This window comes from Lytechinus pictus, chromosome 4 (assembly GCF_037042905.1).
Source record: "Lytechinus pictus isolate F3 Inbred chromosome 4, Lp3.0, whole genome shotgun sequence".
NCBI classification, from domain to species: domain Eukaryota; kingdom Metazoa; phylum Echinodermata; class Echinoidea; order Temnopleuroida; family Toxopneustidae; genus Lytechinus; species Lytechinus pictus.
Genome location: NC_087248.1, coordinates 31867829 through 32012007, shown reverse-complemented (window position 1 = coordinate 32012007; position 144179 = coordinate 31867829). Strand labels below are relative to the sequence as shown.

The 144179-nt window shown below is 36.2% G+C and overlaps 5 protein-coding genes across 11 annotated transcripts; 4 read left to right on the top strand and 1 right to left on the bottom strand.

Annotated features, from left to right (window-relative positions):
- Positions 1–1865: 1865 nt before the first annotated feature.
- LOC129258697 (protein MIX23-like) lies at positions 1866–14485 on the top strand. The gene is made up of 4 exons (XM_054896929.2): positions 1866–1987; positions 3647–3793; positions 11133–11192; positions 11767–14485. The coding sequence occupies exons 1-4, from the start codon at positions 1877–1879 to the stop codon at positions 11818–11820; spliced, it is 372 nt and encodes a 123-aa protein (XP_054752904.1). The 5' UTR covers positions 1866–1876; the 3' UTR covers positions 11821–14485.
- A 9112-nt stretch (positions 14486–23597) lies between these two features.
- On the bottom strand, positions 23598–34854 carry LOC129258214 (pyridine nucleotide-disulfide oxidoreductase domain-containing protein 1-like). Of its 5 annotated transcripts, none has more exons than XM_064098838.1 (6): positions 34345–34751; positions 33324–33545; positions 30302–30524; positions 26989–27246; positions 26158–26300; positions 23598–25582 (listed from the first exon to the last, which is right to left on the bottom strand). In XM_064098838.1, exons 1-6 carry the CDS (start codon positions 34435–34437, stop codon positions 24872–24874), a joined length of 1650 nt encoding a protein of 549 aa, XP_063954908.1. In that variant the 5' UTR covers positions 34438–34751; the 3' UTR covers positions 23598–24871. The 5 variants fall into 5 exon arrangements, with proteins under 5 accessions (XP_063954908.1, XP_063954912.1, XP_063954909.1 ...); XM_064098842.1 differs by lacking the exon at positions 34345–34751 and adding an exon at positions 34764–34854 and having other exon boundaries at positions 23599–25582; XM_064098839.1 differs by having other exon boundaries at positions 23599–25582; positions 34350–34796.
- A 23544-nt stretch (positions 34855–58398) lies between these two features.
- On the top strand, positions 58399–73055 carry LOC135153925 (splicing factor 3A subunit 3-like). The gene is made up of 5 exons (XM_064098837.1): positions 58399–58597; positions 65892–65939; positions 66856–66908; positions 68016–68121; positions 69268–73055. The coding sequence occupies exons 1-5, from the start codon at positions 58502–58504 to the stop codon at positions 69523–69525; spliced, it is 561 nt and encodes a 186-aa protein (XP_063954907.1). The 5' UTR covers positions 58399–58501; the 3' UTR covers positions 69526–73055.
- Positions 73056–79903: 6848 nt separating this feature from the next.
- Positions 79904–93896, top strand: LOC129258627 (splicing factor 3A subunit 3-like). The gene is made up of 11 exons (XM_064098024.1): positions 79904–79960; positions 80263–80345; positions 80722–80860; positions 81311–81379; positions 82467–82651; positions 84331–84400; positions 85306–85467; positions 90708–90818; positions 91113–91203; positions 92439–92494; positions 93415–93896. Exons 1-11 carry the CDS (start codon positions 79904–79906, stop codon positions 93490–93492), a joined length of 1101 nt encoding a protein of 366 aa, XP_063954094.1. The 3' UTR covers positions 93493–93896.
- Positions 93897–98929: 5033 nt separating this feature from the next.
- LOC129258629 (protein FAM76A-like) lies at positions 98930–128758 on the top strand. Of its 3 annotated transcripts, none has more exons than XM_064098834.1 (9): positions 98930–99530; positions 108754–108818; positions 110019–110079; positions 112761–112913; positions 114586–115130; positions 116531–116599; positions 117163–117304; positions 119196–119297; positions 122732–128758. In XM_064098834.1, the coding sequence occupies exons 1-9, from the start codon at positions 99438–99440 to the stop codon at positions 122825–122827; spliced, it is 1326 nt and encodes a 441-aa protein (XP_063954904.1). In that variant the 5' UTR covers positions 98930–99437; the 3' UTR covers positions 122828–128758. The 3 variants fall into 3 exon arrangements, with proteins under 3 accessions (XP_063954904.1, XP_063954905.1, XP_063954906.1); XM_064098835.1 differs by having other exon boundaries at positions 99058–99174; XM_064098836.1 differs by lacking the exons at positions 119196–119297; positions 122732–128758 and adding an exon at positions 118662–118712 and having other exon boundaries at positions 99149–99530.
- The last annotated feature ends 15421 nt before the right edge of the window (positions 128759–144179 follow it).

Genomic DNA, 144179 nt, shown 5'->3' with positions numbered 1-144179 from the left:
GCTAATCGGTTAGTTCTTTCGACCTTTTGATTTTGATCGTGATTTCTTTTGTTTTGGTTAACGATCGTCAGACACCATGTGAGATCTTCGGTCATCTGAACTATGATATGGTTTTCGATTATGATCACTTTTTGATTGATGACAGAATTTCGCCCAATGACCTTTCACTGTGGAGAGCCAATTCCATTAATATTGACCCCCGAATTGTTCATAATTGTCTGAGAATGATAATTGAGTTTTTTCCTTCATTATGAAAGAAAAAGGAACAGAGTAGTAAACATAACAGATATAAACAGAATTTTTAAATTTTGGCTCTTCATAGATTTAGAAAAGAGTTAGACCGTGTTTGAAAATAAACCTGATTTTGGAATACAGGCCATGGATTCAAAATACAGATAAGGTGGGGGGTAGCTTTGACATGTTCCTTTCAGTTGTGTATTGATGTGTCAGAACTTCATCTCTATTACCTGCAATGCTAGTGTATCTTATGACTGCTTTAATACAAGAAACTTTATTAAATAAATTTCTTAATGATGTAACAGGAACGCCTTTTTTGTATTTACATACTGAATCATATACATTTCTATTATCTATTACCATGCACATTGCATACTGTACATTACGGTGTGTTAGTCATACCAATTCAATCGATGCGAGAGGCTGATCAAAGCTATTGTATTATTTGAATGACAAACCACTAATCACTTTGCAATCGTTTTCATGGGTGTGACTGCCACACTGAGGTTGCTTTTTGGCCTCACTTTAGCACAAAATCGGTTAATACATTCAGCATATTTTCCTTCTTTTTTAGCAAATGAAGATACCTATGGTGGCATGAAGACTGCCAATATTCTCGTTGATACATCCTCTTTCATATCGAATGTTGAGATTGTGCATTTATTACTGCTATTCATAATAAATCTGATCAATAACAGTGCATGTGCATTTTTTTACCAAAAACATACAAATTTTGGCCAAAAGTCTTAATTCTTTCAAAAACTATATCAACCGACTTTAAATTGAAGAATAAAGGGATTGTACTAAATTCTACCAACAAAATTATAGCTAATTTCGCTTTTTATTAAGGCCTATTTCCATTTTCTGGGTTGAAAATGTGACAATATACATTAGTGTATCCAAGTCTCTGATATGCAGTAAAAAGCTAAATTTCTGAAAATTTAATTTTCAAGTTTGAGACATTATAAGTTTGTAAAGAAATATGATATCAATTTGGAATTTTGTCCACTTAATAATTGTATATAAAGAAAGTTTTCTATAAATTTTCAAGGCAATCCCATCATTTTCATGAGATTTATGGTAAATCATATATTTCTCAAATTTTCAATTTTTTGGAAAAAATCTCAAAATTGCTCTTTTCTTATTAAAATCTCAGCCGAATTATCTTTTCATCACCAATGAATAGTATCAACTTGTAGAAAATTTATTTATCTTTCATATGACACTAATTTTGTGGCAAATTAATGTTTTTGTTGGAATCTATGTATGAAGATCCAAATTCCATGAATATGGCGGCCATTTTGGACGCCATCTTGGATTGAACCCCATGGGACAATATTTCGTTTTGGGAACATAAAAATTTATTCACTAGACATCTTAAGGATTAAAAAAATGTAGGTGAAAAAAAATATATCAATGGGGTGCATGGTTACCCTTTCTCCCTACCAGACTAAATGTAGAAACTTGGAAAATTGGTTGAAATTTTCATAAACATCTACCACAAAAGCATGAAAATGAAAAATTTGCTCCATGCTCACTCTTAAATGATCCCATTCTAATGCATATAAATATTTGTTTAATTTCCATTTTATTGCAATTGATTCTCATTTCATTGACTCACTAGGAAGCACTTAAAGAAATGCGGATGATAGACGATAAAATAATCTACAACCTCAACAAAGTGGTCCCAACAACATCTTTCAAAGGCCAAGTAGATGCTAGCCAGAAATGTGAGGGATTTTATAATGAGGTAATGGTATAAATCATATTCTAAACATAGGTCCTCAAAACTTTGATATTTATAAGTATAGTGTAGCCTATAATGCAGAGCTGAAGAACAATAAAACTTGATATCAGCATAGGGGAACAAATACTCAGAGTCAGGGACTAAGGCCATGCCTAAAAATGGGCATGGTGGCGTATGCCTGTAATCTAAAGCTATGTGGGGAAGTTTAATACATGTAGTACAAATTGATGCAAAGGTTTGAGGTTCAAGCCCTGGTCATGTCTTACGGATTGTGATGGTAAAGGTCGGTCGCAGGTGTAAATAATCTTATCTTATTACTAATTGATACATGTCTGAAAAAACTCAATTGCACTCCCACACATAATGCCCCATAACAACCCTATAGGAGAGCAATGCGAGACTACAGGCTGCGTGGCTTTCCAAGCGACGATGCCGTCATCAAGATTGAAATCTTATTAACCAAGGTTAAAAATTTGAAATGTCATCATAACTTAGAAAGCAGATGGACCCATTCATGGAACTTGGACAGGGTAATCGAGTATTACTGAACATTTTGCCTGAGTCTTAGGTCACACAATCAAGGTCAAAGGTCAGTTACATGTAGGGTCAGTGATATTAGACCATGTTGGAGGAGTCCACATCAAAGTCTTAACCATAGCCAAGTGTTTGAAATGTCATCATAACTTTGAAAGTTTATAGATCTAGTTTATGAAAGGTGGACATCAAGGTAATCAAGTATCACCTATCCTCCCGCATGCATCCTAGGTCTCATGATCAAGGTCAAAGGTCATTAATAGGGTCAATGAAAATAGTATTTTGATAATAATAATAGCTGGATTTATAAAGCGCTTTTTGTAGTTGAAAAACAGGTCATTACACTGGAGGGTGTTTTTTTTTCAAATGTAAGCAGGCCTGCTTATTTCATATAATAAAATACAAAAGAACATATGACATCATCAGGTTGCTCATTGAATATGCATGGTTATTCTTTGTCGGATTTTGACAAAATATGCAGTGTTTTATTTGTCTGATTTTTCTTTATCTGTTCAAATGATACTATTTTCAGCCTGGAGCATCCGTTTAACTGCCCTTATACATGTAGGCGCTCAAACTTTCAAGTAATTTCTTCCTACCGAGTACCCATTCACCTCACCCGGTTTGAGTGCAGCACAATGTGGGTAAATTTCTTGTTGAAGGGAAACATTCCATGACTGGGAATCGAACCCACATCCCTCAGATTGAGAGACAAAAGTCGTAACCACCAGACCACAGTGTGACCATGAATAGAAAATTGTTGATTGTTGTCATTTTTAGGAGCAAAGAAGGTTCATTTTGTCCTGATCCAAAAGAAAAGCAAGACCCCCTCTCCTAATCTGCCATGGTGTCATAGAGAAGAAAAATAGTTCTCTATTTGCACTAAATGTGAAATAGTTGAGACAAATATTAAAAATACAAGCTTAAGATTGGTTTCCCAAAGATTGCCAGCACTGATCTGTCAAAAAATTAGTATGGACTTCTTTTTAAGTTCTTGGTGAAGTATTAGTGGCAAAGCTTTGTATTCATGTGGTCTTCTAGTAAATGATCAAATTCATCCAACATCAGATAAACAGCACTTTATGAATAATCATTTCTATTCTAATCATTCTTTTTTTCCTGTACTAGTTGACGTCGGCATATAGCAGTCGAGAAAGAGTTATCAAGAGATGTATATCAGAAGTTTCTACTTCCATCAACCACCTCAAGAAACAAAAAGACCAAACTCCAGATGACTTTAAGATCATGAAAGATCTTAGGAAACAACAGAGAGAGGTAATACTTATCAGTGTTGTTTTTTTAGAAACCCTGTTCATACAGAGATGGGTACACTTATAGTGCAGCCGCTGTTTCGTGGAAAAATTTGCCGGAATATCTTAGGAATATAACAACATGAAAAGTTCAGAAAGAGTTTGAAAACACATTCATTTAATATTTTGTAGACAATTAGGAACCCAGTGCTCTCCTCTCCATCTTAACTTGTAAATAGGGCATAGAGACAAGCAATTTTACCTATGTATTTTGTGCTATACAAAAACGTTTCGTTATTATTAATAAATTCTATAGAAACCCAGTTCATACAGTACATAGAAAGCTACACTCATCAGCGCTTTATCCTCGGGGGGGGGGGGGGGGGGGGGGGGGGTACTCAAATTTTATAACATGATACCGATGTGCCGCGCCAACTCAAAATATGGGGCTTTGCTACTAAATCTCGGTCTTAAAACGGGGTCTCTGGAATGGCTCTTGGATCAACGATTGCTAAAAATGCAATGCTCTGGAACTAACCACATCAAAAAAGGGGATCTCCAGAACTCATTAGATCGTAGGCGTAGCATTGTAGCTGCTACAGTGTAAAACGCTGGCGTCTTGCTAGATTCATATCGGGCTAGCGCTAGCTAGCTGCGGGCGTGGGGAGCTTCGGCAGCCCAGCATATATGGCTCTGCGCCGATCGAGCTCGCAGCTCCGACCGGCTGAGTAGTTCATGATTGGCGCACACTGGAACGAGAAAATACAAAAAATTAGGAATTTCTATGGCTTTCTGAATTGGTGATGCTCTGGAACAGAAATCTAGGCTGAAAATGGGGTCTGAACAGCGACACATACGTATCATACATCAGCCCTTCGTCCTTTTATAGAAACCCTGTTCATACAGAGAGAGGTATACTTATCAGCCCTCTGTCAAAGCACTGTTCATATATGCCAGCTATACACAAAATCACTGCAAATATTTGATTTTACTGATGGAAATGTAATCCTTCTGATGGCATATATTTTATGGAATCTAGTGAAATTAATTATTACTTTTCTCCCTCTTTTTCAAAGGGTATTTTGCCGATAGGACCCTCAATAAAATTTTGCTTCTTGCTCAGAGTTTTTCAAAATAACCATGATACTAGGTAATGCATCCTGTATTCCAAGCTAAGATATTTTTTAAACACACTTGCCAAAGTCAATTCTTTGACTTTCCCTTACAGAATTACTGCCTATGTGACAAAATCTCGACTGATTTTTTTTTCGCAGTATTCCTCAATTTCTTCCTTTTTCTTTTCATTTATTTTTCTAAAATGTCTTTGTGTCTGGACACTTATTTACTGTATGCACGTGTATGTTTTTATTATGTGCTTTTTCTGTTATTTTGGCCGCATGTATTTCTCTGTACATTTCTTTTGATCAGAATTGAAAATAAATTATTTGAATTGAATTGCAAGTGTGTTTACTTTTCCTTGTCATGCTATATTGACAGTGGTAATTTAAACTTTGTTATTTTAGTCTTGACTTGAGCATAGTTTTCCTTCTGTTTTTCAATTATATTATAATCTTTATCTTTGTCATGCTATTGACATTGACATTTGTTATTACAGTTATTTAATCTGAATTTTTTTTTTATTATTATTATTCATTAGACAGCTAGAACACAATGCTTTCAGGCACAACATAGTCTGCAAAAAAAAATGTTCTCTCTCTCTTTTCTCTTTTCACTGAATGATTGTCATTTACACTGTGTTTACATTTACAACATGAAATTTCAAGTTTTACGATTGTTCTAATATATATGTAGTTTACGTATTCCATTCAGACAGCTTGTCTGTCACCAGTAATTTTTTTTTTTTCTAATATTATATGCATTTGCTATCCAGGTTAATGAATATATTATTCATTGCTTCATCTTATTCATCTGTTATACTTTATAATAAATATATACTGCCATTTTAGTTTTTATTATCTGAATGTGCTAGTGTGTGTACTTGTGTGTGTGTGTTTTGACTATGTCAAGTTGTCCCCCCTCTCCAGGTAATGCAATTGATAATACTGATTTTACTCATGTTGTATCATCTATTGAGCAAGAAAATATTGATGACTTAGACGCATATGACAATTTTTATGTTTTTGACAATCCATCAAGATATTGGTTATGTAATGAATTCAATAATAACAAAAAGATATGTGAAGAAAACACAGAGAGATTTAGTATGCTTCATTTTAATTCTAGAAGTCTATATAGAAATTTTGATGATATTCATTCCTTTATTACTCAACTTAATTTAAAATTGTCTATTTATGGTTTTAGTGAAATCTGGATTCATAATAACACACCATTCTTGTTTAATTTAGACGGATACAGTTTTTATCACAGTGACAGTCATGATCGAAGAGGAGGCGGTGTTGCCTTGCTAATCCATAACTCATTTAATGTCAAAATAAGATCAGATATATGTTTATCAAATTAATATTGTGAATCCCTTTTTATCGAAATAGTATTGCAACATAGAAAGAATATTGTGGTTGGTGTCATATATAGAGATCCTCATGTAGATATCAAAGGCTTTAATTTGAATATTTTGACGAATGTCTTGACAAATTGTCGCATGAAAATAAGTGCATTTACATTATGGGCGACTTTAATATAAATTTTCTGAACATTGATTTCAATAAATACATAAATGATTTTGTTAATATTTTATATAACAATTCATTTTGTCCTTTAATAGATAAGCCCACCCGGATTACCACCCAATCTTCAACTTTAATCGACAACATAATTACTAACGTACATACTTCTCAAATTCAGACAGGGATATTCTACAGCGACATTACTGATCATCTCCCCATATTCTAAATAAGTAATCTGTATTGCGAACAAAAGACCAATAAAATTCTACCTCCCACCTTACATAAGACAGATACAGCTTCTATAAATTCTCTGAAAAATGACTTATCTAATATTTCCTGGGATGAAGTTGTATTATGCAAAGATATTGATAATGCCTATTGTAAATTCATGCACTATTTTAAAACTGCGTACGACAGTAACTGTGTATCAATAAGAACAAAAACAAAACAAAAAATACGCAAGCCATGGATAACAAACTCTTTATTGAAATGCATACATAAAAAAGACAATTTATATAAACGTTTTTGCAAAAGTAGAAATCAAACAATTGAAAGGAAGTTTAAATCTTACCGAAATAAATTGAACCTAATTCTAAAAAAGGCCAAAAAACAATATTATAGTAACTTGTTGCAAAAACATTAAAATAATCTTTCTAAGTTGTGGAAAATAATTAATGAGGTTCTTTTTACAAATAAACATAATTTAAAACACTTAGTTCCTGAAAGATGGTGTTAAAATAACTGATGATCAAATTATCGTAGAAGAATTTAATACATTTTTGGCTAATATAGCTACCAATATCAAATCAAATATTCCCCAGCGTTCTAATAATTTTTTGTCTTATCTCTCAAACCAATGTCAAAATTCTATATTCTTATATCCTACAAATGAACATGAAATTATTGAAATAGTAAAACATTTTAAATCAAGTAAAAGCATGGGATTTGATGGAATTAGTCAGTGTGTTATTAAAAAAGTAATTCATTTCATAACAAAACCCCTAACACATATCTTTAATGTATCATTTTTAACAGGTAGATTCCCAAAGGACATGAAAATAGGGAAAATTATTCCAGTATTTAAAAAAGGGGACTTGCATATATTTTCAAATTATAGACCTATCACTTTACTCCCTAGTATTTCCAAAATCTTAGAAAAGTTAATGTACAATAGGCTTATACGGCACATTGATAAAAATAATCTATTAAATAATTCACAATACGGTTTTAGATCAAATTACTGAATGCGAGCTTGCACTTATCGACCTTAATGAAAATCTCCTAAATAATATGGCTAATAATCTACATACACTTGGTATTTTTCTCAATTTAAGCAAAGCCTTTGATGTTATCAACCACAATATTTCACTTAGTAACCTATTTCATTTTGGTATTCGTGGCATTGCCCTTGAATAGTTTAAAGATTATTTAACTGATCGTTTTCATTATACTGTTTATAATAATGCTGTTTCTCATCATGAGAGGGTCCATTGTGGAGTCCCCCAGGGCTCCACACTGGGCCCGCTCTTATTCTTGATATATATCAATGATTTATGTAATGTTTCTCATTTTTTTCATTTTGTCCTTTTTGCCGATGACACAAATTTAGTTGCGTCCAATTGTGATTTTAATTTACTTATTAAGAATACAAATGAAGAATTAATTATGATTATAGACTGGTTCCATGCTAATGAATTAGTAATCAATTATGAAAAGACAACTGTTATGTATATTAGTAAAGAACATATAAAACATGATATTTCGGATGTTAAAATATTTTTTAATCAAATCCTCTTGAATTGTTAAAAAACAACCAAGTTTCTCGGAATCACTTTAGATGATACACTGTCATACAACAGCCACCGTTCTATTTTAGCTAACAAAATCTCAAAAAATATTGGTATTCTTTTTAAACTTCGCAATTTTTTGCCACAGAAGGAGTTATTTATGATATATAACTGTCTTTCCCTACCCTATCTTCAATATTGTAATATTATTTGGGCGAATGCTGGAATAACAAAATTGGAACCCCTTCATAAATTGCAAAAGAAAATTTTAAGAATATGTACCAACTCCCCTTTTAGAGCTCCCTCACGACCTTTGTTTTTTAATCTCAATACCCTTAATATATATGATATTCATAAATTTTAGATAGCATCTGTGATGTTTTGTACTATTCATAACATAATTCCTTTTAATATATCCCGTATGTTTTTAATAAACAATTCCGTTCATTGTCACAATACTCGCTCAAGTAATAATTTTCATTATCCCAAGGTTAAAACACAAATTCTCCTAAATTCATTAAGGCATTATGGCCCACGCATTTGGAATAATCTCCCCGATGGAATTAAATACTCAACAACAATTACGTCATTTAAATCTAAGTTAAAAAGAATGTATATAAATGAATATGCAAAATAATTTGTTTCCTTTCTCCTTGCTGAAATCTCATACATTTACCGCCCCACCCTCCTTGTGTGTTTGCTGGTGTTTGTTGATGCTGTGTGCATTTTTTCCATTTAATATTAATGTCATTCAATGTACTGGGAACTACTATTCACAAGTTTTTATAAACTTTTCTGTAGTTTCCAATTTTCTCTGATACTATTTGTCATTTTTGTACATATTGTATATATCACCTTTTTTATGCTGAGAAAATAAATAAATTGAACTGAACTGAGCTGAACTACTTTCGGCTTGCTTAACCTGCAATCATCAGATCCATGTCATATCAGGGAATTAGCATTTATCATCTGACAAGTCAGAACTTTCCTTGATTCTGATTGGCTGAGAAGGTCAGGTCCTTGATTCTAATTGGCTGAGAAGCCAAGGTCCTTGATTCTCATTGGCTGAGAAGCTCAGGTCCTTGATTCTCATTGGCTGATCAGCTCAGGTCCTTGATTCTAATTGGCTGAGAAGCTCAGGTCCTTGATTCTAATTGGCTGAGAAGCTCAGGTCCTTGAAATTTTAAAATTTTCGAAAAATTTTCATCGTTCAATTTTTCAATTCAATTTATTTATTAGGTAAAAATCACTTGAGTATATATATATACATTTTACAATGTGAGGATCAAACACCTAGAGCCAGTTGCTTGAAACATGGGGGGGATCCATGTTGGATAAATTACAGTAATACAAATGCAAATTAATACAGATTGAATAAAAACAAAGACAAAAGAAGTAATAGTGAGTATATTACAATTTACATGAAACAAGTGTTAAACAGCATCATAATGGAAGTTCAATATATTTTTCCAAAATTGATTAGGGGTTGTAGGAAATGTTTTCCCATTTTATCGAAATGGGGGAAATGTGGGGAATTTGTTTTGCACAAGAAATTGGTACCAGTCATGCAAAGTTCTGCATATTTTACCGATAGCTTAGTCAAATGGCCCCAGTTCATCTCAATAAAAGGTCGCTTAAGGAAGTTCTACAGTTAAATTGATATCCATGCCATTTTCACCAAATTTTGCACAGAGTTACTTTATCACCTAAATATTCTAAATTTGCAAAAAAAATTTACATGGGTTCATGAGCTTGAGTTTTTGCTACCGAGCTTTGAAGTTCACCCACTTGAAAGGTCTCAAGAAATACGCAAGAAAATTTTTAGACCCCACAAGCTCACAACGTTGAATTTATACCTCTATTACTCAGTCAAAATCCATCTGAGTTTTACCAAATTTTACATGATAGATCAGAATCGTATACTTAAGATATATAATCCACTCATATTGCTATTCGTTTGTTCTTTGTTTGAAGTGTTGCAGCACCTTCAAATTTGAAAATAAGGTGTGAAAGACGACAAAAAAATATTTGAAAAAATTGAAAATTTAATAACAAATTTAAGAAGTACAAAAATGCTGCACTTTATTCAAAACCCATGTCATTTTCACCAAATTTTGCATGGTTGGAGAGAAAGGTATATTAAAAAGGTCTGAACATTAAAAATTGGGGGTTCATGGGCATATTTTCAAACTATCAGCACTTTCGTTGGAGCTGATCTACACAGGCTGATCTACACAGACAAATTCTACACCACTATCCAATTTAATCAAAATTGATATCATTATCATATTCGTCATACATGTACATCCCAGCACTGCAGAGTAAAGTATTCTGAAGGGGTAGAGGCGTTTTAGAAGTTGGCCCGTAGATTATTTTGAGCTACATACTTTGGTAAAATACACATCAAGATTTCTGTTAGAGTAACGATGACTGGAAAAATCAGCTGATATGTGTAGCTGATTATGCACCTGTTCACTTATTGTGACGTCAACGCGCATGGCGTAAAATATGCTCAGATAGGGATGCGCACAAACATAACTTGGGAACGTCCTTAAAATTAAATCTCCTTTTGACTTTTCTGAATAGTCAAAATAATACACGAGTTGCAAGAAATTCAATTGCAAGAAAGTCCAATTTTCATTCACTTATAGTGTGATTGTCTACTATGTCATTAGTTGAGGTGCCGTGGCCGAGTGGTCTAAGGCGCCTGGCTATACATGGAAAGTCCGGGGTTCGATCCCCGGCCGCGGCACCTATGCCCGTGAGCAAGGCATTTAATCTACAATGCTCTTTTATCCTGGTTTCAAATAAATGGAAATGCTATATGCATTATTGGAAACTAGATGTGCACTTGTTTTAAAAAAATAAAAAAATAAATAAAAAAAAAATTAGTAATGTATCCCCTTTCTCTCTCTCTTTCTTTTTTAAATAGTTAAGACTTATGCAATCGGAACTAAACATAGAAGAAGTTGTCAAAGACAGAACATTAAAGGTATGTATCACAATATTATCACATTTAAAGTTAGGAATTAATCATTACTTAAAAGTAATCATCAACATGTGGAATGTACATGTATACAAGGTACTGCAATGAATCAATAAAAAATGCTTACTAAAAATTGCAAAAAAAAATCATTTTGTCAAATCTATGGAGAGATGGAAATTGTCTCAGTTACTTATTCAAGGGGTCTATCTTTGTTCTAATCTGTAGAATAAAATCAGAGGAAAAAAATTATCCCTTTAAGTACAGATTTCAAGATATAAATCATATGCTTGTTAGCACAGGATTTATAATAATACTAAATAGTGCTAGATTTGATGTTTAGTACACTAAATAATACAAAGTTTATAGCATCATAGAAAATGGAAATGTAATACTTAAAGTGTAAAGATACATGTAGTAATATTTGTGTATTGAGTGGACTTGTTACTGGGTCAAATCAAATCTATTATTTGTTTAGATATAGGCAAAGGGCTCAATTTGGCTGTAGTACAGTCATCATAGGGAATATATTACATTTTTCACACTAGTTCTAACTCATTTAATTTCTTTATTTTATTTCTAGGTATTCCGTGAGAAATGTAGAAGCCATTATGTGCCAACAAAGGACTCGTTATGACAAAAGCAGGTTAGATATGGGAATAGGGCTTCAAATCTCTTTAAACCAATTATATTGGGTTATACATAAATCATAAATGATTGTGAATTTACCATGTTGCACTAGGCATACCAGTGCAATCGAGATTGTGAGCAAAGGGAATGGGAGGGGCATTAATCTACACTAAAATGATGATCCAAATGTTATATCAGGGCAGACGAGTCTTCATGTTTGGTAGAAATACAATTATTTTTTTGTATTGTGTGGCTGGGGATAATGACATCACTGCCGAAACTGAGTTGATTGTATACATCTCCAGGCTTTATTTCAAATCTAGATCAAAATTTTGGATTTAAACTTATATAAAAAGTTCCTAAATGCAAAGGGAGATCATAATCAGGCTAAAAAACATGTCTTATGCACCTCCTTACTAGATAATCCAAACCATAACAAAAACAATTACATATATTATATTTATTTTAATTAAACTGAAAATTATCATTTGTTTTGTAAAATTTTCAATGGGATTATCTGAAGGTCATCATTTCACATCCTATTAAAAGAAAAAAAATGCAAACACAAGTTTTAGGAAAGGTGAAAAATGTTGTGGTGCTAGACAAAGTGTAATGCGTCTGCACCTAACAGGATTCTTTCTATCCAAAAAAGAAAGTAAAAATTGTCTACCATAATCAAATTTCCTATTTGACACTTGTACACATAAGTCATGATTTGCAGGTAATAAAATTGATAAAAGTGCTTTGATTGGAAAAAAAACTCTCAAATGTAATCTTTCACTTTTTTGCCATGTTCCTTTGTTAATATGACCAATATTTAGGATGTTGTGGCATCCGCAATATACGACCTGTATGTATTGTTTTATTGCCTTGGTTGTCAAGATGAATTCTCGGTATATACTTGAGAGAAAGACTCACTGCTGTAAAACTGACAGCACCAAGTAATAGAAAAAGACACATATGTGACCATGGACTCACCCATATGATTGATCTTCCAAAGTCAGTAGTCCTATGTAAATTGAGATAAAGGATTATGTTTTTAATTTAAAATGCAATCAAAATTAGTTTTTAAAGAAATTATTAATAGATATACACTTACAGTCAAACTTGTCTTACCAGAAAACCTGTCCTTAGTGGCCATCAAACTTGTCTCCCATTGAAAAGGAATATAGATTATATAACCTGTTTATAAAGGACACCTATCTACAGTGGCCACTTTTGTTATTCCTTAGGTGGCCATAATAGACAAGTTTTTACTGTCTGATGGAAATATTGATTGTCATAGATTCCTTTTAGCTTCCATACATTGCCTTAGTAGTTTTTGTAATTTGCAGATTCCTAAAAATAATCGGTAAATCACAATTATGGGCATCCACAAATAAAATGATTGGACTAATATAGCGACTCATCCAATATGTGTCCCACTCATAGCCTGGAATATTTTAGGTTATGGCCACCTTTCCCCTTTTCCTATAAATACAGCATTATTCTCTTAAATGGACAGAACTTGTAGGCTCGTGGAGGGGCTTTCAAAAGCCAATACAAACTCTATAGGATCACATGTATTATCAAGGAAATGGGATTTTCAAGAAATGAATGAGCCATTCTTTATCAGTACATTGTTTTGTATTTTGTGTTTTTATATCATTTGAAATTAAAATAATGCTTCCATATAATATTATCAAGAATGGTAATGCATATTCAATGATGTAATGCCATACAAAGCACATTTTGTTTCTAGATTCTGTTGTTGAATATTCACCAAACCTGACAGTGTTTCACACAATAGAGAATTGATCATATTATGACATTGATATGTTATGAAAATGCTTATTATATTGATCAGTCATAACTTTTAATGTTAATATTCTGTGTAATTTCAGATGCATGAAGTGACATACTTCAGGATGTATATTTTACATTTTTTAAGTTGTAACTTTTTCATCATCATGTTCTACCAACTAATCAACAATTACTTGGTAGATTTGAAAATGTAACCTAAACAAGTAATCATCCTGAAAAGTTGAAAATATCTTTTTTCATTCTGTAAGTTTTTCTGGCTGTCATTTCAATGTGCTTTTGTGTTTTGTATGAACATCATGTCCACATTGTCATGGCTACCATGACTGAGCTCCTAATAAGCAAGATTTACACTTATTGGTGACTACTCTGTCTGTACAGACCTGTGATAGAAGCAGCCATAGTGATTCTAGTCTTGCTACTTCAGACTCTACATCATGCACTTTTTGAAAACAAATGGGTCTGTACCTGCAGACTAGTACCCCCATTGGTTGAAAGAATTCAAGTATTGCCTGTCTTAATCACATTATTCACATCAATTCATGCCAATCTTTTATGTTTATAAGTTCATTGAAATGTCATGATTACTGTACATTGTTATCAAGGTTTGTAGTTTAACATTACTGATAACAATGAAAAGTCCAGGTAATTTTACAATGTTATTGTAAATGCCCAAGTCAAATAGAATACTGTAGTTTAAAGAGATTTGACTTTGATTCACTGTTTTTGTGATTCGCAGATTCTCTTGTAATTTCATGCTGTGGACAATTATTGATGGTAATGTTTATTAATGACAACATCAATTGTTAAATGTTCAACCACATATGGTTGTCTTATGTGATGTTATATTAAAGATTTTTCATGAAATTGAATTTTTGTGGTTGTGGTGTGTTTATCACGGAGGAATGGCATTATGTGATATGTGTACATTGATAGTATTGTTTGATGCTTGGAAGAGTTTCTGTCCACATGAAATTTGCCTGTTTTATAAAGAGTTACAACTATGTGAACTTTATTATTAAGCATTAGTGCAATTTACAGCCTTCAATGATTTGCAACCCTTCAAACGGTGCCGAGGATCTCCTATCTTAGCGGAGGAAGAACACAGGAGAGAGAGAGGGAGAGAGAGAGACAGGTGAGGACCATAATCATAACCTTGATTGTGATTGGTTCTTCAACCCTGTAAATGCCGCAATGACAGTTATACTTAATTACAACTCTATGAAATGGACCCCATATTGGGGGAAGGAGTGGTTTTTGATAGGTTTGATGGAAGAATGGGAATATATGTATAAATCATTAGTTGGCTTTTAAAACCTCATATCTCAAAATTTTAATAGAAAAAAATGAAGGACCAGCACAGAAAAGGCTCTATTTCAGAATTATGACATACTGTCGGTAAATACCAACATTCTGTTGCCTGGGGGGGGGGTGCTCTACAAGAAAAAGCTTCTTTTGACAACATTGCCATAACTGCATTTTCTGACCTGTCCTCAAAACATTTGAGCCCATCAATGGTTCTATTATTATTACATTTATTATTGTGGGCAGGTTGTTTCAAACAGAGGGTCGTTGGTTCAAATCGTAGCCATGGTGTGTTTTCCCTCAGCAAGAAATTTATCCACATTGTGCTGCACTCAACCTAGGTGAGGTGAATGGATACCTGGCAGGATTATTTCCTTGAATGCACGAGCGCTGAAAGGCAGCTCGAGCTAAAGCCGGGGTAATAATAATATTGCGCCTCGGAATAGATTGTTCCTATTAATAGATGGCGCTATACAAATGCCTATTATTATTACATTAGAAATGACCCCTTCTCTCACTCATTCCTCTTGCAATTTTCGCCTTTCTTTACTGGTTCATTTCTTCTTTCTTTCTACCTTATCTCATTCTTTAGTTCTCCATATATAATCCTGACTTTCCCATTCCTCTTTCACATATAGAAATAGTATAAATCATATTATTGCTGGAATGTCAAATAAAGGCATTAATTTCCCATACATTGTTAATTTCCATAGAGATGGGAATACAGCATTGGGACGTTTCTCATTCCCCCTCCTACATTCTATCTCCTTATTTACCCCCTCTCTTTCTCCTTCCTCTTACACTCTCTGGCCCGTATTCTGAAGTCAGGTTTAACTTAGACCATGGTCCAACTCTGTGCTAAAATTATGGGAAGCCAAAAGTGTCAAAATTTGTATTAAGTTGATGTTTCTTATGTTTACTGTGCTATTTCCTGATTCATCGATGGTGAAGACAATCATCTATTTATACTTCCTAGACAATTATGAATGATTTGAGAGCAAAATGAGCTCAACATATCTCTACTGTTGGTGATTTATGTAACAATTGGCTATCCATACTTAAACCACAACTTTAAACCTAAGTTAAAAGTTGAACCCGACTTCAGAATACGGGCCTCTTTCTCTCTCTCTTCCTTTGTTCTCTCTCTCTCTCATTCTTCCTATGTTTATCACCTCATTGGAAGTCAAAGACATGAAACAATTTAAAGGTCAAGTTCACCCCAACAAAAGTTGATAATAGAGAAAAATCACAGAATGTGCCGCTAAAATAAATTCATTCAAAATGTAAGTAAAATAATTGTAAAAATTCTGACATCATGGGAGCAGATGACCTGGCACACTCAATATTTATTTTGTAAATCATATCGTTTATATCAAGTATTTCAATTATTTCCTCCACTAATGTATAATTTTATTGGATTCCCCATGGAACTTAATCATAATTTTGTATATTTTTTACCATCAAAGCTATATAAATTAAAATTTGTCCATATTAGGAAGCTTATTTGCATAATATGCAAATGTGGCAGATATGTTTGCACTTTTTATTTAAAACATTTAATCCATTTTATATTTGACAAGATATTTTACTAAAATTACATTGTTTTGTAATACTAAATAGGTTCATTATTGGGGAATGAAATAATCGCTAGAGGGTATTCATTTGTCTCACAATCTACTATGGTCAACAAGGAAATTCGTGATTACTCTCGCAAAAAGTGTTCACTAGCTTTCTAGGACATCCCCAATTTCTGGATGCGAACCATCCGACAGCACAATACCCCCTTACCTGGCAGTACACGCCGACCCCGAGCGAGGGACCGCTCAGCTAGTCAACCCCCACCCACGGGAAACTAGAGAGCCCGCCAATTTTGTCTTATTTGCATATTGCCGACTCGCGGCGTATTTGCATATACCTCCAGCTTATTTGCATATACGCCCGACCAATCACATAACGGATCAGTGCCCACCTATTGTTCCCGCGTTCGTGCGTACGGTCCTGGGGTTTGGTATGAATAGACTACCGTATCAGATAATTTTCGTCACTTGATAAAGAGTTGCAGCGGCACTCGAAAGCTAGTGAACACTTTTTGAGAGAGTGATCACGAATTTCCTAGAAAGCTAGTGAACACTTTTTGCGAGTGATCACGAATTTCCTTGTTGACCATAGTAGATTGCGAGACAAATGAATAACCTCTAGCGATTACATTGTTTTGGATGGCTAATTTGCATATGCAAACTCCATAAATTTGCCATGCTTGGATTTTGATCAATATTTATTATGGTGTTTAAGAGTCCTTCCGGAAAGTTATTGCATTGGAATATCTCATAGGTACTGCAATTAGTGGTGGGTCATGCCCTATATTGACTGTTTGGGAAAATGAAAGCGAAACTTAAAATATCATGAATTTTTTGTTTAAAATATGATTTTGAATGAATTTAAGAGCTACAATTATCTTTTTGTTCAAATCCATTTTTGGTTTTGGTAGACTTGATCTTAAAAAAAATAAAAGCAACAATAATATTGGGTCATTTCAGGATATCCAAAACATATTAAGGATGCATTACTACTTTCTTAAAAAGTAATAAAAAGTATTTATTCTTTGATACTTTCAAATATTGATTTTTTTTTCCAAGTTGTTTACCCTCCCCCCTTCTAATTTGCATATTGGCTCGGCATCAAATCAGCCAATGTTTGTCAACCGACCCCCTCAATTGTTTTTAATCTGCACCAATCATACCCAATAATACAGGCCTTCGAAGCAAACAAGTTATTGCATTTTCAAGAACCAGCCTATAACAATCAAACAAAATTGACAATAATTTAATTCATTACATTGATAACACACATTGGTTGCAATCACCAGCTATCATCAAATTACTTTTTGAGTAACGGTAAGACATTTCAGAATTTTTTTCTCACAGTTTAAGGAACATTTGGTGATAATTAAAACAAGTGGAACGCCTCTGGCAGTCTCGCCTGCATTACGCGATTTAATATAGCAGCAGTGCTAACTTTGAAAACTACTATAAAATAATCATTCACAAAAACACCATTCATATAATGACATAATACCACATCCATTGACCATAAATGACATTTGAACGGTGACTTAAGACTTGTCAACTACACCCATGTCCACATTTCATTCACTCTATCTATAAACTTTCAAAGTTATGATGGCAATTCGGCAATTACCCCAACATGGCCTAAGTTTATTGACCTTAACTGACCTTTGACCTTGGTTTTGTGACCTGAAACTCACAGGGGATGTTCAGTGATACTTGATTACTCTTATATCCCAAGTTTTATGAACTAGATCCATAAACTTTCAGAGTTAGGATGGTAATTCAACAAATACCCCCAACACGGCCAAAGTTCATTGACCTTTAATGACCTTTGACCATGGTCATGTGACCTGAAACTCGTACAGGATGTTCAGTGATACTTGATTACTCTTATGTCCAAGTTTTATGAACTAGATCCGTAAACTTTCAGAGTTAGGATGGTAATTAAACAAATACCCCAACACGGCCAAAGTTCATTGATGTTAAATGACCATTGACCATGGTCATGTGACCTGAAACTCGCACAGGATATTCAGTGGTACTTAATTAACCTAATGTCCAAGTTTAATGAACTAGATCCATAAATTTTCAAAGTTATGATGGTAATTCAACAAATACCCCCAACTTGGCCAAAGTTCATTGACCCTAAATGACCTTTGACCTTGGTCATGTGACCTGAAACTCAGGCAGGATGTTCACTAATACTTGATTAACCTTATGTCCAAGTTTCATGAACTAGATCCATAAATTTTCAAAGTTATGATAGTAATTCAACAAATACCCCCAACTTGACCAAAGTTCATTGACCCTAAATGACCTTTGACCTTGGTCACGTGACCTGAAAGTCAGGCAGGATGTTCAGTAATACTTGATTAACCTTATGTCCAAGTTTTATGAACTAGGTCCATAGACTTTCTAAGTTATGATGTCATTTCAAAAACTTAACCTTAGGTCAAGATTTGATGTTGACGCCGCAGCCGTCGGAAAAGCGGCGCCTATACAGTGCGTATCAAAAAAAACGGGACAGATTTGAAAAGTCTATAAAATTTTAGTTTCAAATTATTATGTCTATATTTTGGTGTTAATCGGTGCTCTAAGGTCTTGTCTTTCAAATGCTATTAAAAAAATTTAGTTTTGTTCATGCTTGAGCGAACACGGGACGTTTTTGTTGGGGGTTCAAAAAGAGCTTGCGCCAGAATTGCAGAATATGAGTAATATGATGATCGGACTTCTTGCTAATTAGCAGACTTCCTCTTAACCTTTTCATTATCTTTGCCATAATTTTCAAATCATGCGGTCAAAATTCATTTTCAGATCTATTTATTTGATTGAATTATTCTGTTATTTCTTTTTAATATGCTCTCTGTTAGCTTTGAATATTCCTTCTTCAAGCTAAAATTGTTTTTTTCAACCGAATTATGGGAGAGCATGGATTTTTTATTCAAATCCTTTCATTATGTGCTACAAAGGTTATGGTGCCTTTTGAACAAAGCCACACAGATGGGCGGGCGCTCGGGGGTTGCTCCCCCCCCCCCCCCTCAATTAAAAAAAATCATGACCAAGAAAGAAAGTGGACAGGAAATAAAAGGAAAGATAGAAAGTAAAATATGATATTATTTGCTGAATATTATGTCAAAATCTATCACAAAATTTGATATTGTAATTAAAAAAAGTGGGAATATTTGCGTGCTCACTTCGCTCGCTCACAACTTTTTAATACATTTTACCCGATCTGCCATATCTAGCTCCTTCAAAATTGACTCAATACACCATTGTCATTGAAAGACATGAATCCCTTCCTGTGTTTCCTGTCAAGCAATTAAACTTGGTCAACGAATTAATGACCCATTGAAAAATAGATTCATGTCTTTTAAAGGTACATAACATAATTTGTTTCACATAATAAAACGATTTGAATAATCACAAGTTTTCCCAATTAATAATTCAAATCTTCTTGCTTGGGTTAACCAAAAAATTCTTCTTTTCTCAGTTACTTATGAAGGAAAATTAAAAGGTAAGAGAAGTTTAAATGAAAAAACAAAATAATTCAATTAAATAAATAACTTTGTAAATGAAATTTGACAACATAAATCGAAAATTGTGGCACAGATAATGAAAAGGTCAAGAGGAAGTCTCCTGATTAGCAAGAAGTCTGATCATTGTATTACACATATTCTGCAATTCTGGCGCAAGCCTCTTTTTGAACCCCCAACAAAAATGTCCCGTGTTCGGTCAAGCATGAATAAAATTTATTTTTTTAAATTGCATTTCAAAGATAAGACCTTAGAGCATCTATTAACACCAAAATATAGACATCATTATTTGAAACTAAAATTTTATAGACTTTTCAAATCTGTCCCGTTTTTTTGATACGCACTGTAGTCTCGCTCTGCTATGCAGGCGAGACAAAAACTAGCACATCAATGATGTGGAGCTCATCCGGCATTTCTCAACGAAATTAAACACAATTTTAATTTCAGCCCAGTTGACACTGTAGTAAATTATATTGGTAACATAAATTGAGGATATAGAATTGAAATTGATGAAGAAATAACAAAGAAGCATTTTTTGTGATCTATGAATAAATTTCATATAAATTAAGCATAAATTTTCTAGTAAAAAATTCTTAACTCTGTGTAGAATTTTGGTGAACCTCATGTAGCTCTCAGATGGAACAAAAATAATCAAGATCAATCAACAAATAAATAAGTAATTTTTGTGAGTTTTGAAAATGTATGAATAAATTAGCATATTTAATGAGTTTCCAAATTCTGTGTTGAAATTTTGTATCACCACCTTGAGCTATCATATAAAGCAAACAACATTGAAATTGATCAACAAATAAGAAGAAATTTTTTTTTTTGTGATTTATGAATAAATTTTGCCAAAATTAGCATAAATAATTTTCTAGACAAAATTTCAAAATTTTGTGTACAAGTTTGGTATACCTCATGCAGCTCTACCAGATGGAAGAAAAAAAATCAAAATCTGTCAACAAATAAAGAAGAGGCATTTTCTGTGATTTATGAATAAATTTCGCACAAATTAGCATAATTAATAATAAAATTCTGTGTAGAAGTTTGGTGAACCTCATGAAGTTCTACCAGATGGAAGAAAAAAAAATCAAAATTGGTCAACAATTAAGAAGAAAAAGCATTTTATGTGAATTTTTAAAAATACGCATAAATTAATTTTGTATGAATTAGCATAACATTTGTTCTCATCAAAATTTCAAAATTCTGTGTAGAAGTTTTGTGAACCTCATGAAGCTCTACCAGATGGAAGAAAACAAATCAAAATTGGTCAACAATTAAGAAGAAAAAGCATTTTATGTGAATTTTTTAAAATACGCATAAATTAGCATAAAATTTGTTCTCATCAAAATTTCAAAATTCTGTGTCGAAGTTTGGTGAACCTCATGAAGCTCTACTAGATGGAAGGAAAAAAATCAAAATCGGTCAACAAATAAAGAAAAAGCATTTTATGTGAATTTTCAAAAATATGCATAAATTAATTTTGCAAAAATTAGCATAAAAATTGTTCTGGTCAAATTTTCAAAATTTTGTGTAGAAGTTTGGTGAACCTCATGAAGCTCTACTAGATGGAAGCAAAAAATTCAAAATCGGTCAACAAATAAAGAAGCATTTTTTGTGAATTTTGAAAAATGCGCATAAATTAGCATATTTAATGAATTTCAAAATTCTGTGTAGAAGTTTTGAATCCCCCACCTAGTGCTATCATATAAAGCAAACAGAAGTGAAATCGGACTTAAAATGGCGAAGAAGTAGCATTTTGAAATTGTGGACAGACGACGGACGCCACGCCACGGCATAAGCTCATTTGGCCCTTCGGGCCGGATGAGCTAAAAATGAAGGGAGTTGATTTTACTCTATTGAATTCAAACATAAGCCAATCTAGTTCCATGACATTTACTCAGGCAACAATTGCTCTAATGGAAAATCTGCATATTAAGCCAAACAAAAAACAAGTGGAACGCCTCTGGCTGTCTCACCTGCATCACTCGAATCAATATAGCAGCAGTGCTGACTTTGAAAACTACTATAAAATGATTATTCACAAAAAACACCATTCATATAATGATACAATACTACGTTCATTGACATTTGACCTTGATCATGTGACCTAAAACTTGCCAGTGATACTTGATTACCCCTATATCCACATTTTATACACTACATGTATATCTATAAACTTTGAAAGTTATGACAGCAATCTAATAATTCCTCTAAAATGGCAAGTATGACCTTAAATGACCTTTGACTTTGGTCATGTGACCTGAAACTTGCATGAGATGTTCAGTGATACTAGACGACTCTTATGTCCAAGTTTTATGAACTATACCAATATACCCCCAACATGGCCAAAGTTCATTGACCTCAAATGACCTTTGACCTTGGTCATGTGACCTGAAACTCGTATAGGATGTTCAAAGATACTTGATTACTCTTATGTCCAAGTTTCATGAATCAGATCCATAAACTTTCAAAGTTATGATGGTAATTCATCAGATACCCCCCATATTGCCAAAGTTCATTGACCTTTGTGACCAAAGTTCATTGACCCATGTGACCTGAAATTCGCAAAGGATGTTCAGTGATACTTGATTACTCTTATGTCCAAGTTTTATGAACTAGACCAATAAACTTTCAAAGTTATGATGGTAATTCAACATATACCCCCAATTTGGCCGAAGTTCATTGACCCTAAATGACCTTTGACCTTGGTCATGTGACTTGAAACTCAGACTGGATGTTCAGTAATACTTGATTAACCTTATGTCCAAGTTTCATGAACTAGGTCCATATATTTTCTAAGTTATGAGGACATTTCAAAAACTTAACCTTAGGTTAAGATTTTGATGTTGATTCCCCAACATGGTCTAAGTTCATTGACCCTAAATGACCTTTGACCTTAGTCATGTGACCTGAAACTCAGCTAGGATGTTTAGTAATACTTGATTAACCTTATGGCTAAGTTTCATGAACTAGGTCCATATACTTTCTGAGTTATGCTGTCATTTCAAAAACTTTACCTTCGGTTAAGATTTGATGTTGACGCCGCCGCCGCCGTCGGAAAAGCGGCGCCTATAGTCTCACTCTGCTATGCAGGTGAGACAAAAACCTGACCTCAAAATCTCAAACCCTAATCCTTATTTTTGTCTCACCTGCATAGCAGAGTGAGACTATAGGCGCCGCTTTTCTGACGGCGACGGCGGCGGCGACGGCGGCGGCGGCGGCGGCGTCAACACCAAATCTTAACCTGAGGTTAAGTTTTTGAAATGACAGCATAACTTAGAAAGTATATGGACCTAGTTCATGAAACTTGGCCATAAGGTTAATCAAGTATTACTGAACATCCTGCCTGAGTTTCATGTCACATGACCAAGGTCAAAGGTCATTCAGGGTCAATGAACTTAGACCATGTTGGGGGAATCAACATCAAAATCTTAACCTAAGGTTAAGTTTTTGAAATGTCATCATAACTTAGAAAATATATGGACCTAGTTCATGAAACTTATACATAAGGTTAATCAAGTATCACTGAACATCCTGCATGAGTTTCACGTCACATGACCAAGGTCAAAGGTCATTTAGGGTCAATGAACTTTGGCCGAATTGGGGGTATCTGTTGAATTACCATCATAACTTTGAAAGTTTATGGATCTGATTCATGAAACTTGGACATAATAGTAATCAAGTATTACTGAACATCCTGTGCAAGTTTCAGGTCACATGATCAAGGTCAAAGGTCATTTAGGGTCAGTGAACTTTGGCCAAATTGGGGTATTTGTTGAATTACAGCCATAAATTTGAAAGTGTGTTGGTCTAGTTCATAAAACTTGGACATAATAGTAATCAAGTATCACTGAACATCCTGTGCGAGTTTCAGGTCACATGATCAAGGTCAAAGGTCATGTAAGGTCAAAGAACTTTGGCCACGTTGGGGGTATTTGTTGAATTGCCATCATATCTCTATAAGTGTATTGGTCTAGTTCATAAAACGTGGAAATAAGAGTAACCAAGTATCACTGAACATCTTGTGCGAGTTATAGTAGTTTTCAAAATCAGCACTGCTGCTATATTGAATCGCGTGATGCAGGTGAGACGGCCAGAGGCATTCCACTTGTTTCATTATTCTGAACAAAAAACTCTATTACAATCCAAACTGTAACTCTATGCCCTCTGAGATGTAAAACCAAAGCAAATGTCACAGGAGGAAATTTTGTGTCACTGCCAATCCATCCTCATTCCTCACATATAGATAAAAGTTTTTAATTTCCTAATTGAAAGCTGATGATATATTTTCATAAATCATAAATTCCATGTTTGATATGAACAAAATATAAAGGTAAAAAATAAATTCATATAAATTATCTCATCTATGGGTGGTAGTCTCTACATAAAAATTTTAATCCAAACTTCTATGTAATGAGATGTTTTATATTCCATTATCTATGGAAAAGGATCATAAACTAAGAGTTTAACTGAAACTCAATTATTCTCCTCACTTCTCATTTCCCAACAAGACTTATATTGTGGAAAATCTTCACTGCAGGATTAAAAAATAAATTGCTTGGTGATTTAGTTGACAACTGGCATTCCATACAAGTATGGTCTAAGTTAACCTAGCCAATTGGCAACTGAATGATTCTACAAGTATGGTCTAAGTTAAGCTAGCCCATTGGCAACTGAATGATTTTACAAGTATGGTCTAAGTTAAGCTAGCCCATTGGCAACTGAATGATTCTGCTACAACACAAGTTTTCCATAGGTTCCAGCATGGTGGTATAATCTTTAATGGGCCATAAATGTTAACTTGCTCTATGCTTTGAGATTACCAATGTTTGTCAAAGCAAATGGTGAACTAGTCAAAGTAATCTTCAATATCAATGTTTGGATCAAGCAAGTCTTCACCATACCTACTTAAGTCCATCTCATTCAAAATAAGATTTTCGAAGGTTTCTTCAAGATCAGTATCCCCAATCAATATGGCTCCTCTCATCAACCCACAATGCATCACCACCTTCACAAATTCAACCCCCTTCGTCATCCGCAGCAACACCTCATAGTCCGATCCCAGCCCCTGACCATTAAACTTCCCCAGCAGGACGACCTTGAAACCGAAGAACCGCGTCACGTGGGCAAAGAGCTCAAAGCAGAAATCCTGTGGGATCGTCTCACCAGTCACATCAGCCACCATGCACTTGGCAGCATATGCGCCCATCTGACGAGCCTGAGACCATAGTCTCATCTGGATCCAGTTTGGCGCTGGATCCCATGTAGCAGTGCACACATCACCTGCAGCATATACATCAGCAATGCTAGTCCTCATGTGATCGTCAACTTCAACACCACCATCAACGCCAAGTTTCAGAGATGGTACTCCAGCAAGAATATTAGTGCTTGGTGTCACTCCGGTTGCACTCACAATAAAATCACATCCATATATTTTGCCATTTGTAAGTTTGGCATAAACGGGCCATGGGTTTGTATGGTCTGATAATGCACTGGCAGAAGGTACAGCGTCTGTCATCCCTAGCTTCTTCGCTTCATCAGGAGTGAGCAATTCTTGGATCTGATGAGAGAAAAAAAAAGCAACATCAAAAATCTGTTTTGTAAATCCGCAGGTCATGAGCAGCTTACCGTATTCATTGATCCACTGGAGAAAAAATGAGAAATAAACATTCCTGTCAAGTTCATTAAAAACTCACAGAAAATGTAAACATAAACCTCTATCTAAAAAAGAATGCAAGATAGCATGATCCAATTTATCCTGAATAAGAAATTCCAAGTGTAGTTTTGAATCCTAAGCTCAGTAACACATAGGTTTGCAAGTATACACAAAACAGCAATGGCCAATCACAATTATTGTTGAAAATGCATAATTTTGCATACAATATCAACCACTCAGAATTGTTGTTTCATTATAACAGTTGACTGTAAACCTCGCCTTGCTGGGCTCTCTTCAAGATTTATTTCCACTACCTTCAATAAACTTCATGGAAGAATGTAATACTCGATGAATACAAATAATCTATTTGTCCTCTCATGAAAACATGGTTGGCAGGAGTGGAAAATCAATTTTCTTTTGGAAAATGCAGCAGAAATTATTTGCTACAGATTATCATAATGTCAATGACATCTACTCACCTCACACTTGTATTCCACATGAACAGAATGAGACTGTGACCCTTGACCTCTCATATTCAAACCAGAGCTCCAATCAGGGCCAAGCGCACTCCCAAGAACCCCAGGCTGTTTGCTTGACGTGTCATCACCTGTTGATTTGGTGACTAAAGAAGAAAAAAGGGAACAATATCAATGATTGTGATACAAACACCAGTGTGCTTAAGCGCTGTCAACATTTGTTATCATAACTTTTCCTTGTGGATCAACCACGTTACTTTTCCTTATTAGATTATGGCATACACTGCGAATGAGAAGTGAACAATTAATTTTAATTTTAATTAATTCATACAAAAGTATGAATCCCAAGTGCAGGGAAGAATGAAAAGTAATCAATATACCTTATGCATAAGGGGTCATTCTGTGTCAAATCACCCCCCAAAAATGTAAAAATTAAATTGTACTAACTCCAAATTCGCTCATATTTGGTGTATAGAGTAACTGATATCATAAAGGCCAAAAATTTTCATTTTTAGCAATGTGCACTTTATGCTTCTTGCGCTATTACACACTTTTTTCATTTTCAGTCAAAATGGGTGCAGTCGCTCATTTTCTAAAAGCCCTTGTGCGGTTAACAGCAGGTCCAAATATTATACAAGAGGCATCATTGGAAGGGGAATAAGATGAACTATCTAAATAACACATTACTTTTCACATAGGAGCAAGTTTGAATACATTGACTTTTTGACCTTTAATTCAACCATGTGTGTCAGATTATTTTTGGCCACGACTTGGCATACATAATACCTTCTCAACAAAATATCAAAAAAAATGGAGATATATTATTTTATTCACCTGAATACTTCAACCGCTTGGAAGGCCCTACATCACCCGCCTTCTTTTCTTCCACTAGGTGGGGCAAGAAGAAGTCGGCTGTTCCAGCATCAACGAATGTGCTTGAAATAGATTGATCCTTGACAGCCCATATTACCTGGCATCCTTCCACCTCATATACCAGTTCAGTTGCTATGCCTCCATTACCAACAACAATGATTCTTCTAGCCCCTTCTAAATGCTTCTGGAATGTTCTCACACTCTCTGTATCTCTGATTCCTGATATTAGGGGATATAACAATAAGAATAATACATTATACTTTTATAGCACCTCTTCCATGTTGGTACAAATACTCAAGGCACTTGATTATTTATTTTGGTAAACTTTGTTTATCTTGTACAGGGCCCTATCTAGGGCAAGCTATGCTTTACTTGGGGTCTTTCAAATTTTATTTGTAAAGTTTGTATTTCTTTTACTTGTGTTTTTAATGGACAAAATAAATAAAAATTTAATTGAAAATTGAATCCTAAAAAGACTGGGGAACTAAAAGTATCCCCCCCCCCTTCAACATTTTTTGTGTTGATTCTGCAATGTGAAAGGCCATGTTGTTTTATTACTTCTTTTTCTTCTTTTGAAATTCTTTAGATCAATTTTGCGACACGGTTCTGAATCTATGCAACTTCTGAAATGCAAATAATTTTCTAGCCATAATTCATAAACTGAATCATAATACCTTTTTACTAACTAGAATCAATTGATTTCATGCTGTTTATGATCAGAAAAGTGTTGCCAACAATTTCCATGGCAAAACACAATGACAAAAAAATTTTAAAAAGAAATACATGAAAATAACTAAGATAAATGATAAAAACTTTGATATCAATTATTTTTTCATGTGCATTTCATAAACATCTCACAAATAGTCTATAAAAAAATCAAGGTGGTTCATGAACCAAGAGTCTCGCTTAATTTCTCAATCTATAAAATATGCAATATATCTTGACCCTAATATGCTTTTCACATTGCATTTCCTTAACCCCATACTATCCTTAACCCCGGACTATCCTTAACCCCATACTATCTTTTTTTTCGATTCACACTGTCTTTCTTAACCCCGTACTATTGCTTAGCCGGGGTTAACGCCTTAACCCCGGGCAATCACACAGCTCATAAATATTGATGATTTTACCATACAGAGCGCGATTAACGTGCAATTTCGACTTCTGTGATTGGCTAATGCTTAGCCCCGCTTTTGCTTAGCCCCGTTTCGTTTCACACTGCATCTCTTAGCACTGCAATTGTGGTGCTAGCACCACAATAAGCCGGCTAACCCTGCTTTTTTGCAGGGCCAGATAGTACCGTACTATTTACCGTGCTAGCCCACTTTGCTAAAACGTAGTGTGAAAACGAAGTGTGCTAAGCTTAACCCCGGGAAATTGGTGGGGCTAAGACCCCCCCTTAGCCCCACCAATTTAGGACAAAAAGTGCAGCGTGAAAAGCATATTAGATGATCTTTGACCTTATCATGAACACATGTGTGGTATTACCCAAGGATCATTTGTACCAAGTGTAAACACTATTAATGCACAATAAAGAAATGAGAGCAATTTGAACAAAAACTTGACCTTTTGACCCCTAGATGACTTTTGACCCCATCATCCTCAACAACAAAAATGTGGTAATAATAATGATAATAATAACCAAATTTCTAATGCGCACACATCCACTCCAAGGAATGCTCAAGGCGCCTGACAATTCAATATAAATTAACATAATAAACAGTAAATTATTAGGAGAGCGGGTTTATTAGGGTACATGTATTATTAGACGAGACATAAGATAGGTTTTCAAGTTTGTTTGGAATGACTGAAGAGAGGATGAAAGTTAAACTGTGGGGAAGTGAGTTCAAGAGACAGGTTGCAGCAGCAAAGAATGCTCTGTCACCCCATGTCCTCGTTGTTCTGGGTTCTTTTAGTTTGATGGAACTAGATGAGCAAAGAGCGGTATGAGTAGAAGAAGAGGGATGAATGAGAGAGGAAATATATCCTTTGGTAGATCATTTTTGCCAAGTGTAAACAAAATTGATGCAGAAATAAAGAAATGAGAGCAATTTGAATAAGAAACTTGATCTTTTGACTCCTAGATGACATTTGACACCCATCATCCTCAGCAATGCACATGACATGATGTGGTATTACCAAAGGATCATATGTACCAAGTATGAACTTAATTGATGCAGAAATGAGAGCAAGTTGAACAAAAACTTTGAACATTTTGGAACAGACTAACGGACTAACAGAACAACAGGAAAAGTGATTCCACGGTCTCCGACGAACTTTGTTCAAGCGAGACAAAAAGTTACACTTCAATGTTTTTTTTATAGATTTACAGTCAAATTCTGATTTCATGTATAAATTTGCATTAAAATTTAAAATAAATTTGAATAATTTTGGAACAATCAAATATACAATTTTGTAGATTACGTCATGAATGATATACTTGTTGATTTTCCAGAGGATGCCATTAAAGTGCTCTCAAGCTTTTCAAATACAGACTCCTATCTTCATGTTGCAAGAACCAGACTTATCCTCCTTGGTGTCATTGGCAATGTCTCGTATCAGTTTCCTGACTTTCATCCTGTTACTCTTCAATTTGTGTTTGATATACGTTTCTCAAGACAGCGCCTTGTTGATCAAGCTGCTGCAAACAGTGGCTAATAGCTCATTATTTTACCATGCTGTACTGCAACTAAAGGCTTGCAGTTCTCCAGTGAATGGAGGAATTCAACACAGAAGTAGAAGAAGATTAATGCCAGAAATCTTCAGAGAGTAGGGGCCTTTAGGCATGAACTCCTGGAAGAATAACTTTTTTTCTTTAAATGTCTTTTATAAAATGTTATTGAAAGTAATCAATGATACAACAAAACAAACAAAGACTTCCAAGAAAGTTCCATGAAATTAAAATGGAAAACTCTAAAATATGTTGGCAAAATATAAATAAATAGTCGAGATTCTAATACTCCATGGATATTTCATCACCACTGCTCACTGGGAATCAAAGTAAAATGTCCTCATTACAATCACAGTGGCCATTAACCAATGAAGGAAAGTTGCATTTTCAATCATTGATTTTTTTTTTCATTTTCATCTGGTTGCTACTTTAGAATATTTAATGATTTGCCCAAGTTAAAAAGCTTTTATTGCAGAACACCAGGTAATGACATGGAAAAAGTACCAAATATTTCAGTACATTTTCATTTCTCCAATCATATCTTGCTAGCATAATAGAAGGAGAAACAGAAAAAGTGTATCCTAAACAAGTCCAAACTTATACCTAAAATATAGGGATTATCTGCTGCAATAAGCTTAGGGCTTCCTCCCGTACAGATACAGATCTTGGAGTAGCGGGTATGATGGCCATCTGAAGTCTTGATGAGATGTTGCTCTGGGTCAAGTCCTTTGACCTCTGACCTTATGACCTCTACATTAGGACACTTGACCTCAAGCCACTGAGATGGCTTCTCTTCCACATCAAAGTCTTCTAAGGCACGGGAAACCTGGATTTAAAACGTTTTCATGATGAAAGATAAACAACAGGAGATGACAAAATTTGAGAAATAGAAAGCGTCAACAAGGATTTACATAGACTAAGATTTCACAACGGTCTAGTATGTAACACTGTGGAATGGAATCTACTTGTAAACATTACACTGTGTACAATTTATCTTGCCATGTGGGGTAAGAAAATGAGCAATGTTTTTTTTTTCCCAAAAAAAAATATTGAGATACAGTGTGCAAAGTCCTGATCACTAGTCAAACACTGATCACTAACAAACATTAGCCTGCTGTGCAAATCCTTCACTCCGAGTTAAAGGGTCTGAATGTAAAGCCTACAAGACTTGTATACTAAAGGCCCTCTCGCTCAGGATTAAAACAGCAAGTTTTACATGTGCTTGTCTTTGTGTGGTGACCCACTTGTTAATCAAAGTTTCAATCAGGGTCTATGCCTGCAGACTATTAAGCAAAGTGAATTTGGACAAAAGAAAAACATATACCTGATTACTTAACACTTGATTTTTTCATTAATTAAAAAAATGTAAAAAAAACAAAAACACACAAAAAAAACTTGATCATCGTGTACACATCACTTGATATCACTGCACTCCATACCATCTGAATGGGCACCTATATGGTCCAATATGCTATAAAAGAATCAAATTATGGTTAAATACAACTCTGCATATGACATGAGTGACATCCTATACCTATTGGAACTATATCTAAAATATTATATAATGAACTAATTGAACTCATGTTATTTTGCTTTTTAATAATTATTGACCCTTTCAGCATGTTCTACTGGTCAATATTCATGTTACCAAATATACAAATCAATATTAAAGCAAGTATTTTTTACAATAATAATTTTCTACAATAATCTTGTACTAAAGGTGGGGTTAGCCCACTTTGCAAAAATGCTGTGTAAAAAGAAAGTGGGCTAAGCTTAACCCCGTACTATAGGGGCTAAATGGCAATTTAGCCCCACCTATAGTACGGGGTTAAGGAAATTTTAGCGTGTGTAAAAAGGGTATAATATGCGTATTTAAGAAAGAGTCAAGAACCAAAAATGTAAAAAAAAACTATCAAAGTACCGGTATTACTGGTAAAAAAAATGATGGGAAATCAGCGCTTCGTCTCTTATCTGCAAATTGCCGACATTATTGGCCAACTACACACTCACCTCACACACACACATATGGTACCGGTGTTCATTGCAAGTACCGATACCAGCATCAACATGGGGGCTCACCCATTTGAGAAGATCGTTCATACCATAATTCCTGCATCACAGCCCCACTTTTGCTTTCGGAATTCTGTCTAGCATTCAATGTCTTGACATGAATTTCAGACACGGGAATATGGGAAGGTTCAAGATACAAGAAATTTGCGATTTTGTTCAGGTGTTTTTCTTGTCTGCTTTGAACCACTACCGGTAGTTCTCAGTACGTGTGTGGCGGTATCTTACAGACAGCAAAAAGGAAAAAAAATGCTAGTACCGGTATACCGTATTTTCAATGGGAGCTCTGGGCGGGAATAAAATGAATAATAATAATTTTGAAAAATAAAAAGTCGGAAGGAATGAAGACGGGGATTGAAGATTGATTTTAAGGTGATGGATGATAGAGAGAAATGAAGGAAAGGCAAATGAAAGAAATTTGAGTTTAAAACACAGAGAAAAAAGGTAACGTGGGGAAATGATAAAGAGAAGAAATTTAACAGCAAGAATGAGATGAAGAGAGATAGGAATTCGAGATAAATAATTTTTCTTTCTTTCTTGCATATTAAGAAAAAAAATGAAAAATAAGGAAATGAACGAAAGAATAAAGAGGAAAATTATAGATTGATTTTAAGATGAGGAATGACAAAGAAAAATAAATGCTCGTTCATAACGCCATTAGGCCTTCTTTTTCTGTTCCAAAATTTGCTTAATGCGTGACAGAAAACATCAAAATAATAATACAGGTAATCAATAAATGAGTCAAATTGAAATTATGACATGAAGTTCATGAAACTTTCTTCCATTTACCTCCCTCCTCATGGCACAAAATTGTCAAATAATACCAATAATTTGTCAAACATTATAACAGCCACAGAAAGGTAAAGCGCCAGCTTACGTTGACGTTGTGATAAACATATGCGTGTCTTATTCGGCTAGCCGCACCGTGCTGTTCTGTCGATTGTCAATTAGCGTCTGAACTTTGCCGCGTTGACTAATAAATGACAACAAAGACAAAGTCACACCATTCAAAATGTCAGTTTCATGAAGGTAGGTGCGTTTGTTACCGTAATCTAACTTTGAGGGACATTTACGGTAGATACCAGTAGTCATAGTTGCTTCCCTTTTATATCCGCGGCTCATGCCCCTCTAAACGGCATTGCCCCAAGCGGCTACGCTCGGCCACCCGACGCGAGTTGTAAACTGGTAGTGGTATCGGGCCGAGATTGGCTTGGCTCAGACCTATCACCGTGTATAAACCGCACCCCCGACTTTTGATTCTGTCCCGCCGAGAAAAAGGTGCGGTTAATACACCGTTACTTACGGTAAGCAAACTCTGGTGTGCCAGCGAAAAATTCTTTGATGAAGCCTGCTTAGCCTCTGTCAACTGCCATGCCATGGAAAGTGAAGTAACATTACCATCTATAATAAATGCTAAATTCCAGTGGCATTATATAACGTCTACTGGTCATAAATCTTGATCTTGTTCTCTGAGACCGAGTGATTTATTTCCCAATGGTGTCAAATTCCCCATGAAACATTGATAACATTCAGAGTGAGTGAGTGATGATATGAATACCTTCTGATAATTTGTCACAGCCTTGATGAGAGGTGATGCTGTAAAAAGCTTGATCTTGGTATCTGGACAAAGGTGGGATAGCTGCTCTGCACAAGATACACCGGCAACACCACCTCCAATGATGACAAAGTCACCTTCATAACCGTCTGCCATTCCAAGCACAATATCACCATTAGTTTCTGGCTTTCTTTGAGTTTGGTCTCCAACTAGCAACTCCCAAGACTGTGAAGACAAGAATACATTACATTAAGAATCTGCTTCTCTTCCTGAGCTTTTGTAGTAGAGTATAAGGATCATAAAGGATGTATTACAATTTAAAGAGGATTGATTTTTGGTGGCGTAATGCTGAATCTAAATTTTACTATAAGGTTCCTCCCCCGGACCGCGCCAATTCAGACATCACTAGTAACAGGGGCCGCGGAAGCGGGGGGGGGGGGGGGGGGCTTCAGCCCCCCCTCCACTTTTTTCCAAAACCATGTACAAAAACGTAAAAATGACCATACGATTGTGATTTTTTGCATGGTTAGCCCCCCCCCTTTGAAAACCGTTCCGCGGCCCCTGGTTTATCACCAGGAGCTGGACATAGAGCCGGAGGAACAGAAGATCCTGCGTCCAGAACTGAACCTTACTTTATGTAACCTTAAATGAGGCAGGAGAAGACGAGTGTCTGAATGCAGCCTCTGTCTGGATTATGCTTAACATCAACATGATCAACTTTAGTCTTTTAATTTATGCCCAATGATAAAAATAATAATCATCAATCACCACCATCTTCATCATCGTCACTAACCCAGAGAGCTCCAGCCCGCGGGCTGGAGCTCTCTGGGTTACATCGTCACCAATCATCTACATGTACATAATCATCATCACCATCATCATTATCAATATTATCATCATCACCATCATCAATTCATCATCATCATCATTAAAAGACATTAGTGCAGTCATCAGTCACCACCATCATCATCATCATCCATCACCATCATCACCATCAGGCATCACCACCATCATCATCAGTTACGTTACTCGTTAGAACTTCGGTCTCTCTGTAAATAATTGATGAGTGGATTTGGAGCGAACGGAGTTCAGCGGAACAACCAATGGCAATATTCATAATATATAACAGAGACCGAAGGCGAAGCTTTTTAATTTTGGTCTAAGACTAGATAGATATTGTTGTTGTTGTTGTTGTTCGTTTTGGGCCTGTTTCACGCCCTAGACCTAGTAGTCTCCTCGGTAGACACTTAGTGTTGAGAACTCAAAGGTAGAAAAACTGCTAGGTAATTGGATGGATAGATATACGTGTGCTAACTGACTCTCCACGTTGCTATGTCCTCAATTCAATTCAACTTCCAAACGTCTGTACTGTAATGTCGTATTATTAATCAGAATACTTGCACTGAGTTCGTACCGTAGTAATAAACTAGTAATATACGGTACCTGTCGCTAGCTAGCTGTCACAGTATTATAACTGAAAGTTACGACCAATTATTAGGCCGGATATATAGTACATTGTAGAGTGTCTCCAAGATTCAAGTGGACGTGGGGACATGGTGGGGACTAATCTCTATGATTCTTAGCATAGTCTGCAAGCACAGACCCTGATTGAAAATTTGATCAACAAGTGGGTCTTCAACAAGACTAGCACATATGAAAACTTGCTGATTTGTTTTTTCCAATTATTTAGTGATGATCAAAACATACCGTCCATTACAGGGAAATTATGAACTCTATATAGCAATTAAAGAGATGAATAAAAAATCAGAAATGAAGAATATTCATATTATAGGTCGATCAATTCCACCCCCACAAAAAAGGTTGATTTGAATTTAGTAGAGAAAAAACAAACAGGCATAAGGATGAAATTTTCATCAAAATTGAATGTAAAATAAGTAAGTTATGATATTATAAATATTTCTTATTTTCCCAAAATAAGTATAGGGGTCCACACTGGCGTAAATCCGTGTTGATGGGTGGGGGGGATGACTGAAATATTTTGGCATTTTTTTGCAATCATGTTTTTAGATATGCAAGGAATTGTCATTGATATGTCCACAGTGGCGTACCGTGTGTCACGGCATTGGGGAGGGTGGGGGGGGGCACCAGCAAAATTTTTGAATCACTAAGTGAGTGCGCTAGTGAGCACGCGAAGCGCGCTAAGTTGCCAGTTATACTGACCTAATAGAGACATTTTAAGGACAATGCCATTAAACGGATATGTATCTCACTGATCAAATAATGCGAGCGCGAAGCGCTAGCTGAAATTTTTTTATATTCACACCTAAAAAGGGACAATATAATCAAATTTGTGTAATCATGATAGGTACCTGTCTCGCTAAAAAAATGCGAGCGCGAAGCGCGAGCTGAAAACTTAGATAATTCAGACCTGAAGTGGGGCATTCTAAGGTTTCTTTGTAGGAATTAACTAGGACCATACGTATTTCATTAACCAAATGATGCGAGCGCAAAGCGCGAGCTGAAAAATTTTGATATTCAGATCAGAAGAAGGGACATTTTAAGGACTGATTTTAGGAATTCATGAAGAGCAGACATATCTCACCAATCCACTAATGCGAACGTAATCACGGACAGGAAATGTTTCATATATACGAAGACCTTAATATGGGGCAATCACTTTTGAGTCATGAAAAAGAAGCATATGTCACTACATAAAACAATGATAACTCAAGTGCTAGGAAATATATTTGGTTTATATTGACTTGAAAACGGGATGTTTTAGTACAACAGGATTATATATCTTGTTAAACAGACAATGCGAGCACCAGGAACAATAAAAAAGGACGTAGGCCCTGGGCAAATTATGTTTCATAAAGTTGTAATGTAACATAACATAATTGTAATATAATGTAACATTATAATGAATAATATTTTCTTCTTTCCCACTACGTTTATCTTCCTTTCTCCCTTTTTTCTCCTTTTCCCCCTTTCCCCGTTTTTTTTGTCAGCCGATGGGGGGGGGGGGTGTGCCCCCCATGCCCCCCGTAGTTACGCCACTGTATGTCCATATGGCAAATACCCCTCCAATATTATTATCTTTTTTTACCCCATGATGGTTTAATGGTTTTATTAGAGATTACATTCAAAAAATTTTGACATTCCATCTTAATCCCTTCCCAAAGACCCCAACATTGATGAATTGGAAGAAAAGGGGGGTTTCTCTTCAATGTTATAATAAGGACTTAAGTATTTCGTTTGGAAATGGTGAAATGGCTCTTTATTTGCATTTTATGATTCAATAATATTGTTTTCTTTGTTAAGCGGTATTTTAGGAAGAATTTTCACCAATAAAACAATTATCTCTTGTGATTTTTTTTTTCATTTCTTTCGTAAAAAAGTGGGGGGATGTTTATACAGGCCACCCCCCCTCCTCGAAAAGTGGGGGGATATATCCCCCCCCCCCCCCCCATCCCCCCCGGGATTTACACTAAAAATTTTCGGTAAGCAGGGAAATTCATACCGGCATCGACGTTAATCTACACTCTAAATTACAGGGATTTAAAATAAGTCCAGATGGACTGTAGCTAGGGACCAATCGATTTCTGAATTTAGTTTTAACCCTAACGACTTAAATTTAAATCTCAAATGATTTAAATTTAAATCTTTCGAGATTTAAAAATGAATCTTAAGGATTCAAACTAAATCCGGAATTCGATTGGTCCCTAACTACAGTCCATGTGGACTTGTTTTAAATCCCTGTAATTTAGAGTGTAGTCCGAGCAGTGGGGCAAGGATAGCAATTAATATATTGACTTGAAAATTCAAATTTTGGGGGCATCCCCACATCAAGGGTTGTAGGCCTACAAGGGGGTATATCCCATATCATGACCGCCCGTAAACCGTGCACATATTATACTACCATCTTTCCAGGCGCGGATCCATGGGGGGGCCGAGGGGGCCTTGCCCCCCCCCCCCCCCCCCCCTTCGGCTAAAAGATAAGAAGAGAGGGAAAGAAAGAGAAAAAAGAGGGGAAGAGGGGAAAGAAAGGAAGAAAAAGAAGAAAGGAAGAGGGGGAAGAAGGGAAGAAAAAAGAGAAAGGAAAAGGGGGGAAAGGAGAGAGGGGGAAAGGAAAAGGAGAAAAAAGAGGAAGAAGGAGGAAAGAAGAGAAGAGCGAGAAAGGGGAAAAGAAGAGGGAAAAGAGAGAGGAAGAGTGGGAAGGAAGAAGAGGAGAAAAAAGAGAGAGGAAAGGGGGAAAGAAAAGAAAAGAAGAAAAAGGGAAGAGGGGGAAGGAAGGGAAGGAAAAGGGGAAAGAAAGAAAAGGAAAAAGAGAGGGAAAGGAAAAGGAGAAAAAGAGAGAGAGAGGGGAAGAGGGGAAAGGAAGAGAAGAAAAAGAGAGAGAGGAAAAAGAGGAAAGAAAAGGAGAAAAAGGAGGAAGAGAAGAAAAGGGAGGGGGAGGGAGAGGGGGGAAAAGAGGAAGAGGGGAAAAGAAAAGGAGAAAAAGAAGAGAAGAAAAAAGAGAGGGGAAAGAAGAGAAGAAAAAAGAGAGGGGAAAGAAGAGAAGAAAAAAGAGAGGGGAAAGAAAAGAAGAAAAAAGAAGAGGGGAAAGAAAAGAAGAAAGAAAGGAGAAGAGGGGAAAGAAAGAGAAAAAAAGAAGAAGAGGGGGAAGGAAGAGAAGAAAAGGGAGGGGGAGAAAAAAGAGGAAGAGGGGAAAGAAGAGGGGGGAAAAGAGAGAGGAAGAGGGGAAAAGGAAAAGGAGAAATAGGAAGAGGGAAGAAAGAAGAGAAGAAAAAAGAGAAAGAACGGGGGGGAGAAATGAAGAAAAGGGGAGAGGAAGAGGGGGAAGGACGAGAAGAAAATAAGAGGAAGAGGAGGAAAGAAAATGATGTTCAAACCAAAAGGGCGCCGAAAGATGTTCGAACGGGGGGGGGGGAGAAGAATTGATGTTCGACGTAGAGGTGCCAAATTGATGTTCCAACTAGGGGGCGCCAAATTAATGTTCGAACTAGGGGGCGCCAAATTAATGTCCGAACTAGGGGGCGCCAAATTGATACTCGAGCTAGGGGGCCGAAATGATATTCGAACTAGGGGCGCCAAATTGATGTTGGACCTACATGTAGGGGCGCCGAATTGATATTCGAACAAGGATGGCGCCAAAATGATGTTCGAAGGGATGTTAAAATGATGTTCGAACTGGGGTCGCCAGATTGATACTCGAACTAGAGGGGGGAGGGGGCCGAATCGATGTTCGAGCTAGGGGGCGCCAAACTGATACTCAAACTAGGGGGGCGCCGAATCGATGTTCGAACTAGGGGGGCGCTGAAATGATGTTCGAAGGGATGTTAAAATGCTGTTCGAACTGGGGGCGCCAGATTGATACTCGAACTAGGGGGGGAGGGGGCCGAATCGATGTTCGAGCTAGGGGGCGCCAAACTGATACTCAAAATAGGGGGGCGCCGAATCGATGTTCGAACTAGGGGGGCGCTGAAATGATGTTCGAAGGGATGTTAAAATGATGTTCGAACTGGGGGCGCCAGATTGATACTCGAACTAGGGGGGGAGGGGGCCGAATCGATGTTCGAGCTAGGGGGCGCCAAACTGATACTCAAACTAGGGGGGCCGAATCGATGTTCGAACTAGGGGGGCGCCAAATTGATACTCGAACTAGGGGGGCTCAGAATTGATATTGGAACTAGGGGGCGCCAAATTGATACTCGGACTATGGGGCGCCAAATTGATGTTGGACCTACATGTAGGGGCGCCGAATTGATATTCGATCTAGGAGGGCGCCAAAATGATGTTCGAAGGGATGTTAAAATGATGTTCGAACTGGGGGCGCCAGATTGATACTCGAACTAGGGGGGAGGGGGCCTAATCGATGTTCGAACTAGGGGGGCGCCAAATTGATACTCGAACTAGGGGGGCTCAGAATTGATATTGGAACTAGGGGGCGCCAAATTGATGTTCGAACTAGGGGGCGCCAAATTAATGTTCGAACTAGGGGGCGCCAAATTGATACTCGAGCTAGGGGGGCCGAAATGATATTCGAACTAGGGGCGCCAAATTGATGTTGGACCTACATGTAGGGGCGCCGAATTGATATTCGATCTAGGAGGGCGCCAAAATGATGTTCGAGGGATGTTAAAATGATGTTCGAACTGGGGGCGCCAGATTGATACTCGAACTAAGGGGGGGGGAGGGGGCCGAATCGATGTTCGAACTAGGGGGGCGCCAAATTAATACTCGAACTAGGGGGGCTCAGAATTGATATTGGAACTAGGGGGCGCCAAATTGATATTCGAACTAGTGGCGCCAAATTGATGTTGGACCTACATGTAGGGGCGCCGAATTGATATTCGATCTATGAGGGCGCCAAAATGATGTTCGAAGGGATGTTAAAATGATGTTCGAACTGGGGGCGCCAAATTGATACTCGAACAAGGGGGGCGAATCGATGTTCGAGCTAGGGGGGCGCTAAACTGATACTCAAACTAGGGGGCCGAAATGATATTCGAACTAGGGGCGCCAAATTGATGTTGGACCTACATGTAGGGGCGCCGAATTGATATTCGAACAAGGATGGCGCCAAAATGATGTTCGAAGGGATGTTAAAATGATGTTCGAACTGGGGTCGCCAGATTGATACTCGAACTAGAGGGGGGAGGGGGCCGAATCGATGTTCGAGCTAGGGGGCGCCAAACTGATACTCAAACTAGGGGGGCGCCGAATCGATGTTCGAACTAGGGGGGCGCTGAAATGATGTTCGAAGGGATGTTAAAATGCTGTTCGAACTGGGGGCGCCAGATTGATACTCGAACTAGGGGGGGAGGGGGCCGAATCGATGTTCGAGCTAGGGGGCGCCAAACTGATACTCAAACTAGGGGGGCGCCGAATCGATGTTCGAACTAGGGGGGCGCTGAAATGATGTTCGAAGGGATGTTAAAATGATGTTCGAACTGGGGGCGCCAGATTGATACTCGAACTAGGGGGGGAGGGGGCCGAATCGATGTTCGAGCTAGGGGGCGCCAAACTGATACTCAAACTAGGGGGGCCGAATCGATGTTCGAACTAGGGGGGCGCCAAATTGATACTCGAACTAGGGGGGCTCAGAATTGATATTGGAACTAGGGGGCGCCAAATTGATACTCGGACTATGGGGCGCCAAATTGATGTTGGACCTACATGTAGGGGCGCCGAATTGATATTCGATCTAGGAGGGCGCCAAAATGATGTTCGAAGGGATGTTAAAATGATGTTCGAACTGGGGGCGCCAGATTGATACTCGAACTAGGGGGGAGGGGGCCTAATCGATGTTCGAACTAGGGGGGCGCCAAATTGATACTCGAACTAGGGGGGCTCAGAATTGATATTGGAACTAGGGGGCGCCAAATTGATGTTCGAACTAGGGGGCGCCAAATTAATGTTCGAACTAGGGGGCGCCAAATTGATACTCGAGCTAGGGGGGCCGAAATGATATTCGAACTAGGGGCGCCAAATTGATGTTGGACCTACATGTAGGGGCGCCGAATTGATATTCGATCTAGGAGGGCGCCAAAATGATGTTCGAGGGATGTTAAAATGATGTTCGAACTGGGGGCGCCAGATTGATACTCGAACTAAGGGGGGGGGAGGGGGCCGAATCGATGTTCGAACTAGGGGGGCGCCAAATTAATACTCGAACTAGGGGGGCTCAGAATTGATATTGGAACTAGGGGGCGCCAAATTGATATTCGAACTAGTGGCGCCAAATTGATGTTGGACCTACATGTAGGGGCGCCGAATTGATATTCGATCTATGAGGGCGCCAAAATGATGTTCGAAGGGATGTTAAAATGATGTTCGAACTGGGGGCGCCAAATTGATACTCGAACAAGGGGGGCGAATCGATGTTCGAGCTAGGGGGGCGCTAAACTGATACTCAAACTAGGGGGGCGCCGAATCGATGTTCGAACTAGGGGGGCGCCAAATTGATGTTCGAACGAGGGGGGCGCCAAATTGATGTTAGAACTAGGTGGCGCCAAATGACGTTCGAACTATGGGGCTCCGAATTGATATTTGAACAAGGGGGAGGGGGCGAATTAATTTTCGAACTAGATGGGGGCGCCAAATTGATGTTCGAACTAGGGGAGCGCCGAATCGATGTTCAAACTAGCGGGGCGCCAAATTGATGTTCGAACTAGGGGAGAGCTAATTTGATGTTTGACCATAAGGCGACAAATACATGTTTCAGAAGGGGGAGGGCAAAGTGATATTTCACATGGCGCCAAATTCATGTTCAACCGAGGGCGCCAAATTGACCTTGAACTTAGGGGGCTCCATGCAAATTCATGTTCGACCGGGGGCGCAACATTGCTCGTATTGCCTGTTTATAGTGAAATTTATTTCCTGCCCAAATAGGTTACATTAATGCGGCTGATTTAAAATATCCCGTTTTTACGATAATAGACAAAAATCAATGTGCTCGAGTTTGAAGTTTGTTTGGCGAGATAGGTATCCTGTTCAGGGTCAGAAAATGGGTTAATATCAAATTCAGCTGGCGCTACGCGCTCGCAATATTTGATTAGTGAGGTGTGTATCCTCTCCATCGATCACACGTACATAAGTCCTTGAAATGTTAGTGTTTTTCAAGTCAATATACATAGGCTGATCCAGGGGGCAAAGTTTTTGCCCCCCCCCCCCTCCCATGGTGGCACAAAAAAAAGGAAAGAAAAAGAAAAAAAAAAGACGAAGAGAAAAAGGAAAAACTTTTAGAATAGGAATTATACCTTAAAAGAGTCCTTCTTAAGTCAATATATAAAAAATTGAGCTCGCGCTCGCATCACTGTTTAGTTATATACGCATCCCGACCTCACAGTTTTTTTTATGCGAACGAGAAGCACAAGCTGAAAATATTTTATATTCTAATCCAACAACTGAAAATGTCCTTTTCATTTCATCATTAAAAAAGTTTTCAGCTAGCGCTCCGCACTCGCATTTATTTCTTAAAGGACAAGTCCATCCCACCAAAAAAATGTTGATTTGAATAAATAGAGAAAAATCAAACAAGCATTATGCTGAAAATTTCATCAAAATCGGATGTAAAATAAAAAAATTATGACATGAAAAAAAAATTGCTTATTTTTCAAAAAACAGTGATATGCACCACTCAGTGACATGCAAATGAGACAGTCGATGATGTCCCTCACTCACTAATTCCTTTGTTTTTTATTGTTAGAATTATACAATATTTCATTTTTTACAGATTTTACAATATGGACCAACTTGATTGAACCATTTAGTATTAAACAAAGCTAATTGCTCATGTTCAGGGAGGAATTAATCGTTGTTTCACAAGACAACGGAGAAAAATGGAATATTTCATATTTCATATACTAAAATACAAAATGAAGTAGTGAGTGAGTGATGTCATCAGTCTCCTCATTTGCATACCGACTAGGATGTGAATATAACTGGTTTGTGAAATTAAGCGAAACTTTAAAATGTTGTAGGCCTACCTATTATCTTTGTGTATTTCATATAAGATTCTCAAAATATTCCTTTTCAGGTGTCTCGATTGTCAAAAATGAAGGCCTATGAGCTAGTGCTGTGAGCTCGCATTTTGATTGGTGAGTTCTGTATACCTATACAGTGGCGTAACTACCAGGGGGCATGGTGGGCACGTGCCCCCCCCCCCCCCCCAAAAAAAAAAAAAAAAAAAAAAAAAACGGGGAAAAGGAGAAAAAGAGGGAGAAAGGAAGAGAAACGTAATGGGGAAATAAGAAATTATTGTTTATTATAATGTTATATTATATCATAATCATGTTACATAAGAAGCATTTTTTTTCATGACTTTATGAAACAGTTTGCTCAGGGCCTATGTCTTCATTGTTCCTGGTGCTCGCATAGACAGTTTAACGAGATGTATAATCCTGTTGTACTAAAACCTCCCGTTTTCAAATCAATATATGATGGTGGGCCCCAAGTCTGCGCACCTAACAATTTGAGTTAAGATTTAACATGAATTTCTTCTTATTTCACAAAATCTTTTGGTTAATAGTGTTCCTTATATTATTAAGAGTAAGTGTACCAAATTTCTCATTAAAAAATGAAAGAAAATATAAGATTTTCTTGAAAAACCTTTGGGCAGTCATTTTCAGATTTAAAAAAAAAATGGTACCCCATGTCTGCGCACTCATTCACTTTGCACACGATTCGGGGATTTTGATGACAAAGGCTGCATTTTGAGGCCGTCACATGAAATGCCCTGAATTCATTATTTTTCCACCATTTTGAGTCAGATTTTTTTATGAATACCTGTCTATGTAATGCATGTGTAAAGTTCGTGCTCGTTGCGTATCTTCTTTTACTAGAATCGCGCAGATACGCGGGTGCGCAGATTTGGGAGACCGCGCAGACATGGGGGAACTGACCATACACCAAATATATTTCCTCGCAATTCGAGTTATTATTGTTTTATGTAGTGACATTTGCTTCTTTTTCATGACTACTTAAAGGAGAATGAAAAATTTGGAACAAGATAGCTTGTGTGAAAACAGAAAAATCAAAGAAACAGATTAACGAAAGTTTGAGAAAAATCAGACAAATAATGAGAAAGTTATGAGCATTTGAATATTGTGATAACTAATGCTATGGAGATCCTCAAATTAGCAATGCGACAAAGATGTGTGATGTCACTTGTGAACAACTCTCCCCATTTCTTTAGTATATATTTAACTTAAATTGCTGCTTTTATCACATCTATCAGTAGATCATGTGTTCTTTCTATAGGAGGGCATGTAATACAGTTTTTTAAAGAATACATCATGGTTAAAAGTTTGTATCACAACAAGAAAAAGCAGAAAGAGACATTTTGAGGATATTTTATAGTCCATCAAAGGGAAAGTTGTTCTTTTGTGACATCACACATCCTTGTCGCATTGCCAATTGGAGGATCTCCATAGCACTAGTGATTGCAATATTCAAATGCTCATAATTTTCTTATTATTTATCCGATTTTTCTCAAACTTTCTTTGTTCTTATTCTTTGATTTTTCTGTTTCGACACAAGCCTACTTATTCCAAAGGTTTCATTCCCCTTTAAAGTGATTGCCCAATTTTAAGGTCTTAATATAAAACATTTCCTGTCCGTGCTAACGTTCGCATTAGTTGATTGGTGAGATGTCTGCTCTTCATGAATTCCTAAAATCAGTCCTTAAAATGTCAATTTTTCTAATCTGAATATCAAAAATTTTTAGCTCGCGCTTCGCGCTCGCATCATTTGGTTAGTGAAATACGTAAGGACTTAGTGAATTCCTTCAAACAAGCCTTAGAATGCCCCTCTTCAGGTCTGAATTTCATAAATTTTCAGCTCGCGCTTCGCGCTCGCAGTATTTGATTAGTGAGATGCGTATGATAATCGTGATTACAATGACTACAAAAAGTGCTTCATATGTTTAGATGTAATTCTAACAAAATCAGCAAATGATGCCACTATTATTATATGACTATGCTGAGATATTCATACTTAATGGATACCTAAAATATAGTCCTTAAAATGTCCCTGTTTGGGGTCAATATATACAAAAATTTCAGCTCGCGCTTCGCGCTCGCATTGTTTGTTTAGCGAGACAGGTACGTATCACGATTGCAAAAAATTTGCTTATAATGTCCCTTTTAGGTCTGAATATCTAAAATTTTCAGCTCGCGCTTCGCGCTCGCATTATTTAATCAGTGAAATACTTATCCGTTTAATTGCATTGCATGTCCTAAAAATTTCTCTATTAGGTCAGCATACCTGGCAACTGAGCGCGCTCCCTAAGTGACACCAAATTTGTGGTGTACCTATATATTCTATAACAAACTACTTGAATTCCCCCCATTTAAAAATTTCGGATCGCGATTTGCGCTCGCATTATTTGCTATAAATGTATCTACCCATGAATGCTGTTCATGATTACAAAAAATATAAAATATCCAATTTTTCAGGCCTCATGCACCGTCAACAAATTTCACGCACTCATAAGGCTTATAAGATTAGATTTAGATTTAGATTTAGATTTATTCATTTTCCGTTCACAAAGCACAACAAAATCAAACAATACATAGTCAAATTTGAAGTACAACATCAATCGGAGTAAGGTATAAACAATGAGAACTAATGCGAACTAAAGTAACTTTGACTATAATGACTATATAAAACAGAACGGAGGGGCTTGCCAAGAAAAGCAAAGCTTGTATGAGAGGCAAGCCCCCGTAACTTAGTTTCAGTACGTATATTACAAAATTATAATATAAAGGAGAGACGGGAGACAGTTTAAAAGGAGGGAAAAGGAGGCTATACAAAATATCAAAGGTAACAACGAAAGAGTAACACAAATTAGAATAAGTGATAATAGTAATAATAATAAAAAAATAATAACAGTATGGTTACAATAATTGTGATAATGAGGGAGGAACTGAGAAGCAAATGTAGGGAGAGAGAGGGGGGGTGCAGGTACAATTGGAGGTGCAAAGAGGAGCATGGCAGGTGCGGAAAAAGGTCGGCAGGCAAGTTGTATCCTGGGAGGTTTTTAAAAAAAGTTTGTTGTATATAGTTTTGGTTATATGGTAGATTGACTTGTTTGTGTAAAGTATTGGCTAATAAGCATCTTTTTAAGGTTATGTTTAAAAACTGTGATGCTTGGGGATTCCTTAAAGGCGTTGGGCAAGGAATTCCAATATACGGGACCAGAAAAGACAAAAGAATTTTTTGCAAGTAAAGTTCGGGTTGGAGGTAGGTGATAGGAGTTTCGTTGTCTTGTAGGATAATCGTGTACAGAGGAGTTTTTGCAGAACATAATTGAAAAAATTGCGGGGAGATCATCTTTATTTAGTTTGTACATAAATTGGCCGAGTTGGAACAAATATATATCATTAACTTTAAGGATTTTATTTTCAAAAAATAATTTATCTGTGTGACATCTGAAATGTGTATGAAATATTATCCTAAGTGCTTTTTTCTGTAACAAAAGTATCCTATGTAATTGTGTTTGGATTGCACAACCCCATGCCAAAATACCGTAATTAATGTATGGTAATATTAAGGTGTGATATAGTGTAAGTAGTGTACGAGATGGAAGAAAAAATTTGAGCTTGTTGATAATTCCAATATTTCTTGAAATTGTTTTGCATATATTGTCGATGTGTGGTTTCCATGATAATTTATTATCAATAAGTACACCAAAGAATTTTGTTTCAGAAACATTTTCAAGGACAGTGTTATCAAAAATGAGATTGTCGGGCAAACTATTTATTATATTACTAAATAGCATGTAATTGGTCTTTTGTAAGTTAAGTGAGAGTTTATTTGCCTTGATCCATTCAGTCACATGCATGAGTTCAGAGTTAACAATCCTAATAAGTTGGTTTATGTTATCATGAGAAAAGAAAATGTTGGAATCATCAGCAAAGAGTATGAATGAAAGTAAATTTGAAGTTTTGTGGATGTCATTAATGTAAGTGATAAAAAGAAGAGGGCCGAGTAAGCTACCCTGTGGTACCCCGCATGTAATTGGAAGGTTGGATGAATTGTGATTGTTTATTGATACAAACTGAGTCCTATCTGTAAGGTAGCTCTTGAACCACTCCAAGGCCTTCCCCCTAATACCGTAATGAGATAGTTTATACAAAAGAATTTCGTGGTTAATGGTGTCGAAGGCCTTGGAGAAGTCCAGGAAAATACCGACAGTGTGACAACCTTTGTCAGTGGAAGTAGTGATTTTGTTAATGAAAGATAAAATTGCATGCGAGGTGCTGTGATTTTCGCGAAACCCAAATTGAAAGTCCGAAAAGATATTGTAATTTTTAAAGAACGTACTAGTTCGTGTATGGACAAGTTTTTCAAGAATTTTTGATAACGAGGTGAGCAATGATATGGGACGGTAGTTGGAGACGAGCTGATTATCTCCTTTTTTAAAAAGAGGGACTACTTTTGCGATTTTCATAAGACTGGGTACCCTTCCTGTGTTTAAAGAAATATTAAATATATGCACCAAAGGATCGACGATAGCCAAAATAATTTTTTTAAGTAGGAGGTTGGAAATACCGTCAAACCCCGGGCACTTTTTGGACTGCAGACTGTTAACAATATTTATGATTTCTCTTGAACTTGTGGGATTAAAAAAAATGGAGTTTGGGTTTGGGTTGTCGAGAAAATTGTTGTAAGATTTATTCGTTTGAGGGATTTTGCTTGCTAAATTGTTGCCAACTTGTGAAAAATATGAATTAAACTCTTCTGCTATTATGTTATTGTCATCAGTGATGGTATTGTTTGATTTTATTTTTGTAATTGTAGAACTCTTCTTCTTATTGTTTAATGCACCATTGATGATTTTCCATGTGTTCTTCATATCATTTTTGTATAAATCGAGTTGAGAAGTGTAATATTCTTTTTTCGCAATACGAAGTAAAGATGTAAGAGTGTTTTTATATGAAGTGTACTTGTAGCGAGATGTATCACTTGGTTTAGTTATGTATTTATAATATAAGTTGTTCTTGCGGTTGATGGATCTTAAGAGTGATTTAGTAATCCAAGGGTGGATAGGGATCTTTTTATAATTTGATCTTCTGTTGGTTGTAAGGGGAACATGGGTATCTAGAGAAGAGGTAAGTATGGTAATAAAACAGTTGTATGCGTCGTCAGCGTCCGAGGAGTCATATACAGTAGACCAGTCTGTTATGTTTAAATTATTAATCAAATTGGTTATGTTGTCGTCAGTTATCTTTCGGAATGTAGGATTAAATGTTTCTTTATTGACACTTTTATTCGTAGATAATTTGGCAAAAATTGGAAAGTGATCAGAGATGTCACTAAGAATAATACCAGCTTTATGATTTTGTCGAATTGTATTACTGAAAATGTTGTCTATTATAGTGGCTGAGTTATTCGTCACTCTTGTCGGCTTCGTAATAAGGGGCAAAAAAGAATGTGATAGAAACATTTCAAGAAACTCTTGCGAGGTGCTATTAGAGTTGCAATTTACTAAGTTAATATTGAAGTCACCCATAAAAAACAATCTTTATTTTTCAAAAGAGGATTTAGTAAAATTTCATTCAGGGTTTCTAAAAAAGCATTGGCATTTGAATGTGGATGTCTATAAAATACACCTATTATAAAGTTTTTACCTCTTGGATTTCTGATTTCAACAAAAAGTGTTTCTAAAACATCGTTAGATATGGTCATGTTAGCTATAAGAGTATAGTCGTATTGTTGCGGTATGTAAAGTGCGACACCACCCCCTGGTCTTTTTGTTCTATTATTAACAATCAAATTAAAATTAGGGAGCGAGAAGAGGGAACATGGGTTGTCCGAGAACCACGTTTCAGTTAAACCAATGAATGACGATTGCGGAAACTGGTTATTATCTAGAAATAACTTAAGTTTATCAAAATTTTTGCTTGCACTGCGAATGTTTATATGGAGAAGAAAGGGGTTTTCCTCGGCTTTGTCTGACGTAACGAATGATCTGAAATGTTGTTCTGTGAAATATTGTGACGTAACGAGCTGCCCGCATTGATCATTGGAATCGAAATTGTAATTAAGATCAGCGGTATTGTTATTCATAAAATTTCGTATGTGTGTATCGTAATTGGAATTTTCATGATTATCTAATGTTTGAGTAGTGCCACGTTGCGCCGAGAGAGACAACAATTAAGTCATCATTGTTCAAGAAGCTAAATGGAAACTTAGTTAAGTCGGTCATTAAAAAAAGGGGAGGAATTAAACAATAGTACCTAACGAATAGAATACACTATGCCATATACTTAACTACCTTTAAATAATTTACAGAAAAAAAAAAGAAAAAAAAAGCAAACAAAACAAAAACAAAATATGAAGAAAAAAAACCAAGAGAGAAAGGAAGCAAAACGTAAGTGAACAAAATAAGAAAAAATATAGACAACAAATGTTCAACCTGTATCCGTCTCTCCAGTAAAATTATGACATAATTAAAACAAGTGAGGATACATAAGTACAAATGAGAAAACCGTATACTAGTAAGCAAATACAGGATTTAAGCCTAGAAAGCAAAAGAGATCGATCAACCAACAAGCGGACGGAGACTACAGATTATTTGGTCTCTATACTGTACATTTATATATTTAAAAAAAATACCGAAGATAATCGATTGGAAACAAGTTAAAAATGTTGTACAGTAAAGACACTGCGCATGGATGGAGTCACGTTACAATCAAAAGAGATATACAGTCAATTCAAGCGAAGAGAGAAAACGAGGACGAGGGACCAATAGTCGTATGCACCGCCATATTGACCAAAAACATGTATCACTGCATGAAATATTGTATCAGATTATTAAGTTCGTGTAAACACGATATATTTATTGATTGACTGCACTTTTTTTTATTTATTATAATTTTTTTTTAATAGTGAAGTCATCTTTTTCATATGTGGAAATATCAAATTGTCCAAAATCGTAAAATAGGCCTTCTATACTGGAAAATATTTATTTAAAATACTGAAAAGATATTTGCATGTCGGCAAAAACACATGGAACATCGAAGCCTCGTGGAACAGATTTTTCACGTACGTACGCTTGAATAAACGTAGTGCACGAGAAAAGTAACAGTAGTAGAAGTCATATGTGATCTTCGATCAAGAATTGATTACCAATGTTAGATGCTTAACGCAAGATCGCATGTTTACATCGAATTGAATATAAAAAACAGTAACAGTAATATCGAGCCGATATTTATTTTTTCCATTTGCAAACCATACTTTTTAAAACAATATAAATAACACCATGATTCCGTTACTCGAACTGACAGTGTGAGGTTGCGTAAGCCGGATCGACACAGAAAAATACATATTTCAAGATAATAATTCAAGAAAACAATTAGTTATGATTCTGAAAGCAAACAGCTGGGTGTTTCAGAAGGCTAGTCGGAGCTGCCAACGGCCTACACACGACTGGCTACCATTTCTTGAGAAAATCAGCAATTATGAGGGGTATAAATGAATAAATAAATAATAAATGAGGGGTATATCCGTAAAGTTACCCTGTGGGTATATCCAAAAGAAACGTGAAGATAGTGCCACCAGTCGTGCGCGCAGCCGCGAGCAGCCCACGAACAGCCTTATGAAATGGCTCCCTGAAACAAAGTAAAAAAGAGAAAAAGGTATAGTTGTGTTAGGCGAAAACGCCAAACGTGGATGAATCCTCGTGTACAATATATTGACTAACTGCATTCAGCCGGCACAACCGTATAATTGCGATCTAAAAATTACTCAAACTTCAGATTGAATATCAATATATATAAATATAAATATATATAAATATATTGATATGACGTCCAAGGTAGCATCTACATTACTACCAGGGAAAATTCAGTAAAACTAAAAACATCAAGTTTTTACATTTAGTCGAAATGCCAGAGCCACTGCTTAATTGGTAGCTAATTACTCTATCAGGAAAAAAAAAATGGGACATTCTCATTAAAGTGAAACATTGCGGAAAAACATATCCCTATAATTTGAACCACTCTCTGATCAACTTTGCTAACGTTGACAATTACACGAGAGAGAACCGGAATATGAAGCAGCATAACGTGGAAACGTGACTGAATTTGCAATTGATCCTTGCGTTGAATTCAATTAAGGGGTTGATAACAGATGATTCGAAAAGAATATAGTTCAGTACGTCAAGCTGAGGGTTATGAGGTTGAGTATGAATGATTATTGTACACAAGAAATATCTTTGTGGAAAGCTACAAGAGTACTTTGAAGTCAGCAGTGCAAAGTGCAACCCTTAACACTCGAAGACGGACTCCCACCATGGACCTATTAGTAGGTCCATGCTCCTACAAACAAATAAAACCCAAAGCTGTTTGCAACATGCGCACGGCTGTTACCATTTCCTAAATAAACCAAAACACTATGATGATAACCCAATAAAGTGTTACATGCCGCTCATCACACAACTGAGATCTCTTAGTTGAGTAACATGAAATACAATTTAAAGGTGAAATACAATTTAAAGGTGAAATATGTGCTTAATTAGGGGAGATCGCCGAACGTGCATGGTTCCACATGTACAAGGTTGACAGGATTAATTCAACATGACAACCATAATTCTGACATGTCCGATCGCAATGTCGTTCGAAGAATAATGTACAAGAAAGGAGTGCGTCCAACCGGAAACATATAAACATAGCTCTCTAGATGCGCATTCGCTCAGAGGGAAAGATGTCGGGTTGGACTCACTCATGCACAGGCAGCAACAAATGAAAAGTGTTTTAAAGAGACAACACTACCAATTGTGAAAAAAGTGAAATTTTCGTTTGAACTGTCGCAAGCATCAAATTGACTGATAAAACATTTTCTTTCTAATGATTGTATATACATTATATTTTCAATTGAAGAACCTTAAAGGATCAAGGAACATGGAAAGTAAGGCACAATGTACCAAACCAATCTCGTTTTAAAAACAGTAACTCAATTCGTTATATATCCACATACAGTTTGATTATGCCAGCATAATAAAAAAAAAAAGATCAATCATCCCCAAACTGCATCATGTAGCAGAAGAAGATTGGTACTGTAAAGTCAGCAACTGATTTAATGCTTAACGCTATGACCCGAGGTAAATGTGTTTTAAAGGAATTATGTCGTATGATGCTTTTTCATTGACAGGAAATTAAATGGAAAAATGAATGTCAAGGTCAGTGCTTGTAAGTAAAAAGAAAACAACTAGAAAACTTTCAGATTCACATTGTTTCAACAAATTAACATAACTCGATTGTATTCGTTGTGATCGAAAGATTACTAAAAATCAAGTATCCAGGCAAACTCAAAACACACATAGAGAAGGTGGAAATGATGATGGAGCTAATGCTCGGCCAGGAGCAGAACAAAGTGTGTAGGCCTAGCCTACTATTAATAAATATGAAATAAATTTTTTAATGAATTCATAACTAAATTGTCCCTTTTTCAGAAAAATATATCGACAAGTTTTAGGAAGAGGAATAGAAGATAAGCATCATTTTTATATAATGACAAAAAGTCCTTATGCCTAAAATATCTCGATCCTATTTTAAAATAATAATAAAATATCAGCTCGCGCTTCGCTCGCATCATTTATTAAGTGCTTTCCACATCCACTTCACAATTCCCCTATATACACAGTGCTTTAAATATTGCTTGAATTGACCCATTTCATATCGGAATTTCAAATATTATTTCCAGCTCGCGTAATAGCCCTTATAATGCCCATACCTTGCCACTTTTTCATGATCTTCATTTACTTACTTTGTCTGATTTAAATAGGTTTAACATCGCAATATTTATGTATCTTTGTTCCAAATCACTTATTCCTGATTCGATTATGTCTAAATTTTGCCTTAATTTTTCGATTCATCAACACAATACCCGCAGTCTATTTGATTATCATTTACCACGAGTACGTACCTCAGTTTCTCATAACTCAATTTATTTTCAAGGACCTATTCTTTGGAATAATTTACCGCATTCTATTAAAACATGCCGAACCTTCAGTTCTTTCAAACGTTATTACAAATTACATCTTTTAAGTTGGTATTCTTAAATTGCTTGTATAACTACGCTATATATTTTAAATGTATGTGTTAGTAAATGTTTTCATTTATGTTAACTTTTTTTGTAATATTTATTGATTTTGTCTTATAGTTGTTGGGTCAACGCTTAATAGGGCTATCTGCTCTTTTTTGTTGGCCCATCATTCTCATGAATGTGTTTTTTGTATGTTGTCACAATGTTTTACTTATGTACCTTACGTTTGTTTTTCATGTTTTTATTGAGTGTAAATAAATTGAATTGAATTGATCTTATTAAAAACGTGCTAAAATTATCAAGTTTCAGATCAGAATATCAAAAATTTTCTGCTCGCGCTTTGCGCTCGCATTATTAATGTAGGAAGATACAAAAAACTACCCATCATTTTTTATGAGTGACAAAACATGAATCGAGTGTCCCGTTGGGGGTTTGAAATCTAATTTTTTAGGTTGGAATATCAAAAATGTTCAGCTCGCGCTTCGCGCTCGCATTATTTAATCGTTGAAATATGTATCGTCTTAATGGCTAATTCAAAACGTCCTTAACAGGTCCCTTATCGACCAGGCCAGAACGCACATTAAAAATTTCTGCTCGCGCTTCGCGCTCGTAGTAATTATCTAATTACATACGCATCTTGTTCAGGTTCACAAACATTGCCCAGAATGTTCAATTTTCAGGTCAAAATACATGAAATTTAATTATTGTTTTTATCTCGCATAGGGCTTATGAAATTATTGCAAATTAATGTTGTTTATAAAGTAAAGCTAACAAATGATTGTTAGGACATGGGCGTTTTGCCCCCCCCCCCCAAAAAAAAAGGGATTATGGTAAAATATAATGTTATTTTCAAAATATTATGTCAAATATATCGCGCTTCGCGTTTATTATTTATTTACTGAGGCCTTGTGAGATACCTCAATGTGTTTTTAAGAATAAAATTTCGGAATTTCTTTAATTTCTACCCCCCCCCCCCATTTTATTTATTTTTATCTTGGTGCCCTCTACAAAAGTTCAACAATCCCCCCCCCCCCCCGTGCAACCCTGCTGAATAAATCACAGCTTCGCCACTGATGAGGAGATTGAGTCGATTGCTTCGAGATTGCATTATTCCCAAGAGGTTATCATTGATATTATTGAAGGCTATTCTAAACAACTAGTAAAGAAACTACAGCTCCCGTTCACACAATATTCTAGTAGGGCCTACTCTGGTGAGAAGTTAAACCAAATTGAGACCCCCAAAAATCGCTCGCGCTTCGCGCTCCCATTGATATTACATTATATATTCATGGATTTTTTTTCAAGAACACATTGCCTTTTTTTAATGTGATTATGTAATAAGATAATTCAAAATACATTTAAGGCTTTTAAGTTACATTTAAGTTAGCCTGGCCGGGAGGGAGGGGGCGCCATTTTTCGAAAAGTACACATGGGCGCCAAAAATCAGGTCAAATTTGGGCCCCCCTCCCCACAAAATATTGGATCCACGCCTGCATCTTTCAATTAACGGCCTGTAACGATTTTGTCGATGGATATATGGATTTTTTGTGATGCAAAGTAGTGAATTATTATCAAGGCAATTAAGCTAGCAAGCAAATTTTCATTGGAAGACTGAATGGTGTCCAAAAATCGCGGGTGTATAATCGTCACATCACGGACAATGCATTTGTAATAATTGTTGGGATATAAAGTAATTAATTACTCTTAATATCAATATGCAAGCTATAGCGAACAAATTTTCCACAGTTGGAAGACAGAATGATAACCATATCCAGAGATGCCAACCGTTACGGAATATATCAGATAACAATGTAAATAGCCAAACGGAGTGAACCAGGGGCGGGTCCAGGATTTTCCAAAGGGGGTCGCATATTTTCCAGAGGAAAATTGACAAGAGAGAGAAAAGAAAAAGGGATTTTCACCCCATTATAGGACATTCCATGCGCGAAAAAAATTGACAAGCAAAAAAAATAATTACAAGATCTTCACTTTTAAAAGGGTGGGGGCACTTGCGTTTTAACGGCATTTTACATTACAAATTAATTGTGCCTTTGAAAGGGGGGCACGGGTCGGCTGTACCCCCCCCCCCCCTGGATCCGCCAGTGGGCTGAACCAAATGTTTTCTTACGAGACAAAACATGTCTACACAAGTTTTTCGCTCAGTCATTCAATCGGGAAGTAAACACTGAATTTACATTAGAACACATCTCATTAATGTTCCGTAAGGGTTGGCAACTCTGATACTCGTCTTTCCAGGGGTGTAGAAATGCGGAGAGTGTGCGTATAGTGAGGCGGCCTTTGAAAAAAAGTTGCTTCAGTCGTTTATAATGATTAGGCCTATGCATTTACACTGAGGATGATGATAAGGTAAAATTTAAAAATAAAGGTAAATTGATGTTATCTTTAGAAGAAATGAAAATATAAAGAGCAAATAATTTAGATATCGTTCAATAAAAAGCGAACACTAATTTGCTCAGCGGTTAAAGGTGAGATGAAAATGAAAATAAAATGGGATCGTGATCAATATCAAGGGTGCTTTCTAAAATGATTTTAGGTCATCATATAGGCAACACTTAAAAAAAAAACACGTGGAAATAGCACAAAGGATTCAAATGAAATTTTAAAAAATGCACTGATAGGAAATATTTGAATGGCCCGGGCTATACATTGGGAGATGATGCAACATTCCATATTTTTAGCAAAATTCATATTTGAAATATTTATGAAATTATTATGTTAATTTGCGTGATTTCAAGTCTCCTATATGCGTTTGGAAAATATTTATGTCCTAACTTGCCTCTGTGTGCGGCATTGTGTTGGTCAATGCCATCAGTCGCCCATCTTGTACATAATACGGTATGTCTATATTTTTTTGTAAATATTACAGGATAGCCCCCCCCCCCCCCCCCACACACACACACACACATTCACGCCAGCTAAAATGATGTTTTTATTTGTTTTGGATCAAAGTCATATCATTCACAGATAAACTCATGATGCAGCGGATAACCTTTGCAATAAGCTAAACGTAGGGATTGCCAAATCTTGTAAGAATAGATAGATTAAGTGCGGGAGCGGAGCGACCGCGCGATAAATGTTGCGTTTTTTAAATGAAAAATAGGGCAAATTTAAGCACTTTGACTGCATTTAAAGCATTCAAAATAACAGTAATCAAAGAGTTGAAAAAATATTAGTCATTTGATGATTAAAAAACATCGTTTAATTATGTTTTGAAAAGTGTGTGTGTGATGGGGGGGGGGGGGGGTGATGATCCCCATGCATGCAAATCAGCCTACGCCCTTGAATCGGATGTAGAATAAGAAAGTTATGACATTTTCAAATTTTGCTTATTCACAAAATAGTTATATGCACAATTCAGTGATATGCAAATGCCGAGTAGACTGATGCCCCTCACTCACTATTTTTTTTTATTGTTTGAATTATACACTTTTTAACAGATTGACAATATGACCAATCACTGAACCACAAAATGTTAAAACAAATATGGCAATTGACATGTCGAAGGATGAGTAAAACTTAGTTTCATGTGACAATGAGGAGAAAAATAAAATATTTAATTTTGCATATAATGAAATACAAAAGAAGTATGAGTGGATGATGTCATCAGTCCCCTCATTTGCATACCGATCAGGATATGCAACTGTTTTTAAAATGTCATAACTTTCATCCGATAATGATGAAATTTTCAGTTATGCTTTTTGTTGGATTTTCTCTTTTTATTCAAATTAACTATTTGCTTGGGTGGGCTCGTCCTTTAAAGGTCAAGTCCACCCTAGAAAATTGTTGATTTGAATCGAAAGAGAAAAATCAAACAAACATGACGCTACAAATTTCATCGAAATCGGATGTAAAATAAGAAAGTTATGACATTTTTAAATTTTGCTTATTTTTCACAAAACAGTTAAATGTCTAACTCAGCGATATGCAAATGGAGAGTCGATGATGTCCTTCACTCACCATTTCTTTTGTTTTTTATTGTTTGAATTATACAATATTTCAATTTTTACAGATTTGACAATAAGGACAAACTTGATCGACTTAACCATACAATCTTACAATAATGGGAATTCCACCGTACCCCTCCACATGTTCAGGGAGGAATAAAGTTTTGTTTCACATGACAATGAGGAGAAAATTTGAATTTTTCATATTTCATATAATAAAATACAAAAGAAGTGGTGAGTGGGTGACGTCATCAGTGTGCCAATTTGCATACTGACTAGGATGTGCCACTGATCTCTCCACTAATAGGGGAGATCAGTGGGATGTGCATATATTAAACTGTTTAGTGAAATTAAGCGAAACTTTAAAATGTCATAACTAATAACTTTCCTATTTTACATCCGATTTTGATGAAATTTTCAGTGTTTTGCTTGTTGGATTTTTCTCCTTTTTTTCAAGTCAACTTTTTGTTGGAGTGGACTTGTCCTTTAAGGACGTTCCACAGTTATGTTTGTGCGCATTATGATCTGCACATAGTTTACACTCTGCGCGCTGACGTCACAATGGATGAACAGGTGATTAATTAGCTGCGGGTATGAGCTGATTTTTCTCATCTTCTGCACTTTAACTGCAGATCCGATGCGTTATTTCATGAAGCTAAAAAATTGAAAATTCCATGGACCATTCAAAAAAATATTCTCTATAATTTTAAAATACTTTACTCTGCAGTGCTGCCAAGAATCACGAATATTACCCCGAGTTTGAATAAATGGTAGAGTGGTTTTGATTTTTTCTTCACATAGATACTAAGCATTCGGCCCATTTTGGGTGTTTTAAAAAGCACATTTGCTCTAATAAAAATGCTGATAGTTTAAAAACAAGCACATGAACCCTTATTTTTTAATGTTTGTACCTCTTAGGTATACCTTCCTCTACAACTCTGCAAATTTTGGTGAAAATGACATGGATTTTGAATAAAGTGCAGCATTTATTGTACGTTTGTAGTTTGTTACTGAAATTTTACATTTTTTAGATTGGGATTTTGTTATCTTTTACGCCATTTTTAAGAACTGACAGTGCTGTTAAACTTAAATTTGCAAACAAATAGCACTATTAATAGATTCTCCATTCTAACGATACAATTATTAACTCTCTTGCGAAATTTTATGACTTTTTCATGTATTTTGACTGAGTAATGGAGGTTTAAACTCATTGTAGTAATATTGGGCGGTCTAAAAATGCCAAATTCTTTTGAATGCGCAATTCTTAAGAACATCAATTTGGGTGAACTTTGAAGCTCTATAGCAAAAAATCAAGCACATGGACCTATGTTAATTTTTGCATATTTCGAATATTAAGGTTCTAAAGTATCTATGTGCAAAGTTTGGTGAAAATGACATGGATTTCACTTTAACTGTGGAACGTCCTTAAGGAGACATTCTACATTCCAATTTAAGAGGCTAGCTCTGCATTCTGCAATATGGGCTGTCCACTGATCTCTCCACTAGCGGAGAGATAGTCAAACGAGGAGATCGTTACGCTCGATCGAGCGGCCCCTGCCATGCCCTCATATCTCGGCGCGGCGCTCGTGATCGATGAATGAAATTGTCGATTACTTCAGCCCATAGAGCGTAGCGTTGGTTCTGGTTTCTCAACGTGTTGAAATCGTAATAATTTTCCCGAAATTTGCAATTCTAAGGATCATGGAAACCATTCTAGAACAACAGAGAAGGATACATGAGGAAAAGGAGAGAGTAGTTGATGCATTGGTGAAAGAAACTCTTCATAAAAAGACAAATGTAAGTCATCAATCTAATTTTTTTTTAAATCAGTCCCATATCCTGTGAACCATGTAAAGTAAAGTTAGGCCACTTTCAGAATTTGTATCTGCAAGTCGCCATACAGCGAAAAGTAAGGGATGGGACCACTGGCACTGGTTCACCCCGACCATTCGCCATACAGAAAAATGTACGGGGTGGGACCACCCATGGGTTCATATCATCTCGCGTGCGAAGGAATATCTGTCATATGCACGCGACACACACGACAAGTCAAAAAGATAGTGGGCTTTTGCCCACATAAAATATCACCAGTAGTAATCTGGTAGACTAGTGGCAGTGGTATGGTAGTGGATCGTATTACCGAACACTTTTCATGAATTCAATCATATCAAACACACTATTCTCATAAAATTCACCAAACTTTCACCATGAATACACAATTAGGCCTACCTACAAAATATAAATATGTAAAAATTTGGCCGAAATTGTTTTTCCTATAATTAGCTTCCAATCGGACCCCTCTTCGCATGTGAAATATTTTGGTCACTTGAAAATGGTATCGTATTACCGAACGTGTGTTTTCAATGGGAAAAGTTGAGAAAACAACAAAATCACTGATGCGCTATTTTGACCATATCTTATTATTTTTTTAATATTAAGACTTTGAAATTGTGTTTTTGACAATTTTTCATCATCTTTCTATTCAATTTCAAGTTCTCTTTGAAAGGATGTTGCAAATTTTGAGCGTATGGAATTATTTTCTGATGCGTATGATGCGCACGTTCGGTAATACAAGGCCGGTCGGTAATACAATCACTCACTATATTTCACATTCTGCTATGACACTTACCGAATCATTTAGATCCTTCCGTGACTTCTCCTTGAAGTTTCTTTTTTTAAATATGTATATTTTCTTGATCTTTAGTGAAGATTTCATGGAGATAAAATTTGGTCAGCGTAGATATCAATTTTCGCCTAAAGAGGGCGCGCGATTTATATTCATATTTCATATCAAAGACTAGACAGGAATAACCGTGGTTTCTGGGGATTTATTCAACAATTTCTGACATTTTACTGTAATCCCCATTGGGTGTACGTGTGGGCTCGCATGTGTTCTCATTCCCTCCCTTTTGTCAATTCACAGTCCAAAGTTTGATGTAATTTTACACATCGAATTTACAATCTAAGGATGTATAACCAACAAACTTTTAAAACTTGATATTCCATTATCAAAATACTTTAAACGATATAGATGAAAAGGCATGAAAATTATACTTTACCGATGTTTAATTGGGTTGAACACGATAAAAATGGTCAAAATGGCAGCCAAACTATGAAATATTTACAAACGAACGGAGAGGGCGTCAACAATCACGAATATGATATCGATATTGCTTTCGATATTATACGATCTGCTCCATACGCGAGCGTACCGAAACACCGCTACCATCACAGGTAGCAGACGACATTCGATATATCGAGACATTAAAAAGTTAATAACAATAATGACGTCATTCAAGATGGCAACTTGCAAGAAAAACCCTCAGCTCAGGTGAAAATGTCTTAGATGAAAGATTTCTCAATCATCCAGAGGATTTTTTTCAATAACTTCTGTCCAAGGTACGCAATTACTTAAGTTATTTATATTTCCCTGATAATTGAAACCATGAAACTGTAAATTTCGCTTAAAAACAGTTTTAAATCGCGACCTATAAAACGTTAGTTCACTTAATACGTTGGCTGTACGTACGGGCCTCCAAGCTCTTCAGTCTATGTATTGGTGAGTGGAGCCAACGTAGTTCAGCGGAACAATACAATACCACGTCATGCATTTTGACATATTTGCCCTCTTTCTAAGCAAATTAAGACACTAATACTGTCACGAAGCATATCGATGTTTTCGCTAATATATTCTCTTTCATGTAGAATGTTGACATTGTGTATTAGTTGCTGTTTTTTAAAAACAGTTCAGGATTCATGAAAAAAATACTGTTTTGAATTATAATTTGCATAATTTATGTAAATTAGGTAATAATAAACAAGGATATCCTAATTATTTTATGACAATTTTCTTCCCTTTCTTACCCTAAGTCTTTATTTCCAATTTTAGGGCAGTTATGGTTAAATATATATTCTGAAATACTTGTTTTCACTATATTGACATAATATGCAAATTTATGCAAATTACTTGCTTATTTGCATAGATACATGTATAGCGTGTCTCTTTGGATGAATCCTTTTCTTTTGACTTAAAGTATACATCCGAAGAATCAAAAGTATTTTATAATGACTTTATGTGGTCATCATTGTAAAGGGGAAGTATTACTAATCAGATATATAACTTCACTTTTCAAAATAGTGATCAGAGTTTGCAGAAATCAGCTCTCAAAAATGATTTATTTTCATGCCATATTTCTGCCTTCCACCGGTCCTTTTGCGAGCTCCAGCTGAGTGACGTCACACAATGAGCAGTTGAGCTGACAGCAGCCCATTGGAGACGATCTTTCCAATCAGCGTTTTTTGCTCTTAGAATTGTTTATTGCTCTTAAGATTGGTCTTGTTATATAGATAAAAGTTTGAATTTACTGAACAGTGAAAAAAAGTGCACATTTAACGTATTTTGGTAACCGATATTTAGCTTAGAATTTTTTTTTTTTTCAAGAAATATATGTGAATAAACAAAGCATATTTTCACGTAGAAATCACACTTACGTCACATTAATATTATAATCAATATAAAGCATAGACATTCTTCTTTATGACTGAACAAAAATTATGAAATTTCATTAAGTAGCAAAGTCAGGAACCACAAAAAAAACACGGCAATATCCATCGCGAAATGACTGAAATTGCAGTTGAATTGCCGAAGCATTATTAGGCAACAGCGGCGAGCGGACTTTATTTCATATATCTTAAAAATGCCTTTCCGGTAGGGCAATGGTCTGTGGCCAAATGCGTTGGCCATTGTTTTGTCATGTGCGAGGACCCTGGTTCGAAACTCGGATTTTTTTGGGGGGGGGCATTTTTTTTTTTTTCCTTCCCCGTCCCTACCCATCTTTTTTTCTCTATTTATTTTCTTGTGAAATTCTATTCAGACCTGTATTTATCAAATCTTGCTTCTTAATTGCTGCTTTTGATTTTCAAGTTCTTGATTAGATTATTTCTACTCTTATTTGGGATGGGAGGGGTAGAGTTAAAAGTCAAGTCCACATCAACTAAAAATTATTTGAATAGAGTAATTTCCCTTGTTGTTTTTACTCAAAACAGTCATATACACAAAACAATGATATGCAAATTAGAGTTGTCACTCACATCACATTCGTTTCTATTTTTTGTGGCATTTTGTTTTTTATTCTTTGCAGATTTGACGATAGGAAACTCTTCATCTGATCACAATAGGTTATATTTACGGAACTGTTAAAATAGTAATTATATAAATTTGAATCAAAGTTTTTATGAAATTTCCTGCAATATCTTGTTATTTTTCTTTAAATTCAAATGAATTTTTGATTGCGTGGACTTCTCCTTTACTCTTAATGTAGGGAATGCATAGCAAAATTTATCCAGAAACAAAATTGTCTTAGAATATGCAAATCAGTAATTGGACACATGTTCACTTTTCTTTCATCCAGGCCACTTCCTCACATCCACCAGGCTTTCAGTCTTATAACAAAAATGATGAACCATCACACAACAGCACACAACATTCACAGTGCTTCACAATAAATATTTCACTTCTGTTCATACATGCAATAAATATTGTGGAAAACAAATAAAAGGCGTACCCATATTCAAATACCGTTTAAAAGGACAAATATATTATACCTTTCGAGAAAAATCAGCACGTTAAATATCTGATAACAAAACATAATTATGGGGCACTGCAAGAAACTTATGTTCAATTGCAAATCAAGCGTAAGTCTTAAATTCAAATTCAAGCGTAATAAGGTCGAGTTGCAATCGCAATTCAACTACATGTTTAAAGGGGAATCCAGCCTTGGCCATAGAATGTTGTGTTGGGAAGGAGAAAAATAAATTAAACAGAATGGTGAAAGTTTGAAAGAAATCGGACAAGCAATAAGAAAGTTATAGCTGCTGTAAAACTGAGATCAATAATACTATGTAGATTTCAAATTGGCAACTGGGTAAGTAAATTATGACAAGGGGCAAGGACAACTTTCCCATAGGCCATGTACTTTATTATCAGGGATTTGTGGTTTTCTCCTAAGTACCCATTCCCCTGGGGCAGTAATCTAATTATAACCCAGGTAGTATATTGTTTTATGTCCCCATGAAAGAAAATTATAATTTGAAATAAAACTTTTGGGAAAAATGACATTTTAGCCATGATATGTATTGGAGTACATGGAAGAGTAGTCCTTGCCTTACATCACTATGACATCCCATATGCGGCCGATTTGAAGTGTCCATGGGTATAGTGATTACGAATATTTACAGCTTTTGAAAATTCATAACTTTCTTGTTGTTTGTCCAATATTGTTCAAACTTTCACCTATCAACTTGTCTGATTTTTCTTTTCCTTATAAAAACACGTTTTCATTTGGGTTGGATTCCCCTTTAATCAAAGGACTTACCCTTGATTTGGGACGTGTGATTGAGTATAACATTTCTCGCAAAATGCCCTAGTAACATTAAAATTGTTCTTTCGTTTTAAATTGTGTGTTATTATTTTTGACAAGCTGTATTCCTGTCCAAGTCAAATTTCTTAGTTCTCTCCAAAACTGTGCTCAAAATTGTTTCCAAGATTGATAAAGAAAATTTTTCTTTTGTATCATTATCAGTCCACAACTTGCAAACCGTAGGTCCTGGAAAGAGTGAAGAAATAATGGCTATATCCAAATCATAGTAAAAGGACATGATGGAATCTCCCAGATTGAGGTAGCAAGCAGAGACCAGAAGTCACCAGAGTCAGCAAGTGTGCAGATCTGTGTGTAGAAGAGAGAAAAAAAGAAATAGTTTAAATAATCAAATCAAAGTATGAATTTAATTATCGTGATGATTGATGACGTGCGGTGGCATGTAATTCCCGGTCAACAACAAATGATATTAGGTTTAGACACCTGAAAAGTTCCACTCAGAACACTGGTGCTCTACCTCAAGTGATGTTTGTGTAGGCCCCACTCCACTTCACTACCACTACACTACCGTACATGTACGCCACACCTACCCGGGTAGGTGTGTAGCGTAGTGTAGGCTGTAGCAGTAGTGAAGTGGAGACTACACGAACATCACTTGAGGTAGAGCACCAGTGTTCTGAGTGGAACTTTTCAGGTGTCTAAACCTGAAATACGCAATACGTGTGAGTGATTTTGGCCAGGAATCAGGGTAATCACCACTCACACGTATTGCGAGGTTAGTATTAGTATACTAACCTCGCACCACGAACTGCGTTTGGCAGTGGATTTCTAACTAGTGGGTCGCGCGTGCTGGGATCTCACTTCTTGGGTCCACAACACACGACTTCTATGGCTTGATTTTTCTGTGCGCGGCGGCATGTAATGAACCCTTGGGTGGGTAATCACTGCTGAAAATTTGTCTGGTTTCATGACATCGGCATCATTCATGGTGATATAATTCTGTGTATAATAAAAACTTAAACATTCCTCTGAAACAGCAGATTTTCAGCCATGGTCCATACCAGTGCTCCTAAATAATTTAATCGCCTGCCTGAGTCCTGACCAGTTTTAGAAATCTGAAGAAAAAATCTGCTGGAATTGTGCAAAAACATTATTTCTAAAATAAAGACTTTTTAATTTTAATAGTAGTTATGCCAAAATGCATGATTCTAAACTTATATCAGATCTGTATCTGTCATCTGACCTGAATGCATCGTCAGAACAAGTACAGTTTCCAAACATGCTTACCTTGACTTTTGACTGGATCAAACAACGTAACCTGCAACATGCATCGGGAGCAAGTGAATGGGACCGTGCAGCTTGGAGTTTTTCAATAGTTAGTAGAGCAACACAACGAAGACTGTCGAGTTGGACAAAATCGATCTTTCCAGTTCACAATTCAATAAAAACCGGGCAAAATAACACAGTTCTGGTTCCCTTATAGTCTGAAGTTGTCGAAAACAGAATTCGGATATCACAATACATGAAGAAAACGATAAATTCGAAGAAAAATAGAGACCAGGAAGGTGAATCAGCTATCAGTGTACTGCTGGCTTGCACAGAGCTACAGAGCGGCTGAGTGAGTCGATCATCATGTGACGTCATTATTCTCGACTGTATTTGATCGCGTTATTTGTCTGGCTGGGGGGCTGAGAATGGTCTCTAATAATTTCATTTCTTGCATTTCCACGACATCAATAAGACTTTTTAGTGACATATTTGTGTATAAAAAGACAAGACCTTTCCATTCATATATAATTTGTCTATAATCATCACTTTCGTGAATTTTCTTTGGATGTATACTTGAATGAACATTTGTGCCAAGTGGGACATTTGTACTAAAAAATGCAGCATTCAACCTCTTAACAAGTCTACTAATATTGAGGACAAACTTTGTTCTCTGACCTGGCTTACCATTTTGCTTCAGTTTGTTGGAGACTCTAAGTATATGCTCAACAGTATAACCATTGGCATCAGTCACATTGCAAGTTTCGATAGCAAGGGTATTACTATTTTCATTAAGCTTTTCAATGAGCACGTTAGCACTCATAATATGCGGTACTACATGTTATCACCATTTGCTTACCACCATCTTTCATCTCTTATCGTGTTAATATCTTGACATTTCTCAAGTTTCTTTTGCATAGCCTTATATCCTTGTTCAGAGAATAGCTCCTTTGCACATGTAGAGTATTTGGTCAGAGTATCACTATTAGTACCTTTTATGGAAAGCATCTTTTTCTGCATGTAAAATTCCCAGCTACCCTGTCAAAGATGTCTGGGATCAGAAACATAGTTGGCAGTTTAGTTGACTTAGCAGGGCTCCAAGCTAAAAGAGATAAGGGGGTGCAAGTTCACTGCAAGAATACTGTGCAGATCTTGATACAAGTTTTCCTGCCAAACTTGTAGATCAATCAGATTTGTTTTAAGTATATGACAGACCGTCTTTATGAAGTATATTCTGTTGGCCCAGTACTGGCGAACATTAAAAAAAAATTATTTGTATAATTTGTTTTGACATAAATTGCTGAACCGAACCAAAGTTCAGAAAAAACTTCTGAACCCTGCCGAACCAAACCCGAACATGCAACCAGCACTACTTCCTCTTCATATAAGTCACTGAATGAAGTTCAATGTTTATAACTTTCGTATATAATGATTTATATCTTTTACAGAACCGTGAACAGATAAATTCAGACTTTCGAGCAAAGCAACTACTTGATGTAAGTTTTAAGCCTACATGTATGTATTTCTGCCTTTTCAATTTACTTATAATGTTCTGTTAACCACGTTTTTCTATAATAGTATGATACATTATGATAAATCAAGATATAAAAAGTTTATGTTGAACATTGGAGATTAAGCTTTTTACTTTATGTCATTACAACCTGTTTATCTGTTCCTTTTAACTTTCCAGGACAATAGCAAATGCCAGAAATCTGAGATAAACAGTTTTGTTACCCAATGGGATTGTAGGATTTCAGTAGCTTGTAACTTGCAAAGCTTTGAAATAATTCATTAGGTACCTTGTCAAAAGGCTTAGGAGTGTAAATCCCGTCACATCACTAATCCTTACATAGTCAAAATAATAGAGTGTCACATCAATTTTCTATTTTAGCATTTCAGCATTTTTTTAAACCTTATTTTGATGGAGCATGATGAAATACATTCAACATCCCAAATATGGTGGGAGTTCAGTAGGTCCATGGGCACCCAAGATATGACCTAATTAATCCATAATTAGCCTTATTGAAATCAATGTATTATTGGTTTATTTCTCCATGTCATGAACCAGGCAAATAATACTTTGATTTCAATGGGGCTTATTATATCTTGGGCTCCCATGGACCAATTTCCACCTAAACACTAAAATGCAAAAAAAGTCTTTTGTGACGCCATCTTTTCGGTACTTTATGGGGCTGCCAGAGAGGTGCATGAGGCCTTGTTATGGGATTCCTGCAAGCAGTCTTGGTCTCATCTTTTCCACAACCTTATTATTTTGTCTATAATTGTGAAATAATGTATTAGCATACACTTGCAGGTTTCTGTTAGAAAGAAGCTGCTCTACCATTTGTAAGGTTTCTTACATGCCTCTACAATAAAGTGTATCAATTTACATTTTCCAACCTCTTATTACAGCGCTTTGTAGAGGGGGCTAACACCCTAAGGGAGCTATACGATGATAGAGATGGGTAAGAACACATTTTCTATGATCTAGGCGGAGGATAAATATCTTTGTTATAAACTATGTACATCTGATGTAGAAGACTATGGACAATGGCCGTGAAGCAGTCACCGCCTGTACACTCCTGTCTTGCTTTAGTTGTTGTTGTTTTTTTATTGGGCTTTTCATACAAAAAGGACCACACATTGATGTATAAAAAGGAAACCAAAGCAAGGTAGGAATGTTCAGTTGGTTGCTACTAGCCACTTTCCATAGTCTTCTATATCTGACATATTAATTACATTTAGCATAACAGCATCAATCTCATGAAGCAAAGACAAATGCTTCATCCTCAGACTAGATTACAGGCTTGTCAGAACTACGCAAAACAGATATTTAAAGTATTTCTGTTGTCTTATTTTATGCCTATTTTATTTTTTATTTTAGTATTTCTCTCTGTATTACTTAATATCTAATATTTTATTCATCAATGGATCCCAGACCTCAACTTACATGTATATTTCAATAAAGGCAAGCTCACTTTTCTACAGGAAAAATATCTTTGATAAGTAACAAGTGAGAAGAAAGTTAGAAGGTCACATAATATCAAAGGCCATGGCTTTCAGTGGCCATGGCTTTTTTGGCCCTTAATTTATTTTAGCCCTGGTATTCCTATAGTATTCATTTTAATGATTTATGGTCATTTCCCATTTATTTGTTTATTTTTTAACCCTTTTTCCATTTGTTTAGATATTTTTCTGTGTATATTTATTAATTCAATTTCTATTTCCTTTATTCCTTTGATTATTTAGAAGTTTGGGCGTTTCTTAGTTTCAAGAATAACTTATAATAATTTCCATGAGAAAAAGCAAAACATGTATTGGTATGACAAATCAGACTACCACAAATAATTATTGAATCTTTACATTGGTGACCCAGTTACAGGCCATGATGACTTTTTGCAAATAAGCAAAACTTAGTAAAGATATTGTAACTTTATTATTTCTACATAATTTCAATGAAATGTTAAGTTTTGGGCTTGTTTGGTTTTCTAGATTTATTCAAATTGATTTTTTAATGGATGGATTTGACCTTTCAGCAAGCATGCTTATAATGATGTTGTTTTCCTATACAGGTTACGTAAGGAGGAGATCCAAGCATTATCAGGTCCTAATGAGTTTGCTGAGTTCTATACAAGGTTAAAGGTCATCAAAGATTTCCATAGGAAACATCCTAATGAGGTGGGACATTCTCATGATTTATGCAATCAAATTATGAGATTGCAAAACATGTAGCTTAAGGAGAATCAAATCCTTAAAAACTAGTTGAAATTCATTTTAAAAGAAAATCAATCAAAGAAATAGATTACAGAAAGTTTGAAGAAAACTAATTGAATGATTAGAAAGTTATGAGCATTTTACTACTGTAACCACAAATGCTATATGATCATATTTAAAGAAAGTGAACATGAGGGTGAAAATAAGGACTAAGACAAATTTTTAAAGCATATTATATTTATAAAAAAAAGGATAGAGTCCTGACAACAAATAGGCCTATTTGAAGCCTTCTTTTTTTCATTTTGATACTTAAAATAGTCAACCAATCAATGATAATGATTTTTTTCGTCATTGTAATGGGGAAGTACTAATCAGATAAAATACCTTTTCAAATTAGTGAATGAGGCTTCTCTCAAAATCATCTCTTAAAAACGATATTTTCAATCCATATTTCTGCCTTCATCAGTCCTCTGTCTAGCTACATATGTCACTCAAGTTTGAAAATGACCCTATAGATCCTTCCATTCGCAAAGCCTGTACATATGTCACTCCAATTATCTATTTTATCTAATCTATCACAAGATCAGACAAGCTTTCTATGAGAGGATGTGTGATACAGATTTCACCTTATATTGTGGATTAATTGTATGCCCTTTAATTCGACTAAGCAAAAGATGATTGGGGGTTTATTTTTAGTGTCTAAATGCGAGATATTTACATGTGTGACATCACAGATCATTTTTGGCAATGCAAATGGGAGGATCTCCGTAGAATTATTGTTCTCAACATTAAAATTCTCATAGCTTTCCTATTCTTTGTAGAATTTTACTCAAAATTTTGTTGATCTTACATTTCATTTTTCTGTTGAAATCACAGAATCCGACTTTTTCCATAGGTTTTATTCTTCTTTAAATATTATCATCTCTTGAGTGTGGTGGTGTCATCGCCTATGTCCATTGACTTTTAGGAAATGATGGGGGGTGTTATTGTTATATGTTTATGATAATATCACTTACTATACATGTCACTTCATCGTTTTGGCATTTTACAGTCCAATTCTAAGCTTTGAAACATGGAGTTAATTATTACAATGATTTCTATTGTGTGAAGGTTTCTGTGCCTATGTCGATTGAGTTTGAGCAGCTGAGAGAAGAGAGAGAGAACCCAGCAGAGGAGAATCAATCATTGGTTCCATTCAAAGATGAGGAAGGATATGGGAAGTACATGGATCTTCATGAATGTTATGACAAGTATATCAATCTCAAGGGCACCGAGGTGAGATATTTAATAATAATAATAATAGCTGGATGTATAAAGCGCTTTTGTGCCAGAGGATACAAAGCGCTGCTATTATTACCCAGGCTTTAGCTCAAGCGACCATCACCAGTGCTCAGTGCTTGCAAGGAATTACTCCTGCCGGGTACCCATTCACCTCACCTGGGTCGAGTGCAGCACAGTATGGATAAATTTATTGCTGAAGGAAAATACGCCATGGCTACGATTCGAACCTACGACCCTGGGTCGAGTGCAGCACAGTATGGATAAATTTATTGCTGAAGGAAAATACGCCATGGCTACGATTCGAACCCACAACCCTCTGTTTCAAAGGCGAGAGTCAGAACCACTAGACCACGACGCACCCGATAGAATTGAAATATAATTAGATCATCACCATGATGTATATTGTATACTGGATGCAATAAACCCATCAGGATGTGATAATTCAGAGCTGCCAACCGTTATGTGTTTCAAGTAATATGCTTTTATAACCAAATTCCAGCATTATGCTCTTTCTTCATAACTTACAATTTTCTATGAAAAAAAGTATTAAAAATTCATTTTATTGTCTCACCTGCATAGCAGAGTGAGACTATAGGCGCCGCTTTTCCGACGGCGGCGGCGGCGGCGTCAACACCAAATCTTAACCTGAGGTTAAGTTTTTGAAATGACAGCATAACTTAGAAAGTATATGGACCTAGTTCATGAAACTTGGCCATAAGATTAATCAAGTATTACTGAACATCCTGCCTGAGTTTCATGTCACATGACCAAGGTCAAAGGTCATTTAGGGTCAATGAACTTAGACCATGTTGGGGGAATCAACATCAAAATCTTAACCTAAGGTTAAGTTTTTGAAATGTCATCATAACTTAGAAAATATATGGACCTAGTTCATGAAACTTATACATAAGGTTAATCAAGTATCACTGAACATCCTGCATGAGTTTCACGTCACATGACCAAGGTCAAAGGTCATTTAGGGTCAATGAACTGTGGCCGAATTGGGGGTATCTGTTGAATTACCATCATAACTTTGAAAGTTTATGGATCTGATTCATGAAACTTGGACATAATAGTAATCAAGTATTACTGAACATCCTGTGCAAGTTTCAGGTCACATGATCAAGGTCAAAGGTCATTTAGGGTCAATGAACTTTGGCCAAATTGGGGTATTTGTTGAATTACAGCCATAAATTTGAAAGTGTGTTGGTCTAGTTCATAAAACTTGGACATAATAGTAATCAAGTATCACTGAACATCCTGTGCGAGTTTCAGGTCACATGATCAAGGTCAAAGGTCATGTAAGGTCAAAGAACTTTGGCCACGTTGGGGGTATTTGTTGAATTGCCATCATATCTCTATAAGTGTATTGGTCTAGTTCATAAAACGTGGAAATAAGAGTAACCAAGTATCACTGAACATCTTTTGCGAGTTATAGTAGTTTTCAAAATCAGCACTGCTGCTATATTGAATCGCGTGATGCAGGTGAGACGGCCAGAGGCATTCCACTTGTTGAGAATAAATTCTTTATACATGTCTCTTTTTCTTAAAACTGATGCAAGTATAGGAGGCAAGTTTATGAATGTGATATCAGGTAATTAGATCAAGATCAAAGGTCATTGGGAATCACTGCAAGCAGTATCTAATTCCCAGAGGTTGGAAGATATGGTTTTAAGGTTCTGTCACATTGTGTTTGATGTGAACTTGACTTATTATTCTAATCAGGCTGTTTGACCTCCCAAGAATTAAACTATAAGATGAAATTGTACATTTCGATCAAAATGAATTTATTATATATATCAATATTGCCATTATCGAGGCTCACAAGCTGTCAAAACATAAAGATCAAGAAAACAGTATCAACAACGTTTTGGAACAATCTGTCTCAATTCAAATTAGTATAATCTAGACAAATTAAGTTAGTATTGTGACCTGCAATTCCTATTCAAGGAAAGAGCATAAACTCTGTGTTTATGAAAACAATCTATATAGTATACGTATACCGACTGTGGGGAAAGTTCAGTTTCTCAAGTCTTCACTCATCACCCGTTGTCAGACGTCAAATGCATCAATGTCCAAATTGATCATGCGATGCTGAAGAAATTTGCCGAACGGAAGACGATATGGGGATGAACTCGCGAATGCGATGAACTAACCAAGAACTCGGGACTTTCCGTAGAGAACGTAGCAATCATAGAACGTCGTAAGACGTCGAAGAGGCCGTGTACGTCACAAGACGTAGAACGTAGCTAAACATTGCCAAACGAGGAGAACCATGGCAATACATGGAAACGTGGTGAAACGTAAAGAGACTTGGATAAAAATCATCGAGAAAACGGCCGTCTGGAAGAGAATACGCAAGGATTAACAGCCTACAGTTCATATAATTTCTGTTATTCAAATGGTTTATAATAGAATAAATGCTGAGTACATTCAAGCAGGTCAATGAACTTTCTATACTTGCTTCCAAGTACCTAATAGCAGTGTCCTTACTCTGAACAAGTAAAACATTAATTCTTATTAAGTGTCATATAAAAGTCACCACTCTCGTAGTTAACAAGTGTTTAAACAGAAGCTTCAACATTTGTAAAAATAGACTAATTGTCTTGATAAAGGACAAAATACCTTTCAAGTTTTAAATATTAGATAATTAGGTCACTTCCTAAAACAATCATTTCATGACATGTGTTAGACATATAAATATAATATCTGATATCTTACATGTAGATGTATGTCTCATATCTTAGTCTTCAAATAGCATAATTATCCTTCATCATGTTTAATTGTAATACAAATCAACACCACAGGTTCTAAATATAATCATAGCTTTTCATAATAATATGGTAAACTAAAACATCAACTTACAGTCTGGACCTTGAATTCCAACCAGTGTACCAACCACTGCTGGCTTACATGCCACTCCAAATATCAAAGGCGTGGCACCAAAGTGCTGGCTTTCCCAGCCAAGGAGCTGCTGAAAGATGCTGCTGCACCCTATGCTTGCTTATCTGCAGTCTGCTGAACATTAGCTTGCATAGCCCTATGCAGTGCACACACACAATAGCTATCAAACACAGTGAGGGGTTGCCTACTCTAGCAGTTAGGTTTGGTCTATTCATAAACAAATTAGGAGTTACTCAACCAAATAGGCTCTTCCACTGGCTAGTAAAGGGGAGTTTGAATAAGCTTCTGACAATTACCCCCTATTTGAAAAAAATGTATCACATTTTGCAAAAACCAAAATATAAGAGCTTATTCCAACTCTAACATTAACTTCCTGTCTTTGTTTCAATATAGTCAGTAATCAAATTAAACACGACTCCTTTTCTGGGATCGAGTTTTTTTTTTCTTCTTCTTCTTCAAAGAAAATCAAAAATGCATATGTGTGTGTATATATATATCTATTCCTATTAAAACATGTATACAGATGTCTTAGTAACTATAGTTAATATTTGTCACAGTGTTCAAGAAACTTGTATTTATTAGAGACATTGTATGTGTATATATTATGTATATTATGTATACTTGCTTACTATTTTTTTTTTTTTTTTTTTATAAAGAGAAATTATCGAGTAAGTTAATTACGCTTGATTTATTATGCGGATATTTATATTCCTAACAAGACAAAAAAAATCTCTCTTTACCTACTTAATATCTTTTCATGGTATTAGACAATTTTTTTTTCAACACAAAACTTTAGATCAAGATAATTAAAAAAACACTAGCTCACTTTAGCTAGTAAAACATCAGATTAAATTAAACTCTACTTGTCGACAACCCAGTTGGCATTTACTGGGCTGAGCAGTCAGTCCTGCCGCTCGCATTCTTCTCAGCAATTCTTGTAGGACAACAAGATGCTCTTCCCATGTAGGGGTGTGGATCAAGATGTCGTCTAGCTTCGAAAAGAAGTGGGACCCTGACAAACTAGAAAATATTTCTTCTGTATTCGGAAGGGGCTCATCATCAAAAACAGTCACGCGGTTCAACCGCCTAAAGTCTATGCAAAAGCGATTACTTCCATCTGTCTTCTTGACAATAACAATTGGGGATGAATATGGAGAATTAGACTTTTCTATTACCTCCATCTCAATCATCTTCTCAACTTCATCATCAATTACGCCACGGAGGGCATGAGGAACTGGATATGGCTTCAGTCGGACGGGATCGTCAGACGTTAGCCGAATCGAGTGTTCGCCTAACCGAGTCTTACCAGGTAAATCAGTCATTACATCTCTATAACTACCAAGTATCCTCTTCAACAGTCTCTTTTGCTTCCAATCTTGGAACTTGTATAGTAATTGGGTTTGATGTTGGAGATGGATTGTCTTCGTCGTCTTCCTCTTCATGGTCGACGATCGTGGCCTGGGCAATCACATCCAACAACCCAGCAACATAAATATTTGGGTCTGGATTTCTACTACTACTACTATCAGAATTTGCTTTTGTTTTGTCAAACCTATCAATATATCTCCTCAAGAGGTTTGCATGGAATGTCTTGTGGTTTCCATTAACATCAAGACGATAATCATTATCGCCAAGTTTGTGTACAACCTTAAATGGACCTTTCCACTGGAGGAGCAACTTATTATGATCAGTGGGGAGGAGGATAAGTACCTTATCTCCAGGGTCAAATTTACGCTGCCTACTCCTAACATTGTAGTGCCTTTCACTTCTAGACGTTGCCTTACGAAGCTCATCTTGAGCAGCTTCTAAAGTACTTTTCAATCTCTCTTTAAGATCGACTACATATTGATAAGTAGTCTTCAACTCGGGATCATGAGTTTCATCACTCCATAAGTCCTTGAGTATTTGTAGGGGACCTCTTACCTGCCTACCATAGATCAATTCGAAAGGGGAATACCTAAGGGATGCCTGAGGGGCTGATCTATATGCAAACAACACTGGACCTATGTACCTGTCCCAATCATTGGGTCAATCCGCACAAACTCTTTTCAAGATTTGCTTTAAGGTCTGGTTGAAACGCTCAACCAAACCATTACAAGAGGGGTGGTATGGTGTCGTGGTCAATTGTTTTATTGACAACAACCTACTCACCTCCTTCATCATGTCAGACGTGAACTGACTACCACGATCGGTTAGGATTTCCTGAGGAACTCCTACCCTACAAAACACTTCAACCATAGCCTCAGCTACAGTGGTTGTTTCGACATTTGGCAATGCGACTGCCTCTGGATAGCGAGATGCGTAATCAACAATGGTCAGGATATACCTGTTCTTCTTTGTAGTCATTGGATGGATAGGGCCTACTATATAAATAGCCACTCTGAGAAATGGAATATCTATTACGGGCATTTTGCCAAGTGGCACTTTGGGAACTCTTCCCTTTGGTACTGTCCGCTGACAAATGTCACAAGAGCGACAGAAACGAGTAACATCGGCATGAATGCCGGGCCAGATGAAACAAGTTAAAATCTTCTCAGTGGTTTTGCCTATGCCTTGATGCCCACTCATTATTCCTTCATGAGCAAGTGACAACACAACTTTCCTAAAGAGCTGAGGGACTACCAATTGATTCACATAATTACCTCTCTCATTCTTAGGTTGAAACATTCTGTACAACAGTCCATCATCTACTACGAAATAAGTGTTCTTCCTATCATCATCTGACAAACTAACTTGAGCGAGTTCTCTCGCTTTCTTCAAACTAGGATCCTTTGCACTTTCTCTTCTAATTTCTTCAGGAGAAACGTCTGGGATCTGAGATGGAACTTTCAAGGGCCGCTGGGGGCGTCGAGCTTCTCGACTCTGAGACCTTGTCTGTACAGCCAGGCCTACATTAGTACCATCATCACAATTAACTTCAACTCTCTCATCTTCAGAATTAGAGTTACCATTGGAATCTACATTCCTAACATGACCTTGAGTACTATCATCACCGTTAACTACTTTTTTCCAATCTGGATGGGGATTACTCATGGAATGGACACCTTCAATGTCCCCTATTATAACGTCAAAAACTGGTGTCTCTATACACAGTGCTTCTATTGTACCTACAAACAAAGGGGAGCTAATATGAACATTAGCAGTAGGAAACCTACAGAGAGTGATCTATCAAAACACATTGTCTATATTTACCAGTAAGTTGATCTGACCTCACAAGACTTTTCTTAACCGCAACACCGGAACATCCTGAATCATAAAGGACATCAACCTTGTGTGATCCAAACCTACCTTCAACAACAGTTAACTTACCATGCCAACGACGCTGACATGCAGCACACATCATCAGTGATTTTTGTAAGGTATCTCTAGTAACTATCTCTGACTTATCTTTCTCACTAACTAAAGACATTAACAAAAGTCCAAGTGTCTCACTTCCTTCCATATCTGGACTAACAAGCGAACAAGTTGCACAAGAATCTGACCTACTATCAACTGCCACTTTACTATTTGTTTCATACTGAGTTGATTCTCTTTTCTGATTTTGGCTACTACTTTTTGAATGATCAGTACTACAAATTAGACTTGCACCTTGTAATTTGGAGTTACATTTAGCTGCTAAATGCCCCATCTTGTTACAGATGAAACATGGACCAATTCTTTTCCGTTCAGGAGGCGGATTTCTTAAAATCCCCGGACTTGTCTTAACTTCACTTGGGACCTTTCGCAATCCTCACGGACGCTAATATTAGGGTCCCCTAACACAAAAGTTAACGCTTAATAATACACTTGATTTTTAAGATTGATTGTGCATTATAGTCAATAGAATCAAACGTAGAAAACTGCTCTACAATCAATGCCAAGCTTTGTGTTACAGGGGGGTTACAGGCCCTACAGATCTGCTTTTCGTGTGCAAAATCCTTTTCCGCGACACCCGCACCATACATGTACATGCATGTATATTACGACTAATGGCTGGAGATATTCGAAATGCAGACCTAAAATAGATTATGACATGGATAAGAAAATGGTTTTTCAAACAAATCGAGTACATATTGAGTGAGGAAAAACTTACTGAATGAAGGCTTAGATATAGATCATTACAGTCCATCGAATCGATATTAGATTTAATGTGGATTATTGGTGTATCACTGGCAATTGATTTCATGGGTCAGATCAACCTCTCCAGTCTCCAGCCGAACATTTCGCGTGAGTTGATATGTGCACACCATATGCAATACGTTTGAACTCGATCGTTTCTTTTTGTTTCTTTTGTTTCTTTTGTTTACTCCTTCTACACAAACGATATGCCTCTCGCACACGATGTAATGGGCATTATGTTTTACTTCCCCCAGAAATGGGGGATTAGATTCAAATTCCGGGGGGACCACTTCCATTGATGAGTGGATACCAGGCACGACCATGGGGTTTCGAAAAGTACCCTAAACAAGCTGGGAAGTAATTCTTTTCCAGATTATGAAAATGCATCTCTGAACAAGAATTTGGCTTGTGAAACCCTACAAGTATTGGGTATATATCCCTTTTTTGTCAGCATTTTAAACATCGTTTTGACACCCTTATAACGTTACATAGGCCTATACGTAACGTACCTGCCCACTCTGTCCCCTTTTACGCGTGGTCGCTCCTGGTATCCACTAATCAATGGGAGTGGGCCCCCGGGCGGCCTCTCGAGCTCTAGGAGGAGTCAAATGTGGCTTTGGAAAGTCGTCCTCAATCGGATATATCGCTGTTACCATAGTAGCAACCAAAATTTTGCACACGAAACGCATATTGAATGTTTCCGTCGCAGATGCGAAACGAAAAAAAAATCTCATGTCACACAATTTGCATTGTAGTACAGAGTTTTACACCCATGATGACGGGCCCAAAAAGTCTCTTCCAAAATCAACTAACGTCGTAAATAAGCGTGCGCGTCCTCAAACGAAAGGTCGGGACTGTCTGACTGAGGGTACCTACTACCTTGTGGCTTACCCTTCTTATCATTCTTATCTTTTCTGGTAATTCCAAAGTGACCACTATGGGCCTCTACATACGTGTCTGCTAGACTAGTCATCTCTGAAATATTCTTAGGTTTCCTTTCCTTCAGAAAAAGACCTAGAGAGGTTCCACCTCTCTCAACCAGTTGTTGTTTGAGTAACATTTCTACTACACCATCGAATGTACGTTGCGTACCTGACAGATCAATCCAACGACTCAAATAATGTTCTAACCGAACAACAAATTGACTTGGGGTCTCCCCGGACTGTGGATTGGAATACCTGAACTTTTGACGAAAATCGTCACAAGTAAGTTCAAACCTTAACAACAATGCTTCCTTGAGGGCATCATAATCTTCAGCTTTATCTGCTGGAAGTCTTGAATACACATCGAGTGCCTTACCTTGCAAGAGTGCACTTAAACTAATGGCCCAACTACTTCTTGGCCATGACTGAACCTCCGCATACTTCTCAAACCTTTTGAGATATGCGTCCATATTATCTTTTCCTTCAACAAAATGAGGGAGTTTAGGGGTTGGTGCCAAAGTGCGACCGTTTCCATTACCATTATCAATCATACTATCAGACCTACTCTGGCTCTGAACACGAGCCAATTCAAGTTTCATCTCCAGAATTTTTTCTTCCTCTTTCCTAACTTCTCTATTAGCCCTACGTTCCTCTCGCTCTAATTGTTCCCTTTCTCCTACAAATGAAAGAAGCTCAGGCCCTGACAGACCTAATTCCTTACCAATCTCAAACCACTTAGTACTCATGTTTAAATGTTCAAACTACCCCTACCTAAGTCAAAGAACTATTGAGTAACTATATACTATATCAACTATTTCTTATAGGGGTGTTTGATAACTTGTGTGGCACAATTTTCATACATATTCAATTTTGCAACTCACCGACAATCCAAAATAAACCTTTACTCGCACTTGACCTTGCTGCGCATGCTCGTCGCTAGCAGGAGTGTTGGTGCACTGGATGGTCCTTGGCCCACTGACACAAAGAACTTGAAGGATTTCGGCTAAATTCTGAAAATTGAACAGAAATTTGTTCATAAGTACGTATCACAAATTTTGCGAGGGGTCATGTCATCGACCAATTAAATCTTATGTCTGTTGACCAATAAAGACAAACAGAAAATCCTAGACAATCAAATCCTATACCAATTAATTCAACCAACAGGGTATGTTATGGCCCAAACAACTCGGACAAGCCCCCAAATTGTCACATTGTGTTTGATGTGAACTTGACTTATTATTCTAATCAGGCTGTTTGACCACCCAAGAATTAAACTATAAGATGAAATTGTACATTTCGATCAAAATGAATTTATTATATATATCAATATTGCCATTATCGAGGCTCACAAGCTGTCAAAACATAAAGATCAAGAAAACAGTATCAACAACGTTTTGGAACAATCTGTCTCAATTCAAATTAGTATAATCTAGACAAATTAAGTTAGTATTGTGACCTGCAATTCCTATTCAAGGAAAGAGCATAAACTCTGTGTTTATGAAAACAATCTATATAGTATACGTATACCGACTGTGGGGAAAGTTCAGTTTCTCAAGTCTTCACTCATCACCCGTTGTCAGACGTCAAATGCATCAATGTCCAAATTGATCATGCGATGCTGAAGAAATGTGCCGAACGGAAGACGATATGGGGATGAACTCGCGAATGCGATGAACTAACCAAGAACTCGGGACTTTCCGTAGAGAACGTAGCAATCGTAGAACGTCGTAAGACGTCGAAGAGGCCGTGAACGTCACAAGACGTAGGACGTAGCTAAACATTGCCAAACGAGGAGAACCATGGCAATACATGGAAACGTGGAGACACGTGGTAAAACGTCAAGAGACGTGGATAAATCATCGAGAAAACGGCCGTCTGGAAGAGAATACGCAAGGATTAACAGCCTACAGTTCATATCATTTCTGTTATTCAAATGGTTTATAATAGAATAAATGCTGAGTACATTCAAGCAGGTCAATGAACTTTCTATACTTGCTTCCGAGTACCTAATAGCAGTGTCCTTACTCATATAAAAGTCACCACTCTCGTAGTTAACAAGTGTTTAAACAGAAGCTTCGACATTTGTATAAATAGACTAATTGTCTTGATAAAGGACAAAATACCTTTCAAGTTTTAAATATTAGATAATTAGGTCACTTCCTAAAACAATCATTTCATGACATGTGTTAGACATATAAATATAATATCTGATATCTTACATGTAGATGTATGTCTCATATCTTAGTCTTCAAATAGCATAATTATCCTTCATCATGTTTAATTGTAATACAAATCAACATCACGGGTTCTAAATATAATCATAGCTTTTCATAATAATATGGTAAAATAAAACATCAACTTACAGTCTGGACCTTGAATTCCAACCAGTGTACCAACCACTGCTGGCTTACATGCCACTCCAAATATCAAAGGCGTGGCACCAAAGTGCTGGCTTTCCCAGCCAAGGAGCTGCTGAAAGATGCTGCTGCACCCTATGCTTGCTTATCTGCAGTCTGCTGAACATTTGCTTGCATAGCCCTATGCAGTGCACACACACAATAGCTATCAAACACAGTGAGGGGTTGCCTACTCTAGCAGTTAGGTTTGGTCTATTCATAAACAAATTAGGGAGTTACTCAACCAAATAGGCTCTTCCACTGGCTAGTAAAGGGGAGTTTGAATAAGCTTCTGACAGGTTCATGTTGATGAATTCCCTTTTTTGTGGGAAATTCAACCTTTGCTGGAATTTGCTTATATTTAGCCATCATGATTACTTTTTTTTTTGGTAGCACAAAGTTGGCAACTCTGTAAATAAACATATCAATTCAAATCCAATCCCAAATATTATGTGAAATGTAATTTCATATTGAACTGTTTTCTCTTTCTTTCAATCCTATAGAAAGTCGACTATGTGACCTACCTTTCCATTGCTGATCGGCTCTTTGAAATATCAAAGGATAAGAAGAATGCGGAATATAGACGGTAAGTCTATTCCTGTTGTGGTAACAATCATTCAATGAATTCTAGAGAATCCAACTAAATGAAGAAGAAATACATTTTTTTCTCATTCATCCATGCTCTCTTACTCATTATCCTTCTGTCTCTCCCTTTCTTTTTCTTTCTCTCCCTTTCTTTTTCTTTCTCTATCCTATGGTAAAAAACCCAGCTTGATTTAGGTAATGATTCTCCATTGTCCATGTGATCATTATCAATATCCAGGGATTCCTGCCAGTTTCCACCCCTCCCCTCCCCCCTCTCTCTCTTTCTCTTATTTATCTGTATTATGATATAAGAAGGCCCATATTTCCATGCTGATTACCAACATTCTAACTATATCTTTCTTTATGTCCTATCCTAGGTATCTGGACCTAATACTAAGTTATCTGCAGGACTATGCGTCAAGGGTCAAACCAATCTTGGACTTTGCAGAGGAACTAGATAAGGTCAAGAAAGAGTTTGATATTCAGTGGGAAGCAGGTACTTTCCCTGGCTGGCCGGTGAGTCATCTCATGTGCTGTGGTGTTTTAGAAAGAGTTGGGTGTGGTTGAAAGTCATTTCAATATCCTCTTGGTTGTCGTATACAACCAAGTTCATAGGAAACATAATTTTCCAGTCCTCCCTCAAAGAAGTGGAGTACAAGAAATGCAGTGAAAATCTTGAGTACCAGTATGAAAGCAATATCCACTATGATACAAGACAGGAAGATCTGCTAATCATACATGTTTGCAGTGTTTAGTGTGTGTTTTTCATGCTTTATCTTCATTCAGCTTTGCCTGTAAAATGGAAACTGACTTTTTTTCTGAGATTTTTACCATTGCTTTATCATACATTTTATATGTCTCACCAAACAACAAGAAATCTATGTATTAGAAAATTGGGGCCTGTATTATAGATGTCCTTGAAGTCCAAATTAGTCTTGTGTGTTTATTTTCATTTGTTATATGCAGAAAGAAGCAGCGAGTGCTATGACCCATGCTGGTGCTCATCTTGACCTGTCTGCCTTCTCATCATCAGAGGTAATCTACACCTAGATTGGCTTCCTCTCAGATAGTCTACATGGGCTGAACATAACTTTATCTTACTACCTAATAACAGTTTGGTTCAACCATCATTTGGCTTACTTCCTAGATAGTCTATTACAACATAGGCTAAACCCATTATATCTACTACCAATTTAACTGCCATTTGGTCTACACTGCACTTGATCCAATACCTATTTCATCTAATCCTCATTTAGTCCATTTCTGGTGGGTTTATAAATTTCCACTTATTCTACTTATATTTTACTTTTTTCAAACTGAAAATTTGGTTCATAGACTGGTCATCTAACCCTATATAGGCTAAGTGTTATTAGACTAAGTGGATAAAGAACAAAGTGGATATAGCCTAACTGAAAATAAGACAATGCAGTAATTGGGCTTGCATTGTAATTAGCCAAATTTATTAGTACTTGAACTAGTTGAAGACAAAGCTGGTCTAGACAAATTGGTGATTTACTGTGAGTTTTCTAAGGAAAGGGGAAATCCCTGGGGTAAGTCTTTTAAATGAAAGGAGAGAGTAAAGGGAAGCATTTTTTCCCTGAAAATTTCCTTTAGAATCGGTGACAAAATGAAAAACCTGTGAAATTTGAAGACTCGATTTACTTCCTCTGGCAATCCTCAAAATGGCAAAGTTGGAAATGGCCTGTTGCCAGAGCAACGGCTCTTTCACCCAAGAAAAGTTGCTTTATAATGACAGTACAAATCTCAATATGTTTTGTACTCAAATTTTATAGTTTCTCCTGTTCTCCTTTACTGTATATCTAAAGATTCTGCTTGTACTTTTGGTGAACTCAACTTATATTGTGTCAAATACATTTACCCATGACATAAGTGGTGCTAAAAAGGAGACCAACTACACCTTAATTAAGGGAAATTTTGTGAAGGAAAATATGGAAAGTTGTACTACTAAACCTGTTACTTTAAAGCAATATTGCCTAGCTGAGGATCACCATAGAAAGCATATTGAGTACAAAATATGTGGAGAGTTGTACTATTTAACCTGTCACGTGATGGGATAAGCAAATTTGAGACTTACATTGAACTTTTACTCTTTCACGTACAGGAGTTGGCCTCGCTTGGTCTTGATCGTCTGAAGTCAGCCCTGATGGCGCTTGGGCTGAAATGTGGTGGGACCCTGGAACAACGAGCCCAGCGTCTCTTCACTACCAAGGGGGTCCAGCTTAATGAACTAGACCAGGCCTTGTTTGCTAAGAGTAAACCAGGCAAAGGAACTAAAGCTGGCAAGAAGTAAGTGTCCATTGATAACCTATGTAGCTTGCCTACTGCTACTTATTACCCAAATATAGAAATCATAACTAATAAAGAGCATTATAAACCTCTCTTTAAGAATGTCAAATAATCTTTTCCTCTTTTCTTTAAGAATGTCAAATAATCTTTTCCTCTGATTGGTCAAAAGTGGGGTCATATATTTGACCATGCCTGCAAAACAACAGACAAATGTGGTTACCAAGGGCAACGAGCATAGTTAACAAGATTTGTGCCTGTTGCCCCCTGATTGCCCCCATTAGCATTGGGCATAAATCAAATTTTGCTGAGAACACCAGTTAATTGCGTGCGAGAAATTGCTTTCTGTGGTGATTGCAGATGTCATAATATCAGCACGATTTAGATGATAATTTTAGACAACTTGTACATTTACGCACTAGTTGGCGCTCATGTGTGTAGCAGAGGTGGAACGATACGGATACTTGAATTCTGCTGGTTATTTAGCCAGGATTATTTCATTAAAAAACCTGAAATCAGATTCAGAAGTAACGATGTGCAAACAAGCATACAAATTGCCACAATTGATACCTTGGATTATAAATTACACAGCTGTAGGAAATAATAATAATGTTCACTGGGGTTAATTTTTGGAGATACAACACATATTTACCTCAGAAGATCCATATGAACCATACTTAGGGAAATATATCAGGTATCTCCCTCAAAGCCAGTCAATATTATATAATGATCAATAACTTTACAGCTGTTAGGGTCAAGCTCGTCATTTTTTCGATCTGGTATCAATCGGATTAGCATTAAAAAATATTTGTACTTGTCTGCCATCTTTATCACTTAGTGGGAATTTTCACTTGTAACACTCCTCAATATACTTCTGGGTTTGCATGATAATTAATATCAGTTTTTGACATACTAAGGGTTTAGACTCTGTTAAACATTTTTTATTTCCCTCTTTTGAATATTCATGAGTATTTAAGATAAACGATTGGTCAATTCGTGATCATGTGATGAAGTATAATTTCAATAGGAAAGCACATAGCTGCAATTAGCTCCGTATATATTTTGATATACTTTCATGGGGGCCGGGAGAACTGCGCATGCTCATGCTCGATATGTTCCCCTCAACGTTGAACTGCGCATGCTCCCTGACCCGATATCCGCAAAAATTGATAAATGAAATGAAATACATGCTCTTGCTCAAATTACTTAATGACAATCTGGAAAAAACAGTGTGGAATCGGTCTCAATCATCATGCAGAAAATTTAATTCCATGACGGCCTTTCATACAGGAGCATTCAAATTATACCTAACAAGGTGAGTCACCTATTATAAGTTAGCCTGCGCTTTTACAATTTGAGTGCAGCGGCGCAGCGCAGCAGACCTCTCATTAACTGCAGTTGGGTAGAAGCCACGCGCAGCCTACCCAGGAGCTGGTTAGCATTAGCTAACAGGCCTAGGACTAGGTCCGGCAATGCTAGAATTTGGTCTCAATTGTTTTCACATCAGCAAGGACTAGGTCTACAAGTCAAAGAGGGATATAAAACAAATATATCAGACATTTCCTTCGAAAGCATAGTGGGAATTATCAATCCTCGATTGGACTGGCAATAATATCTATTTTTCCTCTATACTTTCTCAAAGCCTGATATATTTGTATAATGTATATATTTCTATCTTTCAGGGATGCCGAGAAACAGAGAGATACAGCTTTCTTAGAAGCACAAGCATATTATTTCTTTGAACTTCTTGGGGTGAGTTCTTATATCATTTTAATCCATTTATTATTTTATAGTCTTATTTAAGGCATAGGCTAACATTACAAATGTCATTTTTTTTAAATATCAAACTTTGATTCATGCTGTATATAACATAGTTCATATGGATGAAAAAACAACTAGGAAGAAGATTTTTTTTTAATCAAATTTGTGCAGACACCTTCAAGGTGTCTATGACTGAAAAATCATAATTTACTAAATCTCTTTGGGAGATCGATATAACACATATTAGTGTATGGGATGGAAATACGATGGTGTTTCTGGTCACTTTATATTTCACTTGTTTAAAGCACTAAATAATGATTTTCGGGCATGATTTTTTTTTCCCCTGGCTTCATTTCTTGTGATATATCACAGACACAGGTGACAAGGAGGAACTTGCAGCTCAGATTTTTTTTTATCAAATCAATGTCAACCAATGCTTTCAATTCACTCGCTCATCCATTTGTCAATTCATTCAATATCTTCTGTTGCTTGCTTTCTTACTCATTTTGTCCCTCTGTCAACTATTTAGTTTCATTCTTCCAATAATGTTTAATAAATGTAACTGCTTATATAGCAACTAATATTTTCTTCGTTACAAGTCCCTTAGACCTTTTCATTGATAATATTGGCTTAAAAAGAATGAAAAGAATATCTGATGACATTTTACTATAATTTGCAGAAACATAATTGCAATTTTTAAGTCTGTAAGGAGGTTTAAGATAGGTGAATATGGGGGGAAAGGGTTTATAAGAATATTGTAAAAGTTTTTTACAGTTTGTATTGTAAATCTTTAGGAAAATATTCTAAAACCCTATTCAGCACTTCATACTCCAGATCATTAAGTCACACATAAATTTATAACCAGAATTTATGAGACACCCCTGTTTTTGTTTTAGGAGCAACGGCAAGCAACGAGGGAGAATGTTCAGAGGAAACAAGCACGGACTGGAACAGAACGAGAGGATGAAGATGAAGAACACTTCTCAGACAGTGATAGTGATGATGAAGAAGAAGTCATCTATAATCCAAAGAACCTTCCACTCGGATGGGATGGAAAGGTAATAGAAATGTTATGTGTAGAATTCTAAAGAGAGAGAGAGAGAGAAGGGGATATGTACTTGTAAATTCCCTTCCCTCGAGGTGCATAGAGAACCGCAGTTGGTTGAGATTGTGGAGCTTCTAAGTTGGCCTTTCCAGTCGATGCTGCGGAACAAGATGAATTTTAAAAATGTATCTCAAGCATAGACAACACAGAGGAGAAGGAAGAAGAGGGTAATGATTGAGACGGGAAGAGGATAGATGTTGAAAAGATCCGAGGGTCATCATCCTTTAGATCTAGCTGCTATGATATGGTCAGGAAGGATTTCAGCGAAACAAATAAGATTGAGGTGATGTTCCAAAAAGACAGGGCAAGAAGCAAGGAGATGAAGAGAGTCTTCATCCTCAAGGGCATATAGTAGGGGTTCTCAAACTTTTTCTTTGAAGGGCCAGATGAGACTCGAAATAAACCTGAAAGGGCCAGGGTGAAGTAGATACTTAGAAGCGCAAAGACCCTTGCGGCCGGGGTCCTAGATGCTCTCTGGTGCAATCTGGCCGTTATTTTGGGAGAATTTAATCCAACAAATATATAACTATTTCATATAGCTTGCATCTCGGATCTGAGCTTTTGCAGATGGTAACTGAATGTTAGGAGGATAGGTAGATGTGAGAAGTTAGGCAGCAGCACGAAGGTGTATACAGGGATGCCACTTTTCAGTATTTATATGGAATTCCGGCTTTTTTCCTGCTACCTGTCTTATTTCCGTATTTCCGACTTTTCCCGTTTTCTGTGTATTAAAAAAATCGGAAAGTCCTCCTTTTTTCCCCCTATCTCTCCCGATTGCGATGCATGTCGATCGACCGAGTGAGAGGTATTTCCCCGAGATATTTGCTTTTTTACAGTACATAATTTATAAACGCGCGCACTGCCTACTACGTTCATTGAGTTATGCTTTTATCAAGGCTTTCTGATTAGAATTCTTGATATCCTGGCCAATCAATGCGAGCGACAAGTTCCGAACGCACGCACATAGACAAGCGCAAAGCAGCGGCACGAATCGCGGTATAATAGCGACTGGTACTGTAAAGATGATGACGTCATCCAAGATGGCAACTTACGATGACCAACGAAGGAATCGAGGATGACTAAGTTTTGATCATCATTTGAAAGGAATTAGCGGTAACTGCGGTCTAAGGTACGATGTTTCTGAATTTTATATATTTTCTCGTAAGTTTGGATGTAATTTTTTTTTTATAATGTGACAGTTTATGTACCAAAAACGATCCGAAAATCGGGTTTCCGCCGAAGGTTAGATCTAATGTTACTGCTGCATGCTGAAACGGAACCCAGGGAGCTCCGGCCCGGAAAGCGGGCCGGAGCTCCCTTGGTTAGCTGATACGTTGTCTTTATGTATGGGCCAACAACTCTTCAGTCTATGTATTGGTGAGTGGAGCTGAACAACCAAAATACAGAGACTGAAGCTTTTGGTCTAGCGTTCTATGTGAAACACACAACAACTAACTACCGTCAGTTTTTCAAACCTAATTGACTTCAAAGTCATCGATCACAACAAGGTAAGAAGCCACTTGGTCCTCGCCCCTTCCCCTAAATTTGAGGTGGGGGCGGACTTTCCCCTCCTAATTTTTTTTTTTTTTTTTTTTTTTTTTTTTTGCTTGTCCAATTTTTTATCTGTGTCCATCCCAAAATTTAAAGGTGGACCCCCCTAAAAAAAAAATTTCTTGGACACTGTCCCGGCCCGCGATAAGTTTCAGTATTTTTGGAGGACACCTAGTGGCATCCCTGTGTATAGGAAGTGAAGATGGGTACAAGAGATTTGTCTTGGGAAGCATTACAAGGGTTCCCTAGAGAGAGAAAGAGGGAAGACATTTGGTTGATGCTATTCCGTGCCTCCATCATTTGAGCATCCAGAATAGCTCCTTTGCAGGTAGATTTCCATCTTGAGTGAGTAATTGCTCAGAGATGAGAGAGAAGGCAGGTTGTATTTGGAGAGCAGCTTGGACCAGTTCATGACAGTAGGAGCTTGGACAGAGACAGCATGGAGAAGTGTGCAGAACTCAAATCAGGAGTGAGAGTTGGCCAATGAGGAGAAGTGTGTTGAGTTCCAATCTCTCTTGAGAGATGAAGGAGATCAGTTAGGAGAAAGACAGCTTTTAGGAAGACCAAGAAGCTTCTTGAAGAGAGTGTGCTTGGCAGAATCAAGTGTTTTTAGGGAGGATGCAGAGAAGCTCAGCAGCTGCGTGCCATAAAGCATGCGAGGAAGACAGGAGGTTTTCCAGAGTTTGGTTTTGGTGTGAGGCAAAAATAAATTGTTGCTGGAGCTACTTCCGATGAGGGCAAAAAGGGTGTTGAGCCCCTTAGTGACGATACTTTGGATGTTATCGTATGAGGAGGTTGACTTGGTAATACCCAGATGGGGATGATGGTATACCTCCTTGATTTCATCACCATATATGTGAATGGTAGAATGGGTGCGGCTGGCGGGCCTCTGGTTGAATATTTGCACAGCACTTTTGGAGGGGTTGAGTAATCCCAGAGGGTAGCATATTCTTCTGTGGCATTAAGCATGTCTTGAGTTCAACTGCAGAGCTGGCAGGAGCATCAGCAGCTAAGATGATTACGCCTGCATCGCTGTTGTGGAAGTGACAGCCAAGACCTTTTGCTCGGAGTGATTTGACGAGGCCATCAATGTAGGTGCCAAAAGAAATAAAGCATTCATTTAAAAGTCTCAAAGTGTGTAAGAGAAATTTAAAAATGAAGAACAACAAAACAATATCACCAAACTAAACAGGAGGGACAAGTATCCCTGAGTTTTATATTAAAGAAAAAGAAAAAACCTGAAGCAAGTGAGGGTTCTTGATTCACCCTTGATGTGATACCTGCTTTCTTGATTGTCAGGTGTCTTACAATGCAGAATATGATGAAAGAACAGATCACATTCAGGAAAACAATCTTGTGCAGTAATACAAAAATGAGATCAAGTCCTTGGTAGGGACAGATATCTGCTCTGTATTATCATCTTTACCATCCCCAGGAAGTTGAAGATACATGTAAATCAACAAAGTTCAGGTTATTATACTTATTGAAGTGAAGAGGATAAATTATTGGCCTTAATCATTTAATCTTCGCCATGGATCTAAAGAAAGTCAAAGTCTAAGCTGATGATTTCCTTTCATCAGCTTGAACACTAGTTTCACATTAAGGATGAGCAAAGTGCCCTAAACAGCAAACATCTTTTAGTATGCATATTAAGCAGTGGATTTCTCAACATTCTTATCAAATATTAGTCTTTTCATGAAGTCTGGATCAAAGAAGCATTTATTAAAATGTTAGATAAAATTTATCATCCCTTATCTCCTTTCATTTCATGGAAATGAAAAGAAATAGCAATATACACTTGCATAACAAATTGACACAGTTGATTAATTATCAGATACTAGAGAAACTCAATAATGCAATTAAATTATAGTGCCTTTATGTACATGTATAGGAGGCAGTATTATATGTGTCATGAGTGTGATTAATGCATGACCGTTCTGAATATCTTTATGCATCACAAGAAATTCTTGACTTTACAATTTAACATGGCTGTCCAGAAATACACTCTCTTTCCAGTCATTATCAGAAGTCTTTCTGCCCTTTACAACAATAAAGCCTTAGCTGCACTTCCAATTCTTTCTTAAAGGTACTATCAAAGGTGACACTCTTTTATTTGATGTCTTGTAGATGTACTCGACTATCAATTACACAGAATTTTCAATGCCATTGCATGCTATTTTGATGATTTGATCTTTCCAGTTTTGAATTTTATTTTTCACTTTCCAATACCATTTGCATTATTGTATGTGAATATAAAATAGACCATTTTCGCAGACTCATTACAGAGACAGAAACTACAATGGGCTTTAATTTGGTTTGATTCACATCCATGAAGATATTGGACCCAGACCTGCTTAATGTAAGCAACAAGCAATCAGAAGATATGACAACCGTTCCCTTTTTAGAGTATTTGTTCCTCTTTTTTGCTTTAAATACACCAATACTTTTTTGTATGATTAATAATAATGATAATAATAATATTCAGTTCTTTTATAGCGCATAACACATAGCAATGCATGTCCCTATGCACTTGGATGAAATTAAGGAAAGAAATTAGAAAGTAAGTAAAGAGTGTTGGGCACTGAGTTCATTACAAGTTAAACAGATACTTTTTAAGGGAAGACTTAAACTTATCTAAATCATGAATATTTCTCATATAATTGGGAAGTGCATTCCATAAGACGGAAGAGGCATGTGCAAATGAGCGCTCACCATATGTTTTGGAGACAATGGGAGGAATAGCAAACAGCTGCTTTGTGCTTGATCTTAGAGTACGAGTAGTCTGATGTAAAGTTAATAATTCAGTTAAATATGATGGAGCTATCTCATGGAAGCATTCATATGCAAAAACTAATAATTTTAAAGAAATACGAGAATGAACAGGAAGCCAATGTAAGTATCGTAGTACAGGGGTGATTGATTCATATTTTCGAGTTTGAGTAACTAATCTTGCAGCAGAGTTTTGGATAGTCTGTAGTTTCTTTATTTGTCGCTGTGGTAAACCGAAAATTAGGCTGTTACAGAAATCAATACGACAGAGAACAAATGCATGTATTAGTTTTTCAGTTGTAGGTTTATCCAAATAATTTCGAATTTTTTGATTTTTTACTTTTTTTAAATTTCTGATCATGGAGTATGTATTATACACAGCGCGTGACACTAGGGCTGGTCCGACAGTCCCAGACCTGTAAAAGTCACTGTTGGGCCAGTAACTTGTTACATGAAAAGAACAAGTAAGTTCTTGCCTACGAGCACATGTTTAAAAGGGAGAATTATCAAGTTTTCAAGTAGAGTCCTTTCACATGTTTTTTCACCGATCTCACTGCAACAGGCTGGCGATTGTTACGTTGAGACAAATTATTAAAAATACTCTCTTTTTTTGTCAAAAAATACCTTTTTTTCCTTATAAGAATACTTTTTTGGGTTGTAGAAGGTGTCTGAATCAGTAGGTTCAGAGCTTGTACAATGTCATATGTCTTGCCGTTTAAAAGTTGTGAAAATGGTCTGTTATGAGAGGTGTTTTGTCAATTGTGTGTCACACAATGACCCTTATGTCACAAGTGAGATCTTACTTGTAAGGTATTTGTTGAAATAAATTATTTGTTTGTAATATTTGTTTGTCTTGTATGTGTATATTTGCAGCCTATTCCATATTGGTTATACAAACTCCATGGGTTGAATATATCATACAGCTGTGAGATTTGTGGAAACCAAACATACAGAGGACCCAAGGCATTTCAGAGACACTTTGCAGTAAGTTCTTATAATTATTCAGGTGGTGGGGTTTGTTGTTTTGTTGGGGTTTTTTTATGGCGCTCTCATTAAAAAAAAACATATGGACCAACAGATGTTTTTATTTTAATGAACTAATGGTGAAGAGAGTTTTTATTGTGATAGTTATTGGTCTGGATTCGTAGGAAAGAAATCCAAGCAAATAGGATCATGACAGATAAAATTTAGGATACAAGTTCATGAAAAGATATTTTCAATTCTATCCTTTTTACATTTTATTCTCAAGCTGTATTATTGTATTATGTTTTTATGCAGGAATGGCGTCATGCCCATGGTATGAGATGTCTTGGTATTCCAAACACAGCTCACTTTGCCAACGTCACTCACATTGAAGATGCCCTTGCATGTAAGTACATTGTATACAACAAAATGACAATACCATATAAATGAGCTTCAAAGTATTGAAAGTACATGTATCTATTCCAGTCTCTACATGCTTTCTAAGAATTGTCTAAAAAAAATCTCCTTAATTAAAATAAAAACACTACCAATTCAATTTATTATTTCTTTTTGTTTTCCTTTCTGTTTCTCATTTACTTTCATGCAAAGTGCTGTGAAAAAAATTAAATATTTTTTTTAACTTTCAATATCGTTTTCAATAATTATACCCCCGCCAAATGAAGTGTGAAGGGGTATGTAAGAATCAGTGTATGGTTAGGTGGTCGGTCTGTTGCAAATCTTGCTGGTCAAACAACTTCCTCTGTTTTTAATCAGTTCTTGTTAAATTTGGCTCAAACATTGGTTTTGAGGTAAAGATGTGCATGACACATCTTTCTCATTTATCAGAAATTGTGTTGCCATGGTAATCACATGTTATGGCCAAAAATCCAGGAAAACTCATTGTGCATCAAACTACTTCCCAAGTTTGTATCCATTAGCCATGAGAGTTGGAACAAATTAAAATGTTCATCCTGGTGAAAATACATGCAAGATTCATTTTACTAAATGTATTGGCATTACCATGGTAACGGCATAGGGTGGGGGTAGTCCTTCAGTGATATTTCTAGTTGAATTATTGCTTTTGTTATTGGTATGATTAGCACTATTTTATCATTACTTGCTATAATGTAGTACACAAATAATCATTTAGTAAGTTACAAAGTAATTGTTAGGAAGTATTGTATGTCAAAATACATATTTTTGTGAGATTGTGGAATTGAGTAGAGATGTGATTTTCTTTCTAAGACCATAATCTTATGTCATGTTATAGCGGTTCATGTTGGGCAATCAGATAGCACAAAAAAAGCTAGAAATTCTATTGAACAGACAAAGAATCTTCAGGCATCAAAAGTTGAAAGAGGAAAGATTTCATTGTTTACTCCTGGCTTCAAATGTTGGAAGGGGTAATTTTAGCATTTGCATATGGCATCAATTTCCTGTATAGGTCATATAGTTGGTAATAAGTTTCATAAAACTGGATCAATTTGTTCAAACATCTCTCATTTAAATACCAATGGTGCATAAAGTATGAACTTCATGAAACAACAGAATTAAGTACAAATTAAGAATTCAAACTAGAAAGTATCCATTTCGTGTTCTGAAAAAATTAAAATCACTCAATTTTTCTGGATTTTTTTTTAGTATGGGAAAAACTGAAGAATAACAAGGCATCAGAGAGGTGGCTTCCAGAAGCAGAGGTAAGTTAAAATGGCCAAAAGAAATTTCCATTAAATCCACAAAAACCTAGTGAACATTATATAAAGTTTCTTATATTTTTATTGCCGAGATTTACTTTTGTCAGGTCCAATTTGAATAGAACAAATGTTCTTATCAATTAACAAGAATTATTAGCCAACAAGAGCTGGATTTCAACCTGAGCCATTGTGTTGTAGGTCTTTGACCTTACTCTTTTACCAATAGACTACAAGCAATTGAGTGCTCTAATGGCTTTGTGCCACTGCTCTATCCCTCAGTTTAGCCCCATATTTTTGTGCTGTCCTAGCTAGGATTCCTGGGTATGTTAGCTAATGTAGTCTTTATTATAATGTCCCCTCTTTGTTTTATTCAAATTGAAGAAACATTACACTTGTCTGAGTAAATGTTTAAAGAAAAGGACTTTTCATGGCAACTGGATATTAGTATGGGGAAGGCAGACAAGTGCTCTGTGTGCCACTTTTCAATGAAGTTGAAAAGCAGAGCTATTACTGACTTTACTGAAAAATAAGAAGAACACTGATGGTCTCATGCAAAGTACTGATTTACAAAGTTTAATTTTTTTTGTTTTTGTCCTATGGTAATACTGCTTTTCTCACCAATATATTTGTTAAATATTGAAATATACATGTTGAGGCTGGCAGCAGGGCCATGAAAGAAATAAAAGCTTTATCTGTATTTTAAAGCTAAGTGACTTATTCAACAGTATGTTTTCACAAATTATTATATTTTGTAGTGTTTTACTTGTTTGATTTATCTCTATTTAAATTCAATTCATTCTATTCATTATCTCTATTCATTCAGCTTTTTGCATGGATTGACTTTATCATTTCTTCAAACTTTCTCTATGATCCAGGGGCTCCCATTCAATAACTGCCATATTTTTCTCAAATTTCATCTGCAGGAGGAGTTTGAAGACACCATAGGAAATGTTGTGAACAAGAAAACCTTTGAAGATCTTAAGAGACAGGGTTTACTTTGAAGCTTTGGAGACCTCATCTCAGAAAGTTTAGACTCACCTCCCAGTTTCTTTAAAGGACAAGTCCACCCCAACAAAGAGTTGATTTGAATAAAATGAGAAAAAGAGACAAAAATCATCGAAATCGGATGTAAAATAAGAAAGTTATTACATTTTGAAATTTCACTTAATTTCACACAACAGTTATAGGCACATCCTGGTTGGTATGCAAATGAGGAGACTGATGACGTCACCAACTCACTATTTCTTTTGTATTCTACTAAATGAAATATTCTGACTTTCTCCCCCTTGTCATGAGAAATCGAGTTTTTTGGAATTAACGTTCTTTAACATTATATGGTTCAGTCAAGTATTACATTATTGTCAATTCTGAAAAAAAAATCAAATATTGTATAATTCAAACAATTAAAAACAAAAGAAATAGTGAATGATGGACATCATTGACTCTCTCATTTGCATATCACTGAGTTGTGCATATCACTGTTTTGAGAAAAATAAGCGAAACTTTAAAATGTCATAACTTTCTTATTTTACATTGAATTTTGAAGAAATTTTCAGCGTTGTATTTGTTAGATTTGTTTCTATTGATTCAAATCAACATTTTTCTAGGGTGGACTTGACCTTTAAGGCAGATAAATTCTAAATGATTTTCTCCATTGTACAACAGATGGTTGGGTTGATTGACTCTTGGTCTATACCCATTTGGTCTACTTTCTCTTTGGTTTCTTCAGCTGTAGTCTCATCCTAGTTCATCTGAAAATAGTTCTTATGAAAATAGTTCATCTAGTAACCATTTTGTCAAGTCTCTAGTTAGGCTAAACCCAAGTTATCTGATATCCATGTTGTCGAATACCACTTGGTCTATATGATTACATAAACTGTTAATGAATCTTTTCTTCATTTAACAAAGTGCAAAGTAGTAATTTGATGATGAAATTAGACCATCTGGGTGTTAGATTAAAAGAGAATTAGACTAAATGGGTAATAGACCAGACCGAATGATAGTGAATGAGATGGGTTTGTGATATAAGACTATCTTAGAAGTAGACTTATACCATGGTCACATTTGTTCTACGGCGGCCGTACGGCGAGTCGAAAACAGCCGTTTTAACATTTTTTGTCCAACTACATATAGGTGGTTTGAATCAAAATTAATAAAACGGCTGTTTTCGACTCGCCGTACGGCCGCCGTAGAACAAATGTGACCATGGTATTACTGAATGTAAACCAGACATGCGCTGTTCAGACATGCACTGTTTGGACCTGCACTCGATTTAAGTTGTGTTCAAAGTCAACTCCTGCAATGGGCCACTGACTGAATATAAACCAGACACAAATCAGACATTCGCTGTTCAAACCTGCACTTGATTTGAGTTGTGTTCAAAGTCAACTCCTGCAATGGGCCACTGACTGAATATAAACCAGACACAAATCAGACATTCGCTGTTCAAACCTGCACTTGATTTGAGTTGTGTTCAAAGTCAACTCCTGCAATGAGCCACTTGTGTGCAGAATTGTATTACACACAAGAAGAATATAATGAAATGCAAGTCCTACATTTGCACTTCTGATTAATTGAAAGTCAAGTGATTATTTTTTTTAAGTCAAAGCTGCGTCTTCCCCTCACTGATCCTCAAACTTATGTGACCAGAAAGACATATAAATTAGACACAAATCCAACTATCAAACCAATCAGACATGCGCTATTGGGACCTGCGCTTGATTTTTTAGTTGCGTTCAAAAGCAACTCTTTTTGCAATAGGCTACAGGGTCAGTTGTGTGCAGAATTTGCTTTTCTGGTTAGGTGAAACTCAAGTGAGGAATTTTGAACCAAAGTCAAAGCTGCTTCTGTCTCCTGGAATCCTGCAAGCATCTTATCCTCAGTGATCCTCAAACTTAGGTGACCAGATAGAGTTGTCTTTAAACATAAAGAAATCATGCCCAAGTCAAGTTCTGTTCTATTCCAGTTCAGACAGGCCCTGGTTCTTGAATGACAAATCAGATTCTCAATCAGTTTGATTCCCATCAGCTAAAGTTAAAACAATGGGCCTGTTTCACTACCATGGAAACCTTGCTTGTTATGATTCATGGCAATAGTCTTTATGAAGCAGGCCCATGATCATTATGAATTATTCCTGTTAACAAGCTTGTCAATACAAAGTCTATAGTTTGTCAAAATTTCATTGGAGTTAAAAAAAATTAAGTGAAATTAAAACATGAAATTGGAGGTGTGATTAAGCATGAGAACAGGGGGATGTTTCACAAAGATTTAAGTATGGCTTACAGTCAAACTTCAATTTATATTTGTGTGTTGTATAACACGCATCACCACATTGATCAGATCAAGGTCAGAGGACAGGTACTTCTGTGTCATCATCAATGAGGTGACGTGTGGAGTGAGCATGTATAAAGTTGTGCATTACGTCATGCATAATATACAAACAGCTTTGTGAGACACCACCCATGTCCTTGGGATCTGTTACACAAATACACTTACAATGGATCATCATATCTGTAGTTGCATTTTGTTCAAGTGATCAACCAGTAAGATAAATGCCCAAATGTCACTATATTCATGGTAGCTTTCACCTCAATACGTCATTAATCTGTTTGAAATCACTAGGTATCATTGTATTTAAAGTATATATATGTACAGTCATTTGTGTATATAATTTATTAATCACATTCATCATGATAGACAGTATGCTCAAAACATTCATGTGTACTGCACATTTTTGTCAGGAATATTCCTTCCCCTTTTTTATCAAATGTTCTTAAAGGGAGGGTCCGGGCTGAAAGTAATTATAGCTTAATAAATAGAGTAAAATTCACTGAGCAAAATGCCGAAAATTTCATCAAAATCGGATAAAAAATAACAAAGTTCAAAGTTATTGAATTTTAAAGTTTAGCAATATTTTGTGAAAACAGTCGTCATGAATATTCATTAGGTGGGCTGATGATGACACATCCCCACTTGTTCTTTTGTATTTTATTATATGAAATTAGGTCTATTCAAATTTTTTCTCCAAGAACTAGAAAAATTGGATTGACAACTGATTTAGTGCATTAGATATTTATTGCTGCAACTTATTTCATTATAAGGGAAACATTATTCACACAAGGATGAAATAATGAAAAAAATTATGATTTTATGTCATAACATAAGAAAACGGAAGGTGGGGATGTGACATCATCAGCCAACCTAATGAATATTCATGACGACTGTTTTCACAAAATAATGCTAAACTTTAAACTTCAATAACTTTATTATTTGTTATCCGATTTTGATGAAATTTTCGGCATTTAGCTCAGTGAATTCTGCGCTATGTATTAAGATATAAACATTTCAGCCCAGACCATCCCTATAATGATTGTGTTTTTTCTTTAAATTCATCATATTGTTTTGATGATTCTGGTTTGCCTATTTTGTAAACCCTTAGAAGAAGATGAAATTTGATCAATTGTGGAGTAAATAGATGAGTTTTCATGGCATCACATATGTGATCAAATTTAGATTCTCATAAGTTATAACTTGTTGAAACTTTTTTTCAGTTTCATACTGTTTGTCCAAATTTGTTCAGACTTTCTCCAATGTATTAATCTGATCTTCTATTCAAACAACTTTCTACTTGAGTTTGATTCACTTCTTTGGAGATAAAATCAAGTCCAGGGGCCCATAACACAAGACTTAGCAATGATCGTAGAACATTTTTCTTCAATGGATTCCATTGACTACAATGTACAATCAATCGTGAAAATCAAGCATACTATCAATCGCTAGCCTTTGTGTTGTGGGACCCTGGTTGAGATCTGTTTCAATGATGGGCCTTGATCATAATTTATTTTACATGACAGGTTTCTTGTACATTCATTTTGTCCTTTTTTTTCATGTGAGTGAATGATGGATTAATAAAGAATTTTACACAGTATTTTGAAGTGGTGTGAGCACTATTTATTGGCTTTGATGAGTATGTATCCACTTTTTGTATGTTTCTCTATAAAACTTCTATTCATATATATAATATTCTGTTTTACTATTCAAATAATAAATACAATTATTTTGGGTTCATCTGCCCCCCCCCCCCTCCCTCTCTCAGATTATTCTGACATCTAATGCCATACATCTGATATATTTATATTACATCTGTTCAAAGAAAAAAGTCTATTAAAGAAATTTTGGAATCTATTTCCTTGTCAAGCTAATTTTGGTATAATTCATTGAAAGCACCATTAAGGAGAGGGCTCCCTCTGAATTTCTAGTTATTCAAAAATTAAAAATTTGTAATATGATTTTTTTTTTTTTTTAATTATATGAAAAAATTGTAATGAAGAAAAGGAAGATGATACTGGTATTGAAAACTGAAAAGATCATGCAAAATCTTGTGTGCCTTACACTTTCATTAAGAATCATTTGAAGAAAAAAAAAATGATGGATATACACTGTACTTCTATTTGTACACCACAAGGGAACATCATGTAGAGAACTAATGGAAACGATTATCTGAATTCCTGATCTACGGAATGTCTCATACCCCTATTTGAAAAATGTTGATATGTACACTGGCATACATATTAATGAGCTTGCAGTTTAATTGCTTCTATATAAGTTCCATGATTTAGAATGACAAAAGGAAAAAATAGATTTTCATTTTTGTGCACAGATATTTAGAAATCCCTCTCCCATCCCATTTGACATGTTCTGCTCACCTACAGATTTTTTTATGGTATTAATTATGTTATGCCATGATCAGCATCAAAACCATATGAAAACAGTATTGGTGGATGCAAGGGGCATGGGAGATAATAAAACCAAGGGTGTATCTCATGCCCCTTGCATCCATCAATATTTTTCAACCACAGGTGCAGTGGAATGCATTTTTGTACATGGTTTTGGAAAAAAGTAGGGGGAGGGGGGCTGAAGCCAGCCCCCCCCCCCCTGTTTTGCGGCTTCTGTACCAATATGAAAAATAGACATTCATGGCCCCCTAGATCCGTGTATACTTTGATAACCATTCATAAAGTACAAGATAAATAAGGCCTAACTGCATGTATTGTCAACTTTTTTTTCCTTGAGCATTAAGCTATACATGACGCACATCTGATGTGCCATTCTTCAAAAAAGAACTTTCCTGGCCCAAGGAAACAAGTACCCCTTCCCTATTTATGATACCTGGATCAGCTGGCATAAAGATTTGGGCTGGCGGCCGGGGGGGGGGGCTCTGCCCCCCCCCCCCCCCAAAAAAAAAAAGAGTTCCATGCATGATCAACCAAGAAAAAAATGCCGAAAATGGAGGGAAGTGAAAATTGTAAAATTTGATTTTATTTGTTGAACATTGTGTCAAAAAATAACATAAAAAACAATTGTTGCCCATTTCTAAAAGGATTTTTTGTTATGACCCCGGCCCCCATGTGTTTCTTTGTTTGGGGCTCATTACACGCCACTGCATGGATCCAACTGTGTAATGGAGAGTGAGGATAAATGATAGCATCAACATCATTTATTGGGCATCATTTTTATTACTTTGATCTCAAAATCATGATGACCAAACTATGTGTAGGGCCCCCTGTCACGTGATCATACACAGCCAATCGTTTAATTAGGATCCATACCTTTAAATTACAGGCAAGATATCTCAAAAGTATGTCAGGAAACTGGGATAGGAAATGATTTTTGAGAGTTTACCGGTAAGCAAGCCGCTTTGAATTACGCTTCTTCGCGCTTCTTGTCTTTGACTTTGGCAATCTATGTTTTTTGTTAAATTTCGAACTGGGGCTCGTCGTATTTCCTGTTCTAAACTTCGCGTGGCATCGCCAAGCGGTGTGCATATTGAAATTTACGAAGCTGCGATAAACGCGAGGAAGACGGGGAGAACAGACAGATTTCATCGTGTTTTGTTGATGATTGATGTTTATTATAGCAAGATTACGAAAGGAAAACCCATGTCCTTATGTCGAATTCGAGAGGAGCACTTTTTGCCTGCACTAAGTGCAACAGCAGACATCCATTTGATGAATTATCGGCAGGCCAACAACTGTGTAAGGTAAGCGAGACACTGCCCACTGAAAACAATGCAATTTCCGTATTGTGCGCATAGGCAAAGCTTTTCTTTAGTTGAGATTTCCAAATTTTCTGCAAGTTGATGCGAGCCGCCACACAACGGATGTTTGGTATTGGATCGTATTACCGAACACTTTTCATGAATTCAATCATATCAAACACAATACTTTCTTATAATTCACCAAACTTTCACTATAAATACCCGGTACAGTGATGCACAAATATCTACAAAAAAGTCAAAATCTATAGTCTAGATGTGACTGTAATGACTAATGTATGTGAAAAATTGCTGATAATGTTTTTGTCTCTTGTTAATGACAAAAATGTTAGTGTTAATGACAATAATGTTTTCATCTTTTGTTTTGTTCTGTGTATGATGGGGGGGGGGGCATGTCTGCGCACCTGATGATTATGGGCTGGCAGTGAGTCCAAACTTCGCGGACGGTCATTATCTAAAAAACTAGCCAATATCCTTAAAATCTGACATCACCAACGTGAAAAGCGACCTAAAATTACCCTTTGGTGTAAGTTTCTTTAGGATGAGTTCAGTATTCATGAAAATATTGGCAAAAGATCGGCAAATTTGTCGCCCTTAGCGCCCGTTTTGAAGAAATCTGATATTCTCAACAAGCATCACGATATCACCATTTTGCAAGCATAAATCATAAAAAATGTGAGTTAAATATGGTACTAACCGATTCTATAGCATTTTGCCATCAATCTGATATAAATTTTTCACTTTTTCAGCTTGAGTTTCTGTTTAAATCTCCACAAAAACTTTGGTCCGCGAAGTTAGGTCACACTTTTTCTGAACGGTTTTCCAGCACAGCGCGCATTCGCCGATCGGAATAGAATTTTGAGATCGCGATACCGGCGAAACCCCTTGACCTACTTCACATTTTCGTCCATGATTTTATACTTTACGATCTTGCCGTCAATGTGGTAACTATTTCTTGAATTCTTTTTGTATGAATTATGAATATTTTGTGAAAAAAAGTCAGCCTGATGAATATTTTTTGAAAAGTGCGCGAAGTTTGGACACCCCATCATAACTTAAAGGAGAATGAAACCCTTGAAACCAGCTGAATCCATATCAAATTATTATCAAAGAGAAAAATCAAAGAAACATACCGATATTGTTGAAAGTTTGAGGAAGATTGAATGAATAACATGAATAATAAGAAAGTTATGAGCATTTGAATATTGAGATCACTAATGCCATATAGTTCCTCCCTTTGGCAATGCGATCAAGATCTGTGATGTCACACACGTACAACTCCCTCATTAGACATTACTTTAGACGTACTTATTTCACATATATTCTCACTTTTATAATTATAGAGTCTATCACAAGGTGAGGTGTTCTCTTTATGAGAGGACAAGTACAGAGGTTTCACAACATTATATCATTGATGAATCGTTTGTCATATGATTAGAATGAGCAAAAAGAGATGTTTTGGGGTATATTTTCAGTGTCCAAAAGGGGAGAGTTGTTCATCTGTGACATCATAGATCTTGGTCGCATTGCCAATGGGAGGATCTCCATAGCATTTATTAGTGATCTCGACATTCAAATGCTCATAACTCTTCTATTGCTAGTCCTATTTTACTCAAACTTTTGTTGATCTTATTCTTTGATTTTTCTGCTTTCACAAAAGCTAACTTGTTCCAATAGTTTCATTCTCCTTTAAAGATGAAACCTAAATTTGTTTTTGTTCCTCAGAAAATAATGTTTCTTATCAGTAGAGGTGCACGGCCAATATGGGAGACTCTCCAATAGGGGAGACAATCTCCCACATTGGAGACTTGCTTTGCAAAAGGACAAAAGAAACAACACCAACAAAAGCATGATTTTTTCCCCAAAAAATGTTGTCTCACTGAGGTCAGAAGCCCATTTTTTTTAAATGTGATTGACAACAAAAATCCTTATCAAAACAAAAGTAGACAGTAGACGGTGAAAAGGGGTAACTTTTCATGAGGAATCTCCTTATCACATTTTTATTTGCCGCCAAGGTAATCCTGTTGCAGCAAATGTAAACAAAGGAAATTGGTTTCCAAAACTGGAGACTGTCTCTGAAATTGGATACCCAAATTCTTTACAAAAGTCTCTGATATTGGAGATAATCTCCCACATTAGAGACAGTCTCCAATATTGGCTGTGCGCCTCTACTGCTTATAGATCTATTCTTATAAAAGTCTGGGAGAAATGATTTTGTTGGAAAAAACCTTGGTCAGTCATTTTCATTTCAGATGGTGCCCGGCCCATGACCATGTCTGCGCACCCATTCACTTTAACAAGTTACACACAATTCAGGGATTTTGTTGTTTAAGGCTGCATTTGAGGCTGTCACATGAAATGTCAGAAATTTAATATTTTTCCACCATTTTGTGTCGGATTTTTTAATGAACATCGTTCTATGTATTGCATGTGTAAAGATTGTGGTCGTTGCGTATCTTCTATTAGGATGGGGAATCGGGTGTCCGGACAGTTTATCTTTTTGAAGCCTTCTTTTTTCTTTTTGGATTACACTAAAAATATGAATTCAATAATTGTACTCATCTTCTATTTTGTTCTTTATAATATTTCCTAACATTTTGTACTAAAAATTGATGAAACTTCGCTTGTAATATTTTCCTAATGACTTTCTAAAATTGATCGTCCGGACACAACAACTGGGTATACTAGAATTGCGCAGGCAAGGGGGGACTGTGCAGACTTAGGGGACCTGACCTAACCCAGGGAGCTCCGGCCCGCTTCGCGGGCCGGAGCCCAGGGGGGCGTTTCATGAAAGGACTTGTCGGACGTTTTATCCGACAAGTCACATTTTATCCGACAGTTACCATAGTAACAGTACCTCTCAGCCAATCAACATCAGAGAAAGATGTCAGATCTGACAACTTGTCGGATGAAAATGTTGATGAAACACTCCCCAGGAGTCTTCTTCTTCTTCTTCTTCCTGTAAAGTACAGACTGCCGTTGGCATATTATCGTACTCGTGCTTGTCAAGTGCCCAGATGAATAGTGCGAGTAAAAATCTCTACAAAACTATGTGCGGCTAAAAACAGAAGAGGCCTTAACGAAGCCTCCTTTGCTGCACCTCCTGCTTGAAAGACGCGAGGGAGGTGCTGTGAACTATCTTTGCTGGGAGTGAGTTCCATATTCTGATAGCATCAGGAAAGAATGATTTTTTGATATATTTGTGTTCTGGCATATGGGATTTGGAACTTATCAGGATTTCCACGTGTACATGGTCCAGTTGATGGAATAAACTGGTCATCCGGGATGTCAATAAGCTTGTTGATGATGCAGTAGACCATGCTAGCTCTCTGTTGTGCCCTTCTTTCCTGAAGCGTAGCCCACTGGAGTTGCTTTAGCATATCTGATACGCTGCTGGTACGTCGAAAGTCTCCTAAAGCAAAGCGGGCGTAACGGCGTTGTACCATTTCCAGTTTTGAGATGTTCCTCTGGGTAAATGGGTCCCATACCACAGCAGCATAGGCCTACTCCAGTATTGGAAGGACAAGTGCTTTGTAGCACAACACTTTCGTCTTGAGAGGGCAGTCCCTGATATTTCTCTGCAGGAAGCTGCTGACTGAGTTGGCAGACTTAGTTGTTTTGTCTACATGGTGATTCCACTTCAGGTTTTCCTGGAAGTTTACACCAAGGTATTTTGCTTTATCAGCCTCCACCAGGGGTATTCCATGAATGTAATATGGTGTCGAACTCTTGATAATTACCCTCTTATTAGTAACATGCATAACTCGGCATTTTTGCGGGTGAAATTGCATGAGCCAGTCATCTTCCCATACTTGAAGAGCATCCAGATCCCTCTGAAGCTGTTTAGTGTCCTCCTCTGTCTTGACCTTTCTGTACAAGATGCAGTCGTCAGCGAAGAGGCGCACCGTAGACTGTGATGATACATATTCAGGGAGGTCATTAATGAAGAGGAGGAAGAGCAGAGGTCCGACCATGCTACCTTGCGGCACTACTGAGAGAACGGGGGCTTCATGAGATGTAACTCCTTGAATAAGAACCCTCTGGGAGCGGTTGCTGAGTAGATGTTCAATCCATGAGTGAATATTGCCTCCGTGTCCACCGTGCATTTACACATAGACACGGGACTAGGGTAGATTGTGGTCTCAATAACTTGGAAAGAAAATTGTGAAAACAGAAATTATTCACTTACCACGATTATATGGATGAAGGTCTATCGTGTGGCAGTATCCTGAGCTGACATCGAGGCACAGACTGGAACCTCAAAAAAACGAAAAGTTCTCTCCTACCCCAGTCTCGATGGACCCTTTTGTTATGAATTTTGAAAGAATTAGGAGAGGTATCGCGACAGAACTTTTCGTTTATTTGAGGTTCCAGTCTGTGCCTCGATGTCAGGATACTGCCACACGATAGACCTTCATCCAAATAATTGTGGTAAGTGCATAATTTCTGTTTTCACAATTTTCTTTCCAAGTTAATGAGACCACAATCTACCCTATTCCCGTGTCTATGTCTAAATGCATGGTGGACTCCTGGGCTCCGGCCTGCGAAGCGGGCCAGAGCTCCCTGGGTTAGACCTGACCATGTATCTACATGTATGGCAAGTTCCCCTAAGTCTGCGCATACGCGTATCTGTGCGATTCTAGTAAAAGAAGATACGCAACGAACACAAACTTTACACATCTCATGCATAGACAGATATTAATTAAAGTCTCAGCGGAGCATATCCCTGACAGAAATAGACCTATTTATTGATGTACAAAGATCTATACAAAGTCGAAGACCTACATTTTGATGACAGTGTTATTTTACTTTTAAGAACTAATAATAAATTATAGGCATACATTGTAGGCTTCCTGTCTATGGAGGAGGTGAAGTGAAGCGAGACATAGTCCAGCAGAATAACCAACGAAATTGAGACTGAAGCTTTCATCCAATTGAATCAATACTAGTAATGCAAATTTGGTTTGCCTTTAGGCCCAAGTGGTGCATTTTGCAAGATTGGAACCAAGGCCAACCATACATTCATTTTTGTCTCACCTGCATAGCAGAGTGAGACTATAGGCGCCGCTTTTCCGTTGGCGGCGGCGTCAACACCAAATTTTAACCGAAGGTTAAGTTTTTGAAATGACAGCATAACTTAGAAAGTATATGGACCTAGTTCATGAAACTTGGCCATAAGGTTAATCAAGTATTACTGAAAATCCTTCCTGAGTTTCAGGTCACATGACCAAAGTCAAAGGTCATTTAAGGTCATTGAACTTTGGCCATTTTGGAGGTAAGTATTAGATTGCTGTCATAATTTTCAAAGTTTATAGATCTATATACTGTATAAGCTGTTATTTTCGCGGATTTCGTGAATTGCTGATCGGCCGCAAATTTAACAACACGCGAATATATTGACACATTTATAAGTCAGTGCCAATATTCCCAACAGCAAAGCTTTGGTATTCAAAACATCCTGTGTAGTGAAAATTTTGAGATATGCACCTCTAATGTACAAAAAATAAGGTTTAGAAAGTACAGTTAGTGATTCAAAAAGTTAGCTAAAATTTCACTTTTTTTTTAATTTCTCAAACAAAATCAGATCCTAAACTATTTTCTCACATAATTCTATCGATATTTATTCACTCACTGTAATATTAAAATTTATTTTCCATGAAATAAATTGATTTTATTGTCATCTGTATACACACACGTATTGGCAGCTATTTGCATACTCATAAGTAGGCCTGACTTGAAACGGATATTTCAATATTCGGATACCCGAAAATGAAAACCGGACGGCAGACGGGTATCCAAAATTTTACCCTGAAATATAAAAAATAATATCCATTTGCACTTATTTGAGTTATATTTAAGATTTTCAGTTATATTTGAGTTTTGAACCTATCCGATGATGGCGAGAGTCAGCGTGCGCTAATTAAAATATTTCTGAAAACCACGAAATTACGAGAAGCTGAATATTTTGGGTTTAATCTGTTTTGCAATCGGATTTGACTAATGTGAGTTAGCGTGAGGCTACGGCTACAAATGTAGATCGTATGACTGTGTAAGCTATTAGTTAATGACTATTATTTGAGTCATACAAGTCGGGCCTAGTTACGATCCCATTTAATGGTTGCGAGAGTACAGTGTATGTGTGTTTATTTTTTAGTTCCGATCGAATGAAATAAGATGCAATGAATTTGACCGAGGCGAGTGTAAGGGCGAGTCTACTATTACTAAAAGTCTAAAACCAGACAGGCCTACATCATTCAGCTCACGCACATGCTGTCCTGTCTGGACGTGTCTGGAGTGAATCGTCCGATACATATTTGGTCACATTACACTCGCTACACCTTAAAATCAGATCGTACTTGGAATATTTTCATTTTCATGTCGGGTTTCTCCCCATTCCCCAAATTATAGCCAAGCTTCTCATTTCTCAACTTCTGAAACATAATCACACTTCTAACAAAGATTCAAGACAAGATTTAATCACAGTAACAGTAACTAATCACTTACATTCATCACCAGTAAGTTTTACTGCAAAACGCGTCGATTCACAACCAACCACATACTCGGCGGGCGCACATCATAAACCTTTCTGGCACGATACCGCCTTTTAAGTATTGTTGTTTACGTGATGATGGATATCAAAATTTATAGTGGATATGCCATTTAAACTGAAATGAAGGAAAATTTGTGTTTTGTAATTTATATATAAAATATTAATTCATGAAAGAGATTTTCAATTGACAATTATCATTCTTTCATAATTCAATAATTCTACCAGAATAAAATATGAAGTTTTGATCCTGATATAAGTTTCTACGAACAAGTTATCAAAATGTAAACATACGTGAACAATTTAAAATTTGCAATAACACAAATATTATTAATGACAGTTCAAGAAAGATAAGGGATGATTCATTATTTCGGATTTGATAAATAAATCAAAAGAAACAAAATAAAACGGCCAATCAACATGTATTTGACGTTTACATGATTTCAAAATTATCTTCATTCATATCGAAAGTTGATGTGAGAAAAAAGGAATGAAAAAGAATATTTCGTTACGCATTTCAATTTAAATAAATTACAAAAAACAACATGACACACGCAGCCAACATTCATTTGACGTTTTCATAGTTTCAACAATAATCATCTTCATTTGTAACGAAAGTTGCCGTGAGAAAAAATAGAATTCATTTTGATGAATAAATCACAAAAACAACATGACACACGCAATCAACATTTATTCGACGTTTTCAACTTTTCATAGTTTCAAAAATAATCATCTTCATTTGTAACCAAAGTTGCTGTGAGAAAAAGTAGAATTCATTTTGCATTTAATGAATAAATTACAAGAAACAACATGACACACGCAATCAACATTCATTCGACGTTTTCATAGTTTAAAAAATAATCATCTTCATTTGTAACGAAAGTTGCCGTGAGAAAAAATAGAATTCATTTTGATGAATAAATCACAAAAACAACATGACACACGCAATCAACATTTATTCGACGTTTTCAACTTTTCATAGTTTAAAAAATAATCATCTTCATTGGTAACAAAAGTTGCTGTGAGAAAAAGTAGAAGTCATTTTGCATTTGATGAATAAATTACAAGAAACAACATGACACACGCAATCAACATTCATTCAACGTTTTCAACTTTTCAAAGTTTCAAAAATAATCATCTTCATTGGTAAACAAAGTTGCAGTGAGAAAAAGTAGAATTCATTTTGCATTTGATGAATAAATTACAAGAAACAACATGACACACCCGAGTAACCCGATCAACATTTATTTGACGCTTAAATGGTTTCAAATTATCTTCATTCTTCACTCGCATTGAAAGTCGAGGTAAGAAAATATACGATCAGTTACGCATTTGAAATCTTCAAAACATAAGACGGGAAAGAAAAACGATCTTAAGCGACACCATAGTAAAATCGCCATCGTTGTCAGAACGGAACTTTACTCCATTCACGGACTGTCATGCTCCAAAACTGATATAAAAACGATGGTTTTCGGCGGGAATATATTACCGAAGAAGATTAATTGATATTGGTGATTATATTGGCGACTAAAACTTATAAATTTTGTTGGTGAGTCTTACTAAATTTAATGAGTTTTTGTGACAGGAAAGTGGTGAATCAGTGTCCACGGATACCCGAACCCGCAAAAAATGAAAACCGTTATCCATCCACGCGGGCGGAAACCGTTCGGGCGGAAACCGTTCGGATATCCGTTTGGTGGCAGCACTATTCATAAGTCACATGACCAGAGCTTTTAGAGGTGTAAAATTTTGCTCACAAAATTCAAAATTTTTGCACTGAAACCAACTTATTAAAAAGTGAATCTAACAAAACACAACTTCAAAAGATTACTCTTACAGATCAAACTGTGACATGATGAATTTTCAGATCTAAAAGACTAAAAGTACAGAAAAGTGAAATTTAAGCCACTTTTTTCCACATTTTGTAACTGTTTTACAGGGACATATTTATGTACAAAAGACACACATCAGCATGGGGACTTTGAGGAGCATAGTTTTGCACATGATTTGCACTATTTTTGCTTCTTTGAAATGCTGTGGAAGTGTTTAGTTAAACTTCCGATCGCAAATTTAACAACCCGCGAAAATGTTGGGACCCCCGCGATTCGCGAAAAATTCTGTACGCGAAAATAACAGCTTGTACAGTAGTTTATAAAATTTGGATATAGGGGTAATCAAGTATCACTGACAAGTCTTAGGTCGCATGATCAAGGCTCAATGTCATTTATTGTCAATGAACGTAGTATTTTATTATATGAATGGTGTTTTTTGTGTATTATTATTTTATAGTAGTTTTCAAAGTCAGCACTGCTGCTATATTGAATCGCGTGATGCAGGTGAGACTGCCAGAGGCGCTCCACTTGTTTAAGAATGCGCTGAGCACTAACCTGTGTACAAAATGAATGTGAACTAGATGGAGATATAAATGTGTGTGCCGTTAAAAATTCAAAGTGAACAGTGGTTCCCAATCATAAATAATGCATTCGATAAAATCTCTGATCTCTGACAAAGATTCAAAATAGCCATTCTCAACCTCCAAAGAGTTGAATTTGAACAAATACATTTTGCACTTTCAAAAATATACTGACGTGAAGGGGAAAAAAATCTTTTTTTAATAGACTAGATAGTATAAGTGTTATTATATTTGCTCTATCACTTTAGGATTGCAGAGGTGCTTATCCTGTTGTAAAATGTACTTACTGCAGAACAGAATTTCAACAAGAGAAGTAAGTATATTCTTAGGTGAATTGATCAAGTCATTTTAAATGATTAAACAAATTTCAGAACTACAATTCCAATTCAAACCCATTTTTTTGTCATGGAAACAGATTATGCTTGAGATTCTGTCAATAAATTTTCTACCTAGTATATATATTTTTTTTGGGGGGGCTGGGGGTTAAAGTGCAAGAAAGTATAAACAAAAAGATACTCATTTGAACTAATGTTAGGTGTACAATATTTGTATAATGCAAGGTTATTTAACTCTTGATTAGATTAGGAACTTCTTAAAGGTCAAGCCCATTCCAGGAAATTGTTGATTTAAATCTTACTAATCAAACAAGCATAATATTTTTTACTGAAAATTTCATAAAAATCAGATGTGAAATAAGAAAGTTATGACATTTATAAGTTTCGCTTTTATTTAACACAAAAGTTAAATGCAAATATGAGAGAATCGATGATGTCCCTCACTATTTCTTTTGTTTTTTTACTGTTTGAATTAAACAATACTTCAAATTTTACAGATTAGACAATAAGGACCAAATTGACTTAACCATAAACTGTTAAAATAATGCTAGTTCCACATGTTCAGGGGAATAAAATTTTGTTTCACATTTCAGTGAGGAGTAAATTATAATTTTTCATATTTCATGTAAAAATAAATAAAAGAAATGGTGAGTAGATGATGTCATCAGTCTGCTCATTTTCATACCGACCAAGATGTCCATATAACTGTTTTGTGAAATTAAACAAAACTTAAATATGTCCAAACTTTCTGATTTTACATCCGAATTTGATGAAATTTTCAGTGCTATACTTGTTGGATTTTTCTCTTTTTATTCAAATCAACTTTTTATTGGGATGGACTTGCTCTTTAAATACTCGTATTGATAATAATTCATTGATATTTGTACTCATAATATAAATTTCTCCTAATTTCATGATAATTGTCGGACAACCTTTCACCTTCAAATTAAGGCAATTCATGTTTGATAAATGACATCATGAAATTATTATCTAAGGTAACCTTTTGTTAACAAATTCATTAATATATTCTAGCCACTTGGTTTCTTTATATGTGTTTTATTCTCAATCCATTAAATTCATCTGTAAATACCGGTATTTAATTTTGGATCTTTCCCATTCTGATATTTAGTGATACATGTATTTTACAAAACCTTTCATTTCTTGTTCTCTTTTGACAGTAAAAGCAGTACAAATGCCATCTGCAAAAAATGTGCACAGAATGTGAAGATATATGGCACGGTAAGTTGGGCTAACAGGAAATTTGTTAAATAGCGTCGGCGGTCATCCGAACAGTCGTATCAGTCAATTTTGGTCCAAAAACAAAATAGATTTTGAGACTTTTGCAGAAAATTAAAGTACAACTCCCACTCTATTCATAACTAAATTTCTAGGCAGCAATTAATTTTTATTTTCTGAGATATGAGAGGATTTTCAAGGCGATGCCATACATTTTTAAAAGAAAATGCGCAAATCCCATTGGAAACGTGTACTGTAACAGAGCGATACAACGTTTTGACTGACCGCAATTTCAATGCGCGCAGTCAACCAAACTTTCGTATTGGCCATCTGCACTGCATTGACTTTGCACGTGAAAAGCGATACAACGTTTTGACTGACCGCGCGCATTAAAATTGCGGTCAGGGTTGTTGTATTCCCTATGCCATTTTTGTACGAGGGAAATCTAAACCGCTCAAACCGAAATTACAAGCATGTAGCTCGTTTGCGATATTTTCTCTGATCCTTGCTTTTGTGTAAAAATAAGGATACCATTGTCTTGGTCTTTCCAACCATGTATTTTCCTAGCAATGAATATGTTGTAAGGCTGGGAAACTAAGTGTGAAAATTGTAGTAAACTTTGAAGTCGATTTTCTCTGAAATGGGTTTGCACCGTCGTATGTGTGATACGACGGTTCGGAAGACCGCCAACGATATGATACACATACATACACTTATTGATTATGCCCTTATACCACTTAAAGAGAAATTCCAGTATTTGCAGTAAACACTGATTTCATGAGAAAGTCTGTAAAACAAGGCTTATTGTCAGTATATCATCGAGGATCTAGATCTTGTACAGTTAAATAAACCAAACTTTGTGAAATCTTGAAATCTACGCTGAAAAATGTTCACGCTGAAGATCACCAACACAGATAAGCGCATGTGGGGCAGTGTATAATTATTGCTTTGAGCGTCGGCCCGACGCTTGACCCGAATCCTGTGCTTATTTGCTGATTTCTCAGCAATTACACAATTTCTTCCAGAATCCTTTGGCACATATGTTTTATTTATACAAACAGACACTTTGGTGGTCATTTTATTGGATTCTGTACGAACTCATTTTGATATCGTTACCAAAACTGGCATTTACCTTTAAAAATGGCAAAGATGAATAAACAATTAAAAAAAAAAATTGTCAGGATCATGTACACGTGCGTTTATGAGCCCAGCTGCTGTATATCCTCAGGGCAATTCCATTTAAATGATCACATTTTTTTATTTACAACCTCCATTTCTCTCCATTCTTACTTCACTACGTGATTTGATCAAGCCATGGTAATTCTTTAGTACTACAACTTTTCATGTGATTTAAAAAACAATAGATTACAGGAATGTCCCAGTTAAAGGGGATTGGATTGAAATTGTCCGTATAGTCTCCATCAACAAAGCAATGCATAAAGAAGGTGTGAGTAATTTGAAACAAATTACTCTTTACTTTTACAATACTAAACGTAGAGTGTACAGTGCGTCCCAGAAAATACGAAACCGAGATTTAGCGATGATTTATCATAACTTAATCATAAATAAAATAGACAAATGACCTACCAATGTAAAGCTTAGAATCTCCTCTTTCATCTGGTATTACTTAGATTATTCCTCATTCACGCATGATTGAGCAAAAACAATTCGAAGAAAGGATGCCAAAAACTCACTTGGCGGGGGGTATCTGAATTTCAAAAAGAAAATCACATGACTAAAAAGTTCAATATCTTCTCTTTTCTTTGATACATAAATCACAGAAAATGGTCAAGTAGTAAAAAAGTTATGATCCCTCGAAACAATGCTTGTATTTCAATAATTTCATTAAATAAACATGTTTTCACCGGTTTCCCACAGAAGCTATCGCACGGTAACAAAAGACTTAATGCATGGCTGATCGTCAACAAAACGGAGTGTCGAGTGAGTTTGAACGCTAGCCTGTAAAACCTCTTCATTTTATGAAATTATTGAAATTCAAGCCTTATTTCAAATAACCAGAACTTTGTTATTTCTTGACCATTTTCTGTAATTGAGGTATCAAATTAAAGAGCAGATATTGAACTTTTTAAAAATGTGGTTTTCTTTTTAAAACCCAGATACGGCCCGCCAAGTGACTTTTTGGTATCCCCTTTTCAAATTGTTTTTACTCACTCATGCGTGAATGAGAAATAATTTAAGTAATTTCAGATGAAAGAGGAGATTCTAAGCTTTAAAATGGTAGGTCATTTGTCTATTGTATTTGCGATTAAGTTATGATAAATCATCGATAAATGTCGGTTTCGTTTTTTGTGGGACGCACTGTATAGTTTGCTGCAGAAAACTGATAAATTGCATGGAATTTACAGGCCTAAAATGCTTATTACCAAAATACAACGAAAGTCCAATAAAGTGAATTAAAGTCCAATAAATTGCTTTTAGTGAAAAGTCTTCCCATCACACCTAGCCTTTATCATAAACAAGTGTAAAAGTTGTTCTAACAGCAAATCATAAAAATGAAAAGGTTGTTATTAATTTTTTTTTTTTTGCGATATTTCTCCAGCCCAAACAGTCCAAGTATTGCAACAGCCTTTTTTTAAAACAAGTGTCAAAGCTTTTCAACAGAGCAAATCATAATGAAAATGTAAATGTTATTCTGTTTTGCTATATACTTATTCTATCTCCAGCCCAAACCATGTGAGTACTGTAATGTGATAGCAGCATTTATAGGAAACAAGTGTCAGAGGTGTTCTAACTCAGAGAAGAAGTATGGCCCACCCCATACCTGTGAACAGTGTAAACAAAAGTGTGCTTTTGACAGGAAAGATGAAAGGAAAAAGGTAATTATGATTGTACAAACCTCTTATAGCTGACCTGATATGAGGTCTCATTTTAGAATCTTCTAGTGGGGCAATGCAAGATACTTGAGTTCAATTCAAAATCAAGAAACTCAATTATCAAGTTCAAGTTCATTGATTAAACACCAATGTGGTTAGTGTTTGCTTTTATTAACTCATTTTTCTTGCAATGCCCCATTAGTCTTCATTTCTGGATTGTGTGCTTGATTGCAATACTAGTAGAATGTATGTTTCTTGCCTCAAGGTGGAATATAAACCAGATAAACCAGGTTTTTTGTCCTGTCTAATTACTGTACAACTCACCCTGAATTCATCAAGTGCCAAGGTTTGAATCATGGCTGTAAATCATGTCAATACATTTCAAGATTTTATGAAGTATTGAGATATTAAGTTGAAATTCAACATCGCAATTATAAAAAAAAATTATTGGTCGAAATGTCATTTTGTTGATAGAAAGTCTAGAGCAAAAAAATATTGCAGAAAAGCCTAATAAACTATCTGGATCTTGGGCAGTATACTTTACCTCAACTTAAAATGTAATATGCAGATACTTGTTTGACATTCTTTTCGGATAAAAGTAATTAAAATTATGTCTGACTTTTCAAATTTTCAGGATATCACATTTTGGCATTTCATATTCCAATCATTTGTAAAATCATGCATAATAATAATAGTAATAATAGGCATTTGTATAGCGCATTATCAATCTACGGCTGCTCAAAGCGCTTCACAATTATTTTTACCCGGTCACTGGATTCATAGCATTTCAAGCAGCCTGTTAGGCGCAAACTTGCTATACCAACCACAATGACGGTTGTTTCCTACCGGTACCCATTTAACACCTGGAGGAGAGTGGCAAAGTGTGGATTGACGCCTTGCCAAAGGACGCTAGGCCATGGTGGGATTGGAACACATGACCCTCTGATTACAAGTTGAGAATCAGAACCGCTACACCACAGTGCTTTCACATAACTTGCCTTTAAAGCAAAATTAAATTCGTATTCATATCACATCTTAGTATTGTACTTTATCAAGCCAAATTCAAGCAAAATACTCCTAATAACCATTGTGATGTTAGAAATTTTGAGCCAAATAATGCGCAATGTACATGTATATATCGATCTGTGTGTATGACTGCATGTATCACATTTGTAATCTGCACTCAAGCCACACTTGAGCCTGGTAGAGGCGACTGAATTAGATTTAAACAAAATGCAATTGAATAACAAAGATGGTTAAACATTTTACTTAAGCAAAATACTGACTGAAATACTTCAAATTCTGGCTTAAGTATCAAATTGAATACCGACCCTGGTATTTGAATTGGTATCATAGTGCGTTTCCATAGTGGTACATTTAATTACTTGTGATGACAGTTTTATTTTCAGTAATGTTGACAATAATATAAGTCTATAGTTTTATACAAAACTTTAAAAAAAAAAGAGACTAATCTCTCAGTGTGATTAGAGTAATATAAGAACATGATTCCATAAACATGTGTAGGTTAAAGTTCTGTTTTCTTTCTTTTTGATTAACTTACTCCCTCTCCATCTTACTTTCCCTATTCTGTGTAGTATCTGCTTTTGAAATAATCTGCTGACAAAACTAACATGCAGTTTTCTTGGTTTATTCTCTCTTATCCGTATCCATGCAGGTGGATGGCAAGTTATTATGCTGGTTATGCACATTATCATACAAACGGGTACTTCAGAAAGCGAGAAAGCGAAAATATGAATTGACCAACAGGGAGCACCATCGAAACTCATCCAGCGATGCAGGGACTAGAGGCAGCAACAATGGCGGTGGCAACACTGGAGGCGGTGCAGGGGGAGGCGGGGGAACCACTGGAAACGGAGGAGGTGGGACAAACACCCCTTCTGCGCTGTCCCCAACTACAAATGCCACCGCTGTCACCAATCAGAACACTGCATCACCTCTTAAGAACAGGAATCGTGACACACCTACCTCAATGGGCCGTAATCGCCCTGAGTCTTCAGGGGGTGGTGGCAGCAGTGGCTCGGGATCAGGTAGCAAGTTTGGCCGGGAGTCATCAAGAGAAGGAAGAGACAGAGGAGGAGAGAAAGAAAGAGAGAGAGACAGAGAAAGGCATAGAGATAGGAATCGTGATAGAGATAGGGATAAAGACAAGAAGGAGGATCATCGGCTTCATAAATCATCCAAATCTAATGACAAGAAACAGTAAGTACTCCCACCACACTCATGTATTCTGCCATCCAGTGCCAACAAGAAAGCAGGTGGCATTCCAACCAAATTCTGCCTCTGTTCCACTGATATACAATTGCCATGATATCCTGTGCAGAGTTTGAAGGAAAAATAATCAGTTTTCTCATTCTTCGATAGCAACTTTGGTAGGAACCTTTATTTTTGTTGAGCCCTTATAATAACAGTGATTTAATTGACTAAATAAAGGTATGTAATTTTTGTAAGCTTAATCTTTTATTCTGTTCTTTTCTTATCAACTAAGTTCCATATCTGATCCAATCATCCAAGTGTTTGCATTCAGTAATTCTAACAAAAATGTGTGTGGAATGATTCTGGTCGAAAATTTGCTGAGTAATAAGCAAAGAAAATTTAGAATTCTTTCAAGAAATTTTTCCAGGCAGTTTTTCTAGGCTTTCTAATATTGTGTCACATTTGTGAATTCATACTGATTTTATTTATGAGCTCTTTTTGGTCAAGCTCCTGGCTTCATCTTAGAATTGTCCATTTGATGAATCCAATCAACATGGTCACAACTTAAGCAGCTAAACAAATACCTTGTGTTTACAGATCCCATTTAAAAAAAAGTGACACTTGGTTATCGAGTATTTGTTTGTCTAGCCCCCATTTTCTGGAAAAGCATACCCCTGTAAGTCAGGAAAGCATTATCTTTAAACCTGAAATCAAAACTAAAAAAGTAATAACAACTACCAGTATATCAGGATTCATATAGCTCAGTAGAATATATAACTTTGTTCAATAGTTTCTGTGATCTATAAATCTATGTAATTATCATCTATATAGAGTGTTCTAGCGATGCATTAAAAATGCGTATTTTGGTCTGCATTAATTGCCCGTGCAGTATCAGAGCGTTTCTCTAAAAAGGACCGAAATCCGACGAATATTCCATAGGCTCCTGTACAAAATTTGCTATTGAGTATGAGAGCATATTCAACAGTTTAGGGCGCGTGCACGAATACTTAAAATATACAAGGCGTACAACAATGAAAGTAATGCGATGCGCAGCTTAGAGCACAACTACGCTCGATGACGTCATAATGAACTACATGTAAGTCGCATGTCAACAACCAAAAGTGATCCTATGAAGTGATGATGGCATAATATGATAAGTGATATGACTTGTTAAATCAAATTGCTCCCTCTTTTTTTTTTTGGGGGGGGTGGGATAGATGATAATGATGATATTGGATAGCTTTATTTCATAAAATACCAGAAATATTCCACTCGTTAGGGCCAATATTCCACTCATCTGCGATTCATGGAATATTTCTGGTATTCCATTCTGAGCCATCCAATATAATATAATTATTACTTGCAAGTGCTATTTTAAAATGTGTTTTTTTTTCTTTTCTTTTTAGAACACTCCATGAACCAGATGTCAAGAGGACCAAATTAGAACACTCCAGTAATGGTGCCTTGCCATCTGCGTAAGTTTGTTTGCAGTGCTCTTCACACATAGCATTCAAAATCAATGGGATGGAACTTCAGGCAGCAAGAAGCTATTAATCAGTCAAATACTGGACATTTTAGCATGGAATATGATATCTTTTCATGTTTCTTCACAACTTTGTACAAATATCTCTTTTTTATTTGAGCATTTACAAAGTTTACAAATTGTCCTTTGTTGACTTTTCCTGCAAATTGAGTGATTGAATATCAGAAAGCTCCATTTATTATATCCTGATTTTCTTGAGATCTTTTCATGATGGACATGTGCTTTTAACATGTCTGTATCAAATAGAAATAAAATAGCCATGTATTTTTATGAGGCACTGATCATAATTTCATCCTGGTAAAATTGCATATTTGTTCAATGAAACCCATACTTATTTCATATTCTTCACATCAGTATTATTTTGAAACAGATTAGCAATATTCAGCTTTTTGAGGATTTATCAAAACTAGAAATAGACTTTAGTTTTATTATCATTGTTATGATTATTCATAAATGTATTATTCGTAACTAAACACTTCAAAATGTCTTTATTAGATCGTCCAAGACAGACATGACCTTTATTGACCCAGGAAATACAGACCATATGGTAGCCATGACCCAGCTAAGAGAACAAGTAGCTTCATTGAAGAAAGTCTTAGCAGAAAAGGAGAAAGCTATTCTAGAGAAAGATAAGAAGGTAAGACTGTTATAAACCCAGTGCTGAAATGAATTTAGAAGTGTGTCCAATCATCAAGGCTTTCATGACCAGACATCTGGGTAAACAGGCATTAACCTTTATAGGCGGGGCTATTTTGGTAGATAATATGGCCATGAGGCAGTATGTCTCACAGACCCCCCCCCCCCCCCCCTCCATGAGTGACATGGAAAACACAAGTTGTATTGAAATTGTACACAAAATCATGTTTTAGAACAATTTGTGGTGCTACATGTGTGTACAAAATTATGTGTATCTTTGGATACATGTACCTTGGTGTTGCATAGTTGTCCTAAAAGATGTGGGAGACTGAGAATTAAAAAGTCACAAACCATTGGGGGGAGAGCTTTTCACATTGCGATCATATTACAAGGAATGTCAGCCCAGTAAGGGTTCAATTTTAACATGTTTAGGGCCACTTATCCATAGGGCTCATTTCTGCATTACAGCACAAATGGACTCAATTTGAAAGGGTATGAAAACATCCTATGGTGATGAGAATTGTATTGAGGCTGATTGGTAGGACATGATATACAGTCTGACCTGTCTTATCCAGACACGTTGGGACCAGCATCAATCTGGATAAGGGATTTATCCAGACCCAATATTAAATACACGCAGCTGCCTCCCCAATGGTAGCTATACGTAATCCATTGTATTGGGCGTACACAGACAGTATTTCACTGCTGTCAGTGCAATTTATAGGCGGGGTTTTCTTACGGAAATAAAATCGATTGTTGCCAAAACTCTTGGATAATTTACCTGCTAAAATGATGGAGGAATACATCGAGCATACCTCGAGAGAAAGAGAATGACCCAATGAAACTAAGTTTGAAAATTGGATCATGATTCATCGCAGCCTCGCAAAGTCAGCCATTGTTATACTGATTGTAGGCTCAAACATGATATTTAGTGCTGTCTGTAATGCAAGACGTGGCCTGGGTGAGACGTGTTGTTCTTTTCCCGAATGCGAGTCTATTCTCAGTGATGTGACCTACATTTGAGAGGAGCGGGATCATGCACAATAGATCTTTGTCAAACTTAAGTCCGTGAAACACCCAACGGCCTTACATGAACATAATACAAATAGTGAGAATTTCATATAATCCCTTGATGTCATGTTTTGACTGATAGTGAACTTTCCATACATATGCTCCTTGATAATGTACTGTAATCTATAATTTTGTCAAACTGAAGCTGATGGAAATAAAAAGAAAATGAGAAAATGAAGACAGGCCATCAGACATGCCTCAAGTCGTGTGTACAGTAATTGGACCAAACCATGAAATATGTTGTTTTGTTCAAATAGAGTTTTATGTTCTATTCTGTTTTCCTTCAGTTGACAGAGGTGAAAGCAATCCAGACCAAACCATGAAATATGTTGTTTTGTTCAAATGGAGTTTTATGTTCTATTCTGTTTTCCTTCAGTTGACAGAGGTGAAAGCAATCCAGACCAAACCATGAAATATGTTGTTTTGTTCAAATGGAGTTTTATGTTCTATTCTGTTTTCCTTCAGTTGACAGAGGTGAAAGCAATCCAGACCAAACCATGAAATATGTTGTTTTGTTCAAATGGAGTTTTATGTTCTATTCTGTTTTCCTTCAGTTGACAGAGGTGAAAGCAATCCAGACCAAACCATGAAATATGTTGTTTTGTTCAAATGGAGTTTTATGTTCTATTCTGTTTTCCTTCAGTTGACAGAGGTGAAAGCAATCCAGACCAAACCATGAAATATGTTGTTTTGTTCAAATGGAGTTTTATGTTCTATTCTGTTTTCTTTCAGTTGACAGAGGTGAAAGCAATCCAGACCAAACCATGAAATATGTTGTTTTGTTCAAATGGAGTTTTATGTTCTATTCTGTTTTCCTTCAGTTGACAGAGGTGAAAGCAATCCAGATGCAGATTGAAAAAGATCTCAGGGCCAAGTTACAGACACTCCAAAAAGAACATCAGGATACTGTAGATGATTTACAGGTTAGTAATGCTTCCCTTTAATTCTTCTTCTTCTTTAGAAGATATTCATCTGGAAGGAATAGTCAGAGAATGATGTACCTCTGGGTTTTTTTTATTGATTGATGATCTTGCGCTATAGTTGTTATTCAAACCAATTTTTGTCTCACCTGCAAAGCAGAGTGAGACTATAGGCGCCGCTTTTCCGACGGCGGCGGCATCAACATAAAATCTTAACCGACGGTTAAGTTTTTGAAATGACAGCATAACTTAGAAAGTATATGGACCTAGTTCATGAAACTTGGACATAAGGTTAATCAAGTATTATTGAACATCCTTCCTGAGTTTCAGGTCACATGACCAGGGTCAAAGGTCATTTAGGGTCAATTAACTTAGACCATGTTGGGGGAATCAACATCAAAATCTTAACCTAATGTTAAGTTTTTGAAATTTTGTCATAACTTCGAACGTTTATGGACCTAGCTCATGAAACTTGGCCATAATAGTAATCAAGTATCACTGAACATCCTGTGCGAGTTTCAGGTCACATGACCAAGGTCAAAGGTCATTTAAGGTTAATGAACTTTGACCATGTTGGGGGTATTTGTTGAATTACCATCATTACTCTGAAAGTGTAGTGTTCTAGTTCATAAAACTTGGACATAGAATAATCAATTATCACTGAACATCTCGTGTGAGTTTCAGGTCACATGACCTAAGTCAAAGGTCATTGAACTCTGGCCATGTTGGAGGTTAGTATTAAATTGCTGTCATAACTTTCAAAGTTTATTGATATAGTTTATGAAAAGTGGACATAGGGGTAATCAAGTATCACTGACAAATCTTAGGTCACATGATCAAGGTTAAATATCATTTAGGGTCAATGAACGTAGTATTTTATCATTTGAATGGTGTTTTTGTGAACAATTATTTTACATTAGTTTTCAAAGTCAGCACTGCTGCTATATTGAATGGCGTAATGCAGGTGAGACTGCCAGAGGCGCTCCACTTGTTAATAAAGTGCATCACTATGAGCACAGTGACAAAACAAGTAGACCCAAATCTCTACCATTCCCCTTGACTGAAGGAAGGCTATTATAAGGCACTCAATAACTGTCTAACATACAAAGACAGATATTTATTTATTCCTAAGACCAAGTAAAAGTGGTAAAACATTGTTCATTTTATGCACAGGTACAAAATGCAGTCTTCCTCCTCACAAACCTTGTTGATTTTTCTTTTTAAAAAATAACATAGTGGTTGGTTTTTGTCTCACCTGCATAGCAGAGTGAGACTATAGGCGCCGCTTTTCCCACGGCGACGGCAGCTGCAGCGGCGGCTTCAAAACCAAATCTTAATCGAAGGTTAAGTTTTTGAAATGACAGCATAACTTAGAAAGTATATGGACCTAGTTCATGAAACTTGGCCATAAGGTTAATCAAGTATTACTGAACATCCTGCCTGAGTTTCATGTCACATGACCAAGGTCAAAGGTCATTTAGGGTCAATGAACTGAGACCATGTTGGGGGAATCAACATCAAAATCTTAACCGAAGGTTAAGTTTTTGAAATGTCATCATAACTTAGAAAATATATGGACCTAGTTCATGAAACTTGGAAATAAGGTTAATCAAGTATCACTGAACATCCTGCATGAGTTTCACGTCACATGATCAAGGTCAAAGGTCATTTAGGGTCAATGAACTTTGGCCATGTTGGGGATATTTGTTGAATTACCATCATAACTTTGAAAGTTTATTGATCTGACTCATGAAACTTGGACATAATAGTAATCAAGTATCACTGAACATCATGTGCTAGTTTTAGGTCACATGTTCAAGGTCAAAGGTCATGTAAGGTCAATAAACTTTGGCCATGTTGGGGATATTTGTTGAATTACCATCATATCTCTGTAAGTGTATTGGTCTAGTTCATAAAACGTGGACATAAGAGTAACCAAGTATCACTGAACATCTTGTGCGAGTTATAGTAGTTTTCAAAGTCAGCACTGCTGCTATATTGAATCGCGTGATGCAGGTGAAACCGCCAGAGGCATTCCACTTGTTTTTCTTCATAATTTGTATTTCTCCACCTACCATTAGAGGTTGGTAGTAATCTCACAGGGTTGTATTCTTCTAGCTTAACCCTGATTAGACTTAAGGTCTCAAATTCACTAAGGTGGTTTTCACAACCACCCATGGTTTATGCAGACTTCCTGTATAAATTATGCTTATTTACCCAGTATATTAAAAAATTTCCAATGCTGATGCGCTTTTGTCACAGTGCACTAAACTAATGCCTGTTGCCGTGGTTATCCACCTTATTTTATTCATGAGTCCACTGTTTTGAATTAATGAGTCCACTCTTCATACAGTAGACTCCTTGATAAAATAATAATAATAATATAGGGTATTTATATTGCGCACATATCCACCTTGTTAGGTGCTCAAGGCGCTCCTATATTACCCGGCTAAGCTAGGCGTTCATAGCGCACACAGCTTTTTAAGGAATTACTTCCTACCGGTACCCATTTACCTCACCTGGGTTGAGTGCAGCAGACTGTGGATCAGTTTCTTGCTGAAGGAAATTACGCCATGGCTGGGATTCGAACCCACGACCCTCTGTTTCAAAGTCCGAAGACTAATCCACTGGGCCACAACGCTCCACAAATAGCGTACTTAACCGCAGCAATAGGCGTCAGTTTGGCGCACTGTGACAAAAGCGGACATCAGCACTGGACATTTTTTAATATACGTGGTAAATAAACATAATTTACACAGGAAACCTGCATAAACCATGGGTCCAACCGATGGTTGTCAAAACCACCTTTGTGAATTCAGGCCAAGTAGTTTGGAGACTGTCAAGGTACCCCAATTTCATTTATTAAGTTCAACCAGGGCTCCCTTTGGCTGTTGTTATGAACAGTCTACCTGGGCATCAACAGATATAATGTACCAGTATTTCAGAGTTCGATATTTTTTCCTTTTGTTGAAAAAAATACTTTTGACAAATGCTTTTGCAACATTTTGTTTTTTTAGATTGTTGCGTCTTGGTCTAGTGGTTCTGACTCTCGCCTTTCAAACAGAGGGTCGTGGGTTCAAATCCTAGCCATGTTTTCCTTCAGCAGGAAATTTATCCACACTGTGCTGCACTCGACCCAGGTGAGGTGAATGGGTACCCGGTAGGAAGAAATTCCTCTAATGCTCGAGCGCCCGATAAAGGTTGCCGTGCCAAAGCTGGGGTAATAATAACATCACGTTAAGCAGGGCCCGCTGGTAGAACAGTTTTCAGAACTGAAGTGGCTTCCCTGGATAAAATATGATGTTACTATTATTATTATCATTATTCATTCCAGATTTTTGTTTTTTGTCATTTTGTTGTGATATTTTTGTATTAGTTTAGACATCTCTTTTTCAAATTATTAATCTGTTTTCTTTTCTTGAAATCTTATTTCTCAGGCTAAAAACCGTGCACTCACAAAACAGGTAGCTCAACTTTCCAAGACATCAAAAGACAGAGACAAAGAAAAAGATAAAGAAAAATTAATAATATGACAAACAAACAATGGACATTCACACTCATGAAAAGTGGATGTATGTAAGACTCTTGTTAGTAATCATCATGAAGGCATTCAAAAAAAAAAAGAAGCAATGTGGCAAGAACCATCTATGTATCACTGAGGATGTTAAAGAGGACGAACCCATAGTTGGATGGAAGAGGGTGTAGAGAGTTTAGTACGAGTATTTCCATGATTTAGCAATTTCTCACCCTAGCTCCTTCAGAGGGAAAGGTGTTCCAGATGAGCTATGGCTTTGGAGGAAATTCCCACTGATAGCTCTCATAAAGCATCTTCACTTACTGCAACGAGTGAGCAGCTAGAACCTAGATGATATTGCATGCGTGAGAAATGGTATACGTCTGTAAAGGCAATGATAGATGGTGTAGAGCGTCAATGAGTTTAACCCTGTGAGTATGGTCATGTACCTATGACTCTCCCCAGCAACAAGCTAGGGTTTCTTGCCATCAATCAATCATATTTGAATCGGGAGGATGCTTCTTAGAGCTGTTTACGCATTACTTTACACACAACCATTGATTCTTTCTTATGTTTAATTTACAATCTGATGTAGGTGATTGATGACCTGAAAAGATGTTCCATGTGTGTTAAGTCATGTGTTATTAAAATGAACAGCTTTATGAAACACCACCCTGGTTTCATGAAGTATGTCATCAATAGCAAGTTACAAGCAAATGTTATAAGCTACTGAGATAGTGCTGTTTGATTGGCTGATAGCAACTTTGTCATCTATTTCAGCCTTTGTTATTAATATTGATATCAGTGTGTCTGACTCTAGTCAAGCGAGATATAAGTATTTATTTTTGTTTTTAATTTTTCATTTGTAATTCATTCTTAATTTAGTATTGTTCAGTATGTGCCTAGCAAGTAATAAAATAATAATAATGCGACTTATAAAGCGCCAAGTCCACTCTGTAGAGTGCTCAAGGCGCAAAAGTACAAAACATGTTCAGAACATAAGTTTACATTTGTTTTTGGTTGGTATGTAGTGTCTTGCCCTATTCTTTCTTCCAACAAACTTCTTTACCATGAGGGGGGGGGGGGGGATGTCACAAAGCTTGACTTTACACACAATGTTTTACCTGTGATCTGGAGTTGACAGAGATTCCCAGAGTTTCAAGGGGGGGTGTATATTTAGGGGCTATTGGCTGATTTCCTGTAGAATAATGAATAATAATAATAATTTTTAAAAGTCAAATCGGTTGAAAACTTCTTTGAAGTAGCGAATTTTGTATTCATTGCCAGGTCTTTAGTGGCAACAAGTTTAAGCATTGTAGCAAGACTGGCAGGGCCCTGGGAATGATTTTTTAAGTGGGTTGCTGATGTAAATTTGAAAGAAACAAAAAACAAAAACAAAAAAAAGTTTTCACTACAAAATGGAAGTAAAATTGAACCCAAGAAATTTGAAAAGTAGAAAAAGGGGGTTTCTCTGTGAAATAGAGGTTAAATTGGTCCCAAGAAATTTGAAAAGGAAAAAAAGGGTTTCTATACAAAATAAAGGTAATGTTGGTTACATTTTTCCATTACTACACATCTTCCACAACACCTGGGGGTGCTGCCTATGGAGAATAATACACGCAGCACTACAACTCACTATTTTGAAAACAAAAAATTATTGTGTATAATTTTCCACTTTTTTCAGTGAAATTGTTCTATATAAAACCGGCTCAGCTAAATAAACACAATAATAAGTCAACCATAATGAAGTTTAAGATTTTTATATTGATATCATATATGAAAGCATATGATGAGGGCGGCATTTGACCATTAAGCCACCATGGCAAGTGTAAGCCTTGTGGTTGGGATTAGTCTGTTTTCAGCCACAGGCATCTTGTATTAATAATAATATAGGGTATTTATATTGCGCACATATCCACCTTGTTAGGTGCTCAAGGCGCTCCTATATTACCCGGCTAAGCTAGGCGTTCACACCAGAGACATTAGCCTTTTCTAAAGGATAATTTGAGAGTATGTTTAATTCAATAGAGGGATCACTGTCAAAATCATTTGATATTATGTAATATTTGTACAAAGAGCAAATGAACTGCTGATGTACATGCATTCATCAATATTTTTCTCTTGTTTTTATTTTAAAAAAAAAATCTTTCATCTTTTTTATAACTCAAGCTGGATGTGAAAGATCAAGAACTTTAATATTTAGAAGAAAAAAGGCATACATCTTAATTTTGTGGATAACAACTTGTGCTTGATATCAAATTCAAATACTTCATAGTGAAATGCAATGAATTTTTTAAAATGATTTAAATTATATTAAAAGCTCAAATCCCAGTGAGATGGATCCTACGATCAAATTTATTTTGGTAAAGATATCGAATTGGCAGCAACTCTGAATGGTCAACACTGAACTTAAAATAACTCTTTGTTAATTGTTCCCTTTCTCATTTCTCTATTTTGTACTGTAGTCTAGGAATGTTTCTACACTAAAACAGCCTTCTCAATGCATACATCTCTCAGTGATCAACGACATTTATTGACAATTTGTGTATCAGTTTGATGTAAACTGTGAGCTTGTACTCTCCTGTACATGTTTTTTTGTTGGATGTGTATCCTTTTTTTTTTGCAAGTTGATTGCTGCTAAATGTGCTCAATGCAATCACCTGATCTACTGCAGTTATAATGAAGTAAACACACTATAATAATATTGAAAGAGAATGAATAAATAATGTCTTGACCTTAGATGTGACACCAGAGCTGAGCATAGATACAACTTGATTAATTAATTTATTTGGTAAATATGCAATATGACTTTGTTTCCATTCTGTTTGATATCATCCCACATGGTCTAATTGTTCATTTATAACCAGCTGTCAACTCACCATTTCATCTAATTGCCATTAAGCCCATTGACCTCTTTGTCTAATATTCACTTAAAGCTCTACTCATATTGTCTAGCATCCACTTGGCCTAACACAGCCTTTTCTATACAATTCTGTTTATATATCAAGTGAGTATTAGACCGCTTGGTGTAAACTAAACTGATAGTAGTGGGTCATGATGGCAACCTTACAGTTAGATCATATTGAGTCAGACCAAAGGATGTAAAGCATAAATTTGTTTAGTTTAACAAGTATTTGATCCAGGTTGTCAGGTTCTTTTAATAGAACCCTTATTAAAATCAATTTTTGTAATTGATTCTTCAGACAGCACACTCCAAATATATTAAACCAAGTAGCATTTATATTTATTAAGGCATGTTTATGATACCAGTTCTATTAAAATAATCTTATTTTTTATTTTGTTTTGTACTGTTGAGTTGTATGATAAGTATGTAACATTTTGTCTAAAAATAGATTTATCTGATCCAGACTTACTCATTGCCAAATAAGACATTGATTCTTGGGTCTTTCACAGAAAGAGTTGAGTTTAAATTCAACAAAAAAAACATCAAGGACAAATCCCTAATACATTTCATTAGTTGAAAATCAAGTTGCATGTGGTTTTTAAAGTTTGATTGATTTGCAACTCTCTTTGATATGGGTCCCTGGTCCTTGTGAATTTAATATAGAGAAGACATAGGGCCGATTTCATGAAGAGCTCTATTATAACTGACTACAGCAACACAGCAGCCAGTCACAACCAATGTTTCTATTATAGTTAACATAGTAGTAACTCATTACAAAATGGACCCTTGTCCTACACAATGCTAGTATTTCATTTATACTTAGTGCAGATTAATATTTGATTAAACAGTTTTCTCGTTTGTGTGCAAACAATGTCATAGTTCAAACTGAGGCAATATTTTTACTCCACCTAAAGACACCATCAAATGAATATTTCATTTTTCTGCCAGCATCTCAATTTCAATGATTTAAATTGTGCAAGCTTTCATGAGGTTAACAGATGTTTGATTTATTTTGTAATCTATGACTCATTGTTTGGAATCTTTTTTGATCATATTTGTGCTTCAGATATTTTCCCATGTACTTTTTTCACCTTAAATGATATGAATTACCAAAATTATGGTCAATAGTTGGAACTGGTTGAAAATAGTGTTTTTGAAGAATATGATACAATGCCAATTTAGGGAATTTAGTGATTTTCTCCCCTTGAAAAATTATAAGCATCAATGTCTAAACATACTTATGCATTTAAATACACAGTATGGGTTGAAACGTCTCTTACTGCTCAAATACTGGGTATGATTTGTTAGGTGCTGAATCAAAAGGTTTTTCACATTTTGAAACTGTTATCACTCAATATTTTGCCCAATTTCAGGCCAAGGCTTTGAGATATATTTTGTCATGTGTTTATAATCCACATTTTGTGATCAAACAAAATAGGAAATATTCCCAATTATCAATTTTTAACACTAATTACTTTTCCCATGAAACTGGCAGCATCACAGGTCACCACCAAAGGCTACTGTGCACCTGTGTTTATTTTGTTTGTACTTGTATGGAAGCTACATGAATTATGTCACTCCAATACTGCATCCCTTCTGACCTCCCATGTCCAACCTGATTTAGCAACCATCTTTTTCTCAGTCGACACATGTATTGGGGGGGGGGGGGCATCGTGGTCTGGTGGTTATGACTCTCGTCTTTCAATCTCAAATCCCCAGCCATGGCACATTTTCCTCCAGCAAGAAATTTACCCACTCTGCATTCTACTCTGGTGAGGTGAGTGGACACCTGGTAGGAAGAAATTCCTCGAATGCTTTGAGCAGCTAAAGCCCGGGTGATAATAGCAGAGCTTTGTATCCTCAGGAAAAAAGCGCTTTATTAATGCAGCTATTATATCATTTTTATTATTGCAAGAACCTGCCTATGAATGCCACCTGGTCATAAAGACCACTTTTTATTGTATCCTTTTACTTTTAGGTGATCTCTATATTCTTGGCTTACCAAACATCAGTGATATTTGAAAAGTGGGCTTGCAAAAGAAGATAACAATTGTCTATATCCTTTGAATTCAGAATTTATGAATTTGGTACTTTTTAGTGATATTTCCTTGAAGGTTATATTGTTGTTTTAAAATATTTTATTTTTAATTCAATTCAAATTTGTGATATATGCAATTGGGATTATGGTAGTGTCATTTTATGTGCATGGTTTTCGACAGATCAAATTCTATAAATGGGAATTGTTTACTTTGTTGATGTATAATGGTGAAAATGTAACATTATGAACGTTTACTCTAAAATTCAATTCCATTTGCTATTGTTGAAATAAATGAACTCAAATTTGTCAGAGGTCTATGAAGAACCCGTTTTATCACCGCAGATTTTTATCATGAATGACAATTCTCACATATTGATGCACATTTTATATTTTGGTCACTTTCTTCAGTATTGATGCTTGAATATGTTGTATAATATATTGTACTCTTAACTTTTGTACATACATGTAGTTGAATTACATTGTTCTATTTTAAGCATATGTATTTTATCTGTGTCTTAATGTTTAAAACTTGTAGAAATTTTGGCTAATTTACAGGATATTATGATATTCTCTCTCCTTCATATCTATAATTTCATTCTGTTTGTTATCAGAGAGCAATACCTCAACAGGGATGGTGCTGCGGTAATCTGATAGGGGTTGGGTAAAATGATTTTTTTTTTCTCAGTTGAATATTTTAAGTATTTCAAGATCCAGACTTCTCTTTTTATACTCTTATTTTTTCTACTGCACCTCCCCACCCCCTTTCCTCCATTGCGCCACCTCTGCACATTATTCATAGCTCCTTGTTGATAAACCTCAAACAAAAGTATGATAGCAAATGTTGGCTAAATTTGTGTCCAATTGTATTTTTCTATTTTGTTTGAATGATAAAGAGAAAGAAGATTGATATGACAAGTATCCTACTCTCCTACATTCATACCGCACTGTCAAGTATGTGCTATGAGACTGTACATAGAACAAATTAAAACAAATCAAACAATTGTAAAGTTGTGTGTATTAGTGTTGTTATTTTGCATCAGTAGCTGGCTAGATATACTTTACACCTACTAACCCCGTGGCACCTGGAAGCGTGGAAATAGTTTTATCTGTTTAGAACAGGAGTTTGAGGAAGTATTAAATAGGTTCTATAAAAACATGACCATCAGGTATTGATCTGATATAATGGTTGTGTATCATATCAATCAGTAGATCTTGCCGAAATGATATTTCATCAATCTATCCACAAGATTCCCAGCCGATGTAGGAGAGTTGCGTTCAAATTAGTTTGTTTTCATCGAAGTTTAAAATCAAAATATAAAAAATCAAAATACAAATATGGCAATAGAAATCATTTAGAAAATGGGTACAATTGAAATACTTAACCCTAAAAGGACTGGGCAATTTGAGATGTATTGAGGACTGGGGGGCATGATCCCCCCTTCCGATCTCGGCCGTCTTTCGCGCCGAAATTTGGCACGAACATTCTTTTCCACGTTAACTACAAGCCAGTACCAAAAAAAATTCTGAAAACGATTATTTTTTATTTATCATGATTAAAATATGCAAATTTATTCGTGAAAAACATTATTTGCATATTTAACACCAAATTTCACATCAAATTTTCTTCTTTTTTCCAGATGTCATCTTTTTAATCTAATTTAAAAGTTTCCACAAAGAAAAATGGCAGAAGTAATTTTGTTTCCTTATGTATTTCTTTTTTTTCTTATGTATTTCTTTGTTTTTTCATCTTTTGTTTTTTATTGTTTTTTTCACTGGAAATTATTACAGACCATTTACCAACTAAATTAAATCCTAAAGTAATTAAGCAGACCAATTAGAATGTAAAATAATCACCCTTTTATGAATTTCATCTCCCATAGGCTTGTACACAAAGTATAAAAATTAGCCTTTTTCGGCATTACATTGTCTCGTAAACAGTCACGTGGCGTTGCGGTGCCATACCCGTATGTCGCGAATTTGGTCTCAAAAATTGCGCGAGACTTCAGAGAAAAAAGTCACACAATTTTGCGGCGTTATCTTTTTTCGTTTCGGAAATATCGCGCGAAGTGTCGAGGGGAGGGGGCCATGATGCCCCCCCCCCTTTTTTTTTTAGGGTTAAGGGTTTTTTGTAATTACAATCGTGGTATCGAAAAAGAAGATGAGAATATTTCACCAATTTGTCCCGCGACCGGTACAACCCTGTCCGGTCGCGTCATTTTTCCCCATATTTCACGATCTTCAAAAAACAATTAAGTCATTACATTTCTTTTCTCATGTATGCAAATTAGGCCTACAGTTGAGAGAAAAACGATGAAAAGAGGGAAACTCAAACTGCCTGCTGTCTGAAGGATTTCATATAGCTCACGGGGTCTAATGCTCATCACCTAGTTTGACAATATTGTTTAAACAAAATAGTTGTGGAATGGAATAATAATGAAACATAGATTCCCTAGAAATGTAAATATATATCTGAATGTAGAAAATTGGCAAGATATCTTTTATGAACAGGATGTTAAAAATTCATATGAAAAAAAATCATATTCAAACTTCTACATTATTACAATAAAATGTGCCTTTGACAAAAGTCACATCGAACAAAACAATAAGAATAAACAACCAGGCACTCAAAATAAATCTATATATTTGCTCGTATAATTTATCACTTAACATCTGTATTAGAACATCAAAAACAAAAACAAAATAAACACGTGTTTTACGTTGAGCACTAAACTCGTACTTTTCAGACAAACTTGAAAGCAATAAAAGGCAATAGTGAAACATTGTGGCACATAATAACATGGAATTTAAAGTAAGAAAAAGATGTTGAATTTGAAGGAAATTGATACCATATTCGAGACCCTAGTGTTATTGCTGACGCCGCTTCAATATTATTATCATTATTTTTTTTTTGCTGTTGGCCCAAAACTGGCTGCGAAAATTGTTACTATTATAATGTGATCATTACTTTCAGAATATTTCGATAAAAACATAACGAGCAATCGTAACTTTTAAAAACTTTACGAAATGATCATGGAAATTGTAGAAATTGTTCGATCCTCAAGGCACAGCAAATAAATAGTGGCCATGGGTGGGTAACAAGTCAGAGGCGTCGAACCTGGGGGGGGGGGGCGATCGCCCCAAAAACAATAATGGGTGCAAATATATCAATTTGCTCCCTCAAATTATAATATGCGATATAAATATGTGTTATAACAAACATTTCTAAGTACTATTGAACCACTAAACTTGGCATACAAAGCCTATTACACTTTTTGGGGGGTCACTCTGCCACCCCCCCCCCCCCTCCCTCTCTCTCTCTCTCTCTCTCTCTCTCTCTGTTTGATCCTCCGCTCTTCGGAGATTAGCAATAAATCGCGGTCAATAGCATTATACCCGAGCAGTGCATGAGCTAAAGTTCCAAATTTGGGGGGGGGGTGAACTGGAACCCCACGTCAATGGCTATGTAGGCCTATAGGGAACATAAATATGTAGGCCTACATAATTATCATCTTATATTATTGGTGACAGTGAATGCCTATAACGATTTTTTTTTCTTCCGATTGTTGTTTTAATGGTTTGAATATTGTGACATAAGCTACTTGACTGACCATGCATATTGATATGCGAGCGAGCGAAGTGAGTGATCAAATTTTCAGAAGTTGGAACTGACTGATTGGCGTAAAAAAAACAGTGTTTCATATCAAACCAAAACGAGAAAAATAAAGATTATCCGCCCCTGGTGTATGAGGCAATATTTCAAGAAAGCAACGACATATTTAAAAGTCGTTTTAGAGGGGAAGTTCACGTACCTGACAAAAAGTTTATTGAAAAATAGCAGGAAAAAAAGTATTAAAAAAGTATCTAAAGGTTTGAGAAAAATCCATCAAAGAATAAAAAAATTATTAAAATTTTAATTATTTGATTTGTGATGTCATATGCGAGCAACTTTCCTACATATGGTATTGTAAATAATAATAATATCAATGATTTTGATGTCATTTGCTCAGAAAATTGAAAATGGTTTCTACTGTACCTTTAGTATATCAATAGACAAATCATTTCACACCTGTTCAAAAAAAATTATCGCGAACCATTAAAAAATTGAAATCTATGCATTTTATATTACATAACATAATGGGGCATCTGCTCGTTTATGACGTCAAAAATCCCAAATTTAAATTTCTCATTACTTTCTTAATCTTTAATGGATTTTCCTCAAACCTTGACCAATATTTGTTATGCTTCAGCACACCCGCTTCCCAGGGCCATGCTTTGTTCTTTGAAAGACGCATAGGAAGCTAGCTTACACCCAACAACTGATACAGGGGCGGCGGAACGGGGGGGGGGAGATGACACTTGCCCCCCAAAAAAAGATCCCCAAAGGAAAAAATGCCTTTTTATCCGCTTTTTATTCAATTGAAAGTGTCCTTTTACCTAAATGAAATGTACCCTTTTTCAAAATGAATTACCCTTTTTAAAGGGATGGTACGGGCTGAAAGTATTTATAGCTTAATAAATAGAGTAGAATTCACTGAGCAAAATGCTGAAAATTTCATCAAAATCGGATAAAAAATAACAAGTTATTGAACTTTAAAGTTTAGCAATATTTTGTGAAAACAGTCGTCATGAATATTCATTAGGTGGGCTGATGATGACACATCCCCACTTGTTCCTTTGTATTTTATTGTATGAAATTAGGTTTATTCAATTTTTTTTCTTCCAAGAACTAAAAAAATTGGATTGACAACTGATTTAGTGCGTTAGATATTTATTGCTGCAACTTATTTCATTATAAGGGAGACATATTATTCACACAAGTATGAAATAATGAAAAAAATTATGATATTATGTCATAACATATTATATAAGAAAACGGAAAGTGTGGATATGACATCATCAGCCCACCTTATGAATATTCATGACGACTGTTTTCAATAAGTATTGCTAAATTTTAAACTTCAATAACTTTATTATTTGTTATCCGATTTTGAAGAAATTTTCGGCATTTTGCTCAGTGAATTCTACTCTATGTAATAAGATATAAATATTTTCAGCCCGGACCATCCCTTCAAGTAAAACATAATACATTTTTAGGTTAGAAAATCACAAATTAATTTTGTGGCTCGCGCTTTGTCGGCTCGTATCACTTATTGTGTTAGGCTTAGGTAAGGTACTTATTCTGTCCTTGGTTACAAAAATGCTTAGAATGGCCAGTTTTCAGGTTGGAATATTACAATTTTTTTACTCGCGTCTTGCGCTTGCATCAACTATTGTGTAGTATAAGGTACTTATTCATGTTCTTGGTTACAAAATAGTGCTTAGATTGTCCATGTTTCAGGTTGGAATATCACAGATTTTTGGCTCGCGTTTTGCACTTGCATCATTTTTCGTTTATTATGGTACTCATTCTGTTCCTTGTGATAAAAAATGCTTAGAATGTCCAGTTTTAGGTTGGAATGTCAAAAATTTCAGCTCGCGCTTCGCGCTCGCATTATTCGACTGGTGAGATATGTTTCCCATGAGTCACTAAATGCAATCCTTATCAGGTTCCCTTTCTGGTCAGTATATTAAAAATTTCAGCTCGCATTTCGCGCTCTCCGCATTTCTTTAGTTAGATACACAACTTTTTCATGATAACGAAACTTTGAATGCTCGGAATGTTTAATTTTCATGCCAATATTTAAGTTTGACCTTGCGATTCGCTCTCAGAAGGATGCCCTTTTAACAGCCATAATTAGCGCCATAATTAATCAAAAAGCGAATTTCACAACTTCAGATTAAAAAAATTCCCGAATAGCTCGCTCGCGGAGAAAAAGGCCTATACAGTGCGTATAAAAAAAAAAACGGGACAGTTTTTAAGTCTATAAAAAAAAATTCTTCGAATTATTATATCTATATTTTGATGTTAATAGATGCTCTGAGGTGTTATCTTTGAAATGCAATTTAAAAATAATAATTTTGTTCATGCTTGAGCGAACATGGGACGTTTTTGTCGGGGGTTTCAAAAAGAGGCTTGCGCCAAAATGGCAGAAATTAGAAATTTGATGATTAGACTTTTGGCTAATCAGCAGACTTCCTCTAAATCTTTTCATTGTCTTTGCCATAATTTTCATATTATGCTGTCAAATTTCGTTTACAAAGCTATTTATTTACCTGAATTATTTTGTTTTTCATTTAAACTTCTTTTACCTTTGGATTTTCCTTCATAAGTAAGAAAAGAAGACTTTTTGTCAACCCAACTAAGAAGATTTGCATTATTAATTGGGAGGATTTGAAATTATTCAAATCCTGTTATTATGTGAAACAAATTATGTTCTGGTACCTATAAAAGACATGAATCCTATTTTCAAGGGGTTATTGAATTCTTCACCAAGTTTATGTGCTTGACAGGACAATCAGGAAAGGATTCATGTCTTTCAACGGCAATGATATATTGTGTCAATTTTGAAGGAGCAGGATATGGCATATCGGGTAAAATGTATTAAAAAGTTGTGAAGCCATCAAGCAAAAATTTCCACTTTTTTATTAAAATATAAAATTTTTGTGATTTTGACATAATATTCAGAAATTGATATCATATTTCACTTTCTATGTTTTCTGTTATTTTCCTTTCCACTTTTTTTTTCTTGGTCATGAATTTTTTTTTGGGGGGGAGCACCCCAAGCCCCCACCAATCAGTATGCCACTGTTCAAAGGAACCATATCCTTCAAACAGGATGACACAATCAAAGGATTTGAAGAAAAAACACGCTCTCCCATACGTCGATTTAAAAAAAAATTGTTCTTGCCTAAATTTTTTTTTTTCACAACATATGTATCATTATTTTCTTTTTTTTGCAACGTATACAAATATCTATGTTTATATATGGTATACAATTCATGTATGTACAATTGATGGAAGTGAAATAAATAAATTTGAATTTGAATTTGAAAAAGAAGGAATATTAAAAGCTAAAAGAGAACATATTAAAAAGGAACAACAGAACAATTCAAGCAAATAAGAAGATTTGGAAATGAATTTTGACCGCATAATTCGAAAATTATGGCAAAGATAACGAAAAGGTTAAGAGGAAGTCTGCTGATTAGCAAGAAATCCAACCATCATATTTATTATTTTATGCCATTTTGGCGCAAGCCTCCTTTTTAACCCCAGACAAAAACATTCCGTGTTCGCTCAAGCATGTACGAAACTAAATTATTTTAATGGCATTTGAAGGATAATACACTCGGCAAAAAAAGTTCTTGGACAATTATAAAAGTTAAAATATTCCATATAGATATTTGATTAAAGGCAAATTATTGTATGTCAACATTATCAGACAATATTCCTCTTCCAGTATGACATGACATTTTCATGTGAAAAGTCACGCATGGGTGGTTAAATGCTTTAAACAATAGCAATGTCAATAAAAGAAAATTGCAAGAAATGGACCAATCAAATGCTAATGATCATGGCCATCCTGTAGGCATACATTCAACAATTTCAACAGGTGGTTATCATTTGAATTTAATGCTTAGGGATGCATCATGAGATGCATAATGAGATGGATCATTTGGACATTCACTTTCAAGATGAAGCTTCCCAACCAAGAGCGTGCAAGAGCAATAGGAATGTTGCAGTCTAGGCAGTCATTTAGACAAGTGGCTCGATATTTCCAAGTTTCACCAACAACAATTTCAAATTTGAACCAGCGACATTTGGCTACTGATGAAGTTAGAGACCGCCCTAGGAGTGGTTGACCTAGGGCCACCACCCCTGCAGAAGATAGGAGGATAAGGATAATTTTCTTTTACTTATGCCAAGATATTGAAATTTGACATTTTTTTCATCGACTTACTTTGACTTAAAATTCCAGTGGAATAATGATGCATCCAAAGTGGATAACTTTCTCTTCACTTTTAGAGTGGTATTTGACTTTAAGTTTGCTTTTATCGTTTAATGGATATTTATGCCACACAAACTTTCACAACTGAAAGAATGACTGATCGTTTTCTTGCCATTTTCTGTAACTGACATTGCTATTGTTTAATGCCTGTAACCAGCCATGCACTGACTGATCCATTTCTTGCAATTTTATTTTACTGACATTTCTATTGTTTAAAAAAATTAACCACCCGTGCATGACTGTTCACATGAAAATGTCATGTCATACTGGAAGAGGAATATTGTCTGGTCATGTTGACATACAATAATTTGCCTTTAATTAAATATCTATATGGAATATTTTAACTTTTATAAGTGTCCAAGAACTTTTTTGCCGAGTGTACTTCAGAGCACCCATTGACACCAAAATATAGAGATCATAATTTGAAACAAAAATTTTATAGACTTTTCAAATCTGTCCCGTTTTTATTATACGCACTGTATAGGCCTATATATTCCGTCAATCAGGAATCACTTCAAAAAGGCTCTGCTCATCTTAATTACTACAAAACACACAACTACTTTACGCAGATGATAATGTTATGGTGAAAAATTGTCCTATTGCATGCCAATTTTTACATAATTTACTAAAGGCCCATTTTTTTTTTTTTTTTTTTTTTTTTTGGGGGGGGGGGGGGGGGGGGCTTTGCTCCCTCAAGCGAAATATGTTCTGCCTCCCCTGCACTGATCTCAATACTAACCCATCCGTTTAATTTGGCCCTATATACATGATATACGGCTTCCCATAAAAATTTACCCTGAAGTTAATACGCGCATTTTACACTGCCCTATTTTTATACAACATGTTTTGTTCTTGAAAAGTCTAAAATAATGTGCGTATAAAGAAGGGTATATAACTTATTAATAACGAAATATAAAGTAGGTATATACAAAGATAAGCAAATAAGGATTAAACGGTCGGATTTGTTCATGGTTACAGCATGATGAGAGTGAAAACAAACAAAAAATATGAGGATCAAGATTATCAATATGTGTGCCATATTAATTGTCGTCAAGGTAAGGGCGTAAATCCCGGGGGGGGGGGATACACCCCCACACACTTTTCGGAGAGGGAGGATGGCATGCATGTACAATCGTCCCCCACTTTTCAAGACAGAAACCATATTATTTTTTTATCATTAAATGACTACTCTCGATGCGTGTATTCATCTTTAAATGCGGTCAAGGTGCTTGAATTTGCCCAATTTTGCATTCTAAACATGCAAAATTTATCGCGCGGTCGCTCCGGCCGATCCCGCGCTTTAGGCTAACAAGCTTTCGACCATGACAAATCCCTACGTTTAGTAGGCCTATTGCAATTTTATATCCCCTGCATCATGAGAGTATGGTTATAATAGTCAATTTATGAAGATACCAATAACTTTTAAATATCGTTAAAACTTTGATCACAGCCTTTTAATACTACACTGGCGTGATTTTTTTTTTTTTTTTTTTTTTGGGGGGGGGGGTCCGATCCTATACCATCTTTGTGGAAGCGGGGAATAATTTGTACAAAATATATAGGTAAACTCTCAAGTTAAGATCGAGTGTGAGGAGTTTTATGGTGACATTGACCAAATTAATGCCGTTGAAAGGCCGAGAGGCAAGTTAGGACAGCAATATTTCCCCCACACTTTACAATTTCATCCATTTATAGGAGACTTTAAATTCCATAACATTCTAATCAATATTTAAAATATTAATTATGTTTCAAATGTTGGATGTTGCATCACCTCCCAATATTATCTTAAAGATTATTCAAAATCTTTAATTTCTGCTATGTTTTTCTTAAAATTTGCATAATTGTGCTATTTCCACCTTTATGGAAGTTAATATTGTGACCTGTGATGACTTATAATCATTTTATAAGCACCCTTAATCCCGATAATAATGATTCCCTTTTTCATTCTCATCTCACCTTTAACCAGTCAGCAAATTAGTTTTCATAAAACAAAATATGGACTCTCCGATTCGCTCTTTGAATCTATTTTTCTTTTCTGTAGTTTATTGATTTATTGATATTTACCTTTATCATAATCTGTAATTATAATCACTGAACGACTGAAACAACCTTTTCAAGACTCGACACCCTCTCACTACATTTCTCCCATCATGATTACACACCCCTTGAAAGACTATTTTTCTCATCATTATGTCTTCCAACTATTGCAAATATGCTATAGCTCGCTTCGCTCTCTCGCATATTGATAGTTACTCCTATTCATTTCTTTATATTCATGATAGGCATTTAAATGAAAGATGGAATTGAATTGAATTGATTCAATTGATAACTTTATTATCCCCTGTCGGGAAATTTGCCTTTTACTGGTGCACTACAAATACAAAATAATGCTCACCAGGAAATGAAGTTTACAAAATGAGATGACAAATATGAATAAATCAACAAGTCAGCAGGAATAATAAACTTAATTTAAACATAGGGTTTACATGGTCAATGTCTTGTAACAGTAATTATAACTTTCGAATAGAGATTCAAGTATAAAGAATCTAGATTCCGGGCATACATTCATTCAGTGGCTAATTGTCAAATTGGAAGTATAAAATGTAAACATTTTGTAGTAAATACATATTTATAGGCATATATTGCCCGTGATGTGATGATTACACACCACTTCAAAGTTGTTTATGGACCGTTTTGTCTTCCAACTTTTTTGGGGGCTCATTGCTCGCATATTGATATCGATTGTAAATTAGTGCTTTATATAGCCATCGAAAAAAAATCGTTATAGGCCTTTAACTGTATAAGATGGTATATAGTATTATGTACATGGTCATATACCCCTATATCATAGCTCTTGATGAGGCGGTGTCTCCAAGATTTTTAATTTTCAGATCAATATATTGATATCATCCCGGCCCCCACTGCTCGGACCGAATTTACGCCAGTAAACAAACTAAAAAACATGGAAATAGCACAATGATGCAAATGAAAACAAAAGATTGCAGAAAGGAATTATTATAGAATATTTATATCCAGATTCCAGAGGCCGTACAATTTTAAAAATCTTTGGCAAAATTCATATTTGAATTGCATGTGTTTATTAGATTGGTGTGTTAATAACGTAAGTTTAAGTTTCCGAGGATAGGCCTACAATTACTGTAACGATATTTGGGGAAATAAAAATTGATGTAAGCCAGGTCATCAGTGAGGCTTACTCATTGGCCTTTATCTTTTGGACAAGACCCCCGGTCGGTGCACAAAGATGCCACGGGATTTGACTCCCCATCCCATGCACGCGCCGGTGCGTTTCAAGGACATTTTGATTGGTATGCCTATCTAAAACCATAACAGTGGCGTACGTACTGAGCCAAACATTTGAGGGGGCCATATAGGCCCTATAAATTATGTCCAAATCTCGAACATAAATGTCTAAATTTTGCTCGCTTCGCTCGCTCGTAACTTTTTATAGTTACGAGCGAGCGAAGCGAGCAAAATTTAGACATTTATGTTCGAGATTTGGACATAATTTATTCAGAGAATAAATCTTTTCTCTTATATTTTTCTTGGTCATGATATACATATATATATATAATGACTATACGAAACTGCAGTTACTGAAAAGTGCTCAACTACATGTACATATAGGAGCTTCATGTAGTATAGTAATAGGGTAGAGCGAGTTGCTTAGATTTTAGTTGTACAGACTGCCTGAGGGTTCATCAGCAACTATATATAACGATATTACATTCCGCGTGTTGGACATATAGATGAGATAAAAGAGGCAAAGTGGTAATGCATTGTACTTAGTTCCAACAGATTTTATTTTGATATATATCTTAGTATATATATATATATATATATATATATATATATATATATATATATATATATATAATGTATATATATAATGTATATATATATTAATATATATATATATATTAATATATATATATATTATTTATATATTGTGTGAAAGAAATTGATGAAGAGAACAATGGTAGGCGTAGCTTAAATCAAGGTTCCCCAGAGCTATCTACCCTTTTTGGAAAAATTGGTGATGCCGAAAAAATGTCTCTGCCGGGAATCGAACCCGGGCCCCCAGCTTTGAACGCCGGTGCCTTAACCACTAGACCACAGAGACGGGTTAGTGGCTAGGGCGATTCCCGGCAGAGACATTTTTTCGGCATCACCAATTTTTCCAAAAAGGGTAGATAGCTCTGGGGAACCTTGATTTAAGCTACGCCTACCATGGTTCTCTTCATCAATTTCTTTCACACAATATTCAAATAAAGGAGTTGCCAAAGCTGTAGTACATGTATATAATTTATATATATATAATATATATATATATATTAATATATATATATTAATATCTGACGGTCAATCGGATCGGGGTCGCCCTAGCCACTAACCCGTCTCTGTGGTCTAGTGGTTAAGGCACCGGCGTTCAAAGCTTGGGGCCCGGGTTCGATTCCCGGCAGAGACATTTTTTCGGCATCACCAATTTTTCCAAAGGGTAGATAGCTCTGGGGAACCTTGATTTAAGCTACGCCTACCATTAATTGTTCTCTTTATCCATTTCTTTACAATATATATTAATATATATATATATATATATATATATATGTATATATATGTATATATGGGGAGGAGGGGTCAATCCCCAAGCTCCCCCCACATGTGCGCCAATGGCTGAAAGGCAGTCTAGTCAGATCTGGCCCGTGCCCCCCCCCCCCCCACTTTGAGAGGCACAATCACAATTTGTAATGTAAGAATGCCGTTAAAAGTGAAGTGAAGACCTTTATTTTTGTCAAATTTTTCCTCGGGGAAATGTGCCCCCCTCCCTTTTGGAAAATCCTGGATTCGGCCCTGACTGTTATATGGTAACTTTCGGATACTAGTAATCCGACAAGCAAGTTCTTTCATGAAACCTTCCCTCCCTAATCGTACCGTAGATTGACCGGCATGCAAAAAGGCATGGTCAGTTTATGTTTTTGTACACAGTTAATTTTGGGAAAAAATGTGGGGGAGAGGAGCCTCTGAAATCCCCTAACTCCCCCCGGTTCCACGCCCCGCCCGATTTGGAATCGATATTATTCTTGTGAAAGAAAATGGAAAAAGTTGCAGAAAATGTCAAATTAAATGACCAGGAAAATGGAAAAAGTTGCAGAAAATGTCAAATTAAATGACCAGGCATAATTATTTCATTTACTCAATGGTAGAAAATAAACGATTCTGAAGTGCGTCAACCTCAAACATGCGGAACTACCCCAACTACATGAGCAGAAAAAATGAAGTGAATCATCGATGTTTACATTGCATATTGGCTTATATTGCAGGATTTATAACAACAAAGAACTTTGTGAACATTTTTCTTTCATTTAGTCCTAGATAGCTCAAGGAAGAGTTATTTTAACATGCTAGCTCAAGTGAAATCAAGCTCTTCTTTTTAATGATAAGTAGATACTTGAAGCTCTGTTATCGTCGTATTAGGCATCCTTTCGATTTTATCATCTCGGATTCGATTTCGGGGCAAGGAGGCAATTTACTCTTTGCACACGTCGCCCTGTGTTATCTCATCGACCTAGAACTTCAGCGCTGCGACAATCACTCTCCCCGGAGTGCGCCGGGTGCATGAATCTCAAGATGCCGGTAAGTTAATGTCCATTATGCACTCCGCTCCAATTTCTCAAAATCACACGACACGACGCCTGCATATGCCGTCCCCGACCTCTTGTTTGCTTGCTAAATTCTGCATGCATGCACGGCGTGCACACTGCTCATTTGGGAAATTGTTTGGTGCCGTGCCGTTCGGAAAAAGTATGAAAAACGTCAATTTGTGATCGTCTCGAGCTTGGACTAGAACGCACAAGAGCATTTATTTATTTATGCAAAATACCTCATGATTGGAATATGGAATTTAATTATCACTGAGCCGGCCAAAACATCGATTGAATTAGAAAACTTTCCCCAACCGTGTGATACCGTACCCACTCGATATAGTAAAGCCTATTTAACTTTAAGGTAAGTTCCGCTGTCGTACAGTCGTCGGGCCAGCGCCAGATCCCAGTACGGTATACTGGTGGTATAGGTACGGTCCTCCTGTACATGCGCGAGCCAACGTACCGGTACCGGTAATGCGGTATGATGGTGGTCTCCAAGCCAAGTCTACGAACCTAACGAATTGAGTTAAGATTTAACATGAATTTCCTTTTATTTCACAAAATCTTTCAGTTGATAATGTTCCTTATAAATATAAGTGTGACAAAAAGCTCATAAAAATAAATAGAAAGAAAGGTACGGTATTACTATTACCGGTAAAAAGGCGGTAGGCCTAGATCTATGGTCAATGGAAAAAAACGTTGGGCAGTCTTTTTCAGAATGAACACAAAAATGGTACCCCATCATGGGCATGGCCATTTCTGCGCACCCATTCACTTTGCACACGATTTGGGGAATTTGATGAGAATTCAAAAGCCTGCAATTTGAGGCGTCACATGAAATCACATGAAATATCCCAAATTCATTATTTTTCCACCATTCTGGGTCAGATTTTTAAATGAATATCTCTAGGGCCTTGATCTATCTATCAGCGTTTTTCTAAATTCTACAGACATCATCATAACAGAGAATCGTTAATTACCTGCGTACATACTACACATGAATTGTAAATGTAAATAAGTAGATCTAGAAATAGTAGAATCTAGTCTAGATCTATAGTACATGTATGCACGTATCTATCCAGAATTCCAGAAAATTTCACTGTACAAGTACTAAGTAGAAACAGACGCGATGCGGCAATAACCACCTCTGGGAGGTGGTTATTGCCATGTTAGTCCGTTTATTTGTGACGCGGAATGTGAGTTAGATCTAATCGGATTATTTGCTCTGTAGAAACAGGTTGGTTTAATTTACTGTGTGAGGGCGATACAGTTTTTCGATTCCAGAAAAGATAAACCGATTCTCTGTAAGACTGTAGAAACACGCTAGACTTGTCTTGTCTTTCTTTTAAATACCCACAATCATTATATTGATGATTATGGCATATGAACGTCAAGATTGACTTGACCTGAATTTTGCTGGGACCGGCAGGTGCAATACACCGGGTGAACACCCTACTCTTTGACGAATAGTATATTGGCTTTAATGTGCATAGGTTGTGACTCTCCTATACACGGGACCAACATTTGCATCCTTTTTGATGGACGGAGTGTTTGCCAACTGCATTCACACCTGCACTGAATAATACAGTGGTGAGGCACGCTAACACACAACGCTATAGCATCAGATTTTTTGTTAGACGCATTTCGGCATGAGCGGGACTCGAATCCCTCATGTTGAGATCTACGATCTTATCCGAAACATGCGCTCTAACTTACTGAGCTACGCTGCCTCCCCAACATGTATTGCATAAACAGTAAAGTTTGTGTTTGTTACGTATCTTCTCTTACATTGCGCAGATGCACAGACGAGGAGGACTTGGGGGAACTTGCCATACTGGTAGTCTTTGCTGTAGGCCTGCTGCATCAGTTTGTGAGCGGCTTCAGTCATATCAGTATGCGAGTTAAACCCCTTAACGTTAGAACAATCTGACAACATGCTATTAATAATAGGCTCTCCTTGGTAGGCTATATGGCATTGGCGTGTGCATTCTGAACTGTGGTCATAGTGGTGGTTCTCTGTGCATTCTGAACTGTGGTCATAGTGGTGGTTCTCTGTGCATTCTGAACTGTGGTCATAGTGGTGGTTCTCTGTGCATTCTGAACTGTGGTCATAGTGGTGGTTCTCTGTGCATTCTGAACTGTGGTCATAGTGGTGGTTCTCTGTGCATTCTGAACTGTGGTCATAGTGGTGGTTCTCTGTGCATTCTGAACTGTGGTCATAGTGGTGGTTCTCTGGAAACGACGGAGGAAGAATACAGTGGAGAAAAACTCTGCTGAGCTGAGAAATCTAGATCTAGAATCTACAATACATCATGTAGAAAATTTTGGATCTCAATCTAGTTCTGGACCTGGCTAGTGTAAAAACGGGCTCGCCATCATGAAATTGATATCCTAAACCAATAGGGCTTCACTGTAGAGTAAAAATCTACCCCGCACATTTCACTACCACAACGTTGGTAGTGAAATAGTGTTAAGGGTTGCTAGCTGATTTTATTCTGTGAAACTTTAAAGTACTTTTCTTCATCTTTACGAAGTGCAAAATTTCACCTGCTTTGGTGTGTATCTCAAGAGTATGATGGCAGTTTTACAGTCTCTTTGTAAACTATCATGATGCTTGTACAACACTTCCATTTCATTCAAGTACAACTATTACATGTATTTGGGCTTTATTAATTTATGTTTCTTTCCCTGTCCAAAAAGTTAGCACAACATTCAGAATCTCAGATATGTCTGTTAAATGAGAATATTCTGGATTGATGTGCATACATGTAGTTTGACAGGTAGGAAAGGAACATGACAAAGCAATGGAGAAGGGGAGAATAAAGGTGAAAGAGCAAGAGGAGAAAAAGAGTGGTGTTGAGAAACAGTTCTGAAATGTC

Excerpts from the sequence above, each read along its gene's own strand:
- LOC135153925 (XM_064098837.1), top strand. The coding sequence starts at position 58,502 with ATGGAAACCATTCTAGAACAACAGAGAAGGATACATGAGGAAAAGGAG. Across the intron at positions 65,940-66,855 it reads GAGCAAAGCAACTACTTGAT|CGCTTTGTAGAGGGGGCTAA; the intron begins GTAAGTTTTAAG and ends CTCTTATTACAG. Across the intron at positions 68,122-69,267 it reads ATAGGAAACATCCTAATGAG|GTTTCTGTGCCTATGTCGAT; the intron begins GTGGGACATTCT and ends TATTGTGTGAAG.
- LOC129258214 (XM_064098838.1), bottom strand. The coding sequence starts at position 34,437 with ATGAATATTGCCATTGGTTGTTCCGCTGAACTCCGTTCGCTCCAAATC. Across the intron at positions 30,525-33,323 it reads CTGTGACAAATTATCAGAAG|GTTTCCCGTGCCTTAGAAGA; the intron begins GTATTCATATCA and ends TTTTAAATCCAG. Across the intron at positions 25,583-26,157 it reads ATGTGGAATACAAGTGTGAG|ATCCAAGAATTGCTCACTCC; the intron begins GTGAGTAGATGT and ends TTCTCTCATCAG.
- LOC129258627 (XM_064098024.1), top strand. The coding sequence starts at position 79,904 with ATGCAGTGCACACACACAATAGCTATCAAACACAGTGAGGGGTTGCCT. Across the intron at positions 81,380-82,466 it reads CTGCCTTCTCATCATCAGAG|GAGTTGGCCTCGCTTGGTCT; the intron begins GTAATCTACACC and ends TTTCACGTACAG. Across the intron at positions 85,468-90,707 it reads CACTCGGATGGGATGGAAAG|CCTATTCCATATTGGTTATA; the intron begins GTAATAGAAATG and ends GTATATTTGCAG.
- LOC129258697 (XM_054896929.2), top strand. The coding sequence starts at position 1,877 with ATGCGGATGATAGACGATAAAATAATCTACAACCTCAACAAAGTGGTC. Across the intron at positions 1,988-3,646 it reads GTGAGGGATTTTATAATGAG|TTGACGTCGGCATATAGCAG; the intron begins GTAATGGTATAA and ends TTCCTGTACTAG. Across the intron at positions 3,794-11,132 it reads TTAGGAAACAACAGAGAGAG|TTAAGACTTATGCAATCGGA; the intron begins GTAATACTTATC and ends TTTTTTAAATAG.
- LOC129258629 (XM_064098834.1), top strand. The coding sequence starts at position 99,438 with ATGTCGAATTCGAGAGGAGCACTTTTTGCCTGCACTAAGTGCAACAGC. Across the intron at positions 112,914-114,585 it reads GGAAAGATGAAAGGAAAAAG|GTGGATGGCAAGTTATTATG; the intron begins GTAATTATGATT and ends GTATCCATGCAG. Across the intron at positions 116,600-117,162 it reads AATGGTGCCTTGCCATCTGC|ATCGTCCAAGACAGACATGA; the intron begins GTAAGTTTGTTT and ends TGTCTTTATTAG.